The sequence below is a fragment of the Camelina sativa genome, chromosome 10, assembly GCF_030686135.1.
Source record: "Camelina sativa cultivar CO46 ecotype springtype chromosome 10, ASM3068613v1".
Classification (NCBI taxonomy): domain Eukaryota; kingdom Viridiplantae; phylum Streptophyta; class Magnoliopsida; order Brassicales; family Brassicaceae; genus Camelina; species Camelina sativa.
In genome coordinates this window covers 9,013,822-9,135,717 of record NC_141889.1, presented here as the reverse complement: position 1 = coordinate 9,135,717, position 121,896 = coordinate 9,013,822, and the positions used below count along the sequence as shown (strand labels likewise).

Genomic DNA, 121,896 nt, shown 5'->3' with positions numbered 1-121,896 from the left:
GTTATTTTTGTTTTTCATGGTTTATTGGAGGTAAAAAGATAACCCAAATAAGTATCACAGTTCTTGGATCTGACATCGTTTAATATAAAATTGAGAAAATCAGTATTAAAAAATAAACATTAAAAAATAGATGAATCCAATGTCTTTCTTGAGGCAAAGAGGAGCAATTGCGGTAAGTTTTTGGTGTGTGAAATTCGAACCAAACTAGTTTATTTCTTTTCTTATTTTTGACATAATTCGATTTACACCTTGTTTGTATGTATGTATTATTTTTTGACAATTTCTTCTTTGTATAAAAATTAAAAAATGTCAAAGAATGCAACTACTGACCAAACTAGTCACCTCATAATCATAATACACAAAAATCTCATGGATTGATTCTATCATTTAAGGTTTCTAATTCCATATTTAATTTCTCGGTATCGTAATTCCAGCTAATTACACAAAAATATTGTTTACAGAAACGTCAAAGGATACCTACTATTACTATAAGTAAGGCAGACTTTAAGATCCCAAATTTATCTGTTTATCTGTTACTTACAAAAAAAAAATTAAAACAAAATCATACGCTTTTCAGTTTCATATACTCTCTCTGTATTTTCCCAAGTTTCTAGTCTCCATTCATTGTAAACTTGTATTACAAAACCGATCTCAGATTCTGAATCTCAATCAGAATCTGGATCGTAATAATTTCTTGTTTATCCGGACCAAAAAAAAAAAAGAAAAAAAAGAATGGCATCGGAACAAGGTGGTGACGCTGGCCTACGTAGGCGAGGCTGTTCATGCACAAAAGACGATTTCTTACCGGAGGAATCGTTCCAAAGCATGGGGAATTACTTTAAGGCACTTAAAGAAACACCTAGTAGGTTCTTGGATCGTATTACCACTCGTTCACTCGACACCGACGAGATCAACGAGATAAAGGCTCGTAGTGGTCACGAGATGAAGAAAACGTTGACGTGGTGGGATCTGATGTGGTTTGGTATCGGTGCTGTCATTGGCTCCGGTATATTCGTTCTCACCGGACTTGAAGCACGTGAATATTCCGGTCCCGCGGTTGTGTTGTCATACGCCGTCTCCGGTGTCTCCGCCATGCTCTCCGTCTTTTGTTACACCGAGTTCGCCGTTGAGATTCCCGTCGCTGGTAATTAAAAAATACTATCTTATTTTATTGTATATTCTTGTTCAAGTTTTTTTATTTTATATAAAATTTTGAATAATTAGGATAAGAACAAAAATATTTTAACAAGTTTAAAATTTAGTTTTACACCTTTGAACCAAAACGCAAGTTAAATCTTTTGATTCAATCATTTATGTTGTTTCATTTTCCCCGCAAGTTAAATCTTTTTTTTTTTGGTTCGGCGTGAATTAAGTTTTGTCCCATGTTCTAGGGTGTCCCTAGTGTAGTGGTTTAGTAACGAAAGATACGTTTTTACATATAAAATTTCAGAAGATCCTTTTTCTGTATCAGTTAGACAGTCACTTTCATTCACCGTAGACCGATAAAAGTATACTATTTATGTACATAGAGTCAACCATACACTATGCTCTTTAATACTTTTAAACGCATAGGAATATAGTAGTTACGTTGTTTCGTTTGTCTTACTGTAATAAAATAGGTACAAACTTTTAGATGATAAGGACATGCTCGCACCTACCATTGCTTGTATTCTTTATAGAACATAAACTGTATATTATCCTGTATTGAGTTTTCAACTATCGTGGCCTGACGGAATCTCCGGGGTCAATTAATTAGTTGACTTCAGAGGGTCGTTCACAATTTCACATACACATGCTGCACTTATCTGTCTATCGTATAATCTTACTATTATAAATTTGATATATAGTAGCCAAAAATATTTATCTTCTTGTTGACAAAAAAATCACAAAATTGTCCAATCGGATGATTGATTATTATATTTTAGTTGATAGTTAAGACCATTTTATTGCTTATTTTTGGTGAATGTTTAAACTAGGGCTGGGCAAAATAACCGATAACCAAATAACCGACCGAAACCGAACCGAAAAAAACTAAACCGAACCGAACCGAAATTCTTCAAATACCCGAATGGTTAGTAAAAATCTATATCCAAACTAACCGAAACCGAACCGAACCGAACCGACAATTAAATGGTTAACCGAAATATCCGAAAACCTAGAAGATATCAAATATTATATACTTAATATTATGCAAAACTATAAAATAAACTTAAAATATAAATTATTTCTAGATTCAAAACAATTAAATATTTTAAATAATCAATATATGTAAATGTTATTATTTTGAATTTACAAAGTTAAATACTATTTTGTAAAATTGAATCAATATTTTTCCTTTTTTTGTATTTTTGTTATTGTATATTTGGTTAATTTTGGTTATATTCGGTTAGTTTTGGTTATATTTGGTTTATTTGGTTAATGTTAATATAATTTATGTTAGTTATGGTTATTTATTTAAATAACCAAACCGAAACCGAACCGAAAGAAACCGAACCGAACTAAACCGAAATTTCATAAATATCCAAATGGTTACTATATTACTATATCCAAAATAACCGAAACCGAATACAACCGAACCGAAACCGAATGGTTAACCGAATGCCCAGGCCTAGTTTAAACATTCTTTTTATAATTAATTTAATACTCTATAATTATAAGTGTCTTTAGTGTTTGCAAAAATGTTTTTAAGTGTCTAGTTAGAAACACTTTTACACATTTAGAGATATCTATAATTAAAATTAATTATTAAAAAAACATTTTAGACATTCTCTAAAAATAACTAATGAAGTCTAAGCTAACATATATTGTTCACAAAAGGGGGCAAATTTGTCGCCATGTAATTAGATTTTCGTTTTGGCTTTAAAAGTAATAATAATTTTTGGTCGGTAATATATCAATTTTTATCACAATTTTAATTCTGGCCGAGGTCTCCTAGTAAGACTTAACATACACACAAATATATTATATTATTTCCACATTCATTACAACAGTTTAAAATTTGTTTTTTTGTTCTGTCTATATACTGGTTTATAGTTAAAGAATAACCAAAAAATATTTAAGTACACACTAACGTATTTACTACCGACGTTACATATTCGTCAAATGTATATTTAGGCGGTTCTTTCGCTTACTTAAGAGTGGAGCTAGGGGACTTCATGGCATTCATCGCCGCCGGAAACATAATCCTCGAATACGTAGTCGGCGGAGCTGCCGTGGCTCGATCATGGACCTCTTACTTCGCCACTCTTTTGAACCATAAACCTGACGACTTCCGCGTCATAGTTCCCCGTCTTGGCGAAGACTATAGCCACTTAGATCCAATCGCCGTCGGAGTTTGCGTGATCATTTGCGTTTTAGCAGTCCTTGGCACAAAAGGATCCTCAAGATTTAATTACATCGCTTCTATAATCCACATGGTCGTGATTCTCTTTGTTGTTATCGCGGGATTTACTAAAGCCAACCTAAAAAACTACAGCGATTTCACTCCGTATGGCGTTAGAGGAGTGTTTAAATCCGCGGCGGTTCTTTTCTTTGCCTATATTGGATTTGATGCTGTTTCGACGATGGCTGAGGAGACCAAAAATCCAGGGAGAGATATTCCTATTGGTCTTGTTGGATCGATGGTGGTTACCACGGTTTGTTATTGTCTCATGGCGGTTGCGTTGTGTCTCATGCAACCGTATAGCCAGATTGATCCGGATGCGCCATTCTCGGTTGCTTTTTCGGATGTTGGATGGGATTGGGCTAAGTACATTGTCGCGTTTGGTGCCCTTAAAGGTATATAACAACAATTTTGGCCTTGATTAAAATGTTGCGTTTGTGTATATGTTTACATTTGATTTTTGTATATTCTAACTAAACTCACAATCCTAAGCATTATCTTAAGCAAACAAAACTTGGTTTATGTGCCACATCCAAACTAATCGTTGAAATGTGTAGGTATGACGACGGTTTTGTTAGTTGGAGCCATTGGTCAAGCTAGGTACATGACGCACATTGCCCGGACCCATATGTTGCCTCCATGGCTAGCTCAAGTCAACGCAAAGACCGGAACACCGATTAACGCTACCGTGGTAATGCTCGCAGCGACAGCTCTCATAGCCTTCTTCACAAAACTGAGAATTTTAGCCGATCTCTTGTCTGTTTCGACACTTTTCATCTTCATGTTCGTTGCTGTGGCTCTTCTCGTCAGAAGATATTACGTCACCGGAGAAACATCTTCTCGTGACCGTAACAAGTTTTTAGTGTTCTTAGGTTTGATTTTTGCGTCCTCAACCGCGACTGCTGTATATTGGGCCTTGGGAAAAGAAGATTGGATTGGATATTGCGTTTCGGCTCCGATATGGTTTTTGTCTACAGTTGGGATGAAATTTCTTGTACCGCAAGCTAGGGCCCCGAAAGTTTGGGGTGTTCCTTTGGTCCCGTGGTTGCCTTCAGCTTCGATCGCTATTAATATATTTCTTCTTGGTTCGATCGATGTCAAATCTTTCATTAGGTTTGCAATCTGGACAGGTATTCTGCTTGTATATTACGTCTTGTTTGGGTTGCACGCGACGTATGATACAGCTAAGGCGACGTTGAAGGAGAAGATGGCGTTGCAGGAAGCTGAGGAAGGTGGTGTTGTTGCTGATAATTCTGGTGCTACAACTTTAGATCACTAGTGTTTTTAAAAGATATTGGCTTTGGCTTTCCATTTTTATTAAGTTGTCAGATTCTTCATTTCTTTAATTAGGGTTCTCTCACATATTGTAATGTCTTTTGGCTTGTCTAAATTTTCAATATGTTAATAGATTTTTCATCATCAAAACATGCATTAGGTCTGGTTTTATATCCGACACACATTCGTGTTGTATGCATTGGCGGATGTACGCTGGTCACAGGGGTTAGTACATCATATAAAATATTATTAAGTTTTGATTTAGAAGGTTATATGTTGGTTAAGGTTTATAAATAGAAATTTATAATTTACAATTAAATGATACTAGGTTATATTCCATGCTTAAAGCACGGTCCATATTTAAAAAAAAAATATATAATATAATAATAAAAACTATTGTTATATATTTTTTTTAAAATTATTTTGTTTGAGATAATATTTATTTTTAATTATTCTATAAATCTATATGTGTTTTTAATACGAATTATTTTAGAATCTTATAATATTTTACTTTTTATGTGTATTACAGTTTTATATTGTTTGTTTGTTGTATTTGCATCAATATTTTGTGAAATTTGAAGTAGTAATTTTAATATGATAATTGTGAGCAAATAAAATTTATTAATTTATCAACTATATAAAGTTAGTTTTACCAACCCGCCAATGTGAAAATTAAAACAATCATTTTTACATAAATTGAGTAATATATGTTTTACATTAAAAAAAAGAGTAATATATCTTCATTTTTAAAAATTTAAATCACAACATATGCAGAAAAAATTCTGAATATTTACTAATTATAAGTATTATGTGAAAATTCTAAACAATTTGTAAATAAAATAAAATAAAGATGATAGGAGAATCATAATTTAAAATCTTAATAAAATCTTTGAAATCTAGTTATTAAAAATAATTTTATTGTCTACTTGGATATAAAATCATAGTTTTTTGAAATTCTGATTGGTTTATATTTTTTAAAAAATATTTAGTAATTTTCGTCCATAATTTTATTAGAGAGAGATAATAATTTTTTTAAATAATAATTATTTGTATTTTTTTAAAATCTTAACTGTTAATTTTTTTTTCTAGTACAAGTTAGTTTTGATTTGAATAGATTTGTTTTACTTTTCTAAATTTTTATTTATTTTTGATCTCTCAGCGTTTTTTATTTTTAATTAATTATATTTATTTAGTTAATTAATTAACCTTAATAAAAAATTTCTAATGGCAATTGAATGTAATTTTTTACACATTTTAAATTTAGTTTCATATTTGTACTTCTCAATTAATATAGTAGGATGATATGTGAGTTTGGATTTATAAGAAAATTATGGTTTATGTTTGGGTTTATAACTTAAAGGGAGAGGGTAGAGTTTAGATTTTATAATTAAATAAAAAATTTTGTCGGTTTGAGTTGACAAATAAGAATTAAAATTTAGATTTTACAATTAAAATAAATTATTAGATGTGTAGGTTTGAGTTGATAAATAAGAATTAGATTTTAGACTAGATTGGGAAGAAATTTATTTTACATCCTTACATCTACTGTAAAACCTCCATAAAGTAATAATGTTGGAACTTTAAAAATCTCAAAACTTATAGAAGTTATTTTATCGATAACTTATAAATTTATTGAGAAAATTTTCTAATTTGGTTAATTTTTAATAAAAATATTCAAAAATTAATTTAATTGTAATAAATAACACTTATATAGAATTAATTACAAGTAAAATAATAATTGTCATTTTTTGAAAAGAAACACAAATTAAAACCGAAGCATTAAACTAAATTAAATTAAATCTTGGTCATTGAACTTGCGACGAGAATATCCTCTCTTTATGTTTTTGTCACTTCCATTCCCAAAAAAAACAATATTTATCATATTTATTCTATGACGGTCATGGTGGTTTTTGTAGGCAGTGTAAAAAAAAAACTATAGTTTGGATATTTTTAAAAAGTACACTTTTTACTACTAAAAAATGTAAGAATCCCAAAATAACAAACCTACCGATAAAAATGCTTTTAGTGAAATTAATTTGGTGAAGTGGTACCCATCATCAACACTTAAAGGGTTTAAAATGTGATTTTCTTTACATAGTTTTTTTTTGTTTTTTTTTTGGACATTAGCTTTATATTGCTTTTTCTTTTTCTTTTAATTGTTGAAATCTCATTATTATTATTATTATTTATTTTAATATTTCTGTTCATTGTTTTGCTATATGTAATTTATTTTACTTTCTCTATTAGTTTTTATATACACAAAATAAAACAACATATTTCTGTTTGTTTTGTTTTAAATTTAAAACTAGTGATCGACCCGCACATATACATTTTTTTTTAAATGTTTAGAAACTTTTATATTGTAGTTTATCATAAAATTAAAGATTATGTAAGTCTATATGTTAAAATATCATGGCAAGCGTAATTGGCCATTAATATTGAAGTCCAAATTTATTTTGGAGATATGGTTCGTTTGTTGTAAAAAGTTGGGTCATTATTGGATCCAATATTCATTAACAATTTATATGTACTGGGAAAAAAAACAAAAGAAAAAGATGAAACGACAAACACAAAGATGTGTGTCCAAAACAAAAATCGATTCGAGCAAATTGATATGATTCACCCGATAATCTTGGGCGCGAATCCGAATCCAATCCGAAAACTCGATTAAAGCTCTATCATCAAAATATCTTGTTCGATTATCTAAATCATGTTTTAGAAAAATCCAAATATTTAAGGGTGGACGTAATTCCTTTTCCGTTTCGTCATGTCTCATCCAATTGTGTCATACACTCTTTCCTAAATTCCTGTTGCATGAGACACTTTTTTTATTTCCGATTAGAAACGACATTTAGGCAAAAACAGGAACTTTCGACATTCTGTATGGAGTAACACAAACACAAATATAATTATATTTATATATCATATGTTATAATATAAATATTAAAAAAATAATTGACTTTTTTCATCTTGTTAATTTATATATGATTCATCTAGTTTAAAAATTATAATTGTTACAGGTTTTTTTTAAGTTTAGTTGTAATTTTTATAAAATAATGGTATTAGTGTTAGTATTGGCCTATTGGGTCAGTTTGTAAATAATTACCCACAAAATGTTAATGAGCCTGTATATGATTTCACTTTAATTGGGCCGTAATATCCATGAAATGTCATTAGGTGTTTTGTGAAAAAAAAAATAAGAGAACGAAAAGGAAACGAAAAGACATACAAAATTGGGTCTTCTTCTCCACTCCTCTTCGACTCTTATTCTCAACAAAGCATATACGATTACAGCTGAATCTAAATCGATATTCCCTTTTTTTCTAAAATCCGGATACTTCTTCAATATCTTTTTCGTAGTTAGAGTACTGATTGTCTGAACAGGTAAGTTAACAGTTGGAACTGTTGTTTTAATTTCGTTTAACAATTGAATTTGTTATTTGCCTTTTCAATTACTTTTTGTCTATCGTTTTAATTGATTTTCGATGTGAGATCTGTATTCTTATAGATTGTTTTAAACCTGGTTTTTGTGGTTTTTGAAGATTTTAATTTCTTATTTTTTTCAAAAAAGTAGCTTTCTAAACAGAGTTGTTGTTAATTCATCAAACAGGTCAACCGTTTTCCCTAGGGCAAACTCAGATCCACCACTACAATAACTGCTTTTTGATGTTATTGGAAATCGATTGAACTAGTAAGTTAATAGTTGGATATATTTCTCTAATCAAACCAACAGTTTAATTTGTTATTTGATTTGTAATCTAATTGATGCATTTCGTTTGAATATTGCTTTGACGTGGAATTTTTCCAGTGTAAATCCGGTATGAGACTTGTTGATCCTTTAGAAATAAGTTTGCTTCATATTCTTTTTATTAAAATCTTATAAAATTACATTGTATACTTGTCAGTTCTTCTTTTTAAATCTGGGTTTTATTGACCTTGTCAGGATATGAAACAGTTGAGGACTACGATATCAAAGATAAGTAATGAAATCAATTTTAAGTTTAAACTAATTACGGGTTTTAAAGTTTACTAAACTCTAATACGAATTTGTTTTTTTAGGCTGATTCTGTTTTTACATTAAGATGAGTACACTTACAAACTGGCTGTAGAATAAAGAATACATCATCATTTGTTACGTGTAAGTTTTTCATGTTCCATATTCATCTCAATGTGTTGCTTTTTAATCTTGTCTCTGTTTTGTAATTATATATGATTGACAAAGAATAATTAAAGAAAATAGTTTAAATTCGATATTTTTAAAAATCTAAAAAAGGAAACAAATATTTAGAAAACAAAAGTTCTTAATAGTATGGAATTTTTTTTGAAATAAACTTACGGTAGATACAGTAGGTATACTTCAAACAGAAAAAACCACATTAACTTATTACAAAATAATCTTAACAATAAAGATAAATCATTTGTCCTTGAGATAATACATACAACGACATTCCTTCACAAAAACGTTTTCTTTTTGGACAAATCACAATAACGTTTCTCTGTAACAAAAACTATACTCCCCTACACCATCTTCGACAGTCTTTTCATCCATTGTAATATCCTTTTCGAATATCAGAAGTGGTATAGATTATATATTCAAAAATACGTAGAACTTTAAATCTTAAAAATATTAAAATACAGAAAACACTAAAGAAATATTTTTACCTTGATGAAGGATTTCTAAGCGAGTTATTTCAAATTCTGAAACATTCTTTGAAAACAACATTCATAGTTTCCTTCTGAGGGTTTCCGTCTTTATACACACAAAAAATATTGTAATGACCATTGCATCATTTACATCATGACATGCTGTTCAATTATTGTCAGCAAACTTCCCCCACAAAGTAAATGACAGACGCTGGTCACTGCATTGAAAATATTTCGTCTTTATTATTTTTTAGCTCTTTCTCAAGAGAGAAAATCTGTTATCACTACCTTGTGTCTTGCAGCTCAACCTCTAATCTCTTTTTCGGTTTGTCACTGAGCTTTTCATGTCACCAATAGAAAACACTTGGCCAACAACATCTGCATTAGAAAATAATTATTCAATACTAATATTAAAAATATTAAGCTATATATATAATTTAAACTAACAATACGTTATAGCTATCCGAGAACTTTACTAAGGCTCTTGTAAGTTGAAAGTTCTCTATTCGCCACTCACTAAAGACAATATAAAATATTTTCAAAAGTTTTTGTAAAAATAATAAACTTACTACCGTATTAGCCAAAATCATCTCTAGAATCTCTCTAGTTTATGTGGTATACTGCTTCTGTGTATGCACAATGTTGACTTTTATTTTCCATGTTGTTTTGAAGGCCTTAAGTTCGTAGACATGAGTGAAACCATCATTGGGAACCATCTCTTCTACTAAGGTGTTTTTCTGATCTATTTTTCTACGTTTGATGTGTTTTTAAGTGTATGCCGTATTCTCTTGTTTATATAGAAATTTTAGTTATGAGTTGTTGCGATTGTGGTAATTGTAGAATATTCGGAAAATCAATTCTAGTTTTTCAGTTAATGTTTTCATTTTCTTATTTGTTTGAAGAGATATGGTAGAGGACGATTGTTGATTGCATTAAAATCGTAATTGTTTTTGTTTAACATGATTGATATTATGGTAAGTTTTTGAAATCAAATATTGTTCTCATCTATATTAACATTTTTGAAGTACATTTTGTGTTATGCCCTTTTAGATTTGTTTATTTAAAAAGTTATTCATAACATTAACCCCTAAAAAATTTCCAAAACTAACATTACTCTAGATTTTGTTTCCTAAATATTTTACATTTTATTTCAATTAAAAATAACAGTAATCAATATGGAAATATAAACTATCATATATTTAACCATACATTATGTTGTGTTTTGAAGATATTTTATATCTGAATCCTTCGTAAACAACGAAAGAAACAATTTGATTCCCATTTTGTTTTTCCAAAATCTGTGAGCTTTAATTCTTAACGTAAGAAAAATTTCGACTGACAATTATTTTAATATTATAATTAACATATATAAACTTAATAAAAAATTTAATTATTACGAATATATAAAATTAAAAAATTCTAAAATACTATATAATGTGGTTATATAGTAGATGAGTTATAAAGAGAACATGTTGAAATTAATAAAATATTATTAAATTTGTGTTAACACGGGTTAAATCCTCATATAATTATTTATCAACACTACTAATATTAGAATATTTGACATAAAATCAAGTTGATTTAACTAAGATTGTATAAAATATTAAATCATTAGGAAAAATATGACTTAATCACCGCGTATAATTACTGATTATGTATTTAGATCTCTTATTTTGTTATAATAATTAAAAATCAAAATAGAATCTCAAATACTAAACAAAACAAACTAAATATAACAAACAAATGGTCATGAAGTGTATTGAAGGTTAAAAAATAATATAAATTTAGTTATTCCTCTATTTACAAAACATTCAATATTTAACAAATAGATACAACATAAACTATAAATTATAATAGAAATTATATGTCCGCGGTGTACCGCGGGTTAAAATCTAGTTCGCATAATTTTAACAGATTAAATTACGATGGAAATGATTTACTATGGTGATGATTATGGCAACAAAATTGTTATGGTATATAATTGAAACAAAGCTGTTTGGATTTGCCTTGTTTTGAATAATTGACGAACATATATGGCAATTATTTACTATGGTGACGTTTATGGTGAATGGTAAGTTGTCTAAAACGGTTTTGTTTAGAATCCCTGATATGTTAGAGTTTAGATGACTAACGAATATTATGGTTGGTATTTGCAAATTATCTGTTTGGATTTAATTTTACTCACAGGTTTGCGAGAACTTACATGTTTGGACATGCATCTACAATATATAAGGTCAGAATAAGCTTATGTCCAAACACTTTGGGTTCATGTGTTTCTACTCAAAAAGATTACCTTTTTGCCCTCAAATACTTTTTTCCTTGTTCTTTAAGATTACCTTTTTGCCCTCAAATACTTTTTTCCTTGTTCTTTGCTTTTCTATGTCGTAGGGGCATTGTATGATATTCTTGTTTTATTGTTTTTTTTTATTCCTAAGTGTGCTTCCCAATTAGTAGTATAGATTAAAAAGATAAAGAGTTGTATTAAATAATTGGCCCCATTAAAATTTATTTTTAGGTCCCCCACTGCATACACATAAACAAAGAGTAATTCTGTTAATAGTATAACATTTCACAGGACACCCTTTCTTGCATTTTTCACCATGAAAGACCTGTGGCAAAACTTCATGATGTAGAGGAACATTTTCAGGTAATAACCTTTTTGCTTCAACATTTCGAACTGTACCGATACTCATCACTACACAAATAAGAAATTATAAATTATAAAACTGCATATAGATTTCCGTTACTTGTTTAATGCATGAAATTTTAAAACTTACCTGATGTAAAAATTAGGAACATAACGAAAGCAAATTTTATTGGAGATTTTTCCATTTTTTTGCTTGTAGTTAAGAGATTTTAACAAAAGATCACGATAGTAGTATTTGAGGTTATTTTTGAAAGATAGCCAGAGATTACTTTACAATATATATATAGCAGAGGTTGTTACATAAACTAGGGATACTACACTACCAAAAAGAAGGGATGTAAAAACGTTGATTTTTCATAACTTCAGTTTCAAAAGACTTGAATAGTATGGTTGGTATTAGAAATGCCATTAATAAGGGTTGACATTAATATTCTTTGTTTCGGTTTTAGAAATGACATTAATAAGTTTAGCATCTAAAAGTTTCGTCGGTTTTAGAAATGACCATTAATAAGTGACGCTAAGTTTACTTTTATGATATTAATTTATTAATTAAATATGTAATTAACTAAAAATTTTGATACAATATTGTGGTCGAGAGGACAATCCACAATATTGCAAACATATTCACAACTTTACCAATACAGTTTTCAAGAAACACGGAGTAGTGATGAGTTTCGTGTTATAGACTTATAGTCAAACACCAACAGTCTGTTACAGCAGTAACTCTATCAGATGACAATTCGAGAGGGTTCTCAGTTTCAAAAGACGTACTATCCTGCACTGGGATGTATCTTCTGGTAAAAGCGAAGAGTACAAATGGCCAAGCGATGAAGTCTTGAGGTCACACGGGTTAAAATTCGAGGAATCTTGGAATGAAAGGCATAACAAGTACAATCCCTAACACTAGCGGTTAGCTCTGATGGCTAGTATCTAGCAACTGGAGGAGTTGATTGCCATGTTCATTTGTGGGATGTCCGCATACGAGACCATGTCTAATGGTTTAATTCCTATCTTATTTGTTTCACTGTGTGTTGCTGTATCAGCCTCTTTAGTTATGTATCTACAGGCCTTTACAGGTCATCGTGGAATTGTTTCTAGTCTATGCTTTAGACAAGGAACTGCAGAAGTCTTTTCTGGTTCATATGATAAAACATTCAGAATATGGGATGCAGAAGAGAGAGCTCCTATAGCGCTAAGTTTTGGACACCAGCCTCAACTCCTAAGCATTGATGCTCTTCGCGGGGATGCGATATCAATGCAGTTACATAAGGTAATTGCGTTCAACTTGAGAAAAACTGTTGTGAAAGCCTTCATATTGACTTGCTTATCTCTATCTACGTTTATCGTTGGTTAAGAATGCTCACCCCGTGAATAGCTGATGATGATTCTGTTTTAACAGTACATCAGCATGTTCTTGGGTCAGTTCAGTCGCCGTCTGCAGAGGTAGCCATCTCGCTGCATCGGGAGCTGGTAATGGTTGTGTGCGTTTATGGGGTGTTGAAAGTGAAGCTAGAGCAATACAACCTTTATACGAGCTTCCACTTGTTTGTTTTCCTAGTTTGGCTCTTATCGCCTATTTGTATGATACTGACATCCAAGGCTTATGATCTTTTTGCAGCCTGGGTTTGTCAACTCTTTAGCTTTTGCCAAATCTGGTCAGTTTCTGATCGCTGGTATTGGGCAGGTACTCAGCTTCCTCTGATCACACATGTATCTCTATCTTCTGTGTAAATTCCAATCTTAATATTGTTGTGTTTTGGATGTATGGCAGCAACCGCGGCTTGGAAGATGGGGCTGTATAAAACGGAGTCAAATCACGCTCTAAAGCAGCCTTCTTCAAATGTTCAGGCAATGCCTCAACAGCAGCTTCCCTCAACTTCAACAAATTAGTCTCCGCCACACGTTTCGCCCTATGCTCTCTCATAAGCACTCTACTATACTCTTTAGCAAGTCTCTTCCCATCCTCTACCGTAACTTTATACTTAGGCAACTCATCTTCCGTAAAAATCCCTAACGAAATGTAATCCAATCCCGGAGTCCCAATCCTAATCGGCTCAGTGGTAATAGTAATAACTCCCATTTTATATCCACTTTTCTTCTGAATCTCAATCTCTCGTTGTCTCGCCTTACTGATCAACCCTAGCTTCTCTCGTTTCGCCTCTCGTTCTATATCCTTGGGTCTTAGGTAACGAACAGGGCAAGGAGCGTTTATGCATTGGTCGTATAGCTTCTGATTCTCATCTGAGATTCTTCCTTTTCCTTTTCCCGCTTCCTCACCACCTCCTCCGCCGCCGCTTCCGCCGCCTTTCTTGATTGTGAGTTTGTTGCGCTTCAGTGGTTGACCTGTCTTCAGCTTAGCTTTTCCTTTAGGGGTTCCACTTGCGTAGCATTTCTGAAGAAGATTGTAACCCACTAGCTCGATTTTAGGTTTTGGTCTCGCGAATCGGATCATTTCTGTGATGCTGATCTTCTCCTCAGAGCGGAGCTCTCCGTTTGGAACGACGATGGTGGTTGAACTGTTAAGGTTTTAGGGTTTTCTGACACGTCGTCGTTTCATATCTTAAACCACAATGTCACTGGAGTGTAAATTAAGCTGGAAACGAGGGTAAATTCGTCATTTCAGTTGCTGTCACCAAACTCACACTCATAATTTTTTAGCCTTTTGTGCTCTTTCTCTCTGGTTACGTCCTCTGGGGTTCAAAAGTCATTAGATCGATCCTACGCTTTCCACAAACCTCAGTCTCCGTTGACTACTGAGACTCGTCGACCTCTGATCCGCTTCTTTGCCTTGTACGGATCTACTTCCGATCTGTAAGAAGCTTAAATCTCCGGTTGTTTTTTCTTTTCTTGATCCATCCGTCGTAGATGCGTAATTGTTTGGATTTTGATAAGTTAATCTGTTTTTTTTTTTTTTTTCTTATGCAGTGATGATGGCTGGAAGTGGTTTACATTTTGTGGTTCTGATACTCGCCGTAGCAATTTGCGGTGCTGCTTCTGTTTTCCAGCCGATCTCAGACTCTCACCGATCTGCGGCTGTGGATGTCTTCGTACCAGTCGATGGATCCTACAAAAGGTTGGTTTCTCTATATACTTAGTTAACATTGTTTTGATTTAGGTGTTTTTAATGACATTTCACTGATTACTACTTAGTTCATGAATTGTTTTGTGTGTGTTACCTATCTAAAAGTTTGAGTTTTTTCGTTTTCTTTAATCAGCTTAGAGGAGGCTTATGAAGCATTAAAGACTTTGGAGATACTTGGAATTGATAAAAAGTCTGATCTTAGCTCAAGGACTTGTGAGAATGTGGTTAAAGTTCTAGGATCGTCTTCTTCTACTCTAAAGGATGCATTCTATGCTTTAAGCGTTAATGGGATTCTAAAATGTAAAACTGGTGAAGCTGTTCTTCTTAAGGTAAACAATTGTCTCCCTCTCAGTATCACAAAGTCGTTTACCTTAAGTGGTTAAAGTATGCTCATTTTTTATTCCTCTTTTGAAGGACATTGTTTCTCAACTTCAAGCTGGTGTTAAAGGTGCAAAGTCATTGCTTGATTTCTACTATTCTGTCAGAGGTTTGGTTCTTGTTAAGGTAAATACGGATTAGACTTTTGATGGGCGTCTTGAGTGGGAGTAATTTTAAGAGAGTTTTGTTTGTTTTTGGCTCATTACATGGAAGTGTAAAAATAGTTTTGGGAATAGTTTTGTTTTATTCAACTCCATAGCTCTGGCTTTCTGCTTTTCCTTTTTACTGGCTTCAGGGTTTGACCTCGCCTTTCCGTAAATACAGGAGCAATTTTCTGGAACTGATCTAAGTATTGGAGATGCCGAAGCCATTTTCCGCTCCATCAAGGTTTTAACATTTCTAGCTCACCTTTTATTTTGTTGTTGTTGAACTATCAGATGTTACATTGTACATTTTGAACTATCAATTTTAGACTCTTGTAGAAGTGTAGATATTGTTGACATGTTACCGAAATTCAGTTACTGCATTATTCTACTTAGATTGTTTTCAGAGTAAAATTTGGCTGATATTGTGCATTTGTGTCAGACTCTTAGCCAGACTGATGGAAGATGGCGCTACAGCTCCAACAATCCCGAATCAAGCACCTTTGCTGCTGGTAAGTAGTACAAATCGGATTAGCCCTTCGTATTTCACAATGCTCAAACGATAATGACAAACCTTTTAGATTCTGCATCTCTTCTTTTCTTGCTTCAGCTTGTTCACTATTTTTGCTCCATTGTTATATCTTTCAATCTTCTGAACATAAGATTTTGTTTTCCTCAGGCTTAGCCTTCGAAACGCTTGCTGGAGTGATTTCATTAGCACCTTCAGAGATTGATCAATCATTGGTAAGTGAGATCTTTGAGCCACTATAGTACTGATTTCCTGAGAATGTATTTTGATGAGACATCACAGTATCTTGGTTTAGTGTTGATCTGCTTTTGGTCTTGAACCCTTTTATTAACTAAAATAAGAATTGTGTTCTGATTATTATAAATTCCAAGTCCTAGCTACAGGGAATTGTGTTCTACAATTTTGTTTTGATAATTATAAAGAATAGTGTTTTTATAATTCTGCATGTCTGCCTGACTTCTTATTGGATTATGCTGGTGGTTTTTTTGAATTCCTTTTTGCTATTTTATCTGGTAGTTTGGGTGATTAATGTTGGTCATGTGATGATATCTTCATTCATGTTTGTCATCTTGTAGATCCAGACATTGAAGACTGGTATCCTGAAGCTGTTTGACAGTATCCAAAAATATGGTATGCAGAAAACGACTTGCTATCTTATGTATATGGCTATATGCATAAGAAATCTTTTCAGTCTCTTCATTTTTTCACCTGTTTGGTTTTGCGTTTATGGTGTTTAATTAATTTTTGGCATTTTAGATGATGGGACATTTTATTTCGATGAGAAGTCTGTCGATGCAAGTCAAAGCCCAATCTCAACTACTGCATCAGTAATTAAAGGGCTTACGTCATTTGCAGCTTCAGAATCTACAGGATTGAACGTATGTAATACTCACTCATATTTCTGTTTATCCTGTTCTGCCAGATGTGTTGATAATTCACATTCGTGTTCCCATTCTCTCATGCAGCTTCCAGGTGATAAGATAGTTGGTCTTGCCAAATTCCTTCTTGGTGTTGGAATTCCTGGTGATGCCAAGGATTTCTTCAATCAAATAGACGCACTAGCTTGTTTGGAAGACAACAGGTAAAGCTACTTTCATGCGATTTTCTGCATTTTCGTTTCAGTTGATTTCAGTACACATCGAAGACGGGATTTCAGTAACCTTGAATTGAGTGAGTGAAAGACATAAATTTTCAAGGATCAACTGTTACCTCTGTTCTTCTGTGTTAACAGTTGCTTTTGGTAGAGGAAAACTGTTTCGCTTTACATTGTCAAATTATTTGCATGTCTTGTAGTATCCCATCCTAGTTTTTTTAACAAAAGAAATACTGCAGAAAGATATCTGTAGGGACGAATAGAAGTTTAAAAGTTCGAAAACTCGTGAAATTTCATTTATTATACTCTCGCTGAAAATTCGTCATTCTATTTGAAGAATAATATGTTCTATGGTCACTCTCTATCATTTCAGGTTTTCTGTTCCACTCATCTTGTCTCTTCCATCTACCGTCATTTCATTGTCAAAGAAAGAACCTTTGAAGGTACCTTATCATAAACTGGCATGAAAATGTGACTGGCATAGTTTGGATTTTCTTTTTCTCTTTCCGTAATCTTATTTGTTTCCCCTCTTGGGTTCATACAACTCTCTTCAGAGTTCTGGGTGCTGTATTTTAGTAGGGAAGTCTTAACTTTGAACTCCCTGGCTTTGTTTACGTGTCCCTGTTGATTAGTGGTAGTTTAGTAGAGAAAGTCATAACTTTGGATTTACTGGCTATTATTATGTCTCCCTGCTGATTAGTTGTAGTTTAGTAGTGAAAGTCGTAACTTTGGATTTTCTGGTTACAACTTTGGGATTAGCTGATATTTGGTTTAGAGATGGCTCTGTCTCATAGCATTGCATATTCTTAGTAGAGGTCTCTCATCTATTTGATAATGACTAGACCCTTCGTCCATTAAGTTTTTTTTGGGTATATTATTCTAATATGTTAATCTTTATCTAATACTAGGTTAAAGTTAGCACTGTACTCGGTTCTACGGCACCAGCTCTTAGTGTGAAGCTCACACAAGCTATAAGTTCTAGATCAAAGGATTCTTCTGTAATTAATAACCAGGTAAAAGAGTGTAGCTTCTACTGTTTGAGCTCGCATTCGTAAATGTTCGGTTTTCTCTGTTTTGGGCCGGTTTACATGTTTCCATGACATTTTGGGAGTACAGGAGCTTAAGTTTGACGCTGACAGTGCAACATACTTCCTGGACTCTTTTCCCAAAAACTTTGATGTTGGAAAGTATACATTTATATTTGAGGTATTGCTCTTGTTAGTTTCTATTACACCCAAAGACCTCATATATATGTATATTGATAACATTCTAAGCTTCGTCTTCTGCAGATTGTTTTAGATGATTCAGCAAATGAAAAAGCATACATAACCGAAGCTCAAACAAAAGTGCCTATAGCCGCCACGGGAGTTATTAGCATTGAGAATGCTGAAATTGCTGTACTTGATAGTGACCTTGGGAGCGTTGAATCTCAGAAAAAGTATGTCACCTGTATTATTGTTTAACAACTTCCTTTTTGCATACTGTGATTGCTTGCTTAACCATTTTTCTTAGGATTTATATTCATCATTTTGTTTCCTGTTTCTCTTTGCAAATTTGTAGGCTAGATTTAACTAAAGACGGAGCAGTATCATTATCCGCAAACCACCTCCAAAAGCTACGCCTGTCATTCCAGTTAACTTCTCCACTTGGCCATGTATTTAAGCCACACCAGGTTTGTTCATTCCTGATCCCACTTATAAAAATTGTTTTGCACTGTTCGCTTTCTTGAATTGTTTACTTCCATGCAGGCATTTTTCAAGCTGAAACATGAGTCACAGGTCGAGCATATCTTTCTCGTGAAAACTTCTGCAAAGAAGTCTGAATTAGTTCTAGTTAAGTTCCTTATACTACTAGGTTTTGAATTTCTTTTGCATAGAATACTTATCTTCTTGTTTTTTGTTCTGTCTCGACTTATCTTCAATTTTGACGCCCAATACAATATTAATGATTAATGTTATTTTTTTTTCAGGATTTTCTTGGATTGGTTGAGAAGCTTTACTACCTCTCTGGTAAATATGAGATCCAACTAACCATTGGAGATGCTTCGATGGTAAGTACTGTTCTTTAAGTTCCAATGCAGTTGATTTATATATTTCGGGAATTTGTACAATGTTATTATCTTCCTTTCTCTTTTTTCCAGGAGAACTCTTTATTGAGTAATATTGGGCACATCGAATTAGACCTACCAGAGCGTCCAGAGAAGGCGCCTCGTCCTCCTGTACAATCTACTGAATCTCACTCGAGTTATGGACCAAAAGCTGAAATATCACACATCTTCAGGATTCCTGAAAAGCTTCCAGCAAAACAGCTCTCACTAGTTTTCTTGGGTCTTATAGTCCTCCCATTCATCGGTTTCCTGATTGGGGTTAGTCGCCCTTTGCTTGTAAATAGTATACGAAGAACATCATCACATTTGTTTCACTACTCATATAAACCTTTTATGTTTCAGCTTACACAGTTGGGAGCGAATATAAAGAGTTTCCCATCGTCGGCTGGTTCTGCAATACCCGCTCTACTTTTCCATGGCGGAATTGCAGCTGTTCTGCTTCTCTATGTGCTGTTCTGGTGGAAGGCAAGTCTTTTCATAACCCCCGATTCTTGTTTAGACTATTAAGGAGACCATCGCATATACAAGTACTAATCACAATATTGTTTTGTTTTGTTGCATTCTACAGTTGGATCTGTTCACGACACTAAAGGGAGTTTCCTTGTTGGGAGTGTTTCTGTTGTTCGTGGGACACCGAACTCTCTCTCAGCTCGCAGCAGCATCGAACAAGTTGAAATCTGCTTGAAGAGAAATTCACTATGACGGATCTTCTTTTTTGGTTTCTGCGTTTTCAGTTTTGTAGTAGTATTGCTTATATAGATTATGGGAATGGTGATTAGACAATTCGAAAAAATTTCAGAGTTTACTTGAACTCTCTCAGTTTAGTCTTAAAAAGTTATCAAGAGAGTCTCTTTCCGTAGCCTTTTCGTTGAACCAAATCAAACGAGATCATAATTATTAAGGTCATCATTTAGATCAATTGAGTTTCGTAATTATTAACACTATTACTGTTAGTTGGAAAGTTAAAAAGTCTTTTTACTAAATTAAAGAAATAGTAGGCAGCAGAAATATTGAAACTTAAACGGATTTTCATTGTATATATATTTTTCTCTTTTTTTTTATGAATAAAAGAAACTGGTCAACGACAAGGAAAGAGTACTATTTGGTAATTGACCTTTAACATGGCATCGTTACAACTTACACAACTTTTACAATTCTTTTTTTTTTTTGTTTTTTTAACAACTGCAAATTTTATTAACTTGAAAAAGGTTGATACATACAGACAGATACGGAATTAAATGAGAAATGAGGAAATTCAGAAAAGAGAAAAAAAAAATACTACTTAAAAGAAAAGCACGTAGACGTAGTTGTCATTTGTAAGATAATAATTATATTTGTTCGTCTGAAATTTTTGTAAGAAGAACATATCTGTCTCTGTCTCTGTCTCTCTCTCTCTCTCTCTCTCTCTCTCTCTCTCTCTCTCTCCTCTCCTGCCCTCTCTCCCTTGGTAAGAACGTCCAATCCAATCTCTATATCTTCTTTTGTTCCAAATACCGTACATTTTTTTTTCGTTTCTGATCGTTCTTTATCGCTCTTTCTGTATCCAATCGAGTTTGAGTTTCATTCTCTGTGTAAGTCGAATTTTTCCTGTCGGTCATGTTTTCGTCGTTGAAATGGTATTTGCAGCAATGGATTTAAGATTGGATTTTTTTCTTTTCTTTTTGGTCTCCTTAATTTTTGAATTTTCGATTTATGGGAACATGAATCATTGCTGATGATGATCTACAATTGGTATTTCTGCGGTCGTGGCTTTCCCAAAATGTTTGGTTTTGGATTTTGCAAAGCAGAGTTTTGATCTCTTTAGGCTTTTTTACATTTAAATGGATGAAAGTTTTGATTTTTCCTAACGTTATTGTGCGTTTTCTTTGTTCTGCGTGTAGGATTCTGTTTGATGATTGCTAGCTTTTTATAAGAGCAATGAGTTATTCTGGAGCCGGACTCGGAAAGCCTGGCTCAGGTAAACCATTTTTATTCTAAGGAAGATTTATCTTCCTTTGTGTGTTCATATATATATAGTCCATATGATGTTTTTACTTCTGGCGTGGAATTCACAAATGAGTTGGTGGTTCACAGGTAAAAGGAGAATAAGGGATCTTTTAACTCAATCTGATAACCGAGTATGCGCTGATTGTGGCGCTCCAGATCCTAAGTGGGCGTAAGTTTATGCGATTCTTTAATGTTTTATTTGAGTAAACATTGTATGCTTCTCTTGCAGTTTGATTACTGTTATGTTTTGTTTTCCTGCCATAGCTTTTCTTGTTTCCCTACTTGTGTTTGTTCCGTTTTTTTAGTATACCCACAATCTTTTAGTTGTTTAATCAAGGCATTGGTGGCTTATTACAGGTCAGCTAATATCGGAGTGTTTATATGCTTAAAATGTTGTGGTGTGCACAGAAGCCTTGGCACTCATATCTCAAAGGTTATGTCTCTTTGCTTCTCCTTTTACTTTTTGTTTATCTTTGGTGAAAATTTGCATTAAAGATGGCTTACAGAATCTTTTGCAAGTGTATTGATAGTTTTCAACTTTCCAGGTCTTATCCGTGACATTGGATGAATGGTCAGATGAAGAAGTCGATTCTATGATTGAAATTGGAGGAAATGCCTCTGCAAACTCAATTTACGAGGCGTTTATACCTGAAGGAAGCTCTAAACCTGGACCTGATGCTAGTCATGACCAACGTATGAGGTTCATTAGGTAGGTTGCGAAAACCCGATAAATAGTGTATATACACCTTCATTGTGAAATATTCATCTTCAAGTCTTTATTCAGGTCGAAATATGAGCACCAAGAGTTTCTAAAACCAAGCTTGCGGATCACATCCGGGAAGGCCTCTAGTACAAAGAGTTCAGCATATCTTTCATCAAGTCTATCTAAAAAGATTGTTGATAGCTTTCGCACAAATTCATCATCGCAACAGCCGGTAAAGCTTCTTTATTTTTCATCTTACTGTTAGAATCAAGTGGAGCAAACTCTTTGAACTTGCATATTGCTAAGTCTTCTGATTTCATAGTGTTTAAACACATTTCGTCCCTCTGTTGTAAATTTAAACAATGACAGCAACTTGAAGGCATGGTTGAGTTTATTGGATTGTTGAAGGTGACTATTAAAAAGGGTACTAATTTAGCCATCCGAGATATGATGTCAAGTGATCCCTATGTTGTCTTGACTCTAGGACAACAGGTAATTAACTGAATGCTTTCATATCTTGAAATATGTTCTTACCATTGCTTATGTGATCATTATTGTCAACTCATTTCTCTGATCTTTATCATCATATTACCAGAAGGCTCAATCTACTGTAGTGAAGAGCAACTTAAACCCGGTTTGGAATGAGGAACTCATGCTCTCTGTTCCTCATAACTATGGCTCAGTGAAATTGGTAAAAAGCTTGGTCTAAACTTTCAAGAATCTGTAAACAGAAGATTTTTCTCTTACGGTCCTTTTTTGTCTTACTTTCTGACATTTGCAGCAAGTGTTTGATTATGACACATTTTCTGCTGATGACATAATGGGAGAAGCTGAGATTGATATCCAACCTCTGATTACTTCTGCAATGGCTTTTGGAGACCCTGAGATGTTTGGAGATATGCAGATTGGGAAATGGCTGAAATCGCACGACAATGCTCTTATAGAAGATAGCATCATTAACATTGCAGATGGGAAAGTGAAACAGGAGGTTCAAATCAAGCTTCAGAATGTTGAATCTGGTGACTTAGAACTAGAACTGGAATGGCTGCCTCTTGACCAATAAATAATCAACTATGTAATAGGGTCATATTATATACATATTAAACAAACCTTCTTATTGTATTCATTCATTACAACTTTTTTCCCTTTGTTCTTGTTTGAAATTTTGAAACTTTGATCTTTAAAACTCTCTTTGATATTTTTGTTGTAATTTTCTTTTTACAGATTAGACTTTTTTGTATAACTCAAACATGTGTTTTGATTCAACTGAATTAAAAGTTATCATTTGAAACCTAAGATAATACGCTTATAGGTTACTAAATCAGGTTTCATACCCAATTTCAACATTTCATCATGAGATCTCATAGCTTTCTTCATTTCCTTCACACGACACAACCCTTGAATCATAATCGTAAAACTCTTGCTGTTCACTGAATTCATCTCTTTCATGTACTCAAACACTCCAACTGCTTCTTCCACCATCTCTCTTTGTCTCATCATAAGCCGATCAAGAACCGCATTATAAGCATTCACATCCAAACTTCCTTTCATCTTTTTAATCTTTTCATGAAGTACCATGGCTTTCTCTAAGTTTCCACTTCTGCAGTAACGATCCATCAATATTCCGCATGAAAAGGAATCGAAATAAACCTCCATTTCAAGAACAGAATCAAGAAGCTTCTCTGCGCGTTTCCATCTTCTTTCTCTACATAGAGATGCTAAAACTTCTGATAACTTGTGCGTACAAGGAATGAAACCTCGCTTTATAACATCTACAAGCAATTCCTGTTCTTCCTCTGGCATATGATCATCTCGGCAAAGAGCATTAGCGAATTCGTTATAACAACTCTCATCAAATACTGTAATACCTTTCCGACAAATCAATCGATATACATCAACAGCTTCTTTTGTTCTCCCTTTTCTAGACAGTGCCTTTAACATACAACCGTATGTCCCATCTCGCAACCTCACTGTTTCACCATTGCAGGCTTTACGGAAAAGCATCTCAGAGGCAAACGTTTTCCCCATATCGCAAAGTCTTTCAATGATTTGATCATTCACGGTCGCATCATCTAAAGCAAGATATTTTTTCTCCACCATCAATCCAAGAACCTTATCGATCAACTCTGCATCTCCCAATCTACAAACATCATCCAATACGCAACAGTAAGAAGAGAAACTCAACTCTAGTTTCTTATCATCCATCACATGAATTACATTAAACACTGCATCAAACTCTCCAGTCCTGCTATAACATTCCACAAGATTAGTGTAAATCTTGCAGCTTTCAACACCTGTTTCCATCAATTTAACAACACTCTTTGATCTCCCTTGTTCACACAAAATCTGAGCAACCAAATCCCAAGTTAACCCATCTGAGACAACCCGGTTTCGAACCATGGCACTATACAAACACAAAGCCACTCTAAACTGACCTTCTTTAACCAGAGAATCAAGAAGAGAGTTATAAGCAATTTGACAAGGTGAAAGTCTCAATCTTCTCATAAAACCAAACACTTCCAAGCCATTTTGGTAACAACCCTTCAAGGCATAACACTCAAGAACTAAACTAAGCGAGACAGAGAGTGAAACTTCACCTTCAAACCACCGTTGCATCGATCCAACAACTAAAGACACAGAATTGGTTTCAACCACAGGACGCAACAGCGTTTCTGCTCGTTCCAAGAGACCTGATTCGGCAGCAACCTCGATTACTCGACACTGCGACCTAATATCCGGTTCAAACCGGAGATGGGTTTTGGCAAAATCGAAGAAATCAAGAGTGGTTTTAGGGCATTTCCGAGTTTCACGGAGGATCTGGAGAAATATCGGCGGTGTAAGTGTTGACCTAGGGAGCTTTGATTTAACATACTGAAGATGAGTGATCCAGTTACGACGTTGTAAGAGAATTGAAGAGATCTCAGTAGCTACTCGGGACAGATTCAGTTGAGTTTTCCAATCAGAAGCAGAGGATGTCGATGGAGTGGCTGAAGTCGAGAACCGTTTAATGAATCCAACGCTTGTGTGAATAATAATCATTTAGGTGCTTCACTTTCGTTTGTACCAAATCAAAAACTCAAGTCTTTTTTTCTTAACAAACCCCAAAATCTATTCTTTAAACTCAAATCTCAAAGGGTTTAACACAGCCTTGGCCTTTTGTTGTTCTGTTCTTGACTAACTTAACTGTGTAAAGATTAAAACTTGCCTGAATCTTCTCCATGATGAGTGAGTCATGATCCTCTGCTGGTAAGTGCACAGGGGCTCAGGTGTGCCGCATGCTCTTCATTATTCTTTTTAGATCTTCTTCTCAAATCAGTCAACGTCGCCATCAGTTTCCTAAAAGAGTAGCCAAACGCTGCGTATAAGTCTCAATTTCATGGTACGTGTCTTGTCTTCATTGGCTGCAATGATTCATCATCACCCCTCCCTTCATAAACCTCACTTCTTCTTCTTCTTCTTTGGCTTCGCAATCCGATTCTAAAGTCAGCTGCTTTGTTTATTCAGTTTCTTCTCTCAATAAAGCTTTATCATCAAGGTACATTTTTTTTTTGATTCCTTACTTGTTTTTCATCGCATACAATCAAATTCATATTCTTTTTCCTTGAATTTGTAAATCAGACAAAGTTTGGGAATTATGCAAATGTCTCCTCTTGATCTCCTTCATATTTGGTTGGACACGATTTAAGATCGAATATTTTGTCAAATTGTCTATTGTGTAATCATGTTGGTCCGGAAATTTTATAGTATAAACAAAACCACAACTTCTAAGATTCCAAACAAAACATAACAGAGCAGTTCTGTTTCTGCAGAATCTCTGATTGGGAGGGCTCTTCCTTCAACTAGAAGGGTCCAAAGATGGCGGAATCAGAAGAGAATAGCGTTTTGTTTCCCATTTTCATTTTGACAATGATGGCAATTCCATTGGTGCCTTATACATTTGTGAAGCTGAGCCGCGCTTTTTCGAAGAAACAAAGGAGCATACATTGTCAATGCCTTGAGTGTGACCGTTCAGGGAAGTACAAGAGATCCATGTCTCAAAGGGTTAGTTTTTCTTTTCTTTTCATCCACTAACTTTTTTTAACAATGATTAGTGTAACTTATGACCTTACTATGTCTTTAAATTGTTGGTTTTATCTTATGCAGATCTCTAGCTTCACTTCATGTAGCAACTTGACAGTTGTGCTACTCTGGTTTGTAATGATCTTCTTGATCTTTTACACTAAGAACATGAGCCGTGAGGTAATAATAACTAATAATTCTCTCTTCAAGCTAAATCATACATTGCTTATGGTTGAGAATTTCATTTGCTTATCTTGTGTAAATTTTACAGAGTCAACTCTTTGAGCCATTCGGGATACTCGGTTTGGAACCTGGTGCTTCTGATTCAGCAATCAAGAAAGCATATAGAAGACTCTCTATTCAATACCATCCTGATAAAAATCCAGACCCAGGTTGAAAAATGCTTACTGGTCCTCGTCCTTTATTTCTTCCCTTTTGATTCATTGTTCTATGTGCTTATAGCTTATTTGTGTGTTGTAAATGTACAGAGGCCAATAAATATTTTGTGGAGTCCATAGCTAAAGCTTACCAAGCTTTAACTGATCCGTTATCCCGTGAAAACTTTGAGAAGTATGGTCATCCTGATGGCAGACAGGTACTGAAGATATAACCTCCATTGCGTTTCTTTTCACTATTAGATGTTGAAATAGTGTGTTTTCCTCAAACGAAACCACAACTTCTAATATTCTAATTATAAACATGAATGGAGAGTAAGGTTTTTGTTTGATGCAGGGTTATACAATGGGAATGGCTCTACCTGAATTTATTTTAAACATGAATGGAGAATCTGGTGGGGTTTTATTGCTGTGTACAGTTGGTTTATGTATTCTCTTGCCACTGGTGATCGCCTCAATCTATCTCTGGAGATCATCAAAGTATACTGGGAGTCACGTTAAGCTTCAAACTCGTCAAGCATATTTCGAGTCTTTGAAATCCTCTTTAACCCCAAAAAAAGTTTTGGAAGTTTTCATCAAAGCAGCTGAGTATGCAGAGATTCCTGTTCGTAAAACGGATGATGAACCTCTGCAGAAACTCTTTACGTCTGTCAAAACCGAGCTAAATCTGGATCCTAAGAAGATGAAGCAAGATGAAGCTAAGTTTTGGAAACAGAATCCTGCAACTGTCAAGGTTGGTTCTTTTAACACATTATAACGCTAAGTGCTGAACACCGTTTGGAAAATGCTAACTTGTTTCCTATTGTTTTCTTCTCTGTAACAGACTGAGCTTTTGATACAGAAACAGTTAACTCGTGAATCAACAGTTCTGTCTCAGACTCTGCAAAATGATTTCAGGCGTGTGCTAGAGTTTGCGCCTCGCCTACTTGAAGATTTAATGAAGGTCTTGCTTGCTTATATCCCCTATTTTTTGCTTAACACATTGTAACTGATAAATTAAAGCTTAGTACCAAGTTGATGATGACTTGAAACTCTTATATCAATCCTTTCACATAAGAAGCTAAAAAGCTTTCGTTTGATGTTCTTAAACATAGGAAATTTAAAAATGCAGAAATTTATGATATTGTGAGTTTCTTGCAGATGGCGGTTATACCCCGCAATGAACAAGGGCGTGGATGGTTAAGTCCTGCACTCGGAGTAATGGAGCTATCTCAATGCATTGTTCAGGTTTTAAGTTTTTTCCAACTTTATTCTTGCCCAAAAATTTAAGAAGTTTTAGTCCACTCAATGTTGTTTGATTGCAGGCTGTTCCTCTTAGTGCAAGGAAGTCATCTTCAGAAAGCATTGCTCCTTTCTTGCAACTCCCTCATGTCAACGACTCTATCGCTAAATCATTAGCGTTGAAGGTTAAATCATTCCGAGAGTTTCAAGAACTCAGCTTGGAAGAACGTTCTAAACTGTTCAGAGAGGTTGGCTTGTCAGAAACTGATGTTCAAGACATAGAGAAAGTGTTAGAAATGATACCGTCTCTCAAAATCAACGTCATTTGCAAAACAGAAGGTGAAGAAGGTATTCAGGAAGGCGACATTATGACAGTTCAAGCTTGGATCACTCTAAAACGTCCCAATGGACTCATAGGAACTATTCCTCACTCGCCTTACTTTCCTTTCCACAAAGAGGAAAACCTTTGGGTTCTTCTTGCGGACGCAAACAATGTCTGGTTCTTTCAGAAGGTTAATTTCATGGATGAAGCTGGAGCTATAGCCGCTGCTTCGAATGCTATTACTGAGACAATGGAACCATTAGGAGCAAGCGTTCAGGAAATAAATGATGCAGTTAAAGAAGCTGTTGAGAAGGTCAAAAGTGGGTCAAGATTGGTAATGGGGAGAATCTTAGCACCTGGAGAAGGTACTTATAACTTGACTTGCTTCTGCGTGAGCGATACTTGGATCGGTTGTGACCAAAAGACATCACTGAAAGTCGAGGTTTTGAAAAGAACCCGTAACTTGGAGGGTGAGAATGCAGAAGACATGGAGGAGGAGGAGGAGGACGATGAGATCGAAGAGGAGGATTATGAAAGTGAATACAGTGAGGATGAAGAAGATAAGAAGAGAGGGTCAAAGAAGAAAGTAAACAAGAAGGATTCGAGTTCTGAAGAGTCAGGATCAGATGAAGAGTGAAACTACAATTGAGGAGTAATTATGATTTGAAATACAATAGGTTCTCTCTTCAGTGCTTACACAGTCATACTCAATTCAAAAGACTTTTACAGTATTTGTTCTTTTGCTGAGGTTTATACTCTTTTTAGTTGACTCTTAAATTTATATCTTGTTTTCACTCTTCAAAGCTCTTAAACCTCAAAAGTTCAAAATCTTTCTTGTCAGAAACCCAAGCTCAGTACCAGAATGCTTTTTTGAGGAACTTTGGCCGTCGATATCTTTTCCTTACATGATCCAACGGTGGATACGATCTCAAAAGCTCATGACGCAAACACTTTTAAGTCAAGAAGAGTCTAAATAATCTAAAGAGGGTTCCCTAGAAATTCCAATCTGCCCTTGATTCATACGCAAAAGTTCTTCTTCTTCTTCTTCTTCTTCTTCTTCTTCCTTCTCTTCACTGAGATCCTCACCATCTTGGTTTGCTTCCTTATCTGACAACATTTTGGATTTACTCTCAATCTCATTATCAACCTTATCTTCGTCGCTGCTTACGCCGCCTTCACCTTCACTTAGCTCATTTAGCTGTTTTGCCTTAACCTTAACGCGTCTTCCTTTGATGTATCTGAACTCCCATTGTGGTGGAGGATATTTCTTCATTAGTTTCTCGTACTTATCCTCCATCCCTAACTTCACAAACACTTTTCCAACCATAGACACAATGGCAACGTTTGGTTTCACTCCAAGTTCCTCCATGTCAGCAAAGACCTAAGAAACATTCAATTAAGTTTCAGGAATCAACTTGTATAAAAAGAATATGTCTACTGGCTGCCAATACTAAGTTAAGTAAGAAGGATTATTACTTTACCTCGAAGAGCTTTTGGTGCATATCTCTCTTGTAATATATAGAGATCATTTTGTTGAAGAACTTTCTTGGAGTTCAATTAAGTTTCAGGAATCAACTTGTATAAAAAGAATATGTCTACTGGCTGCCAATACTAAGTTAAGTAAGAAGGATTATTACTTTACCTCGAAGAGCTTTTGGTGCATATCTCTCTTGTAATATATAGAGATCATTTTGTTGAAGAACTTTCTTGGAGTTCCTTCTAAATGTTCCATAAACAATTTGTTCCACAACTCCTCAGCTTCGTCAAGTCGATTATCTTCTGCTAATGCATTGAGTAATGAGAAGTAAGTTCCCATTGTTCTTCCTTGGCCTTTACTCAGCATCCATTTCGTCACCTACCAAAATCAAAAAACTTATTCTACATTCATCTCACACTGAGAAAGAAAGAAATTATCAGCTCCTCTTGCTAGAATAAAATACCTGAATAATCTTCTTCCACTCTTTTTCATCTTCAAGTATAACTAATGCCTTCTTAACTATAACAAGAGGGAACTCTAATTCCCAAGCAATGAAGGAATCAAGAGCGCCATAAACTTCTTCTTTAACATTCGACAATCCTTTTATCTATAAGATAAATAAGATACAACATCTCAGTAACAGATATGAGACAAGGATAACGAATTAACTACAGATCCATTAAACATATAAAGAAGAGAATGATGAAAGGGTAAAAAAGAGAGAGAGGGCATTACACAATCAATCATTTTAGCAGCCTTGGAGATACTTCCAATCCTCTTCCTTGTTTTCCAAACTCGAGGAGACCGAGGTCTTGGACCTCTCGCTGCACAAATCTGAAGATTTATTCAATTTCAACAATAAATAGAGCTGAGAAAAATGTATGACAAAGAAGCTTTTTTTTAAGTAGAGAACTCTTGAAGAAGAAGTACAAACCACAACATTGTTAGGCCTTTTGGAGAAGAGCTTGGTTGATTCCTTTGTTTGAAGAAGATAAGGTAATGAATATCTCAAGCAAAGCATCCTGAGTAATCAATTTAGAAAAGACGACGAACCCAAAATCCTAAAGCTTCGTCCTTTTCAGCTCACAATTCATAAACACTGCATTTTACACTAGAAATGAAATCAACCACAGAAGATAACTTGTGAAGTCAAATTCCAATTGGGTATGTATACTCTGAGAATCGGAACACGTACTGTTCAGCTTACCTCTGTATTCTTCACAGTTAGGCAAAAAGGTAAGATTTTTTATTCTTCCTCTGCTTCTTCTCTCTTACTCTCTCTGATATTTGCGCTTCTCTCTGTTCGTCGTCGTCGTCCTCCGCCAAGTTCCTTCCTTTCTCATTCTCTCATCCAAAACATACAAAACGCTGCGTTTAACGTATAAAAACAAGGCCCATTATTAACCCAAAAGTTTAAAAACAGGCCCATTAACTTCATAATAACTTCGTTCGTTGTCTCTCTCTTTCCCCATTTCAGCGATTCTGAGGTCTATCTCTCTCCCTCTCAGGTGTGATTTGCTCAAATCAAAAGGTAATTTTACTCATTTTGTTCTTCGATTAGGGTTTTGTTTTATTTCGAGTTGTTGTTTTGTGAACCCTTTCTGTTGGTGACATCAAGTGGTTCTCCTCCTGTCTTGTTAAATTGGGGAGGAATTGATCATCTTCTTTAACTCCTGACGCTGATTGAGATCCGTAGTTTCAGATTACAATGACTTGTGACTTGTTTGTTCCATTCTCTTGCTCCTTCAACATAAAGGTTTATAAAATTGAGGATTTTGCTCGGTTCTGCTGTTACATCCTTGTGGGTTTTTAGCATAGAGGTGAAAGATCTGATTTTTACAAGCGATTCTGTTTTTTTTTTTTTTTTTTTTAATTTCTTCTTTCTATGACAGAAGTAAACGACGATGCATCCTCCACTTACACCACATAGACATCCAATGTGTCTGGAGGTGAGTTTTACAGCATTTGTTCTCTCACTTTCAATTTATATTTTACTTTGTACAATTTACTTGATTTCTGAATCATGTTCGTTGTGATTTCGCTTACCTCTATGTGATTGCGTCTTTGAGAAGTGTTTTAATTTGTGCATGAGAATGCAAAAGATAGATTTTGTAAATAGATGTAATGTTGGTGATAAACTCATAGCTCTAACTTTAGTAAACCTTTGCGAATTTGAGTGGCAAAGATCAAACCTTTCAGAAGAAATCAGTTTGATCTCTTTTTGTTGTTTGTTCTTACTAATTCTTCTGTATGTCACTCACATGTTTGCCAGATAATTGAGGAGTTTCAAAAGTGTCATACAGATCATCCGATTGGAAAGTTTTTTGGAGATTGTACACAGCTTAAAGTAAAGCTTGATCGATGTTTTCGCCAAGAGGCAAGTTTCTAATAGCCAACAAGACAAACGTTTCAGCTGAAAGTTTTCCCTCTTTTTTTTTGGGTGGATTACATTGTCTTAACTAGATATATTTTTGCAGAAAGCTGTAAAGCGAAAGGTAAATTTTGAACAAAGCAAGAAGCTTCAAGAAAGACTGAAAGCTATAAGGAAAGAAGAAACTGCAGAGACTTGAGCATTGCTTGATACTAATACCATATAAGTGCTTGTCAATTTCGAAAGAATACGTCTCTAAATCGATCCATGAAGAGGAGTCTGATACACTTATGTCTCGTAGATGAGTGAATAACATGGTACTATACATGTATTGATTAGGGGCTTAGCGTTTGAAATAAGGCCATTATTATTGGAGTACAAGACTCTTATTAGCTTGCCCTGCAACGAACATGTTCTTACACAGTTTACTTTATTTATGTATTACAAGTAAGCTACACAATTACATTTCATTGTGGCTACGAAATAGTTCTGTATGTTCAACTTCTAAAGTTCCCCAACATTTGGGTTTGTTTTGAAACGTACTTTTCAATCTTCTGTTTGATCTCCATGTCCGTTCAGGGATTGTTGACTCGGGTATAACACGTCTCGAAACTGAGAAAATATCTTCTGATACTCAAAACTTTCACCTTCCATTTACTTGCAATCCAAGAAATAGCGAACAAGAAACAACCTCGGATTGAAGGTTTGAGTTCAACGAAATTTGATGCAAATTGCTAAAATGTTATAAACGTTATTACAAACAAGAAAAAAAAAAAAAAAAAAACATGTTTTGCAGTTTTGCTTTCAGTTTGTGTATGCAAGTAAATTAGTATATAAATACAAAAGATCGCTCATGATTCAATCCACTATGTTTGGTGGCACGTGGTCTCGAACAATTCAGAGAATTTTTTTTCTTCCAGAAGTCATCAGAAGAAGGAGCCAACCATTTGACTGATCGAATTATTTCACAAGTACCAAGAAAGAAACAAATTGGTTTTTAAAAATAATACTAGTAGTAATAGGAATAAACAACAATGGAACATTGTTTGATGCAAATATTTGCATCGGGAATTTTTTTTTGCATGTGATAGAGGAAGTCACCACGTATGAGCCGACAAGGTTTCAGGGTAACGGTTAATCTGCTGGATCTTATTCCAATCATCACATGCTTTGTTTTTCTTTTCTCTATTTATTGTCTATGATTTGTTGGACCAATTCAAGACCAGAAGCACCTCCACATTCTCATTCTCACCTTAGGTCAATGAATGTATTCAGAAAATTATAATGAACCAATGAGTTTAAAGTTAAGTGTGAACGAGCCAAAATCCGCAACTTATGAGAAGCTGATTTTGCGGGTTAACTCAAATTAGGATTTTGGTAGACTTAATTTGCTCACTTTCGGATTGGTAAGACCAAAACCACTTCCAAAATACTAGTATTTTCAGAATATTATGTATGATTAGTAGTAAATTATGCGAAGTATGCATGGTCCCGGATAGAGAAACACTCCGAGGGGATCGTCTATTATGTATATATATATATATATATATATATATGAACATCTAATAGATAACAAACATATTTATAATGGATGGACCAACTAATTTTGACAGGCCTTGTTCAAATGATTGAAATTAATTAGATGTCATATTTTCAATGCATATATCTTTTTTTCTTTTCTTAATCTTTTGTTTGTTTTGCGGGTTCAGTTAACTTACCTGAAAGGCTGCAAATATCGTAATTTCTATGGACAAAATCCATACTTAATTAAACCCTTAAACCAAAAAAAAAAAAAAAAGAAGAAGAAGAAAGAAGAAGACAAAATCCATGACTTTTCTTTTTTTTTTCTTTGAATTTTCATGCCAGCTAGAATTTTAATGATAATCACTAGACACTCACTCGTCATGTCGTACCATAACAGTGGAGTGGATAATTGCATCTTGAAAATACCAAGAGTTCACAATCTAACCACCAAAATGCTATCTTGTAGATATCTCCTGATATCAAGTTTTTTATGTTTCAAGTTTTAATTGGAGATATTTCGTGTAAAACTACGTGTGCGGCCATGATATTAACATTGTTCTTACTATTGTTTATTAATAATTCATATATTATATTCAATCTGTGTATATTACTGAACCAAGTATCCCCCTTATGACCAAGGCACGTTTCCGATGTGTATGGGTCACTTCTTATTTCTTTCAGTTTTTTTTTTTAAAGTTCACACCGAATTTGCCAAAACCATCGAATACTATTAAGTATTAATTGGCTACATTTTACTAACAATTACGATATCGTACGATGTTCTCTACATTCTTGGTGGTGATATGATTTAGTAGCTGGTTATATATATTGAACGACGTGACAAGAAACGCACAACTGGGAGATTCCATTTATACTTGAACAGTTGAACATATATAATTAATTACGAGTGCTATTTTCCATTTCTAAGGATATGGTAATAAGTTCCATTACTAGTGCTATTTTTTTTCCATTTCTATGAAGTATTAGATTTGATTAGATTGATTTATATCAAATCGTCGGATTTTTTTTCTTCAAACTCAAAACCAAATCATGGGTTAAGCCGACAAAAATAAATGTAGTTGACAAGGAAATCATGGGTTATTTGACCAGAGAAATAAAGACGTAAATATTGTTGAAACCACTATTTTTTGGATTATAATTTTATGTTAAGAAAATGCTTTGATTTGTTCATTTGGTTCTCGTTCCTCCAAGTCTCTTCATTCTAGTCCTCAATGTGCTCACAACATTTATAATAAATATAAAAGAAATGTTAGAATGGTAACCTTTAAGGAACAAGTCCATTTTTCAGTCTATCGTTATTTCAAGAAATTGTGACTAAAGATTTTCTTAACGTCGGATATCACTAAATATAGACATGGATAAACTAATAATTCATACTTGTATCACCATTGTGTCAGTCTGAGTTCTTATTACAAACAGGTGTATGAGATTTACAAATGATAAAATAAAATTATATATATAGTATGTACACATCATAGAAAATAAAATAAAAATACGTATACATTATAGTGATAGTTAGATATAAAATCATATATACTTTAAAAAAATTATGTAGAAAATTTGATTTATATAATTTTTTGAATAATTAAGAGGTTCTGAAAACAATAATCTCTATTAAGGATGATATTTTTAGAGATGAGTGATGATGAATAGTTGAGCTACCATGCAAATATATACTTATTTAATATTAAAAGTGGTAGAGCCTACATGCAAGATTCTTTGCGTTACATCAACATTATCATTGCGAACGATTGGACTGGTTTATCAATTTGATTTCCGACAACTCATTTTCCTTCAACCACATTTATATAAACTTAACAGAAAAAAAAAAAAATATATATATATATATATATATATTGAGAAAAAGTAGTTGCAAAGTCAACAGTTTTTTGGTATTCTAAAATTAAAGATTGATTTCTACTAGAACAAGGTCATGTTGCTTTTCTTGCGTACGTACGTCTTTAGATGTGAAAATATATAACACATCTTTCTTAGGCTTAGTTTACCGTATTGTTGTCGAAGTTTGCGATTTATATATGCAATTTAGTTAGGCTCTATATTTACAAGCAAGCTGAGTAAATCTTTCAAACTTTTCATCATAATATCAAAGTAAAAGTAAAACAATCTTTTTTACCATAGAGGAGTTTTTTTTTTATTAAGTTAACAATCTTGGACCAAAATCCAACCTATTTTGAGAATTTTGAAAATTTGTTAGAAATATCATTTTTGGATATCCTTTTTAAAAAAGATCATTTTTTTGAACAATTTCATTTTTATTATCTTTTACACAATTATAATATATTAAATTATGAAATATAAATATTTTATTAATTAAGGTATCCACAAAATCAAAACATAACTCATAATCGTAGTGACAATTAGTCAAATTTGCATATAATTTTTCTTAACTAACTGTTATATATACGTACGTATTTCTTATATATTTCTTATATATTTCTTATTACTGTATAGTATTATATTAAAAACGAACTTACTCACAGCAAAAACTAAATGCAAAACAAATGAATACACGTGTGAAAACCAGGATATATATAAATTTTCATCTAATAGGAAAAAGGGATGAATAGAGATTTATGGTCCAACCTTTGTGATAGTTAACGAGTTGTAAGGGCATCGTGGGAGTTGCTCCAGAAGAGAATTGCTTAGAAAATAATATATAATAGTAAAAGAGAAAAAAAATAAGAAAACTGATACTTAAGTTGCTCTGGCAAAAATCAATCATTTTAATAAATAGACAGGTGTCGTTTTTCTATTGGCTACTAAAAATAAAATATAATAAAAATATATATATGATTAAAGTATATTTTTTTATTCTTTTAAAGAAACGTTACAGTGTTCCTGCAGTAAAGATGGTCGAAGGGTCAATTATAATTGATTACACGGTGGTCAACGTATTTATATTTCGCAAGGTCCATTTTTGCCAAGCATGTTTTACAGTCGAACATTTAAAAAAAAAAAAAAAAAAAATGTTAATAAGAATCGTTTGTTAATTTTACTTTGTATTAGTTCTTACTCTATCTATCATTTTTTATGAAGAATTAATATGTATCATATTATTGGCACGTAGGTTTAACGACCTAACGGTCAACGTTCAAATACTTCCAAAAATATATAAACTTTGGTTGGTTGTTACTTGTTACGGTATATAGCGATGCTTAGCATGATATATGATGCTAATATTATTACCATCTAAAGTCAAACTATATAACGTAACATTGGTAAAATGATAATATACGGTGAGGTCACCAAAAAATTACTACAAACAACAAAATATGCTATATTTAAAATTATAATCTACTTGTATTCTTTTTAAGTTGATACTAATTTAATAACTGTGGTTGATCATTGCGATAATGTTTCTGATAGTCATTAAGAACATACATATAACTGTACAGAACATATCGATAAATTTAAACATTAAACTAGAGCAAAAAACACATCACATTATTTAATTGGAGGCCCAGCTGTGAAGTCGCGAGATCGATTCGGATGGCCCACTGTTGACCCTCTAGAGTTGTCAATTAAATATAATATCAAGTGGTCCTTAAAAATTTTGGGTAATTGCTCGACGCCACTGTGTTAAAAAAAGTAATATATCACTTAAAAAATGTGGCAATTAGAACTAGATTTTTTTTATCGAACTCAGAAAATTTTGGAATTTAATTATAAATAAAAGATGATATCTAGAGCCTTGTTTCATTCAAGCAAGTTCATTCGCTGAAAAAATAATGAAGTTATTTATGATCGTGATTCGTGAGGGTGAGTATGTGATAAACAGCCTTAACACGTTAGTTGATAACTTGATATAGCTTTTTGGGTCGGATGTTCTGACAAAAAAAAAATTAAAAGGAAAAAAATTAAAAGCATTTGTGGTAATTTGTGATTAAAAACAAATTAGTTGTAATTTGTAAAACTTGATACCTAATTGGTAAAACTTAAAGGCAAGTGAATCTAACGATCCTTCTTATTTATTTAACTCGTTAAGTTAATTAATATTTTAGATTATGTATAGATTTATATTAACTCACAAACTAATATATAGTATTAGCAGATGATTTATAAAGATTATATGAGTGTGAGTTAATAAATATAAATTTATATAATAAATTTACTCAGCTAAGTTAGTTCATAAGATGCACAAACTCCTGAATCCTGATAGATTGAGTTTAGGTGAGCGGATTTGTTCATTTTGACACCCTTGATTATCTCAAGCGATGTATAATTTACACCTAATAGAGTTATCGACAACAAATAAAAATTACACATATATAGTGTTTGTTACGTAGATACGTCATACTATACGTATGATATAAAGTTCACAAAAAGGAATACGTATGGATTAGGATAAAGCGAGAGAAAAGAACCCACAAGAAAACACTAAAAAAGTCATAAAGTAATAATACTGAGTATGATATGTGGACTAATCAGTAAAGTGCCTTCCTAGGCTTAGTTAAATCATCACTTTCTTGAATTATCCACGTTTTCTTTCAAACTTGAATAATAAACAAAGCGGGGAGGACAAAGAAAAAGAAGCGTCGGTAATCCCTTAGGCGCGTTTCGTTTTGGCTGCGAATGGATGGCAAGCGCACTCAAGACTCTTTTTATGACCGGCCAGAAGTTTTTTGGATAAGAACTCAAATTAATATTTGAAGGCTGTCTATTAAAATTCTAATATCATTAGTACAGTTTAAATGTCTATGTTAGCCACAAGTTGCAGAATAGGAAAAATGAAGATGGTGTTGTTGCTTTTTTTTTTGGTCAAACATGCGATCTTTCATTTCTAATTAGGGTTCATTACAGATAAAGCCCCTTTTGCAAGAGCATCAGCTCGTTGGTTAAGGTTTCTAAGCACGAAATTGAAAGAAACAGAGAGAAATTGAGAGGATAGTGATAGGATATCATGTAGAATCCCATGGAGTTCCTTAGATTGGATCTCCCGGTTGAGAACTTTGACAAGATTTAACGAGTCTAAAGCAAAGATAGTGTTGGTGAAACCCGATTCAATCGCAACTCTCACTGTTGTCAGAGTTGCTAGAGCTTCGGCCATCAACGGTGAGGACACCTGCGAAGAAGACGATGCTCCTTCCAAAATTGGGTTATCGTTTTGGTCCCTGAAAGCCCAGCCGAACCCTGCGTTTCCGTTTAAACTCCAAGCTCCATCTGAGTAAGCCTGGGTGGCCATTCGGCGGTTTGGATTCTGGTGGGCAATTCAGGGTTTGATAGGTTCTTTCACCACTCTGTATTGTGCCTCTTGCCATTCTCGCCCTCGTAAAATGGCCATGGTTAACACATCGGATATTGAGGTGTGTTCTCTATTGAAGAGCAAGCGGTTTTGCGTTGTCCATAGGGACCATAAGATCCATGGTGCCAACGGTCCAAAAACAACTCTTGTGGGAGGAAGACATAGCATCTTGTTAACTAAGGTTAAACCAGCTTTTGTCGAGAATATTTCCTCTGGCACAAAGGGGTTGGATAGAGGGGCTAGATTCCACAGGCGAACCGCAAACGGGCATTGGAAGAACAGGTGCAGCGTTGATTCCTCTGCTCCACAGTGAGGACAATCCGGGTTCAGGTTGATGTGTTTCTGCACAAGTTTAGTAACCACAGGTAAAGCCTCTTGTGCGAGTTTCCACAGAACATCTTAAGTTTGGGAGAAGTTTTAAGTCCCCAGATTGTTGAGGTCCAATTGAAGTCAGTAGCAAGGGGTGGAATCAAGGGCAGATCACCTCTTTCTCTAAATTGTAGGGTCTCATAGTAGCCAGATTTAGCTGTGTAGACGCCTGATGTTGTTGGTAACCAGGCCCATTTATCGGTTGCTCCTGTTTTGCTTGGTCTGATTTTCAGGATGTCCTCCTCATATGCTGGTAGCAATTCTATGATTAAGGGCATATTCCATTCACCAGATGTTGGCAATAGTAGATCCGCAACATTTAGTTTACTTGAGGCTTCAGTAGGTGGTCCTACAGGACATAGCGGAGAAGATAATGAGATCCAGGGGTTGTACCAGATCGGTGTAGTTTCACCATTGCCTATTAGACGACCCAGTTTCCGTTTTAACAGGTCTTTCCCCAGGCAGATCCCTCTCCATCCGTGGGATGCAGAGGCTGATACAGAGCAGTCTAATAATGAGGTACCTTTACAATACTTTCCCATCAGCATCCTGGACAGTAGACACTCCTGGTTTGTAAGTATCCGCCAACTGAGTTTAGCGAGTAGGGAGTCATTAAAAGTCTTGATGTCTCTCAACCCTAGCCCACCTTGTTTGAAGGATCTAGTCATTCTTCTCCATGAAATCCAACACATCTTCTTCTTGCCCGTGTTAGAGTCCCACCAAAATGTAGTAAGGTCTTATTGAATCCTTTTACATAGGGCGTTCGGTAACTTGAAGCACGTTATGGTATAGGTAGGCATTGATGCAAGAACTGATTTGAGGAGGGTCAGTTTACCTGCTGACGAAAGGAATCTTGAGGACCAGCTAATTGCTCTTTGCTGGATACGGTCCACAATTTGAGTGAAAAGGTCTTTCTTCTTGTGTCCAAATAGCTCAGGGAGACCCAGGTATTTTCCCTGACCACCTTCTTTTGTAATACCTAGTTCTCTCTTGACTCTTGCTTTAGTTTTTGCAGTTGTGTTATTTGCAAAGGTGATAGATGATTTATCAATATTAATCTTCTGACCTGATGCTGCCTCATATTTTTGTAGGATCGATTTTAGCTTGGAGCAACTCTTGTGATCCGTTCTGCAGAAGAACATCGTATCGTCAGCAAAGAGTAAGTGATTGACTCGTGGGCTCTCTTTTGCCACTCTGATGCCAGGGAGGCTGCCTTGATCTTGTGCCTTATTGCATAACCCTGAGAGAACTTCACTGCATAGAATGAAGATATAGGGAGAGAGAGGGTCTACCTGTCTAATACCTCTTGTTGGTACCACAGAGCCTAATGCTTGGCCATTGATCAGATAGGAGTAAGATACTGAGGTAATGCATTGCATGATCCATTGGGTCAAATGTTTATGAAAACCCATTCTGTTAAGTACTGCTTCAATGAAGTCCCATTCTAACATGTCATATGCTTTGCTCATATCAGTCTTTACTGCCATGGATACTCTCACTTTTGCATTTGATGTTTTCAGGTATTGCAGAGTTTCATGGGTGATCAGCACATTGTCCGATATTGCTCTATTAGGGACAAAAGCCGACTGGTTTTCTGAGATACAGGTATGTAGGATCGGTTGTAATCTCTTTGTCAAGATTTTTGAGATAATCTTGTAATACACGGAGCATAAAGCTATTGGCCTGTAATCCGAAACCTTTTGTGGACTTGGTATTTTGGGTATGAGTCTAACATGTGTGTGGTTTATGTGTTTAGGTAGTATACCGGAGACAAAGAAAGCTTGGATTTCTGAAACTATTTCTGTTCCCACTGATCTCCAGTTTGATTGGAAGAAACTGGCTGAGAATCCATGAGGACCTGGTGTTTTGTCCGGGTGAATGGCAAAGCATGCATTTTAAATTTCCTCTGTGGTTAGCATTCTGGTTAGTGTTTCATTGTCTTGGGTGGATATGCAAGGTTTGAGAGCTTCTAATACAACATTCTTCCTATCTCCTGTCTGAGAAGTAAAAATTTGCTGGAAATAGTCAGTGATAGCTTTTACTATTTCCTTCTCCTCGAATACTGGTGCTCCCATTGCTGATTCTATTACAGAGATATTATTAATTGCTCTTCTTCCTTTTGTAGCAGTGTGGAAGTACCCTGTATTTTTATCTCCCAGAGTCAACCAGAGTTGTCTGCTCTGTTGTTGCCAGAAAGCTTCCTCCTGTTTATAAGCAGGTAAGAGTTTTTTGTTGATGAGAGAAATTTCCTCTTGGTTATATGAACTAGCATTCATGCTTTCTTCCAGTTTCTCTCGCAATTCATTGATTTCTTTTTGACTGTTTTCATGTTGTTCTTTGCTCCAGGTGATTATTGCATGGCGGCACACACTAATACGTTCGTTGACTGTACTCGCAGGTAATGATGCCCATGTGTCAAGAATCAAGTTTCGCACTTCCTCATTATCCTTTAATCTCCTATCATATCTGAATAAACTCTTTCTTCGCTTTTTGATAGGTTCAAAGGAGGTAACTAGAGGGCAATGATCAGATCCTTCAAACCTCAGGTATTCACTGCGACTCGAGGGGAATTCTACTATCCATTCACTGTTGGACATAGCTCTATCCAGTCGACAGCAGACCAAATGGGTATGTCTTTTCCCTCTACAAGATAGAAAACACCCCGTATGTTTTAAATCATAGAGGTCACATATTGACATAAATGACCTTAGCGCAGTAAAGGAGCCTTCAGTTCTTGGTAGACCACCTACCTTTTCCGTGTCATTAATGATATCATTAAAGTCCCCAGTGAGAAACCACGAACCACTTCTACAAGTAGCAATATCCTGGATCTGGTTCCAAATAAGAGAGCGTTTGGAAAGGTCCGGTTCTCCATACACAAAGGTAGAGTGGAAAGTTTTACCCTTAGTTGTGATCTTTGTATTAATAAAGTTTTTGCTTGACTGAAGGATTTCTATTTCAACATTTGGTTTCCAAAACAGGGCAAGTCCACCAGCAGAGGTTGCAGAAGAGGGAACTAAGAAGGACGAGGAGTAGTTCATCTAGTCCAGGTGTTAGAGCACAAATTCTGATGAGTTGTGTGTCTCCATGAGGAATAGTATATTCGGGGAAATATTTCTCTTGATCTCCCTAAGTCGCTAGCCTGTTATGGGATTCCTCAACTCACAACAGTTCCAGCTCAGAACTCTTAAGGAGGAGGAGTTGGCGGATTCGGAAAATCTACCATTTTCATTTTACTAGCCGGAATCAAGGTAATTTGGGGATTTGTTGTCTTTGAGGTTTTTGCTTTTCCAGTTCTTGAAGTTCCAGCCTCATTGTGAGAGTCTCTTTTTTTTGGATCTTTAACTTTATTAGGTCCTCCCATGCCATCAGATTTCCCAGTATTTGTTTTCACTGCTTTCTTTGGGGACCCTGAAGTAAAAGTTCGTTTTTGCGACTTAACTCCCCTCAGAGTTGTGTTGGGTTTTGTTGTTCCTTTTGCTAACGGTGGTCTCCCTCGACCTCTCTTTTGGTTTTCCCCTTCTTTTGCGAGTTGACTAGATCGTATTTCATTTGGGATCTCCTTTGGAGAAGGACTACCCTGTACTGGTGAGGGTATCAGTTGTAGAGATCCAGGATCTGGGCTTTCAGATGCTGCAAGGATGCTATCAGCCGTGTTAGCCATCAGGTTTCTACTCTCCCCTTGTATAACTCGCATTTTCCTAGCAGCACTTTCAGTTTGGTCCACACAGGACGTGTACTGGACTGTAACTTCCGTGAGGTCGTTCAGTATTTGCTCTCTTGATATTGCTTGTCTTGGTGGGGGTGTGTTCGGTTCTGGGCTAGTAACTGATCTTTCCAGAGGCGGACGTCGAGGTCTAGAGGAGAAGGATGCCTCATGACTAGTTCGCACAGAGGAGGTAGGTTTTTCATGCCACTCCAGATTTTGGCTTCTAGGATAGTTATCATATCCTCATTGAGACCATCCTTGTCTTTTATCTCGTTGGTAGGATCTGGTGTGCCGGTCGTGAGTTCTTACAGGGGATCTGCGATGGGAGATGTGTGGGTGGTTGTTGGACCTAGTCTCCACTTGTGGTTATACTCCTGATCAGGTAAACTTCTTGGTTCATTTACTCCCAGAGCTTCTCTTGGTGTTGTAAAGTTGTCCTCAGGCGTGTAATAGTTCCTTGACGCAGGTTTTGAGGCTGTTGGTTCAGATTGAGATGTGGATTTGTGCTTCGTTTCAGGTGTTGTGGCCAGTCCCGGACAATCTTTTTTATCATGAGTAAGTCGGTTGCAGTGTAAACAGTGGTTCCTGAGGTTCTTGTACTCCAGGTACACCATTGCCTCATTTCCATTAGCAAATTCCACCACAGTTTCTTTTGTTAGTGGTTGCAAGCCGTTGATGAGGACTTTAACTTTGACAGATGTTGAGGTAATCTCCAGATCTAAGAATTCTCCAAGTTCCTCTGCCATCGTTTGTAACATAGCTGGTTGCCAGTAATGTTTTGGGAGTCCTTGCAGTTCTATCCAGAAAGGTATCATAGGCAGGAAAGATTCAGATATAACAGGTTCCCATTTCTGTAGAATTATCATCCATTGGTCAAAGAAATATGGTATGTTATCAAGAACTTTTTGCATATCTTCCTCATATTCGAAGGTAAATTGGAAGCAGCCTTTGCCAAGGTCAGCTCCTGTTGCTGTTCCTCGTAGATTCCAACGGTTAGAAAGGAAGGGGAAAAGTGACCATAGACGTTGAGCAGCCGGGTTAGTGAGTCTCCCCATTAACGTGAGGGCATTGGCAACTATGAGATCTGAAGTGTCAAGATCTGGGGCTCGGATACGCTTCCGTGGTGGTGGGGCAAAGCCCTGGTCTATTCCTTTTCCTTTTAGGCGGTAAGGTATGTTTCTGCTCATTTTCAGGGGTTTCTGGTTTGTTTAGCCGTAAAAGAGTGATTAAGGATTTACTTCTCAGGATTAGCAGGTCTCACCAATGTTTAGAATAGAAGCAATCGGTTTCAAAAGCAAGGTTTCAAGGTTTCCAAAGGTTACAAGGGTTAGATAAAGAAAGCAAAGGAGCTAGAGATTACCAATTTTGATGATGTGAGTCGAAAGAATCCAAGTATCGGCCAATATTAGGAGGTTCGCCAGGGATATCTACTGGAGGTTGCAGCCGTTACACAAGAATTCAAATTCTTCATGCTTTTAACTAGTGGGTAATAGCTTGTAGTTAGTACTTTTTGGTGGTTGAGATCTGGTTAATAGATAGTATCATATTTCTACTAACTCTCTCGAGGATTGGGCCTGGGAGAGAAAAACGGCTGATAACAATAGAATAAGTTTGGTGGTGTAGTAGATGGTGTTGTTGTTATATAGTTAAAAGTACGAGTTGAAAAAATGCATATATGCAGTTCAAATGTACAAAAATATTGATTACAATATAATTTTCAATAAATATTGATGACAATACAATTCAAAAGGAAAAACAAGTGAAAATAAATTCAACTTTGTGTCTCAGCATTTGGAGCAGATCCGGAACATGTTGATATTTTCCACGCACGATCTTATTTCTTTTACCTTCTCTTAGTGTAGTTGAACTTGAAACACACATTTTTTGGGGATAAATGTTAGTACTATGTTAGCAAAGCAACATTTACGGCAATATGATATCTGTAAACGCATTGACAAAGAAAAAAATATATGATCTGTAAAACGCTTTTGAGTTATCCATTACTATTTTAGTAGATTATTTACACTTCTTTACTATATATATACGCTTGGTCGGTGCACCCTATATATCTTTATCCAAAAGCCGATGAGTTTTTCGATTTTTTTTTTGTTTTTTTTGTTAAAAGTTTTAAAAGCCAATGTTACTTTTCTTAAAGATATCAAAATCGGAAAAAGAAAATGCAACTTATTTTTATATTTATAGTGACACACCCATTTTGTATATAATTGCATGCATTTACTGTGTTTGTCAAAGATACGCAAAAGAGTAAACTGTTTACAACTTTTAGTGTACGTTGTTTTGGATTCTGGTTTGTATAGAATAAATTATTATGGTGTGAAGTTTGGCATCCCTGTTTTAGAAATCGTTAGGTGCTAGTCGGGTAGTTGGGGTGGGCCTAGTGCCTAGCGAGAAAATCGGAGATTAAACGGGAATTAATCGAGGACTAGTTTTAGAGTTATTTTATTAAATTAATAGTAAATTAAAAATATATAGTACTAAATATATGTATAATTATGTTTATGTGAAAAAAATATCAAATAAAATATAAATCTATAATATTGTCTTTAAAACTACGGTAAACACATAAAAACGTAATTTTAAGAAAAAAAATGATGATTTTAATTAAAAGTTTGTACATTAGTTATTGTAAAACATCATAAACTCTTAATTTAAATGTTTAAATAACAAAAATATATATATTTGATTTATATTTGACTCCAAAAATAATCGGTATATTCCAAATTAAGCGGGAATTAATCGGATTAAACGGTATAATCGGATAATCGATGTTAGGCGGGAATTAGTCATTACTCGAGGCGAAAATGGTGAGTCTAGCGATTTTATGGGGTGTAATCGGTGTTAGGCGGAGATTTTTAAAATAGGACTTGACACTGATATCACTAGTAATCTTAGTGAAATAAATAATATTTTATATAAAGAATTAATCTCAGTGAAATAAATAAATAACTATGTAGGTGTAAGTAAAGCTGTAGTCCGTTGCAATCAAGTTATTACAGTGCGGTATAGATGAGAAAGGAAAGTAAAAGTCGTCGTGTTTCTTTATCTTGGGCCCCAAGCTTCTCCTTGCTTCCATAATAAGTTCTCTTATTTTACTACCGCCTTTAAAATAATACATGACGTACTAATTAACGCAAACGCAACATAATGTTTTTTATATAACTGGTTCTTATCCAACGAAGCAGAAATCGTTGATTAGTTTTCTGATTAATACTTTAATAGTAATTGATAATAATAATTAAGAAATAATTAAAATAAAAAAATATAGTATAAATAAAACAGTACAACATAGAAGAAAGTGAAAAACATGAGAAACAAAGGACGGTGTCCAGACAAGCAAATATTCAAACCTTTGAATATGAAACAACATCATGTTCTCCAAGACAGCCCCAACTTAATTTATTCTAATAATACCAAATTCATTAATCCCCATTATCGTATCTTGTCCACCATATATATATATATATATATATATACATATATACACATTACCCATATCGTATTTTTCCTAGGTTTTTGTATTTAAAATTCTACATCTGTTACAAATATATGACATATACATTATGATACTGGAAAATAAAACTAGAGTACGATCTTAAAAGTATAATTCTATTTGGATTAGTAAACCATCCACTTTCCAACTATTATTGCTACTCAAAATATTATATTTTTTAACCCAAAATTTTACTCATTTAGACGTTGCAAAAGAATGTGGTTAATATACAAATGATGATTACTCACTTAATGAATATAATTAGTGGTGAGTAATTAGCAATGTCAACGGGCGGCAAACAATATTTGTTTTTTATATATATATATATTTATCATCAACATGGTATACTAAAAATCAAAATGTAAACAAATTGCACTCGAATGTATATATGCATATATGCATATCGGTGGACGTCTATATAAATGTAAGAATTGTGTCTCTCATCACAACACGTATTTTGATAACCTTCACTTCCCATAATTTTCTCAAAATCTCACTCTTCTTCTAGATTCTTCTTCTTCTTCTTCTGCTTCATTGATCTCTCTAAGTAATTCTCATGGATCCACCACTCAACGAAATATACAACACCCTTTTGTATAATCAGATCACAAACACAGAACAAAATGTTCCCGATATACCCATGAGCTTCTCTGTCACGGCCGTCGTCGAAGAGGTGGAGCTTCCGGTGATTGACGTCAGCCGTCTCATCAATGGAGCCGAAAAGGATAGAGAGAAATGTAAGGAAGAAATTGCGAGAGCTTCAAGGGAGTGGGGATTTTTTCAAGTGATAAACCATGGAATGTCAATGGACGTGTTAGAGAAGATGAGACAAGAGCAAGTTAGGGTTTTTAGAGAGCCATTTGGCAAGAAAAGTAAGTCGGAGAAATTCTCCGCCGGGAGTTACCGGTGGGGAACGCCGTCAGCCACTTGTCTCCGGCAGCTTTCTTGGTCAGAAGCATTTCATGTTCCCATGACAGATATTTCAGACAACAAGGACCTCACTATTCTCAGGTACACAAATATTGTTATCAGTTTAAAATTTTACTTGGAATTAATTTAATTATTATTTATAATTTAATATGTAAACTATTGAAAAGATATGTGCAGATTAATTGCAGAATAATCCCAATAACAAGATGGAAATTAAAATGCAACTTAACCTTTTTGTTTTAAGTTCTATTTCAGTTAGATTATACTAACCTACTGTTTCGATGATTGATGATGAATTATATTGATAATCTTAATTAATGTCAAGTGTTTTGACTATAAGTAACACGATTTGCAGACATTAAATAGTCAAAGATTAGGAACATGGGAGACACACACAATTTTTAATTTAGAATTTGGTAGTTTTGAAGCATATAATAGAGTTTTGTCATCTATATTTAATTAATAGTTTTGGATATTTATTATGAATTAAAAAATTCAAAAAGTAATAATAAAAATTACAGGGAAATAAAGTTGTTGGCCATTGGGTCAAAGCTTTTATTCTCCATCTCTCATGCGTTTCTATGTTTTCCAAATTTTATACTATTTCTGAATAAGTCTAAATTTCTAGATAGCAAGTTGGCATGCGCAATACAATGAATAAAATATTATGTATTAAGACTTCCAAGAAAAAGTATTATGTATTTGAATTATATATAAATTAATCTTAACATAAATTCTTTTTGCTAAAGAATGATATAATGTTAGTTATTTTAACTAAACTCTTAGCTAGCTCTAATGTTAATATTAATACTTTGGTTCGTATTAGTACGATTTCGCCAACTTCAAATTCTTTAACATGCTAGAGAACGGAATTTTAAGATTATTCGGCTGGGGGTGATTTTATTAAGACACTAAAACCGTTTTATTTTTATTGCTATATTCAAAAATATATATTTTATTTTTATTGCTATAACTCACATCACATGTCTCACAAACTTTCTGCCATTTTATTTCTTTACATATGAACTTCACCCCGTTTCCTTCTTCACCCGTCTCTGTTTGTGTCATGTAACATGCACCTGAACGTACATCCTTTACACAAGATTTTTGAACGATAGCTAACAAATTATAGTTGTGGATTCTACTATTTTCTACCATTAAATCACATAATCATATGGCATCTTTAAAAATACTATATAACTTACATAATTCTAATGATTTTTTATAAGAATGACTTTTCTACCTATTATACATTTCACCTTTATGGATCATGTCATAACTTTTTTACCTTTGGTATCACAGCTCAATAATGGAGAAATTTGCTTCGGAATCGGAGGCTCTAGCATATCTATTGGCAGAGGTTCTTGCAGAAAAATCAGGACAAAAATCAGATTACTTCAAAGAAAACTGTGTGAGAAATACATGTTATCTAAGGATGAACCGTTATCCACCTTGTCCGAAACCATCGGAGGTGTACGGGTTAATGCCACACACGGACAGTGATTTCCTCACAATCTTGTATCAAGATCAAGTCGGTGGACTCCAACTCATCAAAGACGATAGATGGATCGCCGTTAAACCGAACCCTAGAGCCCTCATCATCAATATTGGTGACTTATTTCAGGTAACTAAGTCTAAACTAAGAGTTACCCTGAGCTTACAACTTAGTTTTCTTTCAAAATCTCTAATTGTATATATGTTTTTATTAGGCATGGAGCAATGGCATGTACAAAAGTGTGGAACACCGTGTGATGACGAATCCGACGGTGGAGAGATTCTCAACAGCGTATTTTCTATGTCCATCATACGACTCCGTTATAGAGTGTTCAAGTGATTACCCTACTTACAGAAACTTCAGCTTCAGAGAATTCAGACAACAAGTTCAAGAAGATGTTAAGAAGCTTGGTTTTAAAGTTGGTCTCCCTAGGTTCCTTAATCCTCTCTATTAATATATAGCCAAATTTTATTTTAGCTTCTATGATTTGTTAGTATTTTTTTTTTTTAAATAATTTTTATTTCTTAAAACAATATTTTGTTCCTACCTGATTGTCAAATCGATATGAAAACCGATTCTTTAAACTTAAACCGGAGCTTAATTCGGTTGAGTAAGTTTTTTATGCGATAAAACTGAAACATGAATATTATGAAATCGAAGTTGTATCATACATTAGACAGTACTACTCAATCCGATTAAGAAAAATATATACCAAATCTATATAATCTAAAAGATTAAACCGAGAATTTGTTAAAAGTTGGTTTAACCAATTCGAGCTTGCGCAAAAAAACACTTAAAGAAATAATATAGAGAAAATAAAATAGAATCCTACGAAAATATATATATATATATATGTATATATCACCAAATTTCCAATAAATTTTAGAAGATATTATTAAGCGAAGGAAGGGTCACGATAATTTGTTAGAAAAAATAAGGAAAAAAATAAAAATAAAAATAAAATAAAGAAATGGCTCTTCTCTCGGCGATGAAGTTGCAGGGACGTCCACCACCGATCATCTCGTCCAGTCTCAACTCAAATTCCAAACCTGCAGGTTCGGATTCGGTTTCCTTAAACACCTCCGAACCTGGCTCGGAACGGAAGCCTCGAAAATTCAGCTCCCAGCTGAATCGCTGGAACAGAGCACGAACCTTAAGGTCCGGAGCGAAGCTGGACCGTACGATTAATGATAATTCAAACAGCACGACCGGTCCTATGCGTCCGATCGAAAGTTCGAATCGGTCTGATGTTTCGACACAAGTGGACAGTGACGTGTCATCATCATTATCAAGTAACGGAGATAACGAGACGGATATGACGGCGGCGAAGTCGATTTACATAGTCTCTGACGGAACTGGATGGACGGCGGAACACGCCGTTAACGCTGCTTTGGGCCAATTCGATTACTGCTTGGTCGACCGTGGCTGTCCCGTTAACACACATCTCTTCTCAGGGGTATTCTTGACAATTCATCTTTCCCTTGTCTCAAAATTTCAATTTTCAGCTAAACCGAACCGAAATCCAACCGGTTAAGATTTTTTTAGTTCGCTCAATTTTAAAAAACCGAACTTTAAACCGATCGAATTAAATGGTACGATCTATTAATTCTAGCTGAAGATGTTGGTATTTTAATGTTACTTACTTAATTAATTCGGTTTTCTTCTTAACCGAACCTCAATCGATTCGGTTATCTATAAACCGAAATTAAATCTATTTGTAATTTTTATTTTGAAGATTTCTCATTAATGGAGATCATAAAGCAAGCAGCAAGTGAAGGAGCAATGGTAATCTACACTTTAGCTGATCCATCAATGGCAGAAGCAGCAATGAGAGCTTGCAAGCTATGGTGTATCCCATCACTAGAAATCCTCGGACCAATCACAGACTCAATCTCATCTCACTTAGGCACTAACCCTTCCGGTATCTCACGTAGCGTCACACACTCATCTCTCAACGAAGACTACTTCAAAAGAATCGAAGCAATCGAATTCACTATCAAACACGATGACGGTGCCTTGCCTGAGAATCTTGAGAAAGCAGACATTGTTCTTGTAGGTGTCTCTAGGACAGAGAAGACACCACTCTCGACTTACTTAGCTCAAAAGGGTTACAAAGTGTCTAATGTACCGATCGTTAACGGTGTGGAACTTCCCAAGACTCTGTTTGAGATCGACCCGAGAATGGTTTTTGGTCTGATGATTAATCCGGTCGTGTTGCAAGGGATAAGAGAGGCTAGAGCTAAGAGTCTTGGACTTGGTTCGAGTTATAAGACTAAGTATTCTGAGTTGAGTTCTGTTAAAGAAGAGCTTGAGCTTGCCAAGAGAATTTTTGCAGAGAATCCTACATGGCTAGTGATTGGTAAGACGATTATTATATATGATGAAAAGTTTAATAACGTTTTGATAAAATGTTTTTGAATTTTTATGAGTTGTTTTGTTTTGCAGAAGTGACAGAGAGTGCGATTGAGGAAACTGCGGCAGTGATTTTGAGGCTTTACGACGAGAGACAAAGCAATCGAGCAATGCCTCGCATCTCTAAAAGCTACTAATTATTTATCGGAAGAGGATTTAAATTAATGTGGATGATGAATATATAGAGCAACTATAAATTGATCAAAACTCTTTTGTTAAGCCCAATATAATCAGCACCTTTTTAGTTTTTACATGACCATATTATTGGGTCAAAGCTAAAATCCATACAAATATTGAATTTATATGGTAGCCCAAGTTGGAGAGAATTGAGTGATTTTTTTTCCCCGCGTATAAAGTATCAAAAAGCATGCCTACGGGCTACGGCCCTCACTGGCCGCTACATGACATGTGACGCACTGGATTATATGAATGTTAGAGATTAATATTAGTGATATGAATACTAGAAGCAATTGCAACAGCTTAGTTTGAGCAGTCTGCTGGTTAGTAAATAATTTGTAGCTAGGTGTGGTTTGAGCAATGATACGATTATAGACTTCATAGTTAAAACTTAAAGAGACAACAACAAAGCGACTAAATCGTACTATATATAAATAAAAATTCTTCTAAAACAACTCTGATTTTTGTACCACCTATATTGTGATCAACAGCTGCAAGTCTTCAATGATCTCTATCCCCCAAATGCATACCACAATTCATACTCTAGAATCTACGCCACATGCTTTTATGGGAGTTTTGGACTTGTTTGGCAATATTTCAACATCAAACTTTTTTAAAAACCATGTGTCAGCTTTGGTTGATATAGCAGCAAAATTCAAAACGAGTTATATAATTGGCATGGCACGTAATATTGTGCAATTTAGCCGATGATAGTGTGGTGATGTACTTTATGATACAAACACTTGTGAAACCTAAATATGGTATAATAGCTTAGGTGAATAGCATGTGGTTACATTTATTCCCCCACGCTAGTGTAGGTTCTCTAATTACTAAGATGGTCCATATGACCATATGTAACCCAAGTTTGATTTTTTCTAGTCTTTCAAAAAAGTAGTAATAACTAACCATAAAATCTTGAAGTACCTGTATATGGAAAAAATGTGATATAATATTATAAATCCAGTTGTTTATGAATGACTCGACAAATGGAGCTGTTATGGAATTAGTAGCTCTCCTAACCGAGAATATTGATCTAGTTAACTTCTATCAAAACGAAAGATTTACTTGAAAAATGTCATAATAACATGACTCATATCATAATTTATATATTTGAAAAAAATTAACCAAAAACAAAAATCGCTCACGAAAATTGATATATACACAAAGAAATACAAGGAAATCAAAACACATACTCGAAAAAATAAAATTTTAGAAACAGAAAAAAAAAGAATTTATAAGAACAGAAGAAACGATTCTGTCTTTGTCACAATAGTCATAAACTCTTGTCTTAAGCTTTTCTTTGCCATATGATCTCGTGTGCGCCCACTTCCCACTTTCTCTTTCTTACTTTTTTTTTTGGGTCATATTTTCTTTAGAAAAAATCAGACAAAATATAACTATTATTGTCTCACAACCTTACCCTCTTCATATTTTTTTTTGTATTGTTCTGAGCTCTGATACATCTCCTCATATGTAGTAGGTCGGTGAGATTCTGGCATGTTCTACAGCCACAAACTTAGGTCGGTCGATACTATATATATATGCTCTTTATTGTATTTACTATTTAGTCTAGCGGCATATCTCCGGGATTAGACTTGCTGATCGAGAGTGTGAATATGATTAACAAGATTGATCCCATGCTTGACCTGTCACAAAAAAATTTAAGTTTAACACTACATCAATATATTACGTGGAAAACAACTTTACGTATTAAATGATCTGATAGATACTTTCGACTTTCAGTAGCATGTCGTGCACGACTTATATGATAATTTAATATATGGATACGTATTAAACTAGTAATGCAGAATTTCTAATTTAATGATAAAATTATGATTTGCAATATGGTAAGATCTTCATGATAACACCAATACTGACTCAATAAATTAATTGATTGATTTACATATGCAATCCTAACCTTTGAATGTACGTAACAAGGTAATTGCTATAAAATAAAAGATTGGTTTATTTTCAAGTAATTAGTTAATAGATCTATGCATTTTGAGTCTTCTATTTTTGAACACTTTAGTTTTCATAATTTAATTATAAAGAGGTAAATCATGATGAGATTAAAGGAAGTGTTGTAAGTATACTTACAAAGTTGCAAACAAGAGGACGATTTTCTTTGGATCAAGCATCCAAGACGTGTGAGAGCGTTTAAAACTTGATTTCCTCGAGAAACCGAACCTTCTTTCTCTATTTTGGTCGGTGATCATATTTCCGGCGGCAGGGGCAGCCGTAGTTATGGTGATTTGATGAAGCGGCGAGGCTGAAACAGCAGCAGTGGCTGCGGTTGTGGCCGTGCCTGCATGATCTATGGTCCCCACGGTGTTCGGCTTTTCCGGCGTGCTTGAACCTACAACTCATCAAAATGCCATACCACAAAGCTTTAATTTTAAAAAAAAAAGAATAATGATTCCTTTTTCTTTATTTGGAGAGACAAATAAAATTGAATCATAACGTAGTCATTAGTTATTGTTTGCCAAAATTAATAATAGTATGAGTGCATGCGTTGCACTGGTGCAGGAGAATCAAAAGTTGGAATATTGGTTAGTTTGTGGTATGCATAAAGCTATATGTTGCTAACACAAATAACTACTTTTATATATATACATATTCCAAATAATAATCAAGAAAGAGATAAACACTAGAGTTTTCCCTAGTTGTTGAACTTGTACATATGTACATGTAACGTGACGACGTGCATAGATTGCAAGCATGACGTGAAAAGTTAGTTAGTATAAGATAAATGGAGACTTTCAACTTTTATATAAACCAATGTATCAACCTAACGTTAAGGTTTACAGCTAAAAACGCATGGGTTGGTCACATAAACTAAATCCTACCTAACCCTGTCTACTGTATACCTTTCAAAGAAGAAAATAAATCACTGAAATTAAAATATGTTATTAATAATAATATTCTACTTAACTTAGATTAGGCAAACCAAACCTTCTTGCATTAACGATAAAAATACTCAAAAGCAATTCGTGAAGATAAAACCTATCCAAGAGAGAATATCTACCCTCAATAAAAGAAAAATAATTCATAATGCATTATGAAAAAATCTAAAAGATATTTGTTTCCATCGTAAACACCCATATTATTTTTGTAAAGTTTAAGATTTTTTTTATATTACTCAGAGTTGCAGATAAGCCCAAACCGAATTTATTTCAAGAATCTGTTAGGGCCATTAGATACTATTATATGGTACCAGAAAATAAGCAAAGAAACAAAATGTACACTCATGGGCTCTAGAAAAAATGAATTTGTCAAAAACGTTAATACAATGTATCCATATATCGTAATTTCAAATTTTCAATAGAGAAAGAAGATGATACTATAATTAACCAAGAATATGACATGTATTAAATTTTGGTATAATGATGATATAGAAGAAGAATGATATTATAATTTTTTTACCTCTAAGTGGGGACTGAGGGAATGAGGTCTCCTTGTCATTACAATTTGCGTCAAATTGGAGTTTCCTCTCGTTATTGTTGCTTCTCGGAGACCCTTTCCTCGATACATTTCTCTGCAACTTTTATTATTTATTTATTAATCAGTTCATTTTTCTTTTTATCGTAATAAAAAACTCAATAATTGAGTGTTTTCACCCCTTCGAAAGACTCCAAAAAAGAAATTAAAATATCTAAGAGAAGCTTCATGCCAAATGCCAAAATATCAGAAAGGAAACAGAGAAGCAATCCGTGAGATGATTGATAAATAATAGTTTCAAAGCAGTGAAAACATTAAAAAATATATTAAAAAAAAACTGACACATAAAAGTCAACATTTTATTAGGGTTTACTTTAATTTCTTTACTTGAAAAAAAAAATATTAAATGAGACGAAAAAACTGGGCAGAGAAATTAAAACGACGAGTCTAGAGTTATGGGCGATTCTTCCATAATTCTCACCATTCACCAAAATTAATAAATACTCAAAAGCCAAGGAAAAAAAAAACGGAAACAGAGAAGAAAATAGAACAAACAAATAAGGATAAACACAAAAGGTGTTTCTGAATTTTCTGATAATTAAACAAAACTTACAGTAATTCTAGGACTAGAAGAAGAGAAGTCTTTGTGCATGACATGAGAGAAACTCTCCACATCGATCGTCACAAACCCATCTGGGTTTACGGATCCGGATTCTTGACCCGGAACTGCTCCACCACCAGTTTCCATCGGTCTTTGATTGGAACAAAACTATAGAAGAGAAACAGAGATATGATGATGATCATGAAGAAATAGAGGCCATATAAAAAAAACTGAAATATGTGTTATACAACAAAACGTGTAATGATTAGAAACTAGAAAGGACATATAAAGAAACTTACTGTGTGGAATTGAAACAGAGGAGAGATTAAGACAGAGTGGGAACGTCTCTGTAGTGCGCTCTGTTTGAAGAAGAAGAAGAAAGGTTTATTAAGGTTTTTTTTTTGGGGGGGGGGGGGGGGGGGGGGTTGGAGACAAAAAGGGTAGAGAGATTCTGGGGAATGTCGAAACTGAAAGAAAGGAGAGAGGCTTTTTATTTTTCACTTTTATTTACGAATGTGACGATTTTTTTCTAAATGGGTTGGTGCCTCTTTTTTATTTATATACTATATGTTACACATAAGATAAGTCACACAACTCACAACTCAACACGCACGAGAGAGAAGAGATAGACTAATGAGTGATTACTTATTCGTAATCATGTGATTCCAGTGTGTTGTTTATGATTTTTAATTAGTGGAATGGAAGATGAACGAAAGAATATGTTATTTGTTGTTATCATTTGAAACCCTTTGATTTAAAGTTAGTTTATTGTGCGTCTGATCTTTTTTTTTTTTTTTGTGTGTGTGTGTTTGTTCTTGGTGTTGTCTTGCTCTCTACGATAAACTAAAAAATGGGTTTATAATATGGGTTTTTTGAAATGTAAAAATATATTAACAAAAATATGAAGAAGCGTATATTTAATTATACGAACTACTATTTTTTTCCACAACAAAAATATATTACATTTGTATGATTTTTGTTAGAATCAAAATTCCATCATAGTTCTGATATATTCTGTGGGATTGAATTATCCACGTATAGATAGAATTTTGTTTGTTATCTACGATCAAAATTATTGTTTAGATTCTAATCAGTGTTTAGGATTTCTAAATGAACCTTAATATAATAATATGACATCAGAATTTTTGGTGTTGGTTATCATTTGAGGAATATGCGATGAAATAAAATCATTAAGGTAAGCAACTAACTTCCCTATTTTATGATCTGCTTGCTTCTGAAGGCACTCTTCCTTTCTTTTCATTCGACTCCAAAACTTTCTTCCCTTTATAATATTTTCATGTTGTAATTTCAAAATTGTCAATTCATTTGGTGAGTTTCGTATGTATTTAATTATGCAAAACTAAACTTAATACTAAGTCAAACACAATTATTTTACTTTTAAACGTAGAAAATAGAGAAATTTGGAAATAACATATCTTTTCATTTTTTTACTCTTTACTCCATAAATACATTCTTTTTATTGTCTGTTTCATATGTTTTTTTTTTTTTGAATCTTCTTTTAAAAGGTTGAGATCTGGTTTGTGACACGGCGCAAGAAGATCTATCAACGATTATGAAACTTATCATGGAATTAATGACTAATGAGCGCATCCACAAAGTTTAATCACAGTGGTGTTAACCAAAAAAATTTAAGATTGTGGTCAACGCTAACAAAGTTAAGTTGCGTCAATTCATTAGTAAAATTGTGATTAACATTTATGTTAAAAACACCCCCCCCCCCCCCCCCCCCCCCCCCCCCCCCACTTAAATTTCCATCAATTTAAGAACGAAACTATCTGCAATTTTTGGAAGTGCTAATTATTAGATAGAAAATGATTTATTTATTTATTTATTTTGGAATTATCAAAATAGACTACATACCTAATTGCCCTTTAAACTAGTATAATATATAGCTAGGAACCAGCACATCATCAATAATTGCAAAAAAAAAATCATTTTAACATGTTATCTAATACATATACATATCATCTGTTTGCAGCCTAATACGTTCGTTTTCCAAAAAAGGAATAATTTTTGTTTTCCAGAATAGGAAATTATAAGCATATATAATATATATATATATATATATATATTCTTTCAATCTTAATTCACAGTGTTACTTCACGCCAAAGAATTATTATCACATTTACAAAAAGCAACTGAGAAAACGAATTACCGAAATCTGTAAATCGTTTTACCAATATTGAAGATATTTTCTTCGTTCATTTTGGGGTCTTATGGGCCGAAAAACAAAAATGAGAGACATAGGCGACAGCGAGAGGTCTCGAGCTATATATGCCAAAAATATTTTTAAAAATCACAAATAATGAAATATGTTATCGAGTGTTGATGAGAATTGAAGAAGAATAATCTATAATAATTAATATATACTGTATTATCTAGAAGAGTAGAAGGTGTTTGTACGTTAGATATTTTCAGAAAGAATTGTGAAAACTAAAAAAAAAAAATTGTGCTGGTAAAAGTTATCTTATCGTATAAATTATACTTTGTTTGCAAGGTTGTCAAGAACAGATTCTGCGTGGCTTGAGATTTGGTAGTTCGATCAGATTCATTAGTATTCGTCTTAGGCTCTTACTGAGGAGTTTTTTTTTTTTTGGTAATGGCCTTACTGAGGAGTTTGAGTCTAAGCTTTAATATATTTTGCATTATATCAGCAATAAATTAATCTAAATATCTAGTTATACTACACTATAATTAAGTAATTATCATTAAACAATCAAATTACTTTAGTTACAATTTACAAGGTGTAAAGGGAGCTAGACATCAAAACGTAGTACACTATGTGTTTTGATAAACGATATTTTAAATAAAGGATTAAGTCGCATGAATCTATAATATTCAAGCTCTATGAAATATCACTAAACCAATATAACAATTTAGTATAAATCACTAAACCTATAACAATTTAGTATGCGATGTTCATATTTCACTTGCAAAAGAGCCTCCTCTATTTATATTATAAGCTTATAACATTGATTGTTATGATTTATTGATTTTGTCTTATTATGTCAAAAGAAAATCTAGGATGCATACTGATCCAGTCAAGCTTGTTGTACGTACCAAGCTTTAATCAAAGTTAAGATAGACCTGACAGTAACCTTACACGGTAAACCCAAATTTGACCGAAAATACAAAAATATATATAAGTCGCGATTTTCTTATAACGATTAAGATGTGATATATACCGAAGGGGTTGGTTTATTTGACTTACATAAGATTCTTCATTCAGTTATAACATCGTATTCTTATAGAACCTGAATAAAAACTAAACATCTGTTAAGTGTACTAGACTATTAACATTTGGAGAAATTATCAGAAAGCATATAATACTAGTGGCTACATAAAACCATGCAATAAAAGGAAAACATAAACATGGTGTGGACAAGCAATACATGAAAGAGATTAGAGAAATATATAAGAAAAAACCATTTGATTGCTTAAGAGAGGTGACTCATACCAATGAATTGTAGCAGAGAAGCTGTCTCACAAAAAATACATTTGAAATTTCTGAATAATGCAACCCACGCATAGTCCCATGCTAATAATACACCAAATAAAATAAATAAATAAATATCCAACTTCATATAATATACATATAGAGAGGAGGACAAATTATATTGTGTAGCCTTAATAATTCACACTTTGTTGTACTATTAACTTTGAAGTTTTAAAACCAGTTACTTGGTCTTGACGTAAAATACAAAACAAGTCCATCATCATGCAAGACATTTTTAAACAAAACTAATCTCTGTCTTCTCTTTTCACTGTCCTAATTCTTTTCCTTCTTTGTTTTTGTTAATATGGCAAAAGCAATTTAGAATGGTGACCGTTGGATTGTGTTATCAAATCTCGGGTAATTTTTTTTTTTTTTGGATTTTCGTCACAAAGTTCTCTTAATGTGGCACGAGAAAGGAAACTCAAATACTTTATACATTTTATAATACAGATATTATTGCTTTTTAGTTTGAGTTCTAAATCGTTGTTTAGTGATTTAGTCCGGTCATAGGTAAAAAAAATAATTGTTTATTACATCTAAGTTACTAGTTTGATTGTGTTCTTACTTTAACATGAGTCTACTTTAACAAATGACATTATGCAAATACATTTGAGTAGTACATAAATTTAGGTTCTTCTCTTGTTCGAAATCTGAGCTCGAACAATCTGCTTTCTCCATTCGTTAATTGGAACCTGAAGTCAAAACAAAATTTCTGATATTAATTTCTTGGAAACCATTTTGTCAACTCTGTTTTAGTCGAATATCGGTAAATTCCGGTTATTGGTACTGATTCTTGATGAAATGTCGCAACAAAATTGAAGATCTTGAAAAAGATAAAGCAGATTTAACTTACAGCAGGAAAGCCTCCAAAATCCCCAGGCTCACTGATGTTTTTGGTAACACAACTATTAGCAGCGAGTCGAACCTAAACACACACACAAAAAAGAAGTTTTTGTGAACCAAAACGCATCACGAAAACCGCTTTTTTTGAAACCGGTTGAAGCCTATTATACCTTGGATACAATGGAGACATGGTCTCGAACAGCAGCTCGTCCCCCTAAAGCCACATAGTCACCAATTCTGCAGATTTGTTTTTTTGACTTTTTGAGTCTTGAAAAACTTCAAATAATTGTTTCTTTCAATGGAAACAAAAAGGGTTCAGATTTGTACGTTACTGAACCAGCGATGCCTACTTGACCACAAAGCAAGCAACATTTTCCTATGATCACATTATGACCAATCTGCCCAAAAAAAACAAGAAAGAAACTAAGCATATGATGGATACTGTTTAATCAATTTATAAAGGCCAAAAAACAAAAAAGAGACCAAACCTGCACTAAGTTGTCTATCTTAGTATCATCTTCGATTACTGTATCTCTCCAGCTGCATAATTTGTTGTTATACAGAGCTAATGAAACTTCGCATAGTGCACTGATGGAAGTTAGTCAATAGATGCAGATCTGTTACCTGCCTCGATCAATGCAAGTATTTGCTCCTATATCTACACGATTCCCTATCTTCACGTTTAAAGTCTAAAGATGACAAAGAAAGAAAGAAACGAGAATGAGTAATGGACCGCAAATTCTTGATTGATTCAGATTCAGGAAATGCTATTGGGGATTATTACTTGAGGCTTCTTCAGCATGTTTCCATGTTCATCAACATAAAAACCAAATCCTGAAAGAAAGAAAAAATGAGCAATTAAAACACCTAATCTCAAATCAAAACCTCTTCAATCCTATGACCTCAGATAATCTATGTGAGTTTGGTTCATACCATCTTGACCTATGCAGACTCCATTGTGGATCACACATGAATCACCAATACTACAGTTGCTAACTGAAACATTATATCTGGATAGAACAAAAGAAACTCAGCAAACAGAATCTTTCAAAGATGCTGAATACAACAACGGTCTATTCGAAACATGTAAAAGAAATGTTACCCGATTCTTGTGGAAGGGCCGATTTTAACTGATGGTCCAACCACAGTACCAGATCCTACATGAACCTCTGCACCTAAGACCGCTTTTTCATGAACTACAGCACCAACCTCAACCAAAGCCGAGGAATCAATTACAGCCGAGCTGTGACATGTCCCTCCTCCATTTCTCCATCTTAGGAACCCTTCACTTATGATACCATCATTGGTCGCTGATCATTGATAACAATCAATCCCAAGACTTACATTCAGTTTCAACATCTAGATACAAGTATCCTAAAACTTCCAACATTATAGCATCTTAGAGAGTAAGATGCATCATTTTTATACACATTCAATCTTAATAAAAGCTACAAACTTCATCAAAAATCATGGAAGGTCTTACTTATGTATCTTTATGCTTATAAGTTTTAGCTATAGCTTGTCTCATCATGGTTCTGTATATCTTCAAAACTTTTTAACATATGAAGCAGCAGTATACTCATACATCTTCTGGGTTATTTCTATAGTCCATAGAGCGAACAGAGAAGACTTTCAACTAATACAGATAAAAAAACACATGTTCTCAGACGCATTTCCACAAACATTTGGTGTCCCTAATAAGTTTATCGAACTGAGTGGCGCCGGAACTCGAATATAAGCTAGAAATCCGGAAACTAAACTCACCTGCATTTGAAGAAACCTCAGCAGACGCAGAACCCAACTGATGATCTGAGGAAAAAGATAAACTTTGACAACTCGAAGGAAGAAGAAGCTGTTTCCGGATAAAGGGTCTGTTCAAAAAGATTCCTTGAAGAGAACCACGTACAGATTTAGAGTATAATCTCCAAAGAGTAGCTGCCATAGTCACAGAAACGAAGAAGAAGAAGAAGAAGAAGAAGAAAAATCTAAGGAACGAGGTTCGTGTATTTAAAAGCCCTAAACTTTATTTTTTGCCCCAACTGATAAAGTTCAAAACTTTAGCAGAATATTTCTATATAAACAAATGTCAATTTAGGGTTTTGATATTGAATTGTCTCTTCTTAACGGGCAGACATATCTGTGAGAGAAACATCGTTTAAAGAAATCGAAAACGACGGTGATCTTCTGAAGAAACCAGGCTGTGAAGGCTTTGAGAGCTGGAGAGACTCCGAATCAGATCTAAGCATTGAAACAACTGAATCCGTTGTTTGTCTTTTGGTAGGATTCTCTTGAACACATGACAGAGCAATCTCTAGGCATTGCATTAATTGTGTGTTTAGAGTAAGATTTCAGAAGAACAGAGTCTATTAGATCCATTGATGTTCCTTGAATCCAATTTTGCCAAGCCTGCAACAACAAAGAGGCAAAACATTACTCTTTGGAATTTTGTGAGTTTTGTGTGTTCTTTGTTGTTGTTACTTACAAAAGTTGGGAGATCTGTTCCTTCACCAAGCCCTAATCCACTGTTCCTTTTACCTGTAATGATCTCAAGAACAAGAACTCCAAAGCTGTATACATCTGTTTTCACTGAGAATCTTCCATTGCATGCATTGCATACTCTGGAGCCATATATCCACTACAGAAACAAGAAAGATGAGAGAGATTGAGATTGATTCTGTGTGTTCCGTTTCTTTTGTGTTTGAGTAGCAAGCTAAGACTTTACTAAGTTCCAGCAACTCGTCTTGTTATTGCTTGAGTTATATCAAAATCGAATTGTCTTGCCATTCCAAAATCTGAGATCTTTGGTTGCATTTGTTCATCTAAGAGCACATTGGAGGATTTGAGATCACGGTGGATGATTGGAAACTCGTGTAGGGTAAAGCAATCCCTGGGAGATTCCTATGATGATTTCTCCCAGTCTAGTTGCTTTCTGCTTGATAGGATCTACATTCATTAGATAGGGGGAAAGAAACTGAAACAGAGAAACGCTAGTTTTCGAAAGCAGGAAAATATCGAATAAGAGAGAGTATATATTTACCGAACAAGAACCGATCAAGACTTGTATTTGGGATAAACTCATAGACAAGTAGTATTTCAGATTCTTTGATGGAGAAACCAAAGAGTTTAACAAGGTTCTTGTGTTGCAGCTTGGTCATTAAGAGTACTTTTGTTTTAAACTCTGCATTGCCTTGTCCTGAATGTATCGATAACCTTTTCACGGCTATCTCTTGCCCATCTCCAAGACGACCCTGATGGGATTTGATTACAGAATTAGTATGAAGTTAATTTGGAGTTAAGAATTAGAGCAATGCAGAGTATATTAAGATGAGATTACCTTGTAGACAACCCCGAAACCACCTTCAACGATCTTATTCGCTAAAGAGAAGTCATCTGCTAGGTGCCAACCATAATCAGTGGCCTAATTTTACTAGGTGCCATCCTTATCCATCAACATTTAAGTTTCATTTCACCAAAATAGAAAATTGTGTTCTGATGTTCTCGCTCGGTCTCTGCCACCCCAACACATATGTCGTGTGATCACATTTCAATTTTTGTATCTGTTGTAACGGTAGTTATCATAATTATATTCTAAATATAGCTTGTGCCTAACTGCCACATGCCAATACACCCATTTTCATTGTGCTTGTTCGTTAGTAGTTACAACGTTTATTTACTGCAAGATACAATCAGTGTGTGTGTTAATTTATGGAGCCAAAGTTTGTTTAAAACTATGGGGGTTTATCTATAAACACAAGGGGGATCTTCACTTTCGTTGATAAATGAAAAGATGTCTGAAAATGGATAGTTCTCTTATTGCTGCTATGGCACTTTCTGGAACAACACCCCCACGAGGCAGATCCTCCTCAGGCATCAAATTTGGCTTTCTCTCCAGAGGCTGCTCCGCCAGCTATGTCTGATATGGGGGATGAATTTCTTATAGATTATGAGCCTGTGCCGCCATTTGCCCCGAGTTCCCGGTATGTAGTCTTAACTGTTTTAGATATGTAAGGAACTTTGTTGTTGTAATTTCTCATTCTCATGTATGCATTATTTTTCTGATAATAACAATAGGGTTTATATATTTTACTTGGGGGAAAGGAAACACGATGATCCTAAGTTGGTGACTCAGTCACATCTTGAAACCTTGAAATCGGTTCTTGGAAGGTAAAAGACTGGTTGCGTTGAAAATTTTTGGGTGTATAACTTGGCCTCTGAGGTGGTTATAACTGAACTACTCTTTTGGTTTGAATCTTGTGTTACAGCGAAGAAGCAGCCAATAGGTCAATGTTCTACTGCAGTTATCACCATGGATTTTCTGGCTTTGCAGCCAAACTCAAAACCAGCCCAGCCCTGGATAAAAACAAAAGCCAACATCAAATTAAATTTATATTGCTTGCTTGATCAGAAGAAAAAAAGAAGTTCCTAGTTTTGAATATTATTTGAGGATCAGAAAAAGAAAAAAAAAAAAAACAGAGAGAGACTAACTACCTTTTCTCTTCCTCTGACTTGAATCTTGAAACAGGTTTGGAGGTCGCTACTTCCTGAGCTCCTAAAGATTGCACCACCTCGGAGGTCTCTGCTTGTGGAAACCATGGAGACTGCACCACCTTGGAGGTCATTACTGTCGGAGGAGCATGAGAGCTTTCTTCAAGCCTACAGCTGCAATGAGACTAAATTTTAACCGGCCGTAAACTCCTGACAATTTTTTAACATAAAATTTTAAATTTTAAGTTATATTTATCAATTTTGTTTGTTTATTTAGTGTTTAAGATTGTATAACTGTATTTTGATTGTTAATTTTAAGATTGTATAACTATATTTTGACTTTATTTTGTAAATTTATGTAAACCCACATATAAATACCTAATAGATGTAAAAATATGTTTATGATAAAACTTAAGTAATAAGTATCAATTTCTTTTAGTTTTTAAATAATAAGGTACAATGATTTAATTACACATCAATTTTTAAGGAAATACAAATGCTATTTTATTTTACAATATTAATTTGGATTATTAATTTGAATTAAGAAGTATGATTAAAAGTTATAGCAAAACCAATATTACTTTTGGATGTTAAATAACAATACATGAGAATATATGGCATTATGAAATACATAAAAACATATGACATCGTGAAATCAAATACTGGAATTGGTAACATAGATAAAAATAATTAAAGAGTACTTAGCAAAAATGACAAAATATACATGAAGATTATTATCATTATTGTGATAGTGGTGATGTTGCTACTCGATGGCGAAATCTAGCTTCCAATAAGCATAAACACATTTTGGAGACATTACATAAAACTTCACCGACATTGCTTTCTCGACAAAAAACGTGTACACATTTTTATTTCATTATTATTATTCATCTGCAAAATTAAATTTCAATTAATGTTAGGTTTTCAACTTTTTAATTTAGAAAAAAAGTTGTTAAAAGAATAGTACCTTTGTGAAGTAATCATCACCATCTTTCATTTGAAACTAATATCTGCATCTATTCCACGAAATTTAGTAGCAATATCACAATAATCAAACTTTATTTATATGTATTTACAATTATACAAAAAAAAAAAAGGAGAGGAAGAGAGAACATACCATCGTGAAAGTATCTGACACTTACTTCTCTTTATTTACTCCAGCAATTTAAAATTTTAACCAAAAAAAACTAAATAAAATCGTTGATACTCAGTCGATTTTGTAAAAGATAATACTGTTTCTTTTTATTGATATAACAACGATTTTAACATACCAAATATAAGTTTTTGATCAACTATTTTTCTATTTTAAAATCAATTGAAATCTCTAGAGAAAATTATTGTTAGTGTAGAAGATAAAATTGGTTAGTTATTATTAATCTATAATATTTTAAAAATCAACAATTGATGTACTTTTTAAATCGGTTTTGTAAAAGGAAATTAAAAAAATGTTGTAGAGATGCTTTAGGTATATAATGTTAAATGTAAAGATTTTATAAAAATAAAAATTGTTTTAGAAAATCATAAATCAAATGTGTAGAGATAATTTAGGAAATAATTGATTTTTCGATATTTTAGGTAAATCATTAGTGTAATCGAATTTGATTTTCCATATTTTAAAGTTTGATTTTTTTGCAAATATGGGGGGATCAATTTTGTAAATAAAAAATTAAAAGGGTAGAACCCAAAATGTACTTAAAAATGTATATATAGATTTCAAAAAAATATTAAATATAGAAAAATTTTTGGGTTCACCCCTAGGGTGAACCACGCTTATTCACCCCCTCTTAATTAACCAATCAAAATACAATATTTATAAAATAAATCAAAATTAAAATAAGAAGACAAAACAAGTTAAAAAAACCAATTCTGTAGATTTCTATTAAGGAAAGTATGTTGGTTTTGGTTTATAAAATAATGATTAGAGTTTAATTTTACAATTAAACTAAATCATATGTCGGTTTGGGTTTACAAAAATGTGGTTAGGGTTTAGTTTTTACAATTAAACAAAATTATATGTCGGTTTGGGTTTACAAAAGAGTGGTTAGCGTTTAGGGTTTGTAAAAGAGTGGTTAACGTTTAGGGTTTAGATTTTACAATTAAAGAAATTATATGTCGGTTTGGGTTTACAAATGAGTGATTAAAGTTTAGGGTTTAAATTTTACAATAAAATGAAATTATACGTCGGTTTGGGTTTACAAAAGAGTGGTTAGAGTTTAGATTTTAAAATTAAGCAAAATTAGATGTCGATTTGAGTTTATAAAATAGTGGGTAAGGTTTAGATTTTACAATTAAAAAAATTATATTTTAATTTGGGTTTATAAAAAGAATGATTTGGGTTTAGATGCTATAATTTAAAACTATAATATAATGTTTAGAATTAATAATTTTAAAATTAATTGATATACAGAATTTATTTCTTTAATCAATAATTTGTTTTTTTAACTAAGAGGGGGTGAATAAGAGGGTGAACCCAAAAATTGTCCTTAGGTAACACTTGAATGAACCCTATGGTATGTATACATACACAGAGTTTGTGCTCCTGGATAGTACGTACTTTAATTCCTGAGTTTTGTGTTCTGCTCATTACAGCTAGCAAAATGCATAGAGATTGGACTGCGTGAGATCATACTCACCATTGGTGGGGCACTGGGACTTATAGTAACACACCAATCAATACACAAATCAGTTGCGGAACTGATCCTGCTGGCATCATTAGCGCCGCTCCAGTTGGAGAACTTATATTCTTCTGGTTTACCTTGACCGGTTTTGTCATGCTAAGCTAGTAAGCTTGCTGATTCAGGATTCGATTGCCCTATCCTAGGCAATGGAAAACTCCTACTTTTATTAATGCAGGGAGATATTAAACTTGAAAGCAATGTTATTTCTTTTACAAAATGTCATCTTTAAACCCATGTTCGTCACTAAAAATATAATTTTCTTGTCATTGACTTAGTTTGATCTAAAATTTATATGGACCATATATCTTTGATTTTTTTTTTTTTTATGTATTAATATTTGACTAATTAACCTGGATCTTTCATGTTCCATGAAGTTCAGAGGAGACGCTCCTTTACTTGTCCCCTTCTTAAAAACAGATTGAAAGCTGTCTTTTAATGCATAAAAAAATTGCAAAGAGAGACTTGTCATAAGGATCAAACACATTACACAATCATTCACCATGTCAAAATCAAAACCATTAAATAACTGTTTTTATCTCCTTATCTAAGACGACACATTCCACGGTTTCAGACAATAACTGTTTCTTCACCTTCTTCTTAGAACTGTTCTTTGTCTGTATGTTGCCACAAATCATAGGTAAATCAATGAATTTATCTTAAAATATCATTGTCTAGTACATAGGTCAATGAGATTACTTGCAGCCTACTCATCCGAAAGCAACTTGCAAATGTAATGTGCATACCACTCTTTGAAACCTTCAATATAAAGAACTCAACAAAGGTTATTTAGATTACAAGCAAACAAAGAAACAGCTCCACTCTTTCAGGCCAAAACAATGAAGACCCTTTTTGTCCTTTTACTTCTTCTTTTCTGTGCTTTGGCTATCAATGCGAATCAACAAGAAGAGATCAATCAGGAGAATCCACCAACAATATATCATCAAAAGCTGCTATACAAGGTCCAACAATGGAGAACATCTTTGAAAGAATCAAGTGCTGCAGAACTCAAGCTATCTTCAGCGATCATTGTGGCTGGAGTGTTATGTTTCTTTGCTTCCTTAATCTCTAGCGCAGGTGGAATAGGCGGTGGAGGTTTATTCATTCCAATCATGACTATAGTTGCAGGGCTAGACTTGAAAACAGCTTCAAGCTTCTCTGCTTTTATGGTAACCGGTGGATCCATTGCAAATGTAATCAGCAATCTCTTTGGTGGAAAAGCCTTGCTTGATTATGACTTAGCCTTGCTTCTTGAGCCTTGTATGCTTCTAGGAGTGAGTATTGGTGTTATCTGCAACAGAGTTCTGCCTGAGTGGCTCATCACTGTTCTTTTTGCGGTGTTTCTGGCTTGGTCTAGCTTGAAGACTTGTAGAAATGGAGTCAAGTTTTGGAAAATTGAGTCTGAGATTGCGAGAGGAAAAGGACATGAGAGGCCCGAGAAAGGACGAGGCGAAATAGAGGAGGATACTAAGAACCTTAAAGCACCTTTACTTGAAGCTCAAGTTAATAAAAACAAATCAAAGCTTCCATGGACAAAACTTGGTGTCTTGGTTATTGTTTGGGCGTCTTTCTTTGTTATTTATCTTCTCCGTGGGAATAAAGATGGCAAGGTACTGATGATATATTAATAGGCTTTATTGATTTTGCTATTGCGAGAATAATCAACTGATTCTGTATATGTTTGTGCGCAGGGAATCATAACGATAAAGCCTTGTGGTGTGGAGTATTGGATTCTGCTTTCACTTCAGATACCTCTTGCTTTGATTTTCACAAAGCTGGCTCTCTCGAGAACAGAAAGTCGCCAAGAAAGTTCCCCAAGTAATCAGGTGAATACAACACTTAGCTACAAACAAGATTGAATTCTAACAAAAACATATCAGATACTAAACATTATTATATTACATGAGCAGAAAAATCTAGAAGATACAAGACTGGACCAGTCCACGCGGTTAATGTTCCCGGTAATGTCATTTTTAGCCGGTTTATTGGGAGGTATATTTGGTATTGGAGGTGGAATGCTTATAAGCCCTCTTCTTCTTCAAGCTGGGATACCACCACAGGTATGTATATAAAATGAAAAAAGCATATTGTCTCACCATCTTTCTGATTCTTCGTAAGTGTTTTAATCGAGTATATGATGAATGATACAGATAACAGCAGCAACTACTTCTTTCATGGTGTTCTTCTCAGCAACAATGTCTGCAGTTCAATACTTATTGTTAGGAATGCAAAACACAGACACAGCTTACGTCTTTTCCTTGATTTGCTTCTTTGCTTCGCTACTGGGACTTGTTTTGGTTCAGAAAGCTGTGGCTCAGTTTGGAAGAGCTTCCATTATAGTGTTCTCGGTTGGGACAGTGATGTCTCTGAGCACAGTCCTTATGACAAGTTTTGGAGCTCTTGATGTTTGGACTGATTATGTGGCAGGCAAGGACATGGGTTTCAAGCTGCCATGTTAAGACATGTGGGTCATCAACAAACAACAGAGATCTATCTAAACAAGATCACCAGTTTCTTTTTTTCGTCTTCTTTTTCTTGTTTTCACAATAGAGGCTCTGAATTGACACTTCTATGTAAGAGGTAAATGGGAGCAAAATGGCATTGTAATGTTTATATGTTTTAGTAAAAGTTAATAACTTTGGGGATGTAACTATAGCTAAGACCTTCACTGGAAACAACAGTTTATGTGTCGCAGTTAAGTAGCTGCTAATGTTATGTGATAAGTCTAATGTTTTGTAAGAAAATGAACAAGAGTAACTCAGATTTCTGAAAGCAATGCATTAAACAATAGCAGATGATCATGTTTCTCATACAACATGGAGAAAGCGACGTTGCTAAGACAGCAAGCTGCTCCACAATCATAAAGATCACGAACTAAAATGTTAGTAATGGGGTTGAGAGGTTACAAGAGATAGATGTGTCAAAACACCACAAGAGAAGAGCGGTGAATTACTAATTGGCAGAACTTTTTGAACATTTTTAGCCATAGCTTAAGCGAGAGTCAAGGAGCTTCTGTGAAGTTTGTCTCCTAGGTATACCAATTTCACATGCGTTCACCCTTGCAGCAAACCGAAGAGAACAAAGAGACTCTCCAGCAGAAGATGGGTCAGGGGAAATGTTTACGAACATCAAGGTTTTTGAATCCCCCCCTAAGCAAGGCTGTTCAAAGATAGACCATTGTTACTTAATCTACAACAGCATTTTAAAACTTCCTGCAGACACACTATTATAAACGACGAAAACAAACCTGGAGCAGATAGGTTAGCTTCGAGTTTCTGAAAGGTACATGATCTTCTTTCTTAGCCAGTGCGAAGATAACATCACTCAAAGCTGATAAACTTTTGTTTATAGCCTGTGGCAGTGCAGAACAAAGATCAGTAAGGATATGTTGAAGCTAATAGCTTGGAAAAGTTGTGTTTGAAGTAGCAAAAAACCTGTGTCTCCTTTAATCGATCTCCAGTTGCCCCACTCTTTGACAGCCTCTCGCTTCCAGCAAGATCGATTAGGTTGAGAACACCTTGTACCTGCTGTTCAGTGCTCTGAAAGAGGAGAGATGTGTTGATAAATAAAGGATTTCAAAGTAGGAAAGAAAGTCTATAATGCAAGAACCAACTCCAGATGGCAAAGACATTATTACCTCATTAACACCTGAAATCCGCATAGTAAACACAAAGTGACTTCTAGATGATTGCTCATTCATTTGAGTCTTACCTACTGACCTGCAATAAGAGAATTCACATGTTTGGTAACTGACAGAGAGTTATTTATTTGTTATGTTATGCATTCAAGAAAATCCAGTTTCAATTACCATTTATGCATACAAGAACAAAAATGTTACTATATTCTCATAATCCGTGGCTAGCGAAACAGGGTAGAAATCATTATAAAGTTCAAAGGCAATACCTGCTCTGAGCAGCCTGCTGTAAGAGTGAGGATATCTTTCCAATGCTGGATACATCAAATATGGTCAAGTCGCTGACATGGGTGTGTCCATTTACGTCATGGGTGATTGTATATTGCTTTCCTGAGGTGCCACTATCTGCTCGCACCAACTCCATAGAAGTTGTTCGATTTGAAGAGAGCAAATCTCTGATGGTCTCATTATATATCTCCAACATCGATACCTATATTTTAAAGAAAAGTTTGAAATCCAAAATTAAGTTAGGGAAAAGGTAATGCCAATTAAATCAGTCAGCAATATGGGCTGGAATGTAAACCTGCATTTTGTACTTCCAGCCTTGTGCGCCGAGTGCTTGACTGGCTTGGAATATCTGTTCAAGTGATCGAGGGATCAGTCCTTTCTGTTCTGGCCTCTCAGGCCTGCCCATCATGGTGTAGGTCTTTCCAGAACCTGTCTGACCATAGGCAAAGATACAAACCTGTATCCACAAAGTATTTAAGATAGAGGCATCAGTAATAGAACCTGTCTTCAAATTTGACACTGTAAAAAGGAGTTACATCTACAAAGGCTCTCTGCGATAGTACCATTACTTCAAACGAGTTCCTTTAGCTAGAAAATTATTTTCATAGCAGGAACATCCTTTTTTTTTTTTTTTTTTGTGCAAACAGCAGGAATATCCATAATGCATAAATTAATGAAGAGAACATACCTTATAGCCATCCAATGCACTCTGTACAAGTTGAGATATTTCAAAGAATACTTCCTCCTGGGAAGCGTCGTGATTAAAAACTTTGTCAAATGTGAAAGGATGTTTGTTTCCTGATGACAATGGGTGGATAACACGAGTCAGGAAAAAAGGATTTAATGCGGGATTAGTCATCCATAGCTGAAACTAGTTCAAGTCAGGCAATAGTCATACCACTCTGGACCAAATCAACACTTTTTCCTTGAGCTTCTGTTGAAGTAGGATAGGCTATCACAGTTGCTTCATGTCGTCCTCCATCATCTGGTAACAAGGGACGCACTCGGCAGAAGACCCGTATATTTCCTTTTAGTTCCTGAATTTAGAACTTCTCTTAGCTCATATCAAGACAGCCACATATATAATCTTACCAAAAAACATTATTTTCTTACAAGAATAGTGTTATGAAGCTTCTTCCGCAATAACTCTCCCTCACAGAGTTGATGCTCCATGTCTGCAAGGCGGTTTTGTAATTCACATAGTAGATGCTTCTGCCCCTCAAACTCTGTCCTTGTAAGAGATACTGATGCATCTGCAATCTGTATTTACGGTTACAAATATCTATCAACGAAGCTATTTGAAATCAAGAGCATCTGATGGTAATGCACTTCTTTAGCTTCCAAAGTAAACTTGATCGTCCCGGTACCTTTTGCTTTTCATTGGCAATTGCTAATTGCTGCTCTAACATACTTATTCGCTCCGTTTGCAACGAACATGTTTCCTGCAGTGTAAAACTTGCTATGTCAGCTAACCAAATATGAGGCAGGAATTCAGAAAATGCAACATTGAACTGACATCCAATACTTCTAAATAAAGTACCAACCTCTAAAGATCCTGATTTTGCTATCAAGCTTTCTAGCTCTTGCGATGATTTCCCAACATTCTCCTGGTACTTCCCGATCTCCTCAGTTAGATTCCGTGACTGTTCAACTTGGCGATCACGATCATCCCTTACTTGTTGGAGCTCATTCCGAAGATTAGTAACTTCCGAAAGCAATGAATCCTTCTGTTTTATAGCGTCATCTTGCAAAACCTTGAATGCAAAAAAGGAATAGGAACAAATTAAGGAGAAATGAGACCAATGACGTAGGCATGAGACTATAAGACCAGTGGTAGAGAAATGAAACTTACTCTGCTTGTAGCTAATTGATCCTGCAGAGACTTGCTGTGACCCCTTAGTGTACTAAGATTCTCCACGATGCTTGCCTTCTCTTTTTCAGCACGTGTGAGTGCAGCTCGAACTATTTCAAGATCAGTCTGGAGTTTGGTGTTATATTGTTGCAAACTTGTGTTATACTCTTGCAGCCTTTTGTACATATCCTCAAGTGATGTCACCTATAAATATAAAACAATCAAATTTCCTTAGTACCTAACAGATCCTGTAGAACTAACACGGGAAATAGAAACGAAACACCTAAAGAAGATAACAGAAGACATGATATATACCTTCTGATTGGCAGTCATTTTCTCTTCTTTAACTTTATCAAGTTCTTCTCCGAGAGAATCCTGTACTTTCTCAGCTGCAACTCTACATTCTTTTTCTCTTCTATGACATTCAATGGCATCCTAGTGTCCAAAAAGCAAGAAATCAAACTCAATTAAAGATTTGAATTAAGAGACATCATTCGCAGGGAGGAAAAAGATGCCTTGCCTGTTTACTAGACTCCTCCTTTGCAAGCATATCATGTAGTGACACTACATTCTCTTCCAAATTCGATATAGTGGCTTGTAGCTCTTCCTCTTTTGTCTTAGCCTCCAACTCTATAAAAGTTTTAAGGTCAGGGACTAGAACCAAATCCGTGAACAACTTGTTTCATGTAAAGGAATCACAAGAAAGAAAAATTACCTTTGTGGTTGTATTTTTGTTCCGCAGATTCGAGAGAAACCTTGAAATTTTCCTTCTCTTGGACATGGGTTTCATCAACTTGTTGGAACCATCTAACACACACCTTCAGTCTCTTGATAATATCGGTCATCTGCTCAATCTTAGCCTGTAGGGACAGAAAAAAAAAAGAACTTCTAAGTAAAACCACAGAAGAAAACATCTACAATTGTTTAAGAGCATAGAGCAAGTTTTAACTCAGTTAATAAACCTTAGTATCAAACTTCCCAGCTTTTGCTCTCTCACTAAGCAATGCCAATACTTCATCTTTAGTAAAATCAACTTTCCCACACTCTTCTATACTACCCACATCACTGGTCGTCGTGATATCTTGTTTGTTCACAGCAGAGAACGCTTGTCTTCTCCCAGTCCCTTGCGTTTCCACTTTCCTTCGCTTGTCAAATGAAATGCTACCCAAACCCTCCTTTTTCTGAAATGGAATCAAATCATCAAACGTAATTCATATACAAATCAAGTAAAGTCACAGATATTTCATCAATTTTGTAACGAGACCATATCCAGCTACAAGAAAAAAATAGAATCCCAAAACCCAGAATTACCCTAAATTTCTCGATAAGAATAAGAAATGTCAAAGCCGATGAGAATAAGACCTTAACATTTTCATCTGTAAGCAACTGAACCAAACCCTAAATGCGAAATTGGTAACTAAAACAACCAATCAATTCAATTTATAGGGTTTATTTTCTTCTTTTTCACCAACCCAGAACACACAAAAATGACAACGAAACTAAGTAGCAAAGAACGGAGGAAAAAGAGGCTTACAGAGTTAGGACTACGAGGAGGACGATTCTGGTTGCGAGAAGCCATCTTCGAGAATCAAAAATTTCTTACGGATCTCGTCTCCTTTCTCTCTTTTAATCGCATACAAATTCCAAATCGGAGTCTTCTCCCAAAATTCGAGTTACTGACGCAGTATCCTCTAGAAGCAGTCTCCGATTGATTCTCACCGCGAACTTCTCAATCGAAGAAGAGAACCTAGGGTTCTTGCTTTTTCCTAATTTGGGGATTTTGTGTGTGAGAGAGAGAGAGAGACTGAAGGAGCCTGTACTGTCTAGTTTTGAAATTCGAACTAATTTCAAATTAGACGTGGCGGACTTTTGGAATTATTATAACGTTACATCTCATTTCTTTCCTTTCGTTGTTTTTGTCAATAAAAAGGAAAAGAATATATTAAAAGTATGGGCTAACTTTGGGCCTATAAAGTAAAGTATTCGGCCCAATATAGTTAAATGTCATTCTTGCCACGTGAATTTATGCCGGACTAAAGAACCAAAACGAACACGTGGCTTTACATGAGTGGTTAAAACCATATCCAAGTTATCTAAAGTGCAGATAAGGCGCTTCTGTGTCGGAGACTGAAGCTAACCAACCATATAAGCCTAAACCAATCATCATCGCTTCAGTTTTCTTCGTCTTGAGAAAATAGATAATAAAAAAAATAATGGCTTCGATGGGTGGATTACGTGGCGCATCTCCGGCTGTTCTTGAAGGAAGCTTAACGATCAACGGATCGAGCCGTCTAATGAACCTCACCGGAAGAGTGTCTGTGGCTCAAAGGTCTAGACTTGTAGTGAGAGCTCAGCAGAGTGAGGAGACTTCTCGACGGTCTGTGATTGGAATCGTGGCTGCTGGTTTAGCTGGTGGATCGTTTGTTCAGGCTGTCCTCGCTGATGCTAATCCGATCAAAGTTGGTCCTCCTCCACCTCTTTCCGGTGGTCTTCGTAAGTTAACTTATTAATCTTTCAAAAAGATTACCATTAACATTTTTATTATGAGATTAAGAAACGTAATTTAGGTTAAGCTATCTAGATACATTGTTGTAAGGTTACAATGTGGCTGCTTAATCGTTTTTTTGTATAAGAACTGATAAGAGTTCATAATAATCAAGCATGTGTTCAAGAAGAAGAATGTTTAATCTGGATTTGAGATTGGTTTGGTACTTATAGCTTAGATTAACTGGAATATAATAAGTATGACATAGAGTCATTAGACAGATAGCACTAATTAAGATTGTTTTATTTTATAGGGTGACAAGTGACAACATTGTGTATTGTTTTTGTTGAGCAGCTGGGACAGATAACTCCGACCAAGCAAGAGACTTTTCATTGGCGTTGAAAAACAGATTTTATTTACAGCCATTGCCACCAACAGAAGCTGCAGCTAGAGCCAAAGAATCAGCTCAGGATATCATAAATGTGAAGTCATTGATCGAAAAGAAAGCTTGGCCATATGTTCAGAACGATCTCCGTTCCAAGGCTTCTTATCTTCGTTATGATCTTAACACAGTCATCTCCTCCAAACCCAAGGATGAGAAGAAGCCCCTCAAGGAACTCACTAAGAAGCTCTTTGATACCATCGACAATGTAAGTTTCCTCCATCTAACTTCGATTATCAATGATTCTGTAAATGTTTCTTATTTGTCTGATCAAAAGTTTGTTTATGGTTGATGCTCCGGCAGCTGGATTATGCGGCGAAGAAAAAGAGTTCCCCGCAGGCTGAGAAGTACTATGCTGAGACTGTCTCTGCTTTGAACGAAGTTCTTGCCAAGCTTGGTTAATTAAGCATTTTAATGATGTATTTTTCTTGTAAATTATCATCGCATGGTTTTTGCTCCTGAGTACTTTAGACTCAAATCAAATTCGTGAATCTCAATTTATGTTTCACGTTTTTTACCAGAAAGAATGGTAATTTCTTGAATATGCATTAACTTTGCTTGCATGGTGATTTACCAAATCATATCACACTTAAATTCATTACATTTCTTAAATCATTTTCCATCAATTTCATCTATAATATTCACGTATGATTTTTAAACTAGTGGTAAAAAATGACAACACCATATTTTAAGGTGTAATTAAAATGGATCATCATTTTTCATTGAAACTGAAGAGTCAAGTAACATTTCTAGTTTTGATTTCACTACATAGTTTTCAATTCAAAAAATTATTGGTATTCATTATTTTTGTGAAAAGGATCGCAGTCAAAATTATACTTCTTCAATTTAGTGTATCATATACATGTTCATTCAAAAGAAACCAAATCTTCCTTTGAGTAGATTATCTATCTATTCATACTTTTGTCTTTACAAGAAACTATTCCATGTATTTTAGGCTTTAAGCTATACATTTTTTTTACTAAAGTTCAAACTAAATGAAATCGATTCATGGAAGCTCTTTGGTTTATTTCTTCTACACTTTATTTGAGGTCGATTCTCATAAAAGTACAAATTATACAGATTGATTAAAACTACATTATTGGATATCTCCACATGATGTACAAGGTCCAAAACCTAATCGAGCTTTAATTCGATTAAACATTTACAATAATATTACATGATTATATTCGTAAAATAACGATTATAAACCGAATCGAAAAGAAATTATGCTAACCGGAAACATCCGGTTCGATATTTAAACCAAGCTTGATTCGATGTGGCATCGATTTATTTGCACGTGTGTTTATACTTTATAGTCCTTCGTCTGCCCTAATTCCCGGCGCCCTTTCCCCGGCTACTTCACCGATCGTCGTCGTCGGCAACTCGCTGATTCAGTGAGTCCTCGATGGCGAATTCAATTAGTCTTTAAATGTTTTCTTCTAATTTTTCTTTGCCTCTATCTTTTAAAAAAAGGCTATGAGTATCTCCACAGTCGCTAAGCGCTTTGCGCCAGCAATGGGTCCGTACAAATCCATTCCAATGAAAAATTCGTCTCAATTTCTCGGAGAATCTCTCCCTCGTCGACTTACATTACTCTTACAAGCTTGCTCTAACCCAACTCTGCTTCGGCAAGGTAAGCAAGTTCACGCCTTTCTAATCGTAAACAGAGTCTCCGGTGATAGCTATATCAATGAGAGGATCTTAGGGATGTACGCAATGTGTGGTAGCTTTTCAGATTGTAGTAAAATGTTTTACAGACTTGATTTAAGGCGTAGTAGCATCAGACCATGGAATTCGATTATCAGCAGGTTTGTTCGAAATGGTTTATTGAATCAGGCTTTGTCGTTTTACTTCAAGATGTTGTGTTGTGGAGTTAGTCCTGATGTATCTACGTTTCCTTGTCTTGTTAAGGCTTGTGTTGCTTTGAAGAATTTTAAAGGGATTGAGTTTCTTTGCCGTACGGTTTCTTCTCTTGGGATGGATTGTAATGAGTTTGTGGCGAGTTCTTTGATTAAAGCTTATCTTGAGTATGGAAAGATCGATGTGGCGGGTGAGTTGTTTGGTAGAGTTCTTCAGAAAGATTGTGTTATATGGAATGTGATGCTTAATGGGTATGCAAAGTGGGGAGCTTTGGATAGTGTTATAAAAGGGTTTAGTGCAATGAGGATGGATCAGATTAGTCCTAATGCTGTCACGTTTGATTGTGTTTTATCGGTGTGTGCCTCTAAGTCATTGATTGATCTCGGACTTCAGCTTCATGGTCTGGTGGTTGTTTCTGGATTGGATTTTGAAGGTTCTATCAAAAACTCGCTTCTATCTTTGTATTCTAAATGTGGTCGTTTTGATGATGCATCTAAGTTGTTTCGGATGATGTCTCGTGCTGATACGGTGACTTGGAATTGCATGATATCTGGATATGTTCAGAGTGGACTAATGGAAGAAAGCTTAGTTTTTTTCTGTGAGATGATATCTTCAGGTGTCTTACCTGATGCTATCACATTTTCTAGTTTGCTTCCATCAGTTTCGAGGTTTGAAAACCTTGAGTATTGTAGGCAAATTCATTGTTATATCATGAGACATTGCATACCGCTGGATATCTTCTTAACAAGCGCTCTTATCGATGCCTATTTTAAGTGTAGAGGTGTTTCTATGGCACAAAATATTTTCAGTCAGTGTAACGCTGTTGATGTTGTAGTGAACACATCAATGATCTCTGGGTATTTGCATAATGGTTTGTATATTGATGCTTTAGAGATTTTTAGGTGGCTAGTTAAGGTAAGAATGAGTCCGAACGAGATAACTTTGGTGTCTATTTTACCGGTAATTAGTGGTTTGGCTGCATTGAAAATCGGGAGGGAACTCCATGGTTTCATTATCAAGAAAGGTTTCAATAACAGGTGCAATATTGAATCCGCTGTTATCGACATGTATGCTAAGTGTGGAAGAATGGATCTTGCTTATGAAATATTTGGGAGACTCTCTAAGAAGGATATTGTGTCGTGGAATTCCATGATCACACGTTGTTCACAGAGTGATGATCCGAGTGCGGCTATTGATATATTCCGTCAAATGGGAGTTTCAGGAATCAGTTTTGATTGTGTTAGTATTTCAGCTGCTCTTTCTGCTTGTGCAAACTTACCTTCCGAGTGTTATGGGAAAGCTATTCATGGTTTCATGATAAAGCATTCAATTGCTTCTGATATATATAGCGAAAGTACATTGATAGATATGTATGCTAAGTGTGGAAATATAAAATCTGCGATGAATGTTTTTGAGAGGATGAAAGAAAAGAACATTGTTTCGTGGAATAGCATCATTGCTGCATATGGGAACCACGGGAAGTTGGAAGATTCCCTCTGTTTATTTCGTGAAATGGTTGCAAAAAGCGGAATTCGTCCTGATGAAATCACATTTCTTGAGATAATATCTTCATGTTGTCACGTTGGAGATGTTGATGAAGGAGTCCACTTCTTCAGATCCATGACTGAGGATTATGGAATACAACCACAGCAGGAGCATTACGCTTGCGTTGTGGATCTGTTTGGACGAGCTGGTCGATTAAATGAAGCATATGAAACTGTTGAGAGCATGCCGTTTCCTCCAGATGCAGGAGTTTGGGGCACATTACTTGGAGCCTGTCGGCTTAACAAAAATGTCGACCTTGCTAAAGTTGCTTCAAGCAGGTTAATGGATTTGGATCCTCGGAATTCTGGTTACTATGTTTTGATTTCGAATGCACATGCTAATGCCCGGGAATGGGGTGGAGTGACTAAAGCACGGAGCTTAATGAAAGAGAAAGGAGTTCAGAAAATTCCAGGTTATAGTTGGATCGAAATCAACAAAATAACTCATTTGTTTGTTTCTGGTGATGTAAATCATCCCAAGTCTTCACATATCTATTCGTTGCTAAATTTGCTTCTCGAAGAGCTGAGGCTAGAAGGATACATACCACAGCCTTATCTCCCATTGCACCCAGAGTCAACAAGAAAACTAAATCCGGCTTGAAGATTCATTGAGAAAGACAAAGTATAGAAAACCAGGTATATATATATATCATTAAGTCAAATTAAAACATTGTGTTAAATTTAATTAAAGAAAGAAAAAATTTCAAGCATGGATGGCGCTTGTCTGTTCTCGTGTTGAAGCAGTTGCAGAGATGTAATAAGCAACAGCGAAGAGACCGTGAATGAAACAGAGGACCCCTCCTATGGACAGAACCCGATGGTGCGATATCCCACAATTCTTTCTTGATCTTGAGTTTGCCATTGTCCCTACGATCAACATCGAGAACGCAATCGCTAATATAATCCTGAGAAAACACAAAAAAGGATCTATGAACAAAGCTCTCTACAAGTCCCCTTCATCACAAGAGATTTACACATTTGTGCTGTTTATGTGGTGTTTTTGACTTACCAGGAGAATATCAGAGAAGCCACGGCGAGCTGTTTATTCGCAGAGGACTTCTCAAGGTCTTGTCTTGAGACAACACATAAACACCCACCAAGCAAGTTAGCAGTTACATGGGCTAACGCCAAAAGGATGCAGGCAGCTAAACCATACTTGAAGGCTGTGTAACTCGGGTCTCTACACTCGAAAATCCACATCTTCAAATGCTTGACCTACACCCCAAAAGCAAACAAGTTAGTAAAATCCGCAACTCTGATCAGTCTTGTGGATGTGTGTGTGTGTAATGTACCTTGTTCTGAGCTATTTCAGCTTCAATGCCGAGAATTCCTGCTGAAACATCCATGGCTAGGATCAAGATACAGATGAAGAACCCTACATTCCTTGCCATTGCCAGTGAAACAAGTTCTTACAAGCAAACAAAGAAAGCAGCAATGACTATTTGTTCAAGTAATAACTTGTTCTTGTATATTTATAGGCAATTAGAATTGTAAGCTTTAAGAGAGACTCTCTTCGTTGGATGGAATAGGAATAAAGTTAAAGATATAAGTCTCCTTCTCTTTGCATTTTTACTAAAGATCATGTTAAAGAGAATAAAAGTTTAGCTGTGATCCTTCATGCAAAGCTCTCTTTTATTCATCAGAGACATTTAACTTTAACAACATTTTGAAGGACAAATAATGCAATAATCAAACTTAATATTATACATTAGCAAAATCATACTGTATTTCAGTGGAATTAAAGAAAAATACCAACGGGCACTTTTTCTATTTGTAGCTAATTGCTTAATTTGTATAGTATTCTTTATCCTTCCCCTTCCATGTTATATAACCTTTCTAATATTCGTATTCTTGGACAGAGCAGCCAAGCAAAGAAGATGAGAAACGTTTGCGGTTTGAAACGCTGTCATATAACAAAAGTTTCAATTTCCTTAAAATTTGCGTTTCCCATTCTTTGTTTCGTTAATGACGTGGCGACGTTAAGAAGAGTGACGTGGAGAGGCGGTAATGACGTGGCATATTTCTCTAGAAGCAGCTCCACTCTTCGACTTGCTTATTTTGTGTCTTTTAAAAAAGAAAATTCGAGTAATGTTCGATTCTTCGAGAGTTCGAATTCTCAGGAAGAAGAAGAAGAGAACAGAGAAAATGGCGGCGTACTACAGATGGAAGAGTTTCGAAGAGAACGAAGATCGGCCGGAGAAGCCTCGCCGTTACGGTGTAACGGAGATTCGAGGTCCTCGTTACTCCGTTCTCAGCCAGAACCTTCTTCAGGTACCTTACCGTTTTAATTATTCCGGTCATGATTTTAGGCTTTGACTTGATTAGGCTCTTACGGTTGGTTAATCGTGTTGATTTAGGAAATATTTGAATCGATGGGACAATTTGTTGATGGATTAAAGTTCTCTGGAGGATCCAACAGTTTAATTCCAAAATCATTCATCAAACAAGCTATTGAAACGGCTCATGAACACGGTGTGTATGTTAGTACTGGAGATTGGGCTGAACATATGCTTCGGAGTGGTGGTCCTTCAGCTTTCAAAGACTATGTGGAGGTAAAGATGTTTGTGGAAGATGAGAAGAATTAGGTTTTTATGAGGTTAATTGTGTTTTTTTGTTTGGAGCAGGAGTGTAAGCAGTTGGGGTTTGATACTATTGAGCTGAATGCAAATTTGCTTGAAGTTCCTGAAGAAACTCTTCTGCGATATGTACGTCTGATTAAGAGTGGTGGTCTCAGAGCTAAACCATTGTTTGCTGTGAAATTCAACAAGTCTGATATTCCTGGTAGGAATAGAGCATTTGGATCTTATGTTGTTCCAGAACCTCGATCAACCGGTAAGAAACTCGTTGGATGAGCAGTGAGAGACTGAGAGTTTTTTTAGATTTACATGCTTACTGAGAGAAGTACTTTGTTTTCACAGAGTTTGTTGAGGACATAGATCTCTTGATCAGAAAGGCTGAAAGGTGTTTAGAAGCCGGGGCAGACACGATTATGATTGATGCAGATGATGTCTGCAAATACGCAGATTCTCTTCGAGCAGACATAATTGCTAAAGTCATAGGGCGTTTGGGTATAGAGAAGACTATGTTTGAAGCATCTGATGCGAAGTTGGCTGAGTGGTTCATCAAACGTTATGGTCCAAATGTATTTGCTGATTCTCCTCTCTACTTATTTTTTTAAAATTTTACCTTCTGTTTGATTGGTTACCCTCACAAGATTCCTGTCTCTTCGTCTTTGGTTTTCAGGTGAATCTCTACGTGGATCATTCTCAGATTATGGATCTCGAGTGTCTCCGTGGTCGTCATCTGGGTAAAGATCACCAATCTGTTCTCGGTTCCTCCTACTTCTTGTTTTAAAGCAGTAGCTCTTTCATTACGTCTAAAGCTGTGTGAATTCTTATGAATTATGTTGCATGTGTCTGATGTTTTGTGCTTCTTTAATGCTGTAAGAAAGCAAATGTTTATGAGAATAATGTGATCACTGATCTTATAATGTCTTGGTTAAGTCTCTTATAATGTATACTACCGAGTAAAGTAATGCACAAGGGTTTTTTGTTCTTGTTTGTCTTGAGCAATAAAATAAGCAGTTCAGTATCCTTTAAGCTGTGAATCCAAAACATCAATTTTTAACCATGCGTTTTACTATTTTGGTTAAAACTTCTCTGTAATATCTTTTGATATATATATAGAATCATAAAGTTCTACCAACCATAACCAGTGGCCTAATTTAACTAGGTGCCATTCTTATCTATCAACATTTAATTTTCATTTCACCAAAATAGAAAATTGTGTTCTGATGTTTCCTGTCTGTCACTCCAACGCATATGTCATATTTACATTTCAATTTAAGATTTTTGAATCTATTGTACCCGTAGTTATCATAATTATACTCTAAATTTAGCTTGTGCCTTACTGTCATATGCCAATAACACCCATTTTCATTGTGCTTGTTAGTAGGTACGACGTTTATTTAGTGCAAGATACAATCAGTATGTGTGTTAATTGGTTATTCTGTTAATTTATGGAGCCAGAGTTTTTTTAACAGTTTAGTTTAAAACAATGGGGATCTATCTATAAAAACACAAGGGAAATCCCGGAAAATAAACACTTTCGTTGGAAAATGAAGAGAACTTTGAAAATGGATAGTTCTTTTAGGTTGTGTTTTGCTGCTATAGCATTTGGGTTTGTGTTTATAACAAATGGAAAGCTTAGCTCTGGAACAACACCCCACGAGGCTGATCCTCCTCAGGCATCAATGTTCGCCTTCTCTCCAGAGGCTGCTCCTCTAGAGGGCGATGATTATCTTGCAGATAAACCTGTGCCACCATTTGTCCCCGAGTTCCCGGTATGTAGTCAAATTGTTTTAGATACATGAGGAACTTTTTTTTTGTTGTAATTCCTCATGTATACATTATCTTTCTGATAATAATAGGTTTATATATTTTACTTGGGGGAAAGGAAACATAAGGATGCTAAGTTGGTGAAACAGTCACATTTTGCAATACTGAAATCGGTGCTTGGAAGGTAAAAGAGTGGTTGCATTGAAGATTTTTGGGTGTATAACTTAGCTTCTGAGGTGGTTATAACTGAACTAATCTTTTGGTTTGAATCCTGTGTTACAGCGAAGAAGCAGCCAAGAAGTCAATGGTCTACAGTTATCACCATGGATTTTCTGGCTTTGCAGCCAAGCTCAGACCAGCCGAGGCAGAAAAATTGAAAAGTATTGTTCTTAATTACATATTTCTCGCTTGTTCATGAGTTCTTAATATTCCAAAACTCAGAATGCTTTTTTACTAAATCATTCTCTGTATTGCTACTAGATCATCCTGAAGTCATTATTCTTCTGGAAAACCGAAAACTTGTGATGCAAACGACACGGACATGGGATTACTTAGGCAAATTTTCAACTCCAACTTCTTCTAAAGGTCTTCTACATGAGACCAACATGGGAAGTGGTGCTATTATTGGCGTTATCGACTCTGGTATTATATTAATCTCTCTAGCAATTTGTTTCGATCTCAACTTTTCTAAGCAGAGCGTTAAGACATCCTGACATTATATGAGCAGGGATATGGTCAGAATCAGGTGCCTTTGACGATTATGGATATGGGCCAATACCAAAACACTGGAAAGGAAAATGCGTATCTGCAGACCAGTTCAGTCCTGCAGATTGCAACAGAAAGCTTATTGGAGCTAAATACTATATTAATGGTCTTAATGCAGATCTCGAAACAAGAATCAATAGAACTACAGAATATCTATCTCCTAGAGATCGTATTGGCCACGGGACTCAAGTATCCTCAACGGTAGCTGGTTCTTTCGTTTCTAACATGACTTTTCCTGGTCTCTCATCTGGGTCAATCATGAGAGGCGGCGCTCCAAAGGCGCATATAGCTATGTATAAAGCATGTTGGGGTGTGGAAGGAGGGATGTGTTCAGTTGCTGATGTTTGGAAAGCTTTTGACGAAGCCATTCACGACGGTGTTGATGTTTTGTCAGTTTCTCTTGGTGGCTCGGCCCTGAAATCTCTTGATGCTGAAATCGACATCGCAATTCCAGCACTACACGCAGTGAATAGAGGTATTCCTGTCGTTTCTCCAGCTGGTAACGAAGGATCCCGCTTTTCATCGGTTGTTAACGTTTCTCCATGGATTTTAACTGTGGCTGCGACTACCCTCGACCGGTCTTTCCCCACATTGATCACACTCGATAACAATAAAACGATTCTGGTACATTTTAAACTTCTCAATCTCTGACAATGCAACGCTTGTGATTGAAAGTAAAGTTGCCTTTTCATTGCCTGTCTTTCAGGGTCAGAGTCTGTACACAGGACCAGAAATTGGCTTCACTGAAGTGATTAGTACTGATGATCATAGTAATCTTGACCAAGTTACAAAGGGTAAAATTCTATTGCACTTCTCGGCGGGTAACAGTGGTCCGCTGGCGCCGGACGTTGTTCAAAAAAACGGTGGTATCGGTCTAATTGATATGAGAAGTCCGAGTGATGATAGACTTGAATGTCCCGTAAACTTTCCCTGTATCTACGTGGATTTGGAAGTTGGATCCGAGTTATTTTTCGACATCCATACTATGAGGTTATCTATCTTCACGAACATTGCTCAGTCAAATTAGTATCTCATCTTCTTACATATGAGAATAAAAAATTGTTGTTTTCTTGCAGCTCACTGAAAATTAAGATAAGCCCATACAAGACAATAATTGGCGAAAGTGTAGCAAGTAAAGTTGCAAAGTCATCAGCGAGAGGGCCTAGTGCATTTTCACCTGCCATTCTTAAGGTTCTGTTTACTTCATCTCATATTCTGTGGATCACTAAATCTAGGTTTTGTTAATCAACTTAATATTTCTGTGTAATGCAGCCGGATATAGCAGCCCCTGGTGTGAGCTTACTAACACCTAGAATACCAACAGATGAAGACACCAGTGAATTCGCTTACTCAGGAACATCGATGGCAACTCCGGTGATTGCAGGAATCGTAGCACTCCTCAAGATTTCGCATCCTAATTGGTCTCCTGCTGCAATAAAATCAGCTCTTGTCACAACAGGTATAGTAATTAATATCTCTTCAAAACTCTTTTCTCATTTAAACAAAAACTCTTAAACCTTATGTGTTCTTTTAGGCATGAAAACCGATCCACATGGCGAGCGTGTGGCTGTAGATGGAGGTAACTATAAGGCAGCCGATGCATTCGATTACGGAGGAGGTCTTGTGAATCCGGAGAAAGCCACAGATCCCGGTCTTGTATACGACATGGACATCAATGATTACATACATTACTTATGCTCCCAGGCTCTTTACACAGACAAGAAGGTTTCTGCTCTAACCAGAAACGTCACTAAAAAATGCCCAAGCTCATCTTCATCGATTCTTGACCTCAACGTACCGTCCATTACAATCCCAGACCTCAAGGGAAACGTCACAGTGACCAGAACCGTGACCAACGTTGGACCTGTGGATTCGGTTTATACGCCTGTGATGGAGGCTCCATTCGGATTCAGCGTAAAGGTTTCACCGGAGAAGTTGGTGTTTAACAAAGGAAGCAACAAGACGGCATTTACAGTGAGCGTGTCTCCGGGCTCGCACAGAGTGAACACTGCGTTTTACTTTGGGAGTTTGACTTGGAGTGATGGAGTTCACAACGTCACAATCCCAATCTCTCTGAGGACACGTTTCATCCCTGATTTTTTCCTGTAAATTGTTTTCATAAAAGTTCAAATGTTTTCACCGAGTCCATTGTAAATGGGGAGGAAAGAATACATCACAATCGGTTTAAAAGACTTTTAACTTATCCTTGTACTCCCATGGCCATGCTATGAAAATTTTCAAATGGTGATTGTTGTGAAACGACATCTACATATATATCAAAATAAATTTTACTTATTTTTTCAAATAGCATAAAAATGGCTTAAAGAGAGAGAGAGAGAGAGTTAATATATTATTAGTCGTAAATTTTGTGATGAAAAAAGTAATAACAATTGTTCAGCTGTCATTTTCTCAAATTTACTCATTTTGTTAATTAGCTCTAATATTTGTTTGCAAAAAAAAAGAAAAAGAAAAATTAAAAGCCCTAAGATTTTAATATTTTGGGGTTTATTCTTCCTACAGTGTGATTGGGGAAAGAAAAAAAAGGAGAGATGTGAGATTGTTCTCTAATTGAAGAAATTTACTGCGAGTTGATGAAGAAGCTAATAGAGACGAAAGAGATCGATACTGCAAATGCTAATTGTCTTCCTCGTTGATCATCATTAACCTATAAGCTTCTCTCTATCTTGATTGCAGTAATTGCGAACCTAACCTGGTTTGAGATGTTGTTCATTGTTCATACTTCATATATAGTAAAGCCTATTTGTGTAATTGCTATGATTGAATAGGATTTGCGATCGTGTTCATTGTTCGTAGTCGTAAGCCCTAATTGTGTAACTGCTAGTCCCTATTCATTCGAATTTGATTTCTAAATCATCTCTTAAGAAAATAAAATAAATTTGATTTTTCTAATCTATCGTATGTGATTATAAGCTAATCCCATAAATAGAAATTAGAAATGCTAATAAAGAAAATAACAGAGATGAGATTTGTTAAGAGAGATGTGCTAAACAGCCCCAAAATTACATCTAAAAACTGATAAAACTGTCTTATGATGTCAAAATTGGACATTTTGGTTTTGTGAGCAAAAACTACCTGCTGCTAGCTATTCATGTCTGTTTTGCTGTTCTGTAAGTTTTCCAAGAAGACTATTAAAGAATGAAAAATGTAGACTTTAAGGGTTAAACCAACAAAGAAAGAAGCGATTCTTCCCCTAAAGAAACATGGGAATTGTGAAGGGAAGGTCCAAAGCTTGTCTTTTTGTTGTATTCTTGTTCATTCTCAATTGTGGGTTTTGCGTGTTTACTCAAGAAAGCAGCAATGAGAAGAGAAAGGTATGTGTAAATTGGTCCTCTAGTTTTTTTTTTCTCTTATGTTTCGTCCTTATGTTTGGTCAAATTGTGATTGATGGATGAAACGTTTGTTTGTTTGTTTGTTTCGGATTGAGGTAGATATATATAGTTCATTTAGGTGCGAGGCAACACGATGATCCTGAGTTGGTCTCTGAATCACACCAGAGGATATTGGAGTCGGTTTTCGAAAGGTTTATATGATATAGAAACAGAGTTCTTGATTTCGCTTTCCTGATGATGTTGATGTCTCATGAATTTTCGAGCTAATGATTTTTGTACATGATGATGATGAAGCCCGGAAGCTGCTCGAAAGTCCATCATCTACAACTATCACCATGGATTTTCCGGGTTTTCAGCCAGGCTTACAGACTCACAAGCTAAACAACTTTCAGGTTTTGTTTTTGAGTGTATATGAAAACCACTGAAATTGTTTAAAGAGGTCTTGGGAAGACTTGTTATACACACCTTCTGACACATTTTCTGGTTTTTTTTTCCATGCGTTTTGTTTCATGTCATTTCCAGATCGTCCTGATGTTTTCAGTGTCTCACCAAATCGAATGGTTCAGTTGCAGAGCACTAGAGTTTATGATTATTTGGGCCTTTCGCCAACTTTCCCCAAAGGAATTCTCCATGAGACCAACATGGGAAGTGATCTTGTCATTGGTTTTCTTGACTCTGGAATCTGGCCAGAGTCTCCGGCTTTTAACGATGAAGGGCTTGGACCGATACCGAAACATTGGAAGGGCAAGTGTGTAGCTGGAGAGGAGTTTGACCCAGCAAAGCATTGCAACAAAAAATTAGTAGGAGCAAAGTACTACACTGATGGCTGGGATGAGATGTTTCCTGGGGAACGAATCAGCGAGGAAGAATATAATATGTCCCCTAGAGGTCTTAGTGGACATGGGACTACCGTCGCTTCAATTGCAGCATCTTCATTCGTGCCTAATGTCTCATATGGTGGTCTTGCACCTGGAGTCATGAGAGGCGGTGCTCCAAAGGCTCGTATAGCTATGTACAAAGTTGTTTGGGATAGAGAATCTTTTGGTTCGTCCGTTCTGCATATGGTCAAGGCATTCGATGAGGCCATAAACGATGGCGTTGATGTATTGTCGGTTTCAATCGGCGGAATCCTTCCTACTGGCCCATACGAAGAGGACAGTATAGCGCTTCCATCCTTCCATGCAGTGATGAAGGGCATTCCGGTTGTAGCTGGCGCTTCTAATACAGGCCCCGCTGCTTCCACTGTGTCTAATGTAGCTCCGTGGTTGCTCACAGTCGCTGCAACTAGCATTGACCGTACCTTTTATGTAGACATGACTTTTGGAAATAACATCACCATGATAGTACGTAAAATGTGTTTTTTTTTTCAGGTCTTTTCACCGGGTTCCAACAGTTTCAGGGTCAAGCTCAACATACAGGTAAGGAAGTATCTGCTGGTTTAGTTTACCTCCAAGACTATCAAAACGACACCTCTCCCATACCGGGAAAAGTTTTCCTAACTTTTGTGAAAGAAGATTGGGAAATGACAAGCGCATTGGTGGCTTCAACCAACAACCAAGCCTCGGGGTTGATCGTGGCGCGCAGTACTGATCAACAAAGTGATGCTGTGTATAAAGAACCATACATCTACGTAGACCATGAAGTCGGAGCTAAGATTCTACGATACATCCGTTCGACAAGGTATATATTATCCTTTGTTTTGTATTTTTACTGATTGATCCTTCCAGGTCACACAGTAGTAGTATGTTAAACTGATCATTTTTTTCGTATGGCTCGGGGTCTCTGCAGTTCTCCCACAATAAAAATTAGTGCAGGTAAAACGCTTGTGGGACGTCCTATTGCAACTCAAGTTTGCGGATTCTCATCTAGAGGGCCTAATCCAATCTCTCCAGCCATTCTCAAGGTTCTTTCTCTAAACAAATGTTTTGAAATTTCTTGTCTTTCGTATCCAAGGATTTCTGTTAATTCTTTTTGGAAAATTAATAAATGATGCAGCCTGATATAGCAGCCCCGGGTGTGACGATTTTAGCAGCTACCTCTGAAGCCTTCCCCGATTCTTACGGTGGATATATCCTAGGCACAGGGACATCCTTTGCCACTCCCGTTGTTTCGGGGCTCGTCGTACTACTAAAAGCTTTACACCCTGACTGGTCACCTGCCGCGCTTAAATCCGCTATTATGACTTCAGGTTCTTGAAATCATCAAAAACGTCTTTCTCCTCAACCACCATTCTTTCGCTAATCTAATCTGACGTTGGTTGTTATTTTGTTATTATAGCATGGAAGACCGATCCATCCGGGGATCCAATCTTTGCGGAGGGACAACCACGGAAACTGGCTGATCCATTTGACTACGGTGCAGGACTCGTGAACATGGAAAGAGCCAAAGATCCGGGACTTGTCTATGACATGAATGTCGACGATTACATTCACTTTTTCTGCGCCTCTGGTTACAACGAGACAGCAATCACTATACTCGTCGGAAAACCCACGAGATGCTCGTCTCCGTTACCGTCTATACTCGATTTTAACTACCCGGCCATCACAATTCCCGACCTTGAAGAAGAAGTGACCCTCACGAGAACGGTGACTAACGTTGGACCTGTTGATTCGGTTTATAGAGCTGTTGTGGAGCCTCCTCAAGGTGTAAAGATTGTTGTTGAACCGGAGACTCTAGTGTTCTCTTCGAACACGAAGAAACTTGGGTTTAAAGTTAGGGTTTCGTCAAGTCATAAGAGCAACACTGGTTATTTCTTTGGTAGTTTCACTTGGACTGATGGGACTCGAAATGTTACCATTCCTTTGTCTGTGAGGACTCGTGTTTTGAACCCTTGAATAAGAAGATTCCTCAATTCGTCATAAATTGTTTTTATTTTCTTTCTCTTTTTCTATGTAATAATGAAAACAAAAACATATAATAAAAATTTGTAATTTTCATTCTCTACGTTTGACTCTAACTGAAATCACATCAATAATATAACAAACTGAGACTGAGATTCTCTCTCTATTCTCGTCTCTTCTCTCTCCACTAACAGACTTCTCTCTACATGAGAAACAACTATATAACTCATGTCTTTTACCACCATCACATAAACAAGAAAAAATAAAAAAGAATACTTTTGTCTGAAAAATATTTATTAGAGGAGAAGACGAAGAAAACATAAAAATGGGTGGAGGAAGCATATTTCAAGAACCAGACAGGATGAAACGTAGGAGACAAGTAACAGAAGAGAATATGGAAGAAGATGAGAGCTTTAAATCTCCAAATCTTGAAGCAGAGAGACGTAGAAGACAGAAGCTACATGTTCGGCTTATGGCTCTAAGATCTCATGTCCCAATTGTCACCAACGTACGTAATTCCGGTATCTCAGGTTTTATAACTTTTGTGTCTACTTTGGTTATGATTGTTTTGTTATCTTTGTTTTGTTTTCAGATGACTAAAGCGAGTATTGTTGAAGATGCGATTACTTACATAGGAGAGCTTCAGAAGAATGTTCAGAATCTATCAGAGAAGCTTTTTGAAATGGAAGAAGCTCCTCCTGAGATTGATGATGTAGAACAAACTGATCAGACGATGATTAAACCTAAACTTGAAACTATTCATCTAAAAGAAGAGATGAAGAAGCTTGGAATCGAGGTTTTAAATTAATTTCCTCAATACATTTTCTTGATTGGTTTTGTTATTAATCTTTGCTAAACGAAGTTTTTTTACTTGAACAGGAGAATGTGCAGTTGTGTAAGATTGGGGAGAGGAGGTTTTGGTTAAAGATCATAACAGAGAAGAAAGCAGGGATCTTTACTAAATACATGGAGGTTATGAGGTTTCTCGGATTCGAGATCATCGACATTAGTCTAACAACTTCAAGTGGAGCAATTCTCATTAGTTCCTCAGTTCAGATACATGAGGAACTCTGTGATGTTGAACAGACTAAAGATTTTCTGTTGGAAGTTATGAGAAGCAATCCATAAGTTTATTTACACCTTGGAAATTTTCTAGATCAAATAAGATTTTCATTATTGTTGTTCCAATTTAAGAATATGTGATTTGATTCAGATGAAACAGAGTTTATGTTATAAGCCAGTGAGATTCTTCTTGCCTTCCATATCATGTGATATTATTAATGTGAGAAAACAGAGATTGGTTTAGTTTCTAAGAAATTTGTAGTGATCTACAGGAATGTAATTTAGGGTTTATGGATCTAAATCTAGTTCAGCTAAGAGAGTCTGAAATTTCATTGGAGGCTGATCATAACTTAGCAAACTCAAACTCAGTAGGTGGATATTGGACATTAAGTAGCAAAATTTTGGGGGGTTTTGAGCATTATTACAAAAGATGTGGAAACAAAAGTAAATTCCACCATTTGCTGAGGTAAAAGATAGAAATCATTAAAATCTTTTCTTTAGGGTCCGACCCGGCACGATCCGAATCCGGCGCGATTTTATCATAAATGGGCTTAGAATGAATCAGCTTATCAGCACTTCAATGGGCCAATTCTTAAGTTGGCCGCGTTTCATCATTTGTGTAAGGTTGGATTGGAAATTAGAAATTTGGAAGCTAAAGTTATTAAAAAATTGTTATAGAGACAAAATCAGAAGACAAATGGTATAATTTTCCCATCACTTAACTTAACTAACACTTTCTACATATAAAATAATATACCGTTAAACCTTTTTTTGACTTTGCCCACTCCACTAAAAATTGTTTAACAAAGTAATAAACAATATGGTTTTGATATACAAATACAATAATTCATAGTTCTCACTTTTCATATCATGGAATGAAGTTTACAAGATGGACCGTTATCTCAAGTCAAAGGAATCAAATCAACAATCTCGAGATTTTAAGAATGTTGGTCTTAAAATTATGTTGAACTCAAATCGTGTAAAAAAAGAAGTTCAATTTGATTGACATGAAGAAAAAATCCAGTAAAGGTTGGTTCAATAATAATTTTAGTTGGTTCAATTCTTTCTATTGAAGTTGGTGTGTAACCTAAGTCACTAGAACTAGAGGTCTACAATTATTACTATATTTATGTATTGACTAAAAATATTAAAATGATTTGCTGAGTCAAACTATATGACATGAGCGTATTTTGGTTTTGGATATCTTTCTAGAATTAATTATATAGAAGATCAAACCCTAAAATAATCCAAGTGGATTGGAGTAGACGGTATGACTTAATCCATATATGTACACATAATTGTTTGTTAGCGATCGTATTCGAATATCAACAATTTATTTTAATCATGTTTTCTAATTAATCTAATAGAAAATTAAACTACATTCTTATTGTTTGAATTAGCAACTAGCAATCCAAAATATGTGGTACATGTACATACAGTATATGGTTACGTCCTAACTATTAATTTGTAAATAGTTGTATTTATGTATAGATGTTGATCAAATTCAGATAATTAATTCTATTTATTTTGTTTTGTGTGGTCTATATTTGTTTGAAGTTATCTTATTTATGCAAAAAAGTAGAAAAAGTCGACAGGTATATATGCGCACGTACGTACGTGTGTACAACAGATATCCGTATGAGTGGTCGACTGGTCGTATAAGGAATAAACGAGGCCAGAGCCGACCAACCATTTTGCGATGGATTTGGTAACGTTGACTTCCTTTTCTCTTGTACGTATTCATCGAACATCACAAAAATGAATATAAGTGGACGACAAATATTTATATCAATATTTGATTTGATATGCATAAAGTAAAGGTGACATCAATTTTGTTAACATTTATGTAGTAATAAATGAAAGGACCCTTTAAATATTTATAATTCGATAAACACCAAAACAGTAGTTATATGATGTTTGAAATAAATACAATATCCGTACGATGAGTCACTAACAAATAAATACAATTTTTCTTCGAATCAAATTTGATAACCATTTATCTTACCTTAGCTAGAGATATACTTCAACATATCAAAACATCTATAGTTTCAGATTTCAATTATCTCCAACTCAGTAGCTATTTGAAATTTAGTATTTAGTACTACCATCTCACATCAGCGAATAAGGATAACAGTTGAAAATAGTAAATTTGGTTTATAATGTTTAAGAATATTGGGTCACAGACTCTCCTGTAGTATTTATGCTTTTATGAGTTGTTAAATCAAAACTCAAATTACAATTTGCGTACGTTAGTAAAAACTGACATCTTTTAACGTAATTGCTTATGGCCTAACTTCCTATCGACTACTCTGATAACATACATTATCTATATCCCATCATGATCAAATAATTAATAGATTAGTTAAGGAACTACCGATAAAAATAGAAACTCTCGCGACATCTTTTAAGTCGTTGACTTAAACCTCATCGCCACATATAAATACAAACCATCATCAACATCATTGTCTAATGCAAACTCCCAAATAATTCGGAAGAAAATTAAAAGAATACACAAACCTAAACCAAACAGCTTACGTAGCTAACAAGACATGACGGAAGAATTTGACACCGCGAGATTTTGTACCGGAGCATGGTGGAGCTCCTCCAACAGCATCTTCCCCGGCTGTTCTCTACCTCGTTCCGCGGAAGTTGTCGTCGATAGCGGCAGATATGAATGGCAAAACATTGATACCCTCAATGCCAAAACCTACAACGAGAACTATCTTGATACTTCCACATTCTTAGGCAGTGCAATTACCGATTCCACCTCACAAACCTACGTTTCGAGTCAATATAATCTGTAAGTTCATGTATGTCTTATGTGACGTACGTAAAATTAATCATGATCTTTGATTCCTGACCATCCTTTTATTATCGTTTCCAGCCATGGAGAAGAAAGATTCGGTACGATAAATAGTTTTCTAGAAGGATTGTTTGATTCTAATGAACAATTATTGGTTCCTAACTGCCCGAAACCAGAACTATTCGAAAGCTTTCACTTCTTTGATGACGTTTTCTTGGACGAATCAAGAATGGTATCAGTTTTCGATCACGAGATCAAAGACAAACCAAAGGACGACAACATGCAATCCTGCAAGAGTCTGGTTACTTGCAAGGTACGTTAATCAATCTATTTTCTTTTATTGTATAATTTTATACGAGGTTCCTTTCGGTAGATTTTGATGTTGTTGTGACCAATTAATTTTAGAGAGCAAGTGAGAAAACTGAAGAACACGAAGATATTGAGTCATCACAGCCATTAAAAAGGCCAAGACTTGAGACACCATCTCATTTTCCGAGCTTCAAAGTTAGTATAACAAAATATCTTACTTCGTCACTTTTCAGAAATTACAGTATCACTTAATAATTTAGTTATGCAAAAAAAAAAACCCCTATATCCATGGCCATGCACAAAACTATTTCTAATTTCATTAAACTATTTTGATTGATAAGGTTCGTAAAGAGAAACTTGGAGATCGAATCACCGCGCTTCAGCAGTTAGCTTCACCCTTTGGCAAGGTTTGTCTTCTTTATGATCTGTTATCTAATTAATATCTCAACTATAATTAGCCATAATTAATTAGGAAATTTAATTACTTCCTTTTTAGTTACTAATTATTATTTCCTGATGGTTACGTTTATGCAGACAGACACTGCTTCTGTCCTCCAAGATGCTATAGAGTACATCAAGTTTCTACAAGAACAAATTATTGTAAGCATGAGAATCTCACATATACAAAATATTACAAATTGTTGAGTTTAATTAACTGTTATATAAATTATTATTTTTAATATAGGAAAAGGTCTCGAGTGATCCACACCTGAACTCTAGAGGATCTGGTGAACAGAAGCAGGTACTTAAATTTTACGGTTAAGCAACTCTATAATACAAAATCAAATTAGTAGTTTGATTTTTGTTCTTTTGCTTATGATCATAATAAGATTCTTTCAATACTAGTGGTCAGGCAAATCAAGCAATAGTACTCATGATCAAGGTTGTAGTCCAAGACAAGACCTTCGAAGCCGCGGTCTTTGTCTGATGCCGATCTCAAGTACTTTCTCCACCCCTTCGCAGCATTTGGACACATCTAGTTTCTGGAATTAGACTGTTATAACGAAACAAGAATATAACGTTACACATGAACACATAGATAAGTTTTGTTCTTATTCAGAACTGTAAAATCCGATGTTAATTTGTTTATAAAATGTGATGTCTCGTTTCATTACTTCCTACAAATTTAGAGCTACCCCGTTGAAAGATTAAATAATTTTGTGTTTTTTACCAAATCATACAATTTTATGGTATTATGTTCACTTATTGTGTCATATTAAAGACCAAAAAAAATTTCGTGATCTTAAAATACAATTTTTTCTCACATTTTCGTGATTCCACATAATTTTTTTTTCACACTCTGTGATAATATCATTCACAGTCTGAATCCTAAAAAATGGTGTAGATTATGGATTTTTAAGGAAAAAAAAAAGATTAGGGAAGACAAATTAGATTTTTTTTTTATCCACAAAAGATTAGGAAGACAAATTAGATGATGTTTATTGTCAACAATAAATTAGGTAATTAAAATCTCAATTAAGGAGATCTTTTATTAGAAAAACAATCACTTTAATGAAAGCAGCTCCTTTTCATGGCCCTCAAAGGACACTACTATGTTTTGTTTTTGTTTGTGTGTCCTCAAATCAAGGCATATGATTGAATAAGAATAAAGCAGTATCTCAGCACTGTTTTCTAAAAAAAAAAAAGCACGAGTCAGAAAAAAAGAAAAACATAACCCATCTTTTTTTGAAGGAAAATTAAAATCATTGTGGCGAATTAAACAGAGACCATATACTTTTTTTACTAGCACGCCACAATTAAATTATACAAAAACAAAACCTAAATGGAGTAGACATGGAATCATATAGTACACTGACTGGTTTGTCCCAGTGACTATTGTAGTAAAAAGACAGGTTTGTCTTATGGAATCATCACAGTTATTAGGAGAATAAAGCAAAAAAAGATCCGGAATTTTTTTTCTTGGATCCATGAATGCTTAAAGCCTTTAAACCAACTAGAGATCAATCAAATTCTTACTGTTCTAAAATCGACTTGAAGAAACAATGATTCTTACTGTTTATGCATCTACCGACACAGTGATTCAACTAGCAAACAGTATCTATGCATACATTTAGTGAATTTATAACCAACCAAAGTGCTACTACTAATGCTTTTCATGTAATTCGTCGGCATCATGTATACTTGCAAACAAAGGGTTAGAATCAACAGAGAATAGATTAAACGCCTTGAAACTGAAATGCTTGATGATCAAAACATGAAAAAGATTACAAATCTATTGATGATGAACATTTTTGAAGCACATGAAGTAAAAACTACTATGTATGATCCTTTTATTTCTTTAATGTACAGACAAACAAAAAAACAACAAAAGCCTTTGCATATTGCTTTGTTGAAAACTTTGAACCTTTGTTTTGTTCTTCCTTTCTTTTTGTACATGAACAACAAGTGGAAAACTCCAACACAGAGAACCCCAAACTTACCTCCATATCCAAACCAGAGACAACTATAATCCCCAAAACCGCCGTGGAATAACAAAAACACGATCCTTTCAACTTCCATTGTCGGCACCAAATCAAACTCCCAAGATCATGAATTCATTGGATTCCCAAGTAAAGTATGGACTAAGTTAGTAGCATTCCTTCTGATTTTCTCACTCTCATTATCCTCCAAACCAAAGCATATCTCTACAACTCCTTCTCTCATAACCTTATCAACGATTTCTCGACTACAACAACACAAGCAATTGAGTATAAACAGAGAATACTGAATCCCTTTCAAACCCCCATTCCTCAAAACGTTAACCAAAACCTCAACAAACCCACTTACTCTGCTCATTTCTTCTCTTCCTTCTCTACACTTAACCAAAAGCCCCAACACTTCCACTGCTCTCTCCAGCCCTGAGTCAGCTGCTTTAACCAATATAGGCACCGACCCACAATCCACAACACGTTTTCTATTATCAGTAAATGAGCAAAGAGCGTAAAGCGCCGTGGCAGATTCCTTTCTCTCCCTATCATTCCCTAACTGGAGAAGAGAAACAAGAGCAGAGATTGCATCAGGATACGATCCAATAGTAGCTTTGTTCACTTCAACAACAGCTAAACTCGTTAACAGAGTAGCAGCAATGGCTTTACAATCAAGTGACCCTTCCCGTAACACAGCAACGATCCGTCTTATCACTCCATCAGCAACTAAACCAACTTTGTTATCATCTTCTAAACTAAGATTCAAAAGCAAAGACAGAGACTTTTCCTGTAAAACCTGGTTACCAGAGTCAACACAATCCAGAGCCGCACGAACCGCTCCTGATTCAGTAACTTTCCTCCGGATTAACGAGTCTCGCTTCGTGAGACGAACAAGGCGGCTCAAAGACTCGAGCTTTGATGCATTAGAAGACGATCGAGAGACGAGGGTTGAGATTAAAGCTTGGGATTGAGACTGCTGAGAGTGTTCTTGCTGAGTCCGAGGTCGTGATGATTCCTGAGGACTCACATGAGCAAAGTTTGAGATTAAGCTACGAAGTGCGTGATTAGGAATCAGAGAAGGGGTTTCTGATAACGGGAGCTTGGTGATTGGACAAGTTCGGTTGCCTGAGTCAATCCACCGTTGGATTGAGACCCGATCGAAGGTGTGACCCGATTGGAGGATGACCGGGTCGGACATAATCGCGAGGGAGATCGGGCACCTGAAGTCGTTTGGTAACTCAAAGGCCATCTATAGTTATAGCTCTTTCGAGGTTTGGAATGAGAAAGAGATAAGATTTGAGACTGAGAGAGAGTAAGAGAGAGAGTGAGAGAAGGGTTTATTTAAGATTCTTGCAGGAACAGAGCAGAGAACCGAAGGCAAAAAAAAAAGACGCTTGCTTTTTCTCCGTCTTTGAAAATTAAAATTCAGCGAGAGAGGCTCGTGGGAGTGGACGGTGAAGCTTTTTGCAGCAATGGCTATTGTTAGAGAATGACGAAAGTAACCCTTTAGTTTCGTGGATGTCCGGGCAAGGTTATTTTGGGTGCATACGATATCAACCGTTTCTATAAACTTTAGAGAATTCAGTGTTATTAGTTCAACCCATTCTATAATTTTAATAAATTTGAAAAAATCTTAAAAAAAAATTATGTGCTATTCAATCATTTATTTTAAAATATTTATCAAAATTCAGTGTTATTAGTTCTATAATTTATAAATACTCGTTAAAATTTCATGTTATTCATTTAATCATTTGTTTTTGGATATCAAAATCCATATTATGTTTTAAATGAATTTGAAAGTATAAAATAGAAGGATTCAAATCCAATGATAAAACATGTTATTTCAAAATACATGTTTTAATTTTTAGAATTTACAATTCCATAATCACCTCTTCAATAACAACCTCTTAAGTTCTTTGCTGAAGATTTCATTGGAAAGACTTTTGTCGCTTTGGCCATCTCCAACACTACACTATTTTACAATAAAAATTATATTCTATAACAATTATTATTCCAACCCTACTCTATATCTTATTTTAAAACATTAAATTCAAAAAATGATAAAGTTTCTCTATATTTACAATAACTTTATTTTCAACTCTATCCTTTTATACTGAATTCTTGCTCAAGCTCGCCACTCACGATCTCGCAACTCACGCTCGAGCTCGCAACTCATGGTCTCTCACTCTAGAGCTCACAAATCTCGCTCGAGCTCGCCACTCACAATCTCGATACTCTCGCTCGAGCTCGCCACTCACGATCTCGCAACCCTCGATCTCGCACTCTCGAGCTCGCCACCCTTGATCTCGTGCTCTCAAGTCCACAACAACGAGGATGAAAATTTTCAAGTACGCCATCGTACGTTGCCTATCGCCGTTCCATGACTCCACACCATCATCTGCGCGATTCTCCTACCTCCCTCGGCAGCATCTCGCAAACACCCCTTCGGCCTCGCCATCTCCGTGACTAGCTAAACACGACCACATCAAGCACGCCTCCGAACACCCAAAGAAGACAAGCCATCTCGCCATCACGCTAGTGTCGTATGCGCTCTCACCATGCCAATATGTGCCATCGTCCTCCCACTGGTGTCCCCAAATATCGCTCCATGCGCGTCCCGCAACGACGAGCATGCCACAATCTCGAGCAAGCCACGATCCTGACCTCACCAACTCTCGAGCACGCCACAATCTCGAGCATCATGACCTTGACCTCGCCAAGTCTCGAACACTAAGATCGGACACGCTTTGGAGTTGACGCATCGTCACACGAGCCATGACTCCTCTGCGTCAAACATACACCACCACCCCGACATTGCGTACGCAACCATCTCACAAGCCTCCCGCCATCATCGTACACGCAAATCCACGGTCAACACGGCCCTGAGTCGGATGAAAGAGCCCGCGTTACCGAACGAGCCTACACGCCATCGACCCATGTTCCAGCAGGCCGTTAATCTTTTAGCGCAGTCACCTTCAACCGCCGCTTGCCATCAATCCTTTCACGCCATCATACGAGCACCTCAGGTAGCTCCGAGGCTAGAAACTTGAAAAATACTGCACCTCTACCCACAAAGGAATTCCGTGTCGAAAAACCAGTGGACGCAAAGAGGACCACTCAAGCAAAAAAAAAAAACGCTCGACAATATTAATATGATTATCTCTAAGTGCCCACGGGATTAGTCGGACAAAAGAGCCGCACCCAATGAGTTTTCGGGCATTACTGCCTTGCTAACGCCTAGCTTGCACATCGTCGCCCTGGCCAGGTGTACGATTTTAAAACGCGCTCCGCATGGGTGCAGTGATGAAATAATCCACGTCCTTACTTCGGTAGGACATTTTAAGTCGAGCCCATACTCGCAATGAGTTAGCAGGAAGCGGAGTAAGTAAGCCGAGACCCCGACTCGCACACACGCAATTCTTGCAGCACCCACAATGTAAGCCGGTCACCCGTACCGCACCTAAAACAGTACGACGACTCCATCTTGTCTACTCAAAGACGATTCGGGGAGCAACGTATCCAGGGTAAGCCATGAGACGTCCTGCACTGCAAAATATACCCTGTAAACAACAAAAACATCGCATCTCTATTTTGAGGGTAATTTCACAATAATCTAACTTTGCATAACAAAAATCAGCTATAACTAACTTTTGCGCGAAAATCATCAATAAAAGTACGAATGACCAAGTTTAAAAAGCAAACATGTTCGAAAAAAAAAATATGCAACCTTCCAAAACACACATGAAAGTCATGGAATTATCCTGGCCCAAGAAGAGTGACGGTCAAAGTCTCTCGTACGCTAGAGTGTTCGACTTAGCATGCAAAGAAGAATGACTCTATCAAGGTATACGATATACTCCCACAATTGAACACATGCAATTAATGAAGAATGGAAATAACAACGTCGCACACGAAGGTGTCGCGCAGCCCGTACTAGCCCCAATGAAGCGTGACTTCATATCTAGGCGGAGACACAAAGATCATAATCACACCATGGCTTCGCGTCAAGGCGCAACTACGAATATCATCTTCACGAAATGACTTCACGTCTAGGCGCAATCACAAAAATCGTCTAACCCTTTTCGTATGCGCGCCTCGACACCACGACGCCCGTATGCTCCTAGCCACGTCAAGCCATATCATCACGTCATTTTGTATGCACGCCTCGACGCCACGATAACGTACACGCAACAACCACTCAAATCGCAAACTTCCACGACTAGTTCGTAACCTCGAGTCTCTTATGCGCCACCGTGTCAAGCGCGCCTCTGAGATTTAAGCAGAACACGCCTTATCGTCAGCGCGCACATGCATCGTCATTCCAAAAACTGCGGGCCTCTCGGACCATCGCTCCAGGGCCAGCACGTCATCAAACGATCCGACGCGCCAATATGTACCAAGCCACTCCACACCTCGTATGAAGAAGCTCTGCGACTTATGTTAAGCAGCTCTACTTCTTGTATCAAGTCGCTTTATGCCTCTTATCAAGTCGCTTCATGCCCCGTATCAAGTTGCTTCACACCTCGTAAAAAGTCGCTTATGGCCCATATCAAGCTGCAAGTCTTGTATCTTGTCGCTCCACGCTAATACTCGCTACAAGCTCAACAAATCAAAGGCTCCGCTGAGAACAGAAGAACGAGACGAGGTGCCGAGACCAGCATGCCCTCGAACTCAGCACACCACCACTCCATCGCGCCAAAGCCTTGAATGTTTCACAAGTCTCCAAATCAACAAGCAATCGCGCAACAACCATCATCACGACGAGACCTCCATACCTTCAACCATCTTCACATGTGACCATGGAGCCACGAGATCTGATCAACGAACACGACTACGCATAAAAACCTCAAAACTCCCGTTCACAATCCACCACACCTTGGAAAACGTGCGCAACGCACTAATCATCTTGGAACTCTCTTGATGTCCCGGATATATCAAAAAACGCGCGCAATGCGCTATTCATCCCGGAACTATCATGATATCTCGAAAAACATGTGCAATGCACTATTCATCTTAAAACCTTCCAAAAGGTCTTCAAGCTCCTAAAATCTTCTGTTTTTTCTACAAGACGGATCTAGGAGACGCATAATTGTACCCGAAGAGCTCAAGTAAGCCATCACTTATCAAGCTAGGGGGGACCATTGTTGGATATGGGCTTCGCCCCCAACATTCTAAGAGGCCCAGATAGAAGACTCTCAAGATTTTAGGCCCTGAAGTCATGGATTTAGCCCATCTGGCCGCAGTGGCAAAACTGTCATTTGCGGAAGAGACAGAAGAAACCCTAGGTCAATAGCCCACAATAAATAACAGAGGTCATTGTCGGAGAACGAGATCCAAAAAATCTTGGCAATCAGAGAGAAAATAACAATTATTCTCATATTAATTACGCTTAGAACTTTGATTGCATTTCCTGTAAACCCTTGATTCAATTCTACATTAATAAAAGGACCAGCTCCGATTTATCCTCATTAATATTCGTATTATTTACATTGTCGATTTCATACATCAACAAACCATATCTAAGTAAATATTCGAGTATATCGTAATACCCCGTCACGGTTGTGGTATGTAATGACGGACGCCAAGCGTGGACATCAACCTTGCAAATGTTGGTCTAGGCAACACTTTGGTTAAGAGATCAGCCACCTGATCGGAGGTAGAAATGTGTTGAGTAGCGATGAACTTGGCTTGAACAGCATCACGGACATGATGGCAATGACACTCAATATGTTTGGTGCGCTCATGAAAGACAATATTAGAAGCTATATATATGGCGGCCTAACTATCACAATGGAGGTCGATAGGTTGTGGATGATCAACACCCAAGGTTCGCATAAGAGCTTTGAGCCATTTGATTTCCTTTAGAGTATAGGCCATAGCACCGTACTCCGCTTTAGCAGAAGACGAGGAAACCGTCTTCTGTTTCTTTGTGTTCCAAGAAATCAGCGAATTGCGAATCTCCCAAGTAAACAATGTAGGCGGAGAGAGACCGACGTGTTAGAGGACATGCATTGTAGTCGGAGTCGCAATCAGCACTGATATGAAGTTTGCTATATGAACCGAGGAAGATACCTTGAGCAAGGAAAACGTTTGAGGTAACGAACAAGGCACAAGGCAGCTTCCCAATGAGCCACGAGAGGTGCTTTCATAAACTGAAATAGAATATGCACAGCGTAACTCAAATCCGGTCTGGTGATTGTTAAGTAGATGAACTGGCCCACTAAACGTCGATACTGCTCCAGATTATCAAACGCAGGACCCTTGACAGAGGCAAGTTTGTGGTTTTGCTCGATAGGAACTGGAGATGGTTTGACACCTAAGAGACCATCTTTGGTGATGATGTCGAGAGCATACTTGTGTTAAGATAGATTAAAATAAATGTAAATAATAGTTTTAAATATAATGTTAATTTTTTCTAAACTAAATATATTGACAAATCCACAATATTTCCATTATCAATTTTCTGTATATGTTCGATCCACTACTATACTAAACTTCAACACATTATTTCTAGACATACTCTCTCTCAGCTGCACCTTTCGTAAGGATTAGTTTGGACCTCTTCATAAGTCTAAAATTTAGCCTAAATTATATATAAAAAATCTTTATCTCTGTTCATCATATCCGTCGATCTTGATTCAGTTTGTGTCAATCTTATTAATCTCTCAATAAATAAAATAATAATTTATGGTTTAATTGAATGAAAATCCAGCTATACTGTATTTGTATAAAAAACACCCACAAAATCTTCATCGACCATGACTAAAAAACTCTTAAATAATTAATTGTGGTTGACTTGGATATACTTTTAGAAGAAAAGAACTAATAATAATTTTGTTTCTAAATGCAGATAACTGCACTTATAGAAAAAACTATATTATATTAAAATCTTGATTTTTATAACAAAAAAATTATACTTTCTCTCAGTCATAAAAGACAATTTGGATTGTGCTTAAAAATTATGGTATTATTTTTTTCTTCATAACCCAGGTGTTTGGAATTCGGAGGCAACCGACTAATTTTATATTATATTATTGAGAAAGTGTTAAAAAAATCACTAACTTTCAAATTATGACCAAAAAAATCATCAACTTCTGAAATGTTATTTAAATCATCAAGTTTAACGAAAAGACATTTCAGAAGTTGATGATTTTTTTGGCCACGACTTTTTTTGATATTTTTTCCTTATATTATTTCATATCAACGATCAAATGTGCCATTTCAATCTATTCTCTAAAACGATAATAAATTAATGTCATATCTTGTTGTTTGCAATGTAACTACCTCCTTACATTACATGTGGATGCATAAATAATGTCGGTCTTTAGCACGTACATTACATAACACACAATTCTCATGTGTTTATGTGTGTGTATATATATGTTTGAGATAAACACAGCTTGCATAATAATACTCAAACACACACAATTAGATAAACATAACACAAAATTTTCATGTGTTTATGTATTTACGTGCTATGATACAAGTTGTGTTTATGTCATTATGCATATATACACATGAAAGTGTACATATGAACAATGACATAAACACAACTTACTGCATAACACGTAAACACATAAACACACTTATTTTTATGTGTGTTTTTAATATATACTTGTGTTCTCATGTTCTTTATATGAAATGATTTTCAAGGTAATATCAACTTAGTTTCAACTTCCTTGTTTTCAAATACGAACATATATATAATCGTGAAAAATAATATTAATTATGCTAATTAGAAAGAGATTTTTATTTTATTTCAGTTCATCATATTTATATTCAATTACTTTAATAGGAAGTTATATAAAACATTACAATTTTAGTAATGGGAAACGTTAACGATGACCACGTAATAATAGTTATGCTGATGTCAAACCTAAAAATAACAAAATTATAAACTCGTTGAAAACCATACAATTGAAATATACAATTTTACACCAAAACTCAAAGAATGTGATCTATTTATATAGATTATATAGATAGATCGATAATGTTTTATATATATATATATATATATTTCCGCCTTGTTAATTAAATATATATTTAAAACCTATTTATATAGCTTAGTATACAATTTTAACAATATTTATATAAAATGTAGATATATTGATAGATAGAAAATGTAGTATAAGTTTTTCTCTCGTTTTGTATATTTTTATTATATATGTACATATTATTGATGGAGTTAATAACTGTTATTTAGCCTTCATTTACTTTTGTGTAGCTTTAGAGTGTTAGTATTTACCCTAGTTTTCAAAATCGGGCGGTGAGAGAAAACTCAACGATTAATCGAAAAATCAAATTTAAATTGAAAATTAATCAAACACTAGTTTTAGCGCCGGGTTTTATCTATACATACCTATAAGATGTTCAACTATAATATATTTCCAATATTGGAAAGTAGTACAGTGGTTTACGAGGGTTTTAAATTTAAATTCTATACAATAACTTTTACATACATTTTTTGATTAATATACTTAATTGACCAACATAAATAGTGTTCCTTTTGTAATTGTAGTTTACTTGTTGTGTTAATATTCAGATCGGCATATTATACTGAATGAATAATATATTTATATTCATACTTAGTTCAAATCTTTCGGATATCTGATTTCAACTTAGCTGGGAGATTTTTTTTTCATAAAATAATTCAGTGGATGAAAATATATCGAAATATTTTTAGGTACAAAAATAAAATTTGTTAAACTAACGAAACTTCATAAATCGAAAAAAATAGTTCTTCTTCTTCTTTCTTTTGGGGTTTCCCGGCGGATGCTCATACTTATTAAAGTCATTCCTGCATTCTTTTTTTTTTCCTTGTTTTTTTTCCTTGCTAAATTGTAAATTTCGTTAATAATAAGAACAGTTTAGATCACAATCAAAAATTAGAAACCTGCATTCTTTTTTTTTTTTTTTTCGACAAAGAGGTGCTTTGAATTAAAAACTTAGGGTTCAATACATAACTGGAGGAGAGCCTCCTTCGTCAAAGCATGTGCCTTCGCCATTCTGATTGCGAGGAATGAAAATAAAGGAACAATAATCGAAGCTAGAGGAAAACTTTTTACCTGCATTCTTTGTTCCTGTTTTTGCTGCATGCTCCAAAAATGGTTTCGTACTGAAGAAAACTTTTTAATGGATCATGCGGCAGAAACGGGAATGATTTACCGTAACTGTATACTTGCATAAAAGACTATGATTATCACGTTGACTATTTGCATATGTAAGATTCTTTTCTAAGTTTTAGTGTTTTATTATATCTTTATAACAGAGTTTAGTTATGGCGTTGACATGTCAATTTTTTTTTTTGTCATAGCTTGTACATTTAAAATTGTTTCCTAATTAGTACTTAAAAATAGTCTTAAATGTTTTTCCAATCACTTTTTTTTTTTTGTGATTAATAATTCAAAAAGTTGCCTTCTTTTCCTATAAGAATCCTTTTATATATGGCTTTGTACGAAAAAAGCCACGCACACCGGCAACCTCTAATATTTTGCCATAGATCTTTACCAAGTTAATGGCTTTACAATCAGGTGACCCTTCCCGTAACACAGCAACGATCCGTCTTATCACTCCATCAGCAACTAAACCACTTTGTTATCATCTTCTAAACTAAGATTCAAAAGCAAAGACAAAGACTTTTCCTGTAAAACATGATTAGCAGAGTCAACACAATCCAGAGCCGCACGAACCGCTCCTGATTCAGTGACTTTCCTCCGGATTAACGAGTCTCGCTTCGTGAGACGAACAAGGCGGCTCAAAGACTCGAGCTTTGATGCATTAGACGACGATCGAGAGACGAGAGTGGAGATTAAAGCTTGGGATTGAGACTGCTGAGAGTGTTCTTGTTGAGTCCTGGGACGTGATGATTCCTGAGGACTCACATGAGCAAAGTTTGAGATTAAGCTACGAAGTGCGTGATTAGGAATCAGAGAAGGGGTTTCTGATAACGGGAGCTTGGTGATTGGCCAAGTTCGGTTGTCGGGGTCAATCCACAGAGCCGTGCCTAGATGTCAAAAGGCCGGAGGTGATATCTTCACAAAAAAATCAAAATATTAATCACCTCTATAAGACAAAGATTTCTTAATATACAAGATAAAAAATTCTAGATATTAAATCAAGATAGGTTAATATTGAGAACATGTCTGCAGCAGTTCTAAAACCAAACACTATCTGGTTTATCTCAATCCAGATATATGAATATGTAGTTTATGTACATCTACATCACCCTTCTTAGTCACACTTTAATAAACTATTCTTGATCAACAAACAAGAAACATGAGTTAGCATCCCATATATAATCAAGAAGAAGAGATCATTAACAGTCACGAAAGGATGGAGCTAATGAAAAGTATTAGACAACCCTATTTGCTGCAACCCTATATGCTGCAGAAATATTCAATCCTTGCCCAAGTAGGTATGAAATATGCGGTTCAATTATAATAGAATTAATTTCTACAGGTTTTAAATCACGAGAAAAACCTAATCTCAGATCCAAATCAATCAACAAAATCGACGCAAAACCTTACGAGATCGAACAACCACCAAAAAAATCCAGATATAGAAACATGGATTCGATGACTACAAGGATTGGACTGATTTTTTAAGCAACAAAAAAAAAAAAAAGGGACGAACGATTTACCAGTTCCTTGACCCTTGACCTGACAAACTTCGCCGAACCAAACTCGAATACAAGAGAGAAGCTTCCGATTTCTCTAAGCTTTCTTCTTCTGATTGATTCTCCTCTCAAATCAAACACTCGATCTGTGTTCTACGTTTCAATGTCGGAGATAACGAGAGAGAAAGAGAAGGAAAAGAAACCAAAAAAATTAACGCGCAAAACATTTATTTTTTTTCCTTCTTTCACCAATAATTCAATCAAACAATGACACGTGTCCTAAAATATTCATTCCACATTTCCACAACCTTAATTGATATTTTTGATTTTGATTTGAACGGTTGTCTAGTCTGTTTCGGACCGGACTAAAGTCGGACTAATCCGCAGTAAATTTATAATTCTAGACCAGTATGCACTACTTCATACTATAAAATTCCATACTAGTCTGCAATTAAAAAAGAAACTGCATACTATGGAAGTTGTACTATTGATCTGATTTTTTCTGTTTACTCCTTAAAACCTCCATACCAACTCCATACCAAAAGTAAAAGTTGGATTAAAACATGATTCTTAACTAGTTGGATTCAAATTCTTTGTTCTCATTGGTTAAATTTGTGTTTTTTTGTACTTTTGAAAAATGTGTATACATATGATCATTCATAAGTATTAAAAATCCACAAAATAAAATTCCCAAAAAAAAAAACTAGAGCTACAAGAGAGAACTATCTTCTCTTTAATCTTAGAAATTTAATTTTGTTTTGAATAAACCATTTATCTCAATAATCGAAATAATATTATTATAGGATAATCAAAATAATAACTTTTGACTTATAATTCTTATCTTAGAAAGCTATTTTTTTTGTTGAACTCTATGTTATGGGATAATCGAAATGATAAATTTTGATTTATAATTCTAAATACATCTTGTAATAATTATTATTAATTATGATAAAAATATTGTTAAAATAATTTTAGTCATTTGTACACACCACTCCATACTATATATAGTCTGATTTTTACCATTCATAATAGTATGGCGTTATGCATACTATTGTATGGTGTTGTGCAGACAAATATCTATTCCATACTACAGTCCATTCCACTTCATACTAAAATGTTAATACACACTATAGAGTATATCGAACAACCATTCAAAGCCTTATTGTTTTACAGTTTTAAATTAACATTATTGCTAACAAGTAACAACTACCTAACTAAACTAACCCCCTCTATTTACTATGCCACTATTGACTATTCCCGATTTACTATACCTCTTTTTTATATATTTTTTTTATTTTTACATATCATTCTCTTTTTTAAACAGCAAGGTAAAAAAAAAAATTCCTATACTAGTACATAAATCGTGGTTTATTACTAGACTAGTCCCTGTTTTCTTTCACTTACTAGAGTAGTACTAATTTGTTGCCAAAAGATCTTAAACCACTTTTATAATTTTGTATTTACATAAGTGTCATTAAGAATTATTTTTGGATTAGGAAAAACTAAAATATATATAAAAAGCAGAAAAAAACAAACATAAACCACCGTCAATTCCAAAAATTCTTTTCTCTCTCGAGCGTTCGCCCTAGCCGTCAAGATAAAAATTTCTCCGATGGTCGGCGATGAGTGGCTTCCTGATAGAACCAGAATTGGTACTATCAAGAAAGTAACAGAAATAAGATAAGAAGCAGAAGAAAGAGATGAGAAATCAGAAGAAATGGAAGGAGAAAGGAGAAGAACAAGAGAGAAGAAGAGATTATTTTGTTGTTGATCTTTTCGATAAGTTTCTTTACAAAGATCTATAGCCACTTAAATACTAAGACTTGTAGAAGGAACTGGACTTAAACATTGACCTTAGACGAGGCCCAGGAAAGGCCCGATAATCTAATTCCAGTCGTAACAATACTCCCGCTATGAAGAACCAACTTGTCCTCAAGGTGGTAGAAAGTGAAATGTCGAGAAAGTGGTTGTTGCCTTGTTTGCTTCCACCTCTGCATTTTTTGTCTTATGGCCAGTCCTTGCTGCAACTACGCTCTCCTTCTTGCTCGAGAATATCACATCAAAATCTTCAAGAGTAAACTCCAATTGCTTCCATCCTCCATCTTCAACTTGTATTTTTAACGCCAACTGGTCCCTTGTGGACGGATCAGACTCTGAAACAACAAGCTCTAGGAACCTGCAGCATCTATCAATTCCACTCTGCAAGTCTAAAACCACTCTCTTTTCCAGCATTTCTGAAACTTCTTGAAATGATCTTTCCCTTGCTGCTAGTGTCTTCTCTAAGAAAAGCTCAACTCCCTTAATACTTCCACACATATCCCTACTCACCCCTTTTAAAGCTACCTTGTCCTCAGGGTAGTAATCAACCGCCATTCCTCCATTGCTTCTATGCTCATCTTGCTCATCTTCACTACCTTCTTGCTTATATTCACTTCTGATTTTCACTTTTCTAGTGCTTCGCTTCAAATCCTCATCCTTGTCACAAAGAATGATCCAATAGTCTTTAATGTCTTGTCTTTGCTTTAGCTTCACAGTTAGATCCGAGTTGTAACACTTTTGGAACCATTCCCATTGAACTCGGTTAACCAATAAGAGGAAATCACCAGGCTCCCACACTCGATTTGCCAGAGAAATTTCAGAGAGCCGTTCCCTTGACACAGTTGTAGTTATTACCTTTCTTGGCTCACTTTCTAATCCTTGCATTTTATTTATCATCCTAGTGATAACAGATACCTTGCTCAAAAACTCAGAGATTGATATTTGGTATCCAGAAAAGCAACGATTTGGAAACCAGTCTTGACTTAGCTTCATCTTCTGAACTACACCATGCAGCTCCATAACACCACACAGCTCCATAACATTAGCCTTGTGTCTGAAAAATTCAACAAGGAGAGCTTCCAACATACAACCTTTCTCATTAGTCTTCGTACACCATTTCACTTCCTTATTCTCGATCTCATGGTGAATGATCAACAACTGCTGAATCTGAAAACTATGATACTCCAAGGCATAAGATTCTAGTTTTGCTTTAATCTCCTCATTGTGAGCACCAATCCCGACCAATAACTTCAACACGTCATCCATTATAGCTTTTTGAAATTCTTTGCGCCACTTTCTCAACACTTCTAACCACATGAAACCACCTGGTTCCCAATTACGAATAGCAAGTACATAATTGTGAACCAGCTCCTTGGGATTTCCATCCTGAATCGCTAAAATCAGAAACTCAACAAAATGACAAAGTTGAACCTCGACTGGCATTTGAAATTCCTGGCCGTATTTATGCCTTCCTCTTGAAGTACTTGTTTAGCTAAGATTTCTCCAGGATCCCAAACTTGGCTTAAAACATATGAGTAAGAAAACTTATCTTCAATCTTATGAAGCTTCAGCCTCAATCTTAACTCTCCAGAGACTTTGTATTTGTAATCCTTCTCTCGCCAATACCACATAAACTGTGTAAACTCCAAACCACCACACTCCCATATACGATTAGCTCCTTTAAAATCAATGAGTTGTTTAACCAACAGTCCCCCAGGTTCCCAAACTTGATTATTGACAAAAGACACAGATTGCCTATTTTCATTCCCGAAAAATCTATCAATCATAGAAGAACCAGTGATCTGTTTCTCATTGGTACCATGAATCTTCCTCACATCAACAATCCCATCACTTATTCCCTTCGCTGTAGTGAAAAACGTTCCTGCACCTTTCAGTAAACTCAATTCACTAGCCTTTTGTGTAACCATCAGATTGTTATCTCCCTTGCAACACTCTTTTAAACCATTTCCAGAAACATGTTTAGCTATAACTCCACTAAACTCAGATACTTCCTTGGCCAGAGAAAACTGTAAGCACATTTCGCCAATTGTGTGTTTAGTATCGGTGTGAGATGACACAACATTATCACTCACAGTCAACTTATTTAGACGAGGAAACGAGAATGTCAGAGGATTGTTTTTCTCCCTTTTCTTTGCAACCACCCATGAGTAATGCTTTGATCTGAATGAAGCTATCAAAGGAATTTGGGATTTGAAGTTTGAGAAGAAAAATCGCTTTTAGGGTTCTAGGGTCCTAAAACTCAAAATCGATTTGGGGGAAGAAGAAGAGGGTAACAATGTCTTTAGTTCCCTCTAATTAATCATGTGAGGTTGTAGTTTAACCCTGGTTAACATTTCTGTCATTAGAGTTAACCATCGTTATGTCATAAGTATGGATCTACCGTTATTAATAAAATGAAGGTTTTTAAAGACAACGGAAATTAAACCAGGTGTTTTTTGGGAAATTTAATAACTAGAGGAATTAAACAGCAAAAAAAAAATTAGATGGCGTATTTTTTGGGTTTTTTCCCGTGAATTATATAGTCTTATTGTATACCTCAATCTTTATGTTTGGATAAATACAAATTAAAACAACCTTCGTTGAGATATTTTCTTGTTTCGAAATTATTATTTTGTTCTTTCTTCATCGACTCTTTGAAATATCACCATTAGCTTTATTATTGTGCATACATCCAATTGACTTGATCATATTTATAAACCGACAACTCAATTGCCTCAAAGTCTCAAACTTTGTTATAACATGTACATACCAACCAAGCAAATGAAAACAACATGGTTTGTTTTTAGATCATGAAGATAACTAGATAAGTATGAGCTAACTCTCTTAGCCTATCTTTAGGCCATACAAAAAATTGCAATTATAGTGATCTCCATCAGCACTTTACCAACACATACATATCCAAAAAAATACAAATTTAGGTATCTCTTTGTTTAGGGCAATTTTGTCTTTTTACCATTTAGACAAATCTAATTAAACCTAAAAATTGTTTTTCTAATGTTGACTTAAAATTTCTTAAATTTACTACCAATTACTAACTCTATCACTACACAAAACGCTAAGTCTACGAATTTTAAGCTATTTAGTAAGCGTTAACTCTATCACAACATAATTCAAAAACTCTATTCTCGACAATAACTCTATCATCAACAATAACTCTGTTGTCACTAATCATTAGTATGCCATATAACTCAATTTTACCTTCTTACTCTACCACCACTACAATTAAGTCTATCGCCTATCTCTATTTCGCCCATAACTCTAAGAATCTTTTTCTAACTTACTCTACCACCACTAAATTTAAGTCTACGACAGCAACTTACTCTACCGTATAACTCTACGGGTTTTACTAACTCTACCATAACTATTTATATCTCTCTCGCGTAACAATACTAGTTTTTTAATTCTATCATATAACTATATCTCTACCACCATTCTACTTCAATCTACCGCATTACTCTCAGAAAATCCTAAATCTATTCACTAACTCTACCAACATCATCTAACTCTACCGTAACTACAATGGTAAACTTATGGATTGGCGAAATATTTTTCCTCCAAACACAGCTCCCTTTTAACGCTCTCTTTCCTACGTGGTTTTTAATTACGATGCTATATTTCGTAATTATTTTTTCATAACACATTTTTCCCAGGGCGATTTTGCCATTTTGAATCAAACCTCCTTACCCCCCATTCTAGTAATAAACAACGATTTATGACCTAGTATGGTAATCCTCCCAAAAAAGAATCCCCAATTTTTATCTTCAATCCCCAATTGCTGAAACCCCAGATCCCCAATTTCTCAAACCCTACCTAGAAACCTACAACCCTTTTCATTATTTTCCCTTGCAATCCCTTAGTCTTTATCTTCTTTCACCACCATATTAATCCGTTTAAATCCCCCTTATTCCGCCATCTTCCATTTGTTCCATTTAACTTTACCTCATTTCGTTGTGCTGCTCGTATGCCAATGGCAGATACTCGCCGTATTACTCGGTTTCTCAAACCATCGGACGTTGAACCTTCATCAAACATTGTTGCTGCTACATCTGGAGATGAATCTCCAGAATGGGAAGACCTCCTCCCTCGTTGTCTGTTCGCCATGGACCGTTACCCCGACACTAGGCTTAATGTTTACTCCCGACCAAATATCCTGAAAGCCATATAGAAGGTTCTTAAAGGCACTCCAGAATTTATAGGATTCTCGAGTCAAGTTTGGAGTCGCTTTTCAGGCTTCAGATTAGTGAGTCTCCTATCTCTTGTAAATTACTCCATGTTCTCCTTTAAAGGCAGATTTATTCCAAACAAAATGCAAATTGTGTTCTTTTTTTGGTGGATACCCTATGAGATTTTCTTTGCTACAGTTTGGTGGTGTTACTGGTTTGCCATGTGGAAAATTTTTGGAAGACTACGACCCCGAAGATGACTCTGCTCCTGACTCTGATGATGAATGTTACTGGGACAAGTTGATTGGGGAAGATCGGAAGACAACTCAAGCTGATGTCCACAAAACTTGTGAAGATGCTGCCATCACAGATCAAAAGCAAAAGCTTCGTTTTGCGCTTCGTCTCATTGTTGAAGGTGTACTCATAGCCTCCAGCCAAACATATAGACCAATGTAGAAGTATGTTAAGATGAAGACATTGATTCGTTCCTAGCATTCCCTTGGGGTAGAGAATATTTCTTGAAGACTATTTCAACAATGAGACCTGATCTGAATTTCCAATCTAAAACAGTGGCTAAAAGACCTAGACGTCAGGGCAAGGTTGTAAAGCTAACATACCCATTAAAGATTTTCACCGAGAAGTTGCAACATAATTCCTTTCGTTCGCATGGCTTCCCTCTAGACCTTCAACTGCTTGCATACCGTAACATCTATAGTTTACTTGATAAGATACAAGGGGAAGGTGACACACACACCTTATTGGAATGGGATTCAGTTGGTCTACCTAAGAATAATCTACCACTAACAAACGTCTTAGGTGTAGAGCATTATTCAGATGTAAGTTTTACCCTGGCTATTTTTGATCGTTTGTACACCTTATAAACGTGGATACCCCTTATGACCGGTTGATCATATTCTGTATAAACAATCACAGCTATCAGTTTCCCCGTATTTCGAAGTTGTTCCACCAAAAGCTGGTTGAAGAGTGTGGGAAGATGAAGATAAAGATAAAAGGATTGCTCATTTGCAAAGTCAGATTGAGAAAGGCCATCTATTCACAAAAAGGAGTGGCCTGCTGGTGACTGCTCTTTGCCTCAACAGTTTTTCAGAAAAGAAGGGCCCATGCATACACAGGAAGGACATTGTACCTAGATGGAAAGAAATTTCTTCAAAACTTCGTGTCAAACACTCTCCACCAAAACCTAGTTGCTCGAATTCTTGGAGGCCCCGCGTGATCTTCTGAACTACTAACGACGACTTGTTGGCTGATTTCAAATTGTTCACGAAGAAAGAGTTTCAGCCTATTAGAGACGCGACAAAAAGTAAGTTTAAGAAGTTAGAAGCTAAGATTAACGCACTCATATTCCGTAGGCGGTTAAGACTACCACTTTGCTGGCCCTTCGTGTTACAATCGAAAACCTGGTTTCGTTACCACACCTATTGAAAAGGATTCATCTGCCTCAATTGTTCCAGAACGATGTGTGTACTTTTGCAGATAATGTTGTAGATAATGTAGCTGTCAGGACACCCCCACCAACTCCTCATCCATCGCCTACCAAAGCAGTTACCTCTCTTGATGATATCCTATAAAGCGATCATGACTTGGCACAATATTTCCACCCGTTTGGGAACAGGGTAACTCACCATTTTTGATTTTAAGAGAATCCAATCACCACTATATTCAGCAGGGTAATTCACCATTGTTCCTAAATTTTATTATGCAGGAACCTTCGGTTGGAAACAGTCCATCCACTATCCAAGATGGAATTCAGGATGTGTCACCTAATTTTGATTTGGATTCTGGTCTCAAACCTATTTAGGATACTGAGTTAAGGTTAAAGACATTATTTGCAACTTGATTATTAAATCGTCCTTTTAATTTGTTCTCTAATCAACTCTTTTTGAAGGAGTTATCCCCTTTCTATGACACTATCACCAAACTTTTGCCCTTAGATGATCAACCGATACATAGCTCTTACCATTGCTAATGCAACATTTCTATTGTTTACAAACCTTACAATGTCCACGTGGACACAATCACTTCGTATAGGATGGTACGCAGAATGATCCAAACCATGACAACTCAACAGACCAGCTATCTCCACAACCCATCCTTGTTACATAAATTCATAGGGAACTAAAATGTTAATCCTCCTCCACAAAATTGAAAGTCCCTTCCCTTGTGTTAACCTTATATCGTCCTGGGGTTAAACACTACTCAAAATTTTCTTTTGTACTCCCTATCCACATGGACATCATCATCAATTACTTATCCACGTTCAATTACTAATCTTGCTTTTTTAGGTTTCTACCGACAAGTCTCCCCTTCAGACCAAGAAAGTTGACAACAACGACAGACAAGTAAAAAAATTTGCAGCCTTCTACTTGAAAATCGATTGTTTGACGACCTTGATTTGTGGATACAATTGATATCCATATTAACCTATCCATATTTTTCAGAATATACTGTTATTTATTCAATCCAATGTTACTAAGCCTACAATCACTTATATTTGTGGATACACTTAATTTCTATATTAACCTTATCCACATGGACAACATCATCAAAATTCTATAACTCATCTTCCTTTCTTAGGTGTCTGGAGACAAGTCTCCCCTTCAGACTAAGAAATCTGACAGCGACGATACAAAGGTAAAAAAAATTTGCAGCCTTTCTATGTTGAGTTAATCAACTTCCCCTAGTTTTACCTAAACTTGTATATTGTTTCACTGCACAGAGCGATGCTATGCCTGCATACTATATTGATCTCACTGATTCTTCGCCTGCCAGACCTACAAAAAGGGGTGTTCTGTTTGAACAGGAAGCACGCCTCCTCGCTGATGTAGTTGATATGCCTCAACGTTTCCCGTCACATCATCCTTACCTTTTACTCCGTGTGGACAAAGATTTAGCTTCCCATCTAAAAAAATTAACACAATTTTTTTTTAATGCAAAGAAATTTATGTATATTTAAACAGTTGTTTTCCCTCCAGAATTCGTTTCACAAGCAACATCTGTTGACCGATTCTTTACCTTTGTGTTGTAAAAAAACAACACAATTAGAGACGAGATTTGTTAACCAATAAACCCACGAAGCAAGATATAAAAAATAAATGAATAATAGGCATAGAAAAAAAAATTAAAATAGTAAATAAAAGACATAACAAAATATTATGAATTAATAATAATACTCTCTTGCGTAACGCGGATCAACAACTAGTATTTTATAAAAATGAAGAAAACAACAAATACTGTATAGACTATAGATATAAAGTTCCGACCGCCATTTCTTAGTGGGCCACATGTCCACTCCAAGTCCACGGACCAATTTTTCATAATGGGCCTCACATCCTCTCACTAGGCCTGTGAGCCCATCTATATCCGACGGCCGGTTTTTTACGTCTGGGAGATTTAATAAACTTGTTACCGTCCCTACAAATCACTACGTGATCTTTCCTTGTATTTTGTCCTCACTCACATAGTTCTGATAGTTACTTCCCGGAAGGTCACCCATCCCGAAACTACTCCAGCTCAAACACGCTTAACTCTGGAGTTCTCTCAGAACCCTTGACCGAAAAGATAAGTGCAATTTGGTGACATAGGTTGTCAAACTAATTATTTTCAACCTCTTCAAGTCTATGAAACCAGGATGTCACAATTCACCTCCACTAACAGATCGCAACATCCTCGTTGCACACCAAGATCGTCACCTCGAAAGTGTGAGCTTACTCGATTCCACACTTGTCTGTGTTCGTGTGACAACCCGTCCCGCGGACCCCACTAGCTCACCGCTAGCTGCCCCAACGGCTCGTCCATGGACCTGTAGATCAATTGGTGACAACTTGTCCTGTGGAAAGGTTGTTAAAGGGTGGGGACCAGGGTTCGAGAAACACCTGGCGCACCAATAACCTACTGGTGGATTGGGATATCCACAGTGATGGATTAGGAACGATGCTCTGCAAGACCAGCTTGGGGTCCGTTTGGGCGGCTAGCGGTGGGCTACCGGGGTCCACAGACGGTCCGTTGGGGCAGCTAGCGGTGGGCTAGTGGGGTCCGCGGGACGGGTTGTCCGCGAACCAAATTGGGGATTTGGGGAGTGGGTGTCTATCGATACCAAGAGGAGTGTTGATCGACACCAATAAATTCTTGTTCGATCGGTTTGTTTTAATTGTCGATTCTGGTTTGGTTTGATTTAATTGGGTTATCTAGACCATGTATATAAGGATAAACTCGACCTAGGTCGTGGAGGGGAGGTTGTCTTGCCCCTTCTAAGAGAAAAGAGAGAAGAAAGGTGTTCTTGAGAGTGTGGGGGCTTTTGGAGAGATCATTGGCTTGGTTGGTGAGATCTGTTGCTGTGGAGTGGAGATCTTGTGCTAGGAACAAAGGATAAGAAGGGAGATCTATCTTCTTCATGTGTTAGGGGATGGATGGGAGATTGGTGGTGGATTGAGAGACACAAGGAGGCTTTCTCCAAGCTGTTATTCAGGTAAGTTGTGTTGTTTGATGCTTAATCGGTTTGAGAATCGATAGTTGTGAAGGATTAGGGATTTGCGGCGAGGAGGAGCTTGGAGGGAGGCTCTGATCGTGTTTTCTGGGTTGTGTCGTTCGACACCATTGTGGTGCCGGTCGACACCAACACCTGTGGATGAACTGCGCAAACTGGTTCGAGAGGGCTACTTCGGGGCAATGTTTGGAGGATGAAACGGAGTCCAATTTAGCTGAATTTTGGTGGCAACACATAAGCTTCATATCCAACGGTGGGTTTGTGAAATGAAAGGTTGGTTTGTGTGTTAATCAAATGTTTGTATTATGTCTGGTATAGACGGTTTTGTGGTAAAGTTGGGGTTTTCAGCGACCCCAAGGTGGTGTCGGTCGACACTAGCATGTTGTTGTGTGTTTGGGTCCTAGGAGGATGGCTAGAGTTAGATTTGGATGAGGAGAGATTGACGGAAGTGATTTCGTGAGTGTCGGTGTGTGTGTTGGTTCACAAGTGGTGCGATGAGTGACGTTTGACGTGGAGGTGCCTGTCCACAACAGAGGAGTTGATAGTGAGTTGGAATAATTGTGGGGAAGGGTTGTCCGTGGCTGGACGGAATAAAATATTCCAGCCCACCTCTCTTGTTACTCGGTCGCTAGGGGTGATTGGTTGTGCGACTCAGTAACTAGATAAGGTGGGGTTTGGTATGTTTGTGAGAGTTTTTGTAAGGAGCGATTTCTACGCCGGTTGTTTCGTCAGAATTATGGGGTTCCGGTGAGATCGTTTCCCGTGGATCCTATGTGAGGATTGGGAATCCAGATGCGGTCGTTTCAATTTGGTATCAGAGCGTATACGGTTCTAGGACATGATATGTAATATAAGTAGACTTATCTAGAAAATAGCTTAGGGTTGCTATAAATGGAATGTTCTATGGAGATGGACTGGGTTGCTAGATTCAAGGTTTTGGTAAGCTTGTTGGAGGAAATAAGTCAAGTGGTTTAAGTTAACGGCTTGCAAAGCATTTGATGCGGTGAATCAGAATATGCGAACGTATGGTACTTGTTTGTTGTATTACGCTCGTATGATTTGCTGTGGATAATTACCAAGCGGAAAAGCTATTTTTGGAAAAGGTGTGTGTGAACATCAAAGTGTTGAGATGTTTTAGAGTAAGGCTTGGGGGTTGCCAAGGCAGGGGTGATAGTAACAAATAATATATGGTGTTGGTAGGACATTGAGATGTTCTACGCGGATCACGGGGGGGTGGTCCCGAGTAGAAAATGCTTATAGACGTTATGACCATTTGCTATAGGGACGGGCGTCCTAAACAACTCATGAGGAGATGGGGGTTCTCCTGAGGGAACGGGGGGGTTCCCTAGATACCGATAGCTCGAAGGACTGCGGTCCTGAGGGTGGCAGAGGAGATGGGAGTTCTCCTGGTACCGAGATCTCGAGGGTGACGACCCGAGGGTGACGACCCGAGGGTGAGAAGATATGGCTCGAAGACGGGGGGTCTGAGAGTGTGATCGGTATGGCTTGAAGGTTGCGACCTAAGAGAAGATGAGTTGGTGACAAAAGTGTCAAGGACGTGGGGATAAGCATGGTAACCAGATGTGGATTTATGAGATTGATGGGTGTTCAATCTCAGGGTTACGGTAGAGATCGGATGTGGATCTCGGGGTTGATGGGGGTTCAATCTCGGGGTTTTCTATGTGTTGACCGGGAGGGTCAGGTGTATGCTGGTCGGGGGGACCAGAGTGGTGATGATTGGGAGAGTATTGTTTGGATTGACCGGTGGGGGTCATGACTTTTTTGACCGGTGGGGTCAGGAGTGTGTGGACCAGTGGTGTCATGGTTGCGGCAGACCAGATGGTTGGATGGTGCGAACCGTTGCGGCGGTGGTTGGATGAGTTTTGCGGTCTAGGGGCAATGTGTCGTTTCAGTTCGGCTCTGATACCACTTGTAGCGCCCGACCGCCACCTCTTAGTGGGCCCATGTCCATTCCTTTTCTATGGACCCATTTTCCTTAATGGGGCTCACGTCCTCTCACTAGACCTGTGAGCCCATCTATATCCGACGATCGGTTTGCTACGTCTGCGAGATTTTAAATACTTGTTACGTCCTTACAAATCACCATATTATATTTCTTTGTGTTTTGTCCTCACTCATACAGTTCCGATATTCACTTTCGGAATAATCACCCATCTTAAAACTACTCTATTTCAAGCACGCTTAACTTTGGAGTTCTCTTAGAATCATTGGTCAAAAAGATAAGGCACTTTGGTGATATAGGTGGCAAAATTAATTTTTCTAAACATCTACGCAAGTCTTTGAAACGAAGATGTTACAGTAGACTAAAAGTTTTAAAAGAAGAACCGGACTTTTATTTCTAATATAATATAAATTACAGTATATGTACACATATACAAAGTTATTAAGTGAACAATTAATAGTACCATATATGTTTTCTTTTTGTTAAAATGTTTCATACTAGATGACATAATTATTTTATATGTATTCTAAAAAGACCCACAAAAGAAAAAGAAAAAAACTAAATGAATTCAAATCACGATCTGATTGTTTTTTTTTGTTTTTTGGACAAACGATCTCATTATGTTTTCATAGTAGATAGTATATCGTAAATGGAGAAGGTCAGTGTCTACCTTCACGGGATTAATTGTAGTCGAGATAAGAAAGAATTAATTGTAAGAAGTGTTTAAGTTAATAATGGTTGGTTCTCCACTTCTTCATTTTCTTATCTTTAATAAACTTCTTAATTTTTTTTTTTCAAAATTCATGGTATTCATGTTAATATTTTACAAAATTAAGTTTTTTAAACAAAAAGTATTTCAAAATATAAATTCGTCCATTTGTGTAATTCTTATATGTAATTTTTTTCCATTACTAATCAAAACAAGTGACGAAGAAAAACATAAGGTCATCAGTTTGTTAACGTATTAGCCCGGACGACCGGACGTATTACATATATACTTAAGTGTCATATTTTTAATATTCATTGTTTAATATAATTTACTCATTTAACTTATCGAGTTATCGTGTAATCTTTCTTCACAACTTTTGTATGTTTCTTAAATGTATATACTTTTCACGTCTTTTACTCATTTTATATGTAGTGCACATACAGAATGAATACACCTTATCAGTTTTCTTCACAACATTTGTGTGTTTCTTATTGTCGTCACAACATTTGTGTGCTTATTTTTATCCTTCAAGTGTTTTTACCTATCTCTATATATACATCACATATTACGAAACTTTCTTTTTGTAGAGAATTGTTTTCTTTGACTAAAATAAACTCGTTCTCTTAGATTATTGTTAGTAAAGGTGCTCCACCTCGTACTAAGAACAATATGAGAGAATAAATTACTTTTAAAACTTAATTGTACATAAAAGATGTGTTGTTAATGGGGTTTTCATGTTATGTTCTCGTAATACAATTTTGTATAAGTTATGGGCAATGGTTTCAGGTTTTGCGAGTAACCAATCAAAACCTAAAGGAGGTTGATCTATTACCTTTTAAACCATGTTTAAGGTAATATGTATCGGCTTTCTTTTCGCTTTGATTGGTGATTCAAAGCACTGGATGTTACTAATTATAATAACTGATACAGTATAATAATAGTGTTCCGACTTGAACCATATATTTTGGGTAATTGCGAACCTAACCTAGCAAGTCGTTTCTTATTGTTATACTCGCGAATGATTTGAATAAAACCAAGTTCCATGTTCTGCCAAAAACAAAAAATACTATGGCTTAAATCTTAATTGGTAACCATGTTCATTCACTCGAATCGGCGCCCCACATGTTTGTTGTATACTTAACCCAAAATGAGTAACTGCATGTTTTAATCTCACTCATTCACATCTTACAGCAAAGTATCTTCGAAAACGATAAACCCTAGAGAAAGAATCCACAAACTTATTCGATTTTCATCATGCGGTCACATACACTACAAAAATTGTATCGTATAGTTACGAAAAATTGTATAGGTATAACACATTT

At 35.7% G+C, this 121,896-nt stretch overlaps 24 protein-coding genes, 2 long non-coding RNA genes and 2 pseudogenes across 52 annotated transcripts; 17 read left to right on the top strand and 11 right to left on the bottom strand.

The window, feature by feature from the left end:
• Window positions 1-411: 411 nt before the first annotated feature.
• Window positions 412-4,807, top strand: LOC104718223 (cationic amino acid transporter 1). Its single transcript, XM_010435932.3, has 3 exons — window positions 412-1,144; window positions 3,115-3,777; window positions 3,940-4,807. Exons 1-3 carry the CDS (start codon window positions 733-735, stop codon window positions 4,659-4,661), a joined length of 1,797 nt encoding a protein of 598 aa, XP_010434234.2. The 5' UTR covers window positions 412-732; the 3' UTR covers window positions 4,662-4,807.
• Window positions 4,808-11,334: 6,527 nt separating this feature from the next.
• On the top strand, window positions 11,335-14,014 carry LOC109126822 (U3 snoRNP-associated protein-like EMB2271; annotated as a pseudogene). Its single transcript, XR_015568232.1, has 7 exons — window positions 11,335-11,372; window positions 11,489-11,534; window positions 11,935-11,948; window positions 12,593-12,939; window positions 13,010-13,492; window positions 13,567-13,632; window positions 13,720-14,014. The product of XR_015568232.1 is annotated as a U3 snoRNP-associated protein-like EMB2271 (transcript).
• Window positions 13,777-20,139, top strand: LOC104718219 (dolichyl-diphosphooligosaccharide--protein glycosyltransferase subunit 2). 4 transcript variants are annotated; one of them, XM_087469329.1, is made up of 22 exons: window positions 13,796-14,008; window positions 14,134-14,263; window positions 14,376-14,759; window positions 14,874-15,021; window positions 15,164-15,359; window positions 15,445-15,534; window positions 15,733-15,795; window positions 15,994-16,063; window positions 16,231-16,295; window positions 16,656-16,710; window positions 16,837-16,958; window positions 17,046-17,161; window positions 17,547-17,616; window positions 18,082-18,186; window positions 18,290-18,379; window positions 18,463-18,611; window positions 18,734-18,845; window positions 18,922-19,005; window positions 19,143-19,223; window positions 19,314-19,538; window positions 19,623-19,745; window positions 19,849-20,139. In XM_087469329.1, the coding sequence occupies exons 4-22, from the start codon at window positions 14,876-14,878 to the stop codon at window positions 19,963-19,965; spliced, it is 2,079 nt and encodes a 692-aa protein (XP_087325455.1). In that variant the 5' UTR covers window positions 13,796-14,008; window positions 14,134-14,263; window positions 14,376-14,759; window positions 14,874-14,875; the 3' UTR covers window positions 19,966-20,139. The 4 variants fall into 4 exon arrangements, with proteins under 4 accessions (XP_087325454.1, XP_010434229.2, XP_087325455.1 ...); XM_087469328.1 differs by having other exon boundaries at window positions 13,777-14,008; window positions 14,134-14,759; XM_010435927.3 differs by having other exon boundaries at window positions 13,791-14,263.
• LOC104718220 (uncharacterized) lies at window positions 13,821-14,400 on the bottom strand. Its single transcript, XM_087468518.1, has 2 exons — window positions 13,889-14,400; window positions 13,821-13,824 (listed from the first exon to the last, which is right to left on the bottom strand). Exons 1-2 carry the CDS (start codon window positions 14,398-14,400, stop codon window positions 13,821-13,823), a joined length of 516 nt encoding a protein of 171 aa, XP_087324644.1.
• A 321-nt stretch (window positions 20,140-20,460) lies between the features above and the next one.
• LOC104718217 (ADP-ribosylation factor GTPase-activating protein AGD12) lies at window positions 20,461-23,265 on the top strand. Of its 4 annotated transcripts, none has more exons than XM_010435923.3 (9): window positions 20,461-20,727; window positions 21,161-21,237; window positions 21,354-21,435; window positions 21,624-21,699; window positions 21,812-21,975; window positions 22,051-22,201; window positions 22,339-22,461; window positions 22,565-22,660; window positions 22,751-23,265. In XM_010435923.3, the coding sequence occupies exons 2-9, from the start codon at window positions 21,198-21,200 to the stop codon at window positions 23,030-23,032; spliced, it is 1,014 nt and encodes a 337-aa protein (XP_010434225.1). In that variant the 5' UTR covers window positions 20,461-20,727; window positions 21,161-21,197; the 3' UTR covers window positions 23,033-23,265. The 4 variants fall into 4 exon arrangements, with proteins under 4 accessions (XP_010434225.1, XP_010434228.1, XP_087325457.1 ...); XM_010435926.3 differs by having other exon boundaries at window positions 20,590-20,727; window positions 22,568-22,660; XM_087469331.1 differs by lacking the exon at window positions 20,461-20,727 and adding an exon at window positions 20,740-20,849.
• On the bottom strand, window positions 23,149-25,008 carry LOC104718216 (pentatricopeptide repeat-containing protein At4g21170). Its single transcript, XM_010435922.3, has one exon. It carries the CDS (start codon window positions 25,006-25,008, stop codon window positions 23,251-23,253), a length of 1,758 nt encoding a protein of 585 aa, XP_010434224.1. The 3' UTR covers window positions 23,149-23,250.
• A 357-nt stretch (window positions 25,009-25,365) lies between these two features.
• Window positions 25,366-28,763, top strand: LOC104718214 (dnaJ protein ERDJ2B). Its single transcript, XM_087469330.1, has 9 exons — window positions 25,366-25,504; window positions 25,779-26,010; window positions 26,113-26,208; window positions 26,300-26,420; window positions 26,517-26,623; window positions 26,761-27,156; window positions 27,247-27,366; window positions 27,564-27,650; window positions 27,728-28,763. Exons 2-9 carry the CDS (start codon window positions 25,825-25,827, stop codon window positions 28,601-28,603), a joined length of 1,989 nt encoding a protein of 662 aa, XP_087325456.1. The 5' UTR covers window positions 25,366-25,504; window positions 25,779-25,824; the 3' UTR covers window positions 28,604-28,763.
• Window positions 28,589-30,815, bottom strand: LOC104718215 (pentatricopeptide repeat-containing protein At4g21190). Of its 4 annotated transcripts, none has more exons than XM_087469333.1 (6): window positions 30,651-30,815; window positions 30,378-30,554; window positions 30,179-30,277; window positions 29,907-30,050; window positions 29,609-29,821; window positions 28,589-29,347 (listed from the first exon to the last, which is right to left on the bottom strand). In XM_087469333.1, the coding sequence occupies exons 2-6, from the start codon at window positions 30,462-30,464 to the stop codon at window positions 28,925-28,927; spliced, it is 966 nt and encodes a 321-aa protein (XP_087325459.1). In that variant the 5' UTR covers window positions 30,465-30,554; window positions 30,651-30,815; the 3' UTR covers window positions 28,589-28,924. The 4 variants fall into 4 exon arrangements, with proteins under 4 accessions (XP_087325459.1, XP_087325461.1, XP_087325460.1 ...); XM_087469335.1 differs by having other exon boundaries at window positions 30,179-30,267; XM_087469334.1 differs by having other exon boundaries at window positions 30,378-30,542; window positions 30,651-30,813.
• An 83-nt stretch (window positions 30,816-30,898) lies between these two features.
• Window positions 30,899-32,352, top strand: LOC104718212 (uncharacterized). 4 transcript variants are annotated; one of them, XM_010435910.2, is made up of 5 exons: window positions 30,899-30,974; window positions 31,200-31,263; window positions 31,336-31,392; window positions 31,716-31,820; window positions 31,921-32,352. In XM_010435910.2, exons 3-5 carry the CDS (start codon window positions 31,348-31,350, stop codon window positions 32,011-32,013), a joined length of 243 nt encoding a protein of 80 aa, XP_010434212.1. In that variant the 5' UTR covers window positions 30,899-30,974; window positions 31,200-31,263; window positions 31,336-31,347; the 3' UTR covers window positions 32,014-32,352. The 4 variants fall into 4 exon arrangements, with proteins under 4 accessions (XP_010434212.1, XP_010434211.1, XP_010434214.1 ...); XM_010435912.3 differs by having other exon boundaries at window positions 30,909-30,974; window positions 31,140-31,263; XM_010435911.3 differs by having other exon boundaries at window positions 30,914-30,974; window positions 31,146-31,263.
• Window positions 32,353-38,160: 5,808 nt separating this feature from the next.
• Window positions 38,161-38,562, bottom strand: LOC147935925 (uncharacterized). Its single transcript, XM_087468517.1, has one exon. It carries the CDS (start codon window positions 38,560-38,562, stop codon window positions 38,161-38,163), a length of 402 nt encoding a protein of 133 aa, XP_087324643.1.
• Window positions 38,563-38,589: 27 nt separating this feature from the next.
• On the bottom strand, window positions 38,590-43,887 carry LOC147935924 (uncharacterized; annotated as a pseudogene).
• A 2,748-nt stretch (window positions 43,888-46,635) lies between these two features.
• On the top strand, window positions 46,636-49,220 carry LOC104718211 (gibberellin 2-beta-dioxygenase 8-like). The gene is made up of 3 exons (XM_010435908.2): window positions 46,636-47,222; window positions 48,444-48,765; window positions 48,851-49,220. Exons 1-3 carry the CDS (start codon window positions 46,768-46,770, stop codon window positions 49,088-49,090), a joined length of 1,017 nt encoding a protein of 338 aa, XP_010434210.1. The 5' UTR covers window positions 46,636-46,767; the 3' UTR covers window positions 49,091-49,220.
• LOC104718210 (pyruvate, phosphate dikinase regulatory protein 1, chloroplastic) lies at window positions 49,139-51,299 on the top strand. Of its 2 annotated transcripts, none has more exons than XM_010435907.3 (3): window positions 49,139-50,093; window positions 50,366-50,995; window positions 51,082-51,299. In XM_010435907.3, exons 1-3 carry the CDS (start codon window positions 49,607-49,609, stop codon window positions 51,183-51,185), a joined length of 1,221 nt encoding a protein of 406 aa, XP_010434209.2. In that variant the 5' UTR covers window positions 49,139-49,606; the 3' UTR covers window positions 51,186-51,299. The 2 variants fall into 2 exon arrangements, with proteins under 2 accessions (XP_010434209.2, XP_087325453.1); XM_087469327.1 differs by having other exon boundaries at window positions 49,525-50,092; window positions 50,372-50,995.
• A 971-nt stretch (window positions 51,300-52,270) lies between these two features.
• LOC104718209 (uncharacterized) lies at window positions 52,271-56,116 on the bottom strand. Of its 2 annotated transcripts, none has more exons than XM_010435905.3 (5): window positions 55,564-56,116; window positions 55,277-55,432; window positions 54,649-54,766; window positions 53,323-53,581; window positions 52,271-52,871 (listed from the first exon to the last, which is right to left on the bottom strand). In XM_010435905.3, the coding sequence occupies exons 2-5, from the start codon at window positions 55,409-55,411 to the stop codon at window positions 52,790-52,792; spliced, it is 594 nt and encodes a 197-aa protein (XP_010434207.1). In that variant the 5' UTR covers window positions 55,412-55,432; window positions 55,564-56,116; the 3' UTR covers window positions 52,271-52,789. The 2 variants fall into 2 exon arrangements, with proteins under 2 accessions (XP_010434207.1, XP_010434208.1); XM_010435906.3 differs by having other exon boundaries at window positions 54,649-54,760; window positions 55,564-55,992.
• Window positions 56,117-59,290: 3,174 nt separating this feature from the next.
• LOC104718207 (putative UDP-3-O-acylglucosamine N-acyltransferase 2, mitochondrial) lies at window positions 59,291-61,661 on the bottom strand. Of its 2 annotated transcripts, none has more exons than XM_010435903.3 (10): window positions 61,389-61,661; window positions 60,727-60,907; window positions 60,558-60,634; window positions 60,409-60,458; window positions 60,249-60,313; window positions 60,113-60,164; window positions 59,952-60,022; window positions 59,795-59,861; window positions 59,635-59,706; window positions 59,291-59,473 (listed from the first exon to the last, which is right to left on the bottom strand). In XM_010435903.3, exons 1-10 carry the CDS (start codon window positions 61,564-61,566, stop codon window positions 59,408-59,410), a joined length of 879 nt encoding a protein of 292 aa, XP_010434205.1. In that variant the 5' UTR covers window positions 61,567-61,661; the 3' UTR covers window positions 59,291-59,407. The 2 variants fall into 2 exon arrangements, with proteins under 2 accessions (XP_010434205.1, XP_010434204.1); XM_010435902.3 differs by having other exon boundaries at window positions 60,727-60,934; window positions 61,389-61,566.
• LOC104718208 (uncharacterized) lies at window positions 61,359-62,415 on the top strand. The gene is made up of 2 exons (XR_756361.2): window positions 61,359-61,621; window positions 61,756-62,415. It is a non-coding gene; the product is annotated as an uncharacterized LOC104718208 (long non-coding RNA).
• A 4,826-nt stretch (window positions 62,416-67,241) lies between these two features.
• Window positions 67,242-69,528, top strand: LOC104718204 (sulfite exporter TauE/SafE family protein 5). Its single transcript, XM_010435900.3, has 4 exons — window positions 67,242-68,394; window positions 68,476-68,610; window positions 68,695-68,844; window positions 68,935-69,528. The coding sequence occupies exons 1-4, from the start codon at window positions 67,624-67,626 to the stop codon at window positions 69,241-69,243; spliced, it is 1,365 nt and encodes a 454-aa protein (XP_010434202.1). The 5' UTR covers window positions 67,242-67,623; the 3' UTR covers window positions 69,244-69,528.
• A 19-nt stretch (window positions 69,529-69,547) lies between these two features.
• Window positions 69,548-74,472, bottom strand: LOC104718206 (kinesin-like protein KIN-14C). Its single transcript, XM_010435901.3, has 17 exons — window positions 74,093-74,472; window positions 73,521-73,739; window positions 73,274-73,418; window positions 73,079-73,188; window positions 72,874-72,993; window positions 72,559-72,762; window positions 72,251-72,460; window positions 72,074-72,148; window positions 71,820-71,966; window positions 71,605-71,743; window positions 71,395-71,504; window positions 71,002-71,163; window positions 70,688-70,908; window positions 70,422-70,503; window positions 70,219-70,323; window positions 70,032-70,136; window positions 69,548-69,943 (listed from the first exon to the last, which is right to left on the bottom strand). Exons 1-17 carry the CDS (start codon window positions 74,135-74,137, stop codon window positions 69,764-69,766), a joined length of 2,379 nt encoding a protein of 792 aa, XP_010434203.2. The 5' UTR covers window positions 74,138-74,472; the 3' UTR covers window positions 69,548-69,763.
• A 262-nt stretch (window positions 74,473-74,734) lies between these two features.
• On the top strand, window positions 74,735-76,009 carry LOC104718203 (oxygen-evolving enhancer protein 3-1, chloroplastic). The gene is made up of 3 exons (XM_010435899.2): window positions 74,735-75,051; window positions 75,398-75,693; window positions 75,789-76,009. The coding sequence occupies exons 1-3, from the start codon at window positions 74,772-74,774 to the stop codon at window positions 75,885-75,887; spliced, it is 675 nt and encodes a 224-aa protein (XP_010434201.2). The 5' UTR covers window positions 74,735-74,771; the 3' UTR covers window positions 75,888-76,009.
• Window positions 76,010-76,793: 784 nt separating this feature from the next.
• On the top strand, window positions 76,794-80,443 carry LOC104718201 (pentatricopeptide repeat-containing protein At4g21300). Of its 11 annotated transcripts, XR_015568565.1 has the most exons (5): window positions 76,827-76,879; window positions 76,959-77,293; window positions 77,397-79,525; window positions 79,631-79,709; window positions 79,902-80,443. XR_015568565.1 is itself a non-coding variant. In XM_087469320.1 (3 exons), exon 2 carries the CDS (start codon window positions 76,962-76,964, stop codon window positions 79,488-79,490), a length of 2,529 nt encoding a protein of 842 aa, XP_087325446.1. In that variant the 5' UTR covers window positions 76,794-76,879; window positions 76,959-76,961; the 3' UTR covers window positions 79,491-79,525; window positions 79,634-80,443. The 11 variants fall into 11 exon arrangements, 6 of the variants coding, with proteins under 6 accessions (XP_087325446.1, XP_087325447.1, XP_087325450.1 ...); XR_015568563.1 differs by having other exon boundaries at window positions 76,819-79,525; window positions 79,634-79,709; window positions 79,902-80,125; window positions 80,202-80,443; XR_015568564.1 differs by lacking the exon at window positions 76,827-76,879 and having other exon boundaries at window positions 77,128-77,293; window positions 79,634-80,125; window positions 80,202-80,443.
• On the bottom strand, window positions 79,513-80,320 carry LOC104718202 (protein DESIGUAL 2). Its single transcript, XM_010435898.3, has 3 exons — window positions 80,182-80,320; window positions 79,899-80,104; window positions 79,513-79,794 (listed from the first exon to the last, which is right to left on the bottom strand). Exons 1-3 carry the CDS (start codon window positions 80,278-80,280, stop codon window positions 79,593-79,595), a joined length of 507 nt encoding a protein of 168 aa, XP_010434200.1. The 5' UTR covers window positions 80,281-80,320; the 3' UTR covers window positions 79,513-79,592.
• Window positions 80,444-80,765: 322 nt separating the features above from the next.
• Window positions 80,766-82,443, top strand: LOC104718200 (protein HEAT-STRESS-ASSOCIATED 32). Its single transcript, XM_010435894.3, has 5 exons — window positions 80,766-81,160; window positions 81,247-81,441; window positions 81,514-81,721; window positions 81,808-82,031; window positions 82,133-82,443. The coding sequence occupies exons 1-5, from the start codon at window positions 80,897-80,899 to the stop codon at window positions 82,241-82,243; spliced, it is 1,002 nt and encodes a 333-aa protein (XP_010434196.2). The 5' UTR covers window positions 80,766-80,896; the 3' UTR covers window positions 82,244-82,443.
• Window positions 82,444-82,547: 104 nt separating this feature from the next.
• On the top strand, window positions 82,548-86,250 carry LOC104718199 (subtilisin-like protease SBT3.1). The gene is made up of 9 exons (XM_010435890.2): window positions 82,548-83,231; window positions 83,319-83,410; window positions 83,509-83,606; window positions 83,707-83,868; window positions 83,954-84,615; window positions 84,698-84,981; window positions 85,068-85,182; window positions 85,264-85,450; window positions 85,526-86,250. Exons 1-9 carry the CDS (start codon window positions 83,007-83,009, stop codon window positions 86,098-86,100), a joined length of 2,400 nt encoding a protein of 799 aa, XP_010434192.1. The 5' UTR covers window positions 82,548-83,006; the 3' UTR covers window positions 86,101-86,250.
• Window positions 86,251-86,491: 241 nt separating this feature from the next.
• LOC104720216 (subtilisin-like protease SBT3.12) lies at window positions 86,492-90,282 on the top strand. Its single transcript, XM_087469326.1, has 8 exons — window positions 86,492-87,323; window positions 87,441-87,532; window positions 87,636-87,733; window positions 87,864-88,684; window positions 88,741-89,021; window positions 89,130-89,244; window positions 89,337-89,529; window positions 89,619-90,282. Exons 1-8 carry the CDS (start codon window positions 87,213-87,215, stop codon window positions 90,173-90,175), a joined length of 2,268 nt encoding a protein of 755 aa, XP_087325452.1. The 5' UTR covers window positions 86,492-87,212; the 3' UTR covers window positions 90,176-90,282.
• Window positions 90,283-90,506: 224 nt separating this feature from the next.
• LOC104718198 (transcription factor DYT1-like) lies at window positions 90,507-91,309 on the top strand. Its single transcript, XM_010435889.2, has 3 exons — window positions 90,507-90,689; window positions 90,774-90,977; window positions 91,061-91,309. The coding sequence occupies exons 1-3, from the start codon at window positions 90,507-90,509 to the stop codon at window positions 91,307-91,309; spliced, it is 636 nt and encodes a 211-aa protein (XP_010434191.1).
• Window positions 91,310-93,702: 2,393 nt separating this feature from the next.
• Window positions 93,703-95,535, top strand: LOC104718196 (transcription factor bHLH103-like). Its single transcript, XM_010435888.2, has 7 exons — window positions 93,703-94,043; window positions 94,128-94,359; window positions 94,452-94,550; window positions 94,697-94,762; window positions 94,890-94,955; window positions 95,041-95,097; window positions 95,202-95,535. Exons 1-7 carry the CDS (start codon window positions 93,793-93,795, stop codon window positions 95,346-95,348), a joined length of 918 nt encoding a protein of 305 aa, XP_010434190.1. The 5' UTR covers window positions 93,703-93,792; the 3' UTR covers window positions 95,349-95,535.
• A 997-nt stretch (window positions 95,536-96,532) lies between these two features.
• On the bottom strand, window positions 96,533-98,361 carry LOC104718195 (U-box domain-containing protein 8). Its single transcript, XM_010435887.3, has one exon. The coding sequence runs from the start codon at window positions 98,028-98,030 to the stop codon at window positions 96,903-96,905; it is 1,128 nt and encodes a 375-aa protein (XP_010434189.2). The 5' UTR covers window positions 98,031-98,361; the 3' UTR covers window positions 96,533-96,902.
• A 7,838-nt stretch (window positions 98,362-106,199) lies between these two features.
• LOC147935923 (uncharacterized) lies at window positions 106,200-107,629 on the bottom strand. Its single transcript, XR_015568566.1, has 2 exons — window positions 107,421-107,629; window positions 106,200-106,812 (listed from the first exon to the last, which is right to left on the bottom strand). It is a non-coding gene; the product is annotated as an uncharacterized LOC147935923 (long non-coding RNA).
• Between the last annotated feature and the right edge of the window lie 14,267 nt (window positions 107,630-121,896).

What these genes read in the sequence shown, in the direction of transcription:
- LOC104718223 (XM_010435932.3), top strand. Translation starts at nt 733, where the DNA reads ATGGCATCGGAACAAGGTGGTGACGCTGGCCTACGTAGGCGAGGCTGT. An exon ending in CGTTGAGATTCCCGTCGCTG is followed by an intron (nt 1,145 to 3,114) that starts GTAATTAAAAAA and finishes ATGTATATTTAG; the next exon opens with GCGGTTCTTTCGCTTACTTA. An exon ending in CGCGTTTGGTGCCCTTAAAG is followed by an intron (nt 3,778 to 3,939) that starts GTATATAACAAC and finishes TGAAATGTGTAG; the next exon opens with GTATGACGACGGTTTTGTTA.
- LOC104718220 (XM_087468518.1), bottom strand. Translation starts at nt 14,400, where the DNA reads ATGATCCGATTCGCGAGACCAAAACCTAAAATCGAGCTAGTGGGTTAC.
- LOC104718219 (XM_087469328.1), top strand. Translation starts at nt 14,876, where the DNA reads ATGATGGCTGGAAGTGGTTTACATTTTGTGGTTCTGATACTCGCCGTA. An exon ending in AGCGTTGAATCTCAGAAAAA is followed by an intron (nt 18,612 to 18,733) that starts GTATGTCACCTG and finishes GCAAATTTGTAG; the next exon opens with GCTAGATTTAACTAAAGACG. An exon ending in CCATTGGAGATGCTTCGATG is followed by an intron (nt 19,224 to 19,313) that starts GTAAGTACTGTT and finishes TCTTTTTTCCAG; the next exon opens with GAGAACTCTTTATTGAGTAA.
- LOC104718217 (XM_010435923.3), top strand. Translation starts at nt 21,198, where the DNA reads ATGAGTTATTCTGGAGCCGGACTCGGAAAGCCTGGCTCAG. An exon ending in GCTCCAGATCCTAAGTGGGC is followed by an intron (nt 21,436 to 21,623) that starts GTAAGTTTATGC and finishes GGCTTATTACAG; the next exon opens with GTCAGCTAATATCGGAGTGT. An exon ending in ACTATGGCTCAGTGAAATTG is followed by an intron (nt 22,661 to 22,750) that starts GTAAAAAGCTTG and finishes TGACATTTGCAG; the next exon opens with CAAGTGTTTGATTATGACAC.
- LOC104718216 (XM_010435922.3), bottom strand. Translation starts at nt 25,008, where the DNA reads ATGATTATTATTCACACAAGCGTTGGATTCATTAAACGGTTCTCGACT.
- LOC104718214 (XM_087469330.1), top strand. Translation starts at nt 25,825, where the DNA reads ATGGCGGAATCAGAAGAGAATAGCGTTTTGTTTCCCATTTTCATTTTG. An exon ending in GTCATCCTGATGGCAGACAG is followed by an intron (nt 26,624 to 26,760) that starts GTACTGAAGATA and finishes TGTTTGATGCAG; the next exon opens with GGTTATACAATGGGAATGGC. An exon ending in TACTTGAAGATTTAATGAAG is followed by an intron (nt 27,367 to 27,563) that starts GTCTTGCTTGCT and finishes AGTTTCTTGCAG; the next exon opens with ATGGCGGTTATACCCCGCAA.
- LOC104718215 (XM_087469333.1), bottom strand. Translation starts at nt 30,464, where the DNA reads ATGCTTTGCTTGAGATATTCATTACCTTATCTTCTTCAAACAAAGGAA. An exon ending in AGTGGAAGAAGATTATTCAG is followed by an intron (nt 29,822 to 29,906) that starts GTATTTTATTCT and finishes TGATTTTGGTAG; the next exon opens with GTGACGAAATGGATGCTGAG. An exon ending in TGCACCAAAAGCTCTTCGAG is followed by an intron (nt 29,348 to 29,608) that starts GTAAAGTAATAA and finishes AATGTTTCTTAG; the next exon opens with GTCTTTGCTGACATGGAGGA.
- LOC104718212 (XM_010435910.2), top strand. Translation starts at nt 31,348, where the DNA reads ATGCATCCTCCACTTACACCACATAGACATCCAATGTGTCTGGAG. An exon ending in GACATCCAATGTGTCTGGAG is followed by an intron (nt 31,393 to 31,715) that starts GTGAGTTTTACA and finishes CATGTTTGCCAG; the next exon opens with ATAATTGAGGAGTTTCAAAA. An exon ending in ATCGATGTTTTCGCCAAGAG is followed by an intron (nt 31,821 to 31,920) that starts GCAAGTTTCTAA and finishes ATATTTTTGCAG; the next exon opens with AAAGCTGTAAAGCGAAAGGT.
- LOC147935925 (XM_087468517.1), bottom strand. Translation starts at nt 38,562, where the DNA reads ATGGCCACCCAGGCTTACTCAGATGGAGCTTGGAGTTTAAACGGAAAC.
- LOC104718211 (XM_010435908.2), top strand. Translation starts at nt 46,768, where the DNA reads ATGGATCCACCACTCAACGAAATATACAACACCCTTTTGTATAATCAG. An exon ending in AAGGACCTCACTATTCTCAG is followed by an intron (nt 47,223 to 48,443) that starts GTACACAAATAT and finishes TTGGTATCACAG; the next exon opens with CTCAATAATGGAGAAATTTG. An exon ending in ATATTGGTGACTTATTTCAG is followed by an intron (nt 48,766 to 48,850) that starts GTAACTAAGTCT and finishes TGTTTTTATTAG; the next exon opens with GCATGGAGCAATGGCATGTA.
- LOC104718210 (XM_010435907.3), top strand. Translation starts at nt 49,607, where the DNA reads ATGGCTCTTCTCTCGGCGATGAAGTTGCAGGGACGTCCACCACCGATC. An exon ending in CACACATCTCTTCTCAGGGG is followed by an intron (nt 50,094 to 50,365) that starts TATTCTTGACAA and finishes GTAATTTTTATT; the next exon opens with TTGAAGATTTCTCATTAATG. An exon ending in TCCTACATGGCTAGTGATTG is followed by an intron (nt 50,996 to 51,081) that starts GTAAGACGATTA and finishes TTTGTTTTGCAG; the next exon opens with AAGTGACAGAGAGTGCGATT.
- LOC104718209 (XM_010435905.3), bottom strand. Translation starts at nt 55,411, where the DNA reads ATGGAAACTGGTGGTGGAGCAGTTCCGGGTCAAGAATCCGGATCCGTA. An exon ending in CCCTCAGTCCCCACTTAGAG is followed by an intron (nt 53,582 to 54,648) that starts GTAAAAAAATTA and finishes GATGAGTTGTAG; the next exon opens with GTTCAAGCACGCCGGAAAAG. An exon ending in GTCCTCTTGTTTGCAACTTT is followed by an intron (nt 52,872 to 53,322) that starts GTAAGTATACTT and finishes TTTTTGTGACAG; the next exon opens with GTCAAGCATGGGATCAATCT.
- LOC104718207 (XM_010435902.3), bottom strand. Translation starts at nt 61,566, where the DNA reads ATGGCAGCTACTCTTTGGAGATTATACTCTAAATCTGTACGTGGTTCT. An exon ending in GGCCCTTCCACAAGAATCGG is followed by an intron (nt 60,635 to 60,726) that starts GTAACATTTCTT and finishes TGTTCTATCCAG; the next exon opens with ATATAATGTTTCAGTTAGCA. An exon ending in ACTTGCATTGATCGAGGCAG is followed by an intron (nt 60,165 to 60,248) that starts GTAACAGATCTG and finishes CAAATTATGCAG; the next exon opens with CTGGAGAGATACAGTAATCG.
- LOC104718204 (XM_010435900.3), top strand. Translation starts at nt 67,624, where the DNA reads ATGAAGACCCTTTTTGTCCTTTTACTTCTTCTTTTCTGTGCTTTGGCT. An exon ending in GTGGGAATAAAGATGGCAAG is followed by an intron (nt 68,395 to 68,475) that starts GTACTGATGATA and finishes GTTTGTGCGCAG; the next exon opens with GGAATCATAACGATAAAGCC. An exon ending in AAAGTTCCCCAAGTAATCAG is followed by an intron (nt 68,611 to 68,694) that starts GTGAATACAACA and finishes TTACATGAGCAG; the next exon opens with AAAAATCTAGAAGATACAAG.
- LOC104718206 (XM_010435901.3), bottom strand. Translation starts at nt 74,137, where the DNA reads ATGGCTTCTCGCAACCAGAATCGTCCTCCTCGTAGTCCTAACTCT. An exon ending in CTGGGAAGTTTGATACTAAG is followed by an intron (nt 73,419 to 73,520) that starts GTTTATTAACTG and finishes CTGTCCCTACAG; the next exon opens with GCTAAGATTGAGCAGATGAC. An exon ending in GGATTTCAGGTGTTAATGAG is followed by an intron (nt 70,324 to 70,421) that starts GTAATAATGTCT and finishes CTCCTCTTTCAG; the next exon opens with AGCACTGAACAGCAGGTACA.
- LOC104718203 (XM_010435899.2), top strand. Translation starts at nt 74,772, where the DNA reads ATGGCTTCGATGGGTGGATTACGTGGCGCATCTCCGGCTGTTCTTGAA. An exon ending in ACCTCTTTCCGGTGGTCTTC is followed by an intron (nt 75,052 to 75,397) that starts GTAAGTTAACTT and finishes TTTGTTGAGCAG; the next exon opens with CTGGGACAGATAACTCCGAC. An exon ending in TCTTTGATACCATCGACAAT is followed by an intron (nt 75,694 to 75,788) that starts GTAAGTTTCCTC and finishes ATGCTCCGGCAG; the next exon opens with CTGGATTATGCGGCGAAGAA.
- LOC104718201 (XM_087469320.1), top strand. Translation starts at nt 76,962, where the DNA reads ATGAGTATCTCCACAGTCGCTAAGCGCTTTGCGCCAGCAATGGGTCCG.
- LOC104718202 (XM_010435898.3), bottom strand. Translation starts at nt 80,280, where the DNA reads ATGGCAAGGAATGTAGGGTTCTTCATCTGTATCTTGATCCTAGCCATG. An exon ending in CTGAAATAGCTCAGAACAAG is followed by an intron (nt 80,105 to 80,181) that starts GTACATTACACA and finishes TTTGGGGTGTAG; the next exon opens with GTCAAGCATTTGAAGATGTG. An exon ending in GCTTCTCTGATATTCTCCTG is followed by an intron (nt 79,795 to 79,898) that starts GTAAGTCAAAAA and finishes GTGTTTTCTCAG; the next exon opens with GATTATATTAGCGATTGCGT.
- LOC104718200 (XM_010435894.3), top strand. Translation starts at nt 80,897, where the DNA reads ATGACGTGGCATATTTCTCTAGAAGCAGCTCCACTCTTCGACTTGCTT. An exon ending in TCAGCCAGAACCTTCTTCAG is followed by an intron (nt 81,161 to 81,246) that starts GTACCTTACCGT and finishes GTGTTGATTTAG; the next exon opens with GAAATATTTGAATCGATGGG. An exon ending in TCAAACGTTATGGTCCAAAT is followed by an intron (nt 82,032 to 82,132) that starts GTATTTGCTGAT and finishes TTTGGTTTTCAG; the next exon opens with GTGAATCTCTACGTGGATCA.
- LOC104718199 (XM_010435890.2), top strand. Translation starts at nt 83,007, where the DNA reads ATGAAGAGAACTTTGAAAATGGATAGTTCTTTTAGGTTGTGTTTTGCT. An exon ending in CTGAAATCGGTGCTTGGAAG is followed by an intron (nt 83,411 to 83,508) that starts GTAAAAGAGTGG and finishes CCTGTGTTACAG; the next exon opens with CGAAGAAGCAGCCAAGAAGT. An exon ending in CGAGGCAGAAAAATTGAAAA is followed by an intron (nt 83,607 to 83,706) that starts GTATTGTTCTTA and finishes TATTGCTACTAG; the next exon opens with ATCATCCTGAAGTCATTATT.
- LOC104720216 (XM_087469326.1), top strand. Translation starts at nt 87,213, where the DNA reads ATGGGAATTGTGAAGGGAAGGTCCAAAGCTTGTCTTTTTGTTGTATTC. An exon ending in TTGGAGTCGGTTTTCGAAAG is followed by an intron (nt 87,533 to 87,635) that starts GTTTATATGATA and finishes ATGATGATGAAG; the next exon opens with CCCGGAAGCTGCTCGAAAGT. An exon ending in CGATACATCCGTTCGACAAG is followed by an intron (nt 89,022 to 89,129) that starts GTATATATTATC and finishes GGGTCTCTGCAG; the next exon opens with TTCTCCCACAATAAAAATTA.
- LOC104718198 (XM_010435889.2), top strand. Translation starts at nt 90,507, where the DNA reads ATGGGTGGAGGAAGCATATTTCAAGAACCAGACAGGATGAAACGTAGG. An exon ending in ATGTCCCAATTGTCACCAAC is followed by an intron (nt 90,690 to 90,773) that starts GTACGTAATTCC and finishes TTTTGTTTTCAG; the next exon opens with ATGACTAAAGCGAGTATTGT. An exon ending in TGAAGAAGCTTGGAATCGAG is followed by an intron (nt 90,978 to 91,060) that starts GTTTTAAATTAA and finishes TTACTTGAACAG; the next exon opens with GAGAATGTGCAGTTGTGTAA.
- LOC104718196 (XM_010435888.2), top strand. Translation starts at nt 93,793, where the DNA reads ATGACGGAAGAATTTGACACCGCGAGATTTTGTACCGGAGCATGGTGG. An exon ending in GTTTCGAGTCAATATAATCT is followed by an intron (nt 94,044 to 94,127) that starts GTAAGTTCATGT and finishes TATCGTTTCCAG; the next exon opens with CCATGGAGAAGAAAGATTCG. An exon ending in AGAGTCTGGTTACTTGCAAG is followed by an intron (nt 94,360 to 94,451) that starts GTACGTTAATCA and finishes AATTAATTTTAG; the next exon opens with AGAGCAAGTGAGAAAACTGA.
- LOC104718195 (XM_010435887.3), bottom strand. Translation starts at nt 98,030, where the DNA reads ATGGCCTTTGAGTTACCAAACGACTTCAGGTGCCCGATCTCCCTCGCG.